The sequence below is a fragment of the Amphiura filiformis genome, chromosome 8 (assembly GCF_039555335.1).
Source record: "Amphiura filiformis chromosome 8, Afil_fr2py, whole genome shotgun sequence".
Lineage (NCBI taxonomy): Eukaryota > Metazoa > Echinodermata > Ophiuroidea > Amphilepidida > Amphiuridae > Amphiura > Amphiura filiformis.
The window spans coordinates 55820339-55939183 of record NC_092635.1 but is presented as its reverse complement, the minus strand read 5'-3'; the positions used below and the strand labels follow the sequence as shown (position 1 = coordinate 55939183).

General features: G+C 39.7%; 3 protein-coding genes across 3 annotated transcripts; 1 reads left to right on the top strand and 2 right to left on the bottom strand.

The window, feature by feature from the left end:
• Positions 1-4902: 4902 nt before the first annotated feature.
• On the bottom strand, positions 4903-22010 carry LOC140159620 (poly(A) RNA polymerase GLD2-B-like). The gene is made up of 13 exons (XM_072183114.1): positions 21946-22010; positions 21374-21833; positions 19873-19987; positions 16997-17127; positions 16381-16447; positions 15621-15687; positions 15164-15200; positions 14932-14971; positions 14297-14425; positions 13826-13872; positions 13013-13268; positions 5378-11910; positions 4903-5199 (listed from the first exon to the last, which is right to left on the bottom strand). Exons 1-12 carry the CDS (start codon positions 22008-22010, stop codon positions 11768-11770), a joined length of 1557 nt encoding a protein of 518 aa, XP_072039215.1. The 3' UTR covers positions 4903-5199; positions 5378-11767.
• A 14417-nt stretch (positions 22011-36427) lies between these two features.
• Positions 36428-98794, top strand: LOC140159249 (regulator of nonsense transcripts 1-like). Its single transcript, XM_072182657.1, is given in 22 exon segments — positions 36428-36790; positions 57593-57753; positions 65730-65819; positions 68410-68619; positions 72388-72600; positions 73536-73705; positions 74055-74153; positions 82077-82185; positions 83303-83510; positions 84152-84222; positions 84985-85132; positions 86242-86373; positions 86977-87120; positions 87596-87809; positions 88613-88642; positions 88645-88729; positions 89389-89688; positions 90396-90570; positions 91383-91476; positions 93181-93497; positions 97573-97719; positions 98246-98794. Coding segments are annotated over 22 exon segments (3414 nt in total). The 5' UTR covers positions 36428-36598; the 3' UTR covers positions 98351-98794.
• A 5772-nt stretch (positions 98795-104566) lies between these two features.
• LOC140159248 (small ribosomal subunit protein eS6-like) lies at positions 104567-114718 on the bottom strand. The gene is made up of 5 exons (XM_072182656.1): positions 114614-114718; positions 108606-108738; positions 107926-108136; positions 105806-105955; positions 104567-105012 (listed from the first exon to the last, which is right to left on the bottom strand). Exons 2-5 carry the CDS (start codon positions 108684-108686, stop codon positions 104774-104776), a joined length of 681 nt encoding a protein of 226 aa, XP_072038757.1. The 5' UTR covers positions 108687-108738; positions 114614-114718; the 3' UTR covers positions 104567-104773.
• Positions 114719-118845: the final 4127 nt, after the last annotated feature.

The following is a 118845-nucleotide window of genomic DNA, read 5'->3' as shown; positions in this document are numbered from 1 at the left end:
TCTGAGAAGAAAGAATGCTGTCTTCGCGAAGTCCAAGACTGACCTAGGTCATGCAACAGCAATAAAGCATCATATTCCATTGCATGATGAAACACCATTTAAGCAGCGTCATCGGCGTATACCACCTTCCCAATATGACGAGGTCAGACAGACACTCCGCGAGATGCTAGATGCTGGAGCCATCCGTGAATCACACAGTCCTTTTGCTTCGCCCATCGTGTTGGTGCGCAAGAAAGATGGCAGCCTTCGCATAAGCGCTTGATTATCGCAAACTTAACCTTCAAACGGTCACGGACTCCTATGCACTCCCGCGGATCCAAGAAACCCTTGATGCATTACATGGTGCTAAATGGTTCTCATCTCTGGACCTGCAAAGTGGCTATTGGCAGGTTGAGATGGCGGAAGAAGATAAGCCTAAAACAGCTTTTACTACACCCTTGGGATTCTTCAATGTAATAGAATGCCGTTCGCTTGACCAACGCACCCGCCACGTTTCAAAGATTGATGGAGCGCTGTGTTGGTGATCTCACCCTGAAACAATGTTTGGCCTACCTAGACGATGTTATTGTTTATTCTGCTACCTTCGAAGAGCATCTTCAGCGTTTGGAGACTGTTCTGGACCGCCTCCAAGCTTTGGTCTTAAGTTGAAACCTTCCAAGTGTCAACTTTTTCAAGAACGAGTTGCCTACCTTGGACATGTCATCTCATCAGACGGAGTAGAGACTGATCCTGGGAAGACTAGTGCATTGGAAACCTGGCCAGAACCTCAGACCGTCACAGAACTTAAATCCTTTCTTGGGTTTGCAGGTTACTATAGGCGCTTTGTCAAGGATTTTTCAAAGATAGCGAAGCCATTAACGTCACTTACTGCTGGTATTCCACGGAAAGGAAAGAAGAGGAAGGCAAAGCAAGATCCTCCAAAGTGGCATTGGACATCGGAATGCCAGACAGCATTTGACAAAATCAAGGAACTACTGACAAATCCACCTGTGATTTTTCGCGACCTTTCATCCTCCACACAGATGCGAGTGGTGATGGACTCGGCGCTGCACTCTATCAGAGGACCTCACCAGACCAACCACCTAGACCAATAGCATTTGCCAGCCGTGGATTACGCAAGTCTGAGCGCAATTACCCAGCACACAAACTTGAGTTTCTCGCTCTCAAGTGGGCTATCACTGATAAATATCATGACTACCTCTACGGTAATTCATTTGAAGTCCACACAGACAACAACCCTTTAACCTACATCTTAACATCCGCCCGACTAGATGCCGTTGGTCATCGGTGGTTAGCGTCCCTGAGTTGCTACAACTTTAGCATCAACTACAGACCAGGAAAGCAGAATATAGATGCGGATGCCCTGTCTCGCCTTCCAGCATCGTGGCCTCAACCCCCAGGTAATACAGATGAGGAAATTATATCTCCTGAGGCCTTCATCGCCATTTGCCAAGGTCACGGTGTAAATGAAGAGTATAGTACACTACAGAGTGACTCTTCAGGTATGGTAGAGATTTTGGCCCACACTAACAGCATCACTGCTGCACAGAATGCCAGTATAGATCCACCACCTTGGCCAGGGTCGGATACTCTTCCAACGTTAACCATGGGTGATTGGAAGAGACTCCAAGAGGAAGATCCCGATATTGCTCGTGTAATCACCTTCAAACGGGGTAATGGTTTACCGGGCAAAGATGACAGGCAGAAGGAGAGCAACACAGTACAACTCCTGCTACGTCAGTGGCCTCGTCTTACATTTCATCTGGATGTGCTACATCGGCGAACTGTTCTCCAGGATGGCCAGGAGAATCTACAGCTTATTCTACCAGCTTCTTTGCAGCACCGAGCAATGTCTGGAATCCATGACCAGGTAGGCCATTTGGGACGAGAGCGTACCTTGCAGCTTGCCCGAGCGCTTTTATTGGCCTGGAATGACCAAGGATATTGAAAACAAAGTCCAATCATGTCCACGCTGCACAAGACGAAAGGTACCACCAGCTGCGTTTGCCACAGCCCCACTACATCCTATATCAACCAGTGAACCAATGGAGTTAGTCTGTATTGATTTCCTTACCCTAGAACCATCGAAAGGAGGGATAGAAAACATCCTAGTCATTACAGATCATTTCACCAAATACTCCATCGCCATCCCAACTCGGAATCAAACAGCCAAAACCACAGCCAAGGCCCTATTTGACAATTTCTTTGTCCATTATGGCTTTCCTGCTCGATTGCACTCTGACCAGGGCAGGAACTTCGAGAGCAACATCATAGCAAGCCTTTGCGACATCTGCGGCATCACTAAGAGTAGGACAAGTCCATATCATCCCCAAGGGCGGCCAGTGTGAGCGATTCAACCGCACCTTACTAAATATGCTAGGAACACTCTCACCCGACCAGAAGTCCGACTGGAAGACGCTTTGTCAGTCCATTAGTCCACGCCTACAATGCTACTCGTCATGACACTACCAACTTCTCACCCTTCTTCCTCATGTTTGGCAGACATCCACGTCTACCAATTGACATTTGCCTGGGATTGAAACCACCAGTTACAGGCTTCACTAAAACTGTCCGTGACTATGCCGAAGGACTGAAGCAACGTTTGGAGTATGCATACCAAACTGCAGCTGCCACCACGCGAAAGTCTGCAGTGCTGAACAAGCAGCGGTATGATGTCAAGGCCCGCGACAGTACTCTTGAACCAGGGGATCGTGTCTTGGTAAAGAAGGTTGGTCATATCGGCAAGCATAAGATCGCCAATCGTTGGGAAGAAGACGTCTACCAAGTTCAACGGAGGCTCTCGCCAACTCTTCCTGTGTATGAGGTCACACCGGAACATGGAAAAGGTGGAGTCCGCACCCTTCATCGAAACATGTTACTTCCTTGTAATCATCTCCCTTTGTATGACCAGACTCCTGCTTCATCATCAGAATCCAGGACTCGTCACATTTCATCAGAACCTTCAACTGCTCCACCTTTACGTAGGTCTTCACGTCTGCAGAAGAAACGCGGAGTAGTCTTCATGAATGACAGCGATGATGATGACAGTACCATACTACATTCATGTCGCCCGAGCAACTCTTCAACAGCTACTACTAGCACGTTGAATGCCTTTGCAAAACCCTTTGTCCCAATTCCAAGGAGTCACCTTCACCCCACGAGAGCCCATGGCACAGACGAGGCAACCAAGCCATCTTTGGCTGATCCACCAACTACCAAAACGTGGATGCAGTCAGCGGTCTCCCTCTTGTGGCCGAGCTACACCTCCACTACGGACAGCAAGACATTGATAGTGTAAACATCGGGTCGATGTTTCATGGAGGAGGGGAAAGTGTAGCGGGTTCAAAATATTTCCCCTGCTAGTATTTTTCACAATTTTCTTACATGTGGCAATTTTAACCCATTTTCAAGTTCAAGAGTTTAATTGATTTTCCAGTAACCTCAACCTCATAATTCCCAAGTTTCTCCTAGCTGTTTGCTGGCAGCCTGGCCTCGGTGCCATAACACCACTAGCCATGGATGCCAGCTAACGCCCCATCCATTCTCTCTCCTTGCCACAGGTAAGATTTACATTTCTATTGTTTTATTTTAATGCATATTATGAGTATTCATGATCTATAATATTTAGATTTAGTGCTCTTTGACTATGAGCATGAAAAGGTATAGAATTATAATTATATGATACTTGATGGTTTGGTAGTTTCATAAACTTGTGTTTTTAGAAGTCAACAAATTCTTCGCTTCAGTACAAGTTGAAATTATGATAAATTTGTTTGCAATTAATTGCATGTTTTGGTTTCCAAGTTTACTTATGACAATAAGTTGTAGGTGATGAATTATTGTTTGGAAATTGTTAGTTTGTGAAGTAATTATTATTATAAGTCTTATTATAATAATTGTGTTCTAGTTAATGTATTAGTATTCAATGTATATAAGTATTGAAGGATAATATTAACTAGTGTGAAATGCATCGAGTTAGTTCAGCTGACCACTTTGGCCAAGTGTCAGTTAGGTTAAATCTTAAGAGGAATTGATCTAAATGGACAAATTCTACTAAATGGACTACTATTGGTGTTGACCAATGTTATAATTGCTATATTAGCAATGGTCTGTTATTATTCTGAATGTACAAAACAATACATTCTGATTTCTTTTATTTTACTATGTTTATATTTTATGTTATCAACTATTTGAGCTCAATTGTTCATTAGTAATCCTCATGTTCTCGTGTCACATCAAAACATTTAATATTTTGCACTTTTGTTGTTTTTATCTTTTTATTCAATTCTTCTTATTATTATTATCACAATCATTTCATAAATTTAGTATCTCAGATTTTTGTTCTGCTAAAGACGTGTTAAACATGTTAATTACAACTATTAAACATTCTGTGACAAGTTTGCATTAGGAAGTAGGCCCTATAGATATTGTTAGTTAGGCCATAACACCACTAGCCATGGATGCCAGCTAACGCCCCATCCATTCTCTCTCCTTGCCACAGATACCCACAGGAACCCCGAGCAACGTCCCTACATCACATCACAAAGACCCCAACGGAAATCCAGAGCATCACCCTTTCATAATGTACATCACTGAGCAAATAGCAAATAAAACGTCGAAGTAAATCTACAACGAATCTACCCCATGTGTGTGTGTTTACTATTTCATTTTGTGATTTCGCACACCGGTTACACAAATTATACAACACAGGAACGTATGTTATTGTGTGTTAAAACGTTGATATGAGCATACACGCAAATGTACACTAAAAACACAGGGTGAAAAATGGTATCGCTGGTGGAAATAATTTTCAGACTTTTACACTGGCCTTAATAATAGTGGCATCCAGTTCTATATTTGGGTAACTGATACAAAGTAAATACAAGCAACTTACTACTGATCTCAACTGTCAAAAATCTTTTATTGATACGAAACAAACAATATAATAAAATTTCTCATTAGCTTTAAGAACAAAACTGCAATTTATACTTTTGTGCGAGTGAAAATTCCTGTCATCTGAATGCACAATTGGAAAGACAAAATAAAAATCTTAGTCTGATAATGCTCGCAACATCTTCCACTCTCCTCTTAAAACAAGTTGTGATGATGGAAAATTAATTACATGTACCTCCAAAATCTTTTCTTTAATATAAATGTTCCTTTGCTACGTTTGTTTCTGTTTACACATTACAAACATCTCTTTACACAGAGATGCCACTTGCTTGTTGAAAAAAATCAGGAAATTGCAAAGCATAGCCACTCATTCATTGCAAAAAAATTCCTGAATTTTTGGCTAAAAATGACAAAAATCAGGAATTCCTGATAAATCAGGAATTCCTGATAAATCAGGAAAAGTGGCATCTCTGCTTTACAGCACTTGTACTCCCTGCAAACAAAAGTAAAGATGTTCTAAGATGGCATGGATGACTTGCATTCCAAAATGTGCACATTTAAACAATGGTATTAATGTTATTGCTATTCTAATGTCTCGACTTGCATGAAATACAATCAAGCATAACATCCGTCAAGAAAATTCTAATTATCATGGTCAGGGTCCACTGATTTGCTCGGCACAAAATATTTTTCTTTCTCCACAAAATTTCATTTCCTCCATGAAATTTGAGTTGTCCCACTACGAAATGTGAACGGAAAGTTTGATTTTGTTCGCCTAGATTTAAATGTTGGACTTGTTTGAAGCGTCACAGTAAATGTCAACCATTTTGCTAATCTTTCACGCAAATCATTGGACCCTGCATCAAAAACAATACTGCAGCATCTATTTTCCCCACACAAAGTTTAGTTAAGTTTCCACTGCCAGCTGTGTCCTCCTTTAATTTTGAGCAAAACAAATGAGGTGAATCAAAGAAAATGGCAATTTCATTCCAACCCATATGTCGCCAATGCGTCTTACTCCATCTGTCACGACTGGGGCTGTGCGGCTTGATGTGCTTTGAACATCCTGTTTAGGCTAATGAAAGTCAATGTTATGTTTAGCGTCACCCGCCCGCGTTTGGATTTTCTGGCCGCGTTTGTGATGCCAAAATCCCAAAACAGTTCATTATTTTGTATTTTGTACACAATTAGTTTCCAGTGGGGACATAAGCACAAATGCCAATGATAAATCAACCTATTCCAACATAAAAAAGAACTAAAAACAAGATTCTGTTATCAAATTGAACTATAATTGGCCATTACCCCAAGGAGGGCTGGTTTGGGACCAATAATGTGGACAGTCATTTAACAATTTATGGCCTTTTAACTGGTAAGAAAGCTGGTATAAATACCTGGATGGTGAAAAATATTTTTAAAACAAATGTGTTGGTTCATATGCCTTCAAAAAGGGCCTACTGTTGATTAGAGTTGTTTTAATAGAATATTGGAGGGTTTATAGTGCGACAAGTGTTGATGAAGTGGGCAAGTGGCTGCTATTTTGTAATTAATGAAACGTTGCAAAATAATGAATAATGAATAATGAAAAAGTTGCCTCATTGTGGTTTGAAAAAAATGTTACGCTAAACATAACATTGACTTTCATTAGCCTTACGTACTATTATGCACATCAAGTATGTGTTCCACTATTATTTAGAACATACATGTATTAATTCAACAACTTGCTCAGCCGTTTCATTAAAGATCTCCAGATTTTGACACCAATACAGCACCTAAAGCATGGATTTTGCAGCGTATGTTAGTTTATTCATGTACATTACAATCGTATAAAAATTATAATTAAAAATAAAATGTTGGTGTCGTCCTCGGCAAATGTTACAATCGTGGACTAAAGAGATTAACAGACAAACTCCAAACAGTCAAAGTCTCAGCATCACCCGATGAAGGCCGATTGTTCCATGAAATGCGACACTGCTACGCACATACCGCGAAGACACGCTAATCTCTATTGCGTATATATACGCGAAGACACGCAACGCTGGAGTGATTGTTAGACACGGGACAATCGACCCTCATGAATATGCGAGAATTCACAGCATACAAAACACAGGGACTTTGACTGGTTGCTTCAAGTCTGTGGTTACAGTATTGCTTTAATGTTCCGATATATTGCCGATTAGCACCCAACCATCTACATCCCTTTGTATTATTCTACCTACAGAGGGTGATATTTAGAGGTTAATGACTGTGCATCAGTTGTTTTGAGGGTATTGTTAAATATCTAAACATTGTGCTTTGGAACCGAGGAATATCCCGAGGTGGCGCAGCCCCGGATATTCCGAGGTCCAAAGCACAATGTTTAGATATTTCACAATACCCGAAAAATAACTGATGCAAAGTCATTAACCTCATTCATAACCGTCACTTTTCAGTTTTATTAAATTCAATTTACGTCACATTTTCTTCTCTTAATTTGAAAACAGAACACACTTTTAACTTTATCTGTCGTTTTCCCTGTAAAAAATCGAATAGCCCATTAATGAAATACTGCTAGCGACCAATCACACTAGCACGCAATCCTGCGATGTCCGAATACGGCGACCAGCGTCTGTGTAAATCGTTTGAACGCGTAACACATCACGTAACGCGGTCATTGTAGAGCGTACTTTTAGCTACGTCACAAGACGCGGTAGTTATACTTTTTCAATGACCTGCATTTGCGTCCGCGTATTTAAAAGTTATTAACTGTGATTGGATCGCACTTGCTGTGTATATTAATATGGATTTTTTAACATTTCAAAGCTGCCTTTAGATGATGGATATGGATGGCTGAATCATGACAATGCAATAAATGACTTGCATGGTTTCTTTCGCATAATATCTGGAATTTCAACTCAACTGGCATCCAATTACAATTGACTTAATTGCATCATGTAACAGCTTCAAAAGAAGCACCATGACCATTAGGTTAAAATTCTCCGAGAACTAGTTAGTATGATATATAAAGTATGAACATTTTAAAGTCTTAGGTTGAACTTTAGGTTCTTTAGATATTCATGAGTTGGACAAGTGTAAAGACTGCACTGAGAAATTAAAGCCATAATGTACGATCTTATATAATATGAAATTGGTTAATTTTTTTCAAACTGCCTATATGTCCCAAGTTGTACCTGAATGGAATCACCCGAATTTGCTGTGTTTGTAGGTCAACAGAGTAAAGTCATAATGCATGAATTATGAAGACTTTATGTCTCCTATAGAACTATATACATGTTAAATGGCCAAATAACCAGTAGGGTTTCTTTCACTTTACCTTATTATTTCAGCTCAAAATGGACAGAAACCCTTCCAGACAATTATTACTAGTATTATGTCAGTATAGAATAACAAATTTAAAATTTGAATGAAATCGTACATTAGGGCTTTAAGCAGGTTACAGAATAAATCTGTATAATCCTTCAATAGAAGATTTCTATGCTAGGCTGATTTCGTACTCTCTTACACCGAGAAAAGACTGTACTGGTTTTGTGCTGGTTAGCTTACTGTCTACAATGTACCAATGTGTGAAATCATCAAGACACTTTCCTTTTATGCATGGCACTTGCCCTTTAACACTTGGTAAAATATAGCACCATCAATATTTAAGATTTAATTTGACTTGCGTGTACAGAAGGCACACAAAAAGAGAACGGGAAAATATGCTACTTCTTAATAATTCAACTTGTAAGAAAATAGTTTTCTTAAAATGTTGGTAGATTTACACATGGTTGGCAAATGAGCCGATGATACCTCTGTAGTCATGCAAGACTTGACTACACATGGCAGCGGTACAGATCTTTGTCCCATTCCGTACTATTTCCGTTATATTCAGTTCTACTATAAGGGACAAACCAAAAGATCAATGTAGGAACAAAACTAGTTTCATTAGGGAGGAGGGCCTAAAAATGTTTAAGTTGGAAAATAAGCCGATGATACCCCCAGTCATGTATGACTTGACTACACACGGCAGCAGTACAGACCTGCATCTGGGCCTGCATTCCATTCTGTACTATTTCGGTTATATTCAGTTCTACTATAAGGGACAAACCAAAAGATAAATGTAATAACAAAACAGTTTCATTAGGGAGGGAGGAAGGGTCTAAAAAATGTTGATTCTGTTGATCCTGTTTTTATTCATATCTGGTTGGGAGGGGCCAGGTATGAAAAGAAACAAGTTATTTATATAGGGCTTCATCGATCTTTTGGTTTGTTCCCCAAGGATACTAATTAATAGGTTAAGTTAAATCTACATAAGGTCTATCCTTCATGTAGACATACACCAAATTAGCCTATTGTCACCACTTCTTTGTGTGATGATACAGCTTTATTCCGTAAGTTGTATGATCCCTGTCTTGATACAAGGCTAACGCCGAGTATGCTGTCATGATGGTTATAGACGAATCAGACGAGCTACATTCCTACACCTCACTGCCGGCTATGCCCCATTTTACGCGATGCCAGTATCATATATGCGTGCAGCGTTTACCGCTCCCATGACACGGCACTTGCTCTGATGCGCTTGCGACAGTGGGCAAACTAACTAAGCTAGTTTGGTGCGGATGGCCCCCAGCTATGGCTGACTTAATTCTAACCATCATTTGGCATGTCGGATTTGTCTATACCTTTATTTTAGGTGAATATTTGTTACGATAACATTTTTGTTCACAAATAACAAACAAACCAAAAATGTAGGCTACCTGATAAATCAACTGGCAAGAATTATAACTTCTCAATTTCAAATGGAATTAACTAACTATATTTGAAACTCACCCTCCCTCTGTAGAAGATTCAAATTGAGATTGAATCTTTCTCATAGGGTGTATGAAATACAAAAGTTCTGCCTAACATGTTCATTCCATTTGAAGATATTTCCAAATCTTCCAAAGGGGAAGCGCAAACATTTTTCATGGGAAAAAAGTTTAAAATAAAATAATATTTATTTGATAATCAGGGAGACCTGAAATTTTTTGTGAGTCACAAAAGGAGGAGGCATGATTTTTTAGAAAAATATTTGAAAAGAAAAATATTTGAAATTCCCCTGGCATATTTTTATGATGCTCAGCATTGATTCAAAAACTAGTTTAAATCTGCTTGGTCAAAAACATGCTAAAATGCAAGATATATGAATGGAGCCTTTCATATAACAAATGATTATATTTTACTTTGTTTTTCACACACTGATTAAGTTTATCATTGCTTCTTATTTAGAAGTCAAATTCAGTAGGTTGACATCACCCTTTGGAAGTTTAAAGCAATTATCTTGTTAACAGTCCTGATGCTGACCCACTTAACCAAGTAAAGACATCAAGGAAATTCTTAACACTTGTAACTGTTTGACCCATTTAGGGGTTAAAAAACAACAACACATTTTCAGGAAACAAGGTAGTATTGCTGATCATGGAAAAATCGTTGTGGGTGGTATACATTGAGTTCAGATTTTCTTGTTTAGTGGGTATTTTTGCTGTAGGGGATGTTGTGTTAAAAAATTGGCCACGCATGTATACATTATCACTGTCACATTTGAGTGACCCCTGGGGTGGCATAGCTAGGGGTTGTGGCGCCCAGGGACTAGGATACAGAATGGCCCTCCCAATTCCTGAAACGAATGCGTGCATAGTGAGCAACCATTTACACAAATATACTAATTTGGTTATAATCCAGTTAAATTTTAGTCTTAAAAGGGTCTTTCATAGGACTATTTATGTTAGAAATATGTGTGAAACACACACAAATTTTGACTTTGATGGGGCGCAGAATCGATCTAGAATGCCTCCCTCCCTTTCTCTCCTAGCTATACCACTGCCCAGGGGTATCACCAGGGTATCATATCTAGAGCCTAAAGAATGAAGCATACAGGCAATTAATTACCCAAAATAAAGGAGACAGGTGGAGTTAATCTTACAACCACTATTCCATAACATAATGCAAGTTGTTATCACATTGGCCTCAAATAAATCAAAGGTCATTGCCACCTGCAGCTCTATCCTACAATGTGGCACTTAATCCAAACTGATTTGACATTATAAACTTGTTTGAGAAAGAGCAAACACTACATTATCAATCTTTACTTCTATTTGTCACTGAGCTGTCTTATGTTTTCACTTGCCCAAATTTTGTTCATCATAAAGGCATGCGCAGGTCAAAAAACATGTGACACATATATAATGTGCAGCAGTTTCAATAAATAGGCTATTCCAGTTGAAATCCATACACCCCTATGGAAGACATGACCTTAATCTCCCACACAGGGACTCGGGGAGTGTGAATTTCAAATGGGGTTACCTGAATGGGTGACTCCATTTAAAATCTATTACTGTGTGGGAGATTAAGGTCCTGTCTTACATAGGGGGTGTATGGATTTCAAATCCAATAGCCCAATGTGTACACAGATTAAGCTTGATTCCAAAACTAAAATATGGAACATGATTTTTGGTTAAAAATCCAATAATATCCAACAAGATATTTTAAAAATTTGACACACCTGCCACTCATAGCCTAAAAATATTATTAGATAACTCTCTATGTATGACTTTTGATAAGTGAAAATATACCTTTACCGAGTTAAATGATTTTGTCATTTTGACACTGCACGATGGGGTATCAATAACCAACGTAATGAAACATGCATGTGTTTTCACCTGACGTGTCTTGTGTAATGGAAAAATACACAGAATAACGCACTACCAGTTCATCATTGCTATAATCTTCTTCAATTCTTGAAGTTCTGCTCTTGCCTCAGCCTTCCAGGTGCTCTCAGATAATCCTCATCTTTCTGCCAACATCGTTGTTTCCACATCGATGATGATTATGATCAAGATGATCTCCTGTGTCTTGGGTTTTACTTGTCCAGAATTCTTGAGATTTTCACATCTGGACCATGTCTCATGAACTTGGCGTTGATGTACCTGATTTCTTTCCTGATAACCATGAATTTCTCTATCTTGTACACAGCTCTTGCCGTATTGGTCATATCAAATGGCTCTGCAAATCAATATCACAACAATTGTTTATTATAAAGACAATATTAACTGGGGAGCACAATGGCTGAGCGGAACAGGCTCCGACTCATAATCGGAAGGTTGCGGGTTCGATCTCTGGCAACGCCATCATGTTGTACCCTTGAGAAAGACACTTTATCTGAATTACTCCTCTCCACCCAGGTGTATAAATGGGTACCAGCATTCTTAAATGCTGGGATCCCGGGAAGGAAACACTGTCACAGCAACATTTTACAGTGGAATCTGGCCTAATCGCTAAGGAAAAAGAGATGTGCACACAGTCCTGTTAAAAAATGTAGGTTCAATTCCTTTACCTATTTATTAACTATTAACACAAGGATAATTCATGCCTATTAACATTTTTTCAAAACGGTGTACCTCAAATTGATTTTAAGTGTCACTTTAAAACTGGTTTTGTTCTTTCAGAACTAATTCATTCAATTTCAGCACGGTGTGTCTTAATAATTTGTCAAAGGGTTGTTGGTTCATATCACATCACTGCCAATGTGTTGTGTCATTGGACAAAGCATTTAATTGCTTTGAAAGAGAGATGGACACTCTCATCTTTAATTAGATTAGATTTTAAGGGGCATAGAGGAGTATTAGGGACACTAAGACGGGGAGGGGGGAAACAAAATTTCAAATCATCCTGCTGATCCGCTGACAAAATTACATTACCACGACAAATGGAAAATTGGCAATTTTAATGCTATAAATTATATGTGTTGCCTTTTGGTTAATTTTGTCCTGGTTTTTCAAGACATGACCCTTCCTAAGGAAAAAAATAAAGGAGAGGAAAATCAATGCTCAACAAAGAAGACATTTTTTACGCTTGATTGGTTATTTGTTTTGTAGTCAATTGCACTAAAATGTATGCATATTTTGAGGAATGTAAATCTTAACAAAACCCTGTGTATTTTTTTGAAATAAATCACCAAAAGTCACAGAAGAAACTTTCTTTTGGGGATCTTAAGGTTCTGCACAGGGATTATGTTTATGATGTTGTAGCCCTTTTAGGCTAGCATGAGCATGGGAAACCAAGCACAACCCAACAACCTCCCTCAGGCCTCCCAAACCTTACGTACCTTCGATGAAGATATATTTGCCAAGCCAGTCTCCCCCGTTCATCCTGACTTGATTCAAATGAAGCACCTTCCCCATCCTGACGCACATGACTCCACTGCTGAAGTCAAACTCATTGGCATAATATTCAAAGAATCCTCTGAGTAGTGTCCCAACATCTTGCTTGTTCTGGGATTGGTAATTGATGTGTGATGGAAGTGGGGAGCTTGGATCGATGCCGTGAAATTGCCGGACGTTAGAAAACTGGCTGAATGTACTCTGAGGAGGAAAAGAAAATGAAGGAATAAAATATAAAGGAGTTATGAAAATTTTTCAGCTACTTACTGATTCAATAGGATTTTAGTCAATATCAGTGCTAGTTATATTAACAATAAAGTTCCAGGGGTGTACCAGGACCACCAAGACGGGAGGAGGGCAAAGGGCAAAATGTTTTACAAGCCTGTCGCTAGAATGTTTGCTGACTAAAATTGTTAATTGTTCACTCAATTGTTTTTGCCACAATGCTAAAGAATGTAAAGGTGGGGGGAAGGGGTTGAGATAAAATTCAGATTTATGATTTTTCGTATACAACGTCCAATGTCACCGGCAACGGCTACGCATATTGAAAATGTCTGCCACGCACACAATTTCAATGCTAAAATGGGCCAAATTTAGTACAATTGTGGCCTTAAACCAGGCAAAAGGAAGATGTACATTACAACTTTTAGGCAATTTCGTCCAGGTATTTTGAGCCTTTTGTCCCAAGTTTTCTTGCCCAGAGAGGGGAGGGGGGAATATCAACAACTTACAGAATATTGAATGAAGTCAATACTTACTGAGTATTTCTGTTGTAATGCAGGTAGCACTGGAGGGTCGCAGCGGACTATATTTGAAAAGAGATCAAAGAAAATGTTATTGGAAAAATTACACACAAACTGAGATGCAACTAGTAGTTTACATACGCTGAATCTCATGGCTGTCTTGCAAATATTATACAGATATAAATCAAATCTACTTCTTGGACAAGATGAAGACATACTGCAGCATTGAGTGACTTGTACAGCAAATTTTTGCTAAATTTATTGGTTTACATTGTGAGAACTTTTGTCGGATTGTTTCACCATGCGCTCATCACACTTAGGCCAGCCTTTGATATGCTTGAAAGTGCCAAGTATTCTTCAATTTCAGACTGTACACTATTTTTGTTCCCATGGGTGAAAATACAATATGGCGGATTTCCCGTAGTATATTGTATGGGGCTTTACAGTGTCTGACTTCTCCTTGTATAATTTCTCATCAGTACTTACCCTGTAAGTAGTTTAGCACCATGAGAACCCAAGAGTAACTAGATAGTGTCCCCTGACTAGCATCATTAATACCACATTGACTTGCCCATTGCTTTATTATCAGGACTAAAGGAGCTACACGTTGGTCCACTAAAAACAAGAGAAAAGAAGTATATAACGTTATGGTTTTCTGTTTATTTTTTCATGTTTCATCAGATTCATAAACCTATAAAATCAACATTGCAATTTTTCAGTGGTTACAAATAATGCCACTTTTATGGTAATCGTCTTGACAAATCATTACAGTACATAAAAAATATGAAATGACAAATGTATCTAATTTTACTTGCTGTTTTGGATACTACATATATATGTGATTTGTATCAGAGACTGAGTGGCACAAAATTTACAGTGAAAGGAAATTAAAAATGTTTAGATGTATAATAGCTCAAATAAAACAAAACAAGCTAATAATTTTGATACAACTGAAAGAAGTATAGATGAGGTGACAGCAGCACCAGCTAGGAATTGACCAACATGATAACAGCACATGCCCAAGGTTCCCCAAGCATTGGTCCTCAACATTGCCAAGCAGTTGGTCAGCAGTTTGATATCCCCTCATCTATAACACTTTCTGTTGACAACTATTTACTTACATTTAGCGTAAGTTTGAAGTAGATGTGTGTTTCTAATGCCCTGTAAATGGAAGAAAATAGTGTGAAAAATGTCATCCTTTTTAAAATTGTCATCCTTCAAGGACAAAGATGATCAACATCAAGAGAATATAACATTCCCTCTCTGGGGGATTCGATAAATTTCTAATGATACATCCAAAACATGCTACTAGCTATCCAACTGGTAACATAAGATTGATAAATGTGTACTTACCGTAGCATTGTTGATATTAAGATCACACTCTAAGCCACTGAAAATTAAAAGACGATAAAAGCAAACTCAGTCTGAAGCTATACAAACACCTATATTCAGCAGAAAGTTGCAAGACTTTTGACATTAAGGTTGCTTACTTGGATACTGCACCCTTGAAGGAAAATAGCCCCTGTGTCAAATCAATCATGTCTATTCATTTAAAATAAAAGTATTTTCCCCACTCATTTTAAGAGTCTTGTAAGAATTGTTAACAGTTCTTAAGTTTTTCTTTACTTTTTTGAAGATTCCCTAAATTTTGCCAGTTTTGAATTTGTTTTAGCCCACATAAGGTGCTATGGTTTGAAGCATCGATTTCTTGCAATTTACTGTTAATTTGAAGCTAAAGTTTTTAAAACATGCAAGAAAAAAACCGAAATGTGGACAACTGCAAAAAGGTGATGCCACATTGGGTACATACCTAAATTTATGTGTAAATTTGATGATAGGAACCTTAGCTGGAATGACTTGAAGACGCCTCATAAAACCTAAAAATACACACAAAACCAAACCAGATCATAGTGCTTAAAGATGATGTAACTTCCAATATTGAACAATACAAATTTTATTTAGCGCACATAGTTGGAAGTAACAGGAACAAATATAAACATCACAATGAGTAATTAGTCTCCTTCTTAACAAGATAATTGCCAGATTGCTTCTTGTATATAGTTGGGTTGTATTACATTTTACGAATCTCAACAATACGATAAAATCCATAGTGACGGATGTTGAGATTTCACAAAAATTATGAAATCCATAGTGACAGATAACTTTGGCAATCTATTACAGATGTGAGATGTATGATTTTACAACATTTTGAAAATAACTTTCAAAGGTCTACATTTAATAGACACAAGAATTGCTGAACATTAATTCAGGGTGGTACTTGGTATGGTATTTATATATTCAAATATTCAATGATATATATTCAAAGCAACAACAACAGCATGTTGAAATGCTTCGAGTCTGAATTGTAATAACTCTTATATTGCATGGCAGTGGTGCTACAGGTGTCCATCAATAGCAGTTGTGATGATATTGACATCTTGTTCTAGTTACTTCTAATGGGTTCTGTTTGCTATTTCAGTTTTAAAATTTGATGCATAGATTTTGAGTTATTGTCTTGTAATAAGGGGGGGGTAATTATTAATTGTGGTGCATTTAAATATAATACTTACTACATCTGTCCCTGAGATAGTCCTTAAGTTGATATAATATATTCTTGGCATCTCTCTTTTGATTCATCTAAGGGGAAAACAAAAAGCATAAAATTGAATGTTTATTTGATGTTTGTATAGGGCTTTGTCAGATGGTGATGAGCTGAGAGTTTGTTAGTGTTGCTTTAAAAAAACAGCCTCCTTAAAAGTAGCCCTGCTCTAATGCTCTGCCTGCTAGCCATAGGATAGAACATAAGAAGTCCAAGGTTTGAGATATTTTCTCAAAATATCAAGAGCTATCTCAAGAACCACTGAACCAAAACTAGGATTGTTTGTACTCATTTTAATGTATTTTCCATGCTGATTCCAAATATGGTACAAGAATGTGCAATTTTGAAATTGTTGAAGTTTTAAAAGAAAATTTGAAACTTGTCGTCTGCAGTTCGAGTTCACACCCACGTGGAGAGGGATAAAATAAAAAGAGGGAAAGAAGATGCTATTATTGCTGGTAGCAAGTTTAATAAAAGCAAAGCCAAAGCAAGCACCAGTAGGAAATGCTTGGGATTAGCCTACCAGTTAGGCTACCACGCTCTACCGAACCAACTCAAAACATGGCGTCTGAACTATTATTACTTACGTCACCGTCCGTCACCATAAGGCACATGTCAGCATCACTGCTCTGGTGCCAAAACAATTCTTGGTGGAACCAACTAAAAACAACATGGTGTCTGAAATAAAACATCACATTCATTTCTATTATCATAAAATCTTACAGACATAAAGTTAGTGAAATGAGGGGAGAAAAACAAGTACAAACACCCACTCAAATGGAAGAAGTCCAAATATGAACCAGTATTTTAAATGGTTTGAATTCATGTCCAAAAAAATGATGTAGGTCCTATCTACTTCTATATCACCTCAAATGATTGAATACATATAACCACCAGTTATCACAACAAAAAGAAAGCCAACTATAATAATACTATGCAGCCAACAAGTTAAATGATGAAATCTGGTGATGAACTTGAGTGAAAGAAGTACATGTATGTGACCCGCTCCCACAAAACCAGACATACTTGACTTGCCGTATCTCAAAATGGCTGAGTGCGACTTATGGCAGGTTTCATCAGAGTGAATCACATAATGTAAATCTCATCAAATTCAAAATACCAAACTGAGTCCATTGGGACCACTGACTTACATGGAAAAATTGTGCAGGTTCTATTTCCAAGCAAGTAGAAAGGTCAAAGGTTTACAAGTACACTAAGCCAAAAAAGAAACTTATAATTTTTCACAAGGTCATATCTTAATATCCTCTCCATAAAAATGAACAAAAATTGCACACAGGATTACTTTAATACTCTACTCTAAACACTGGTCAGTAACCAAACAGTTGTCCAACTGACACAACAGCAAAATGCACTGACATGCAACACCTTCCAGGACCACATTCACAGCGCAACAGCTTTCTTTGGCTGGGTTCCAATTATTCGCCTGTACATGAACAAAAATTACACACAGGATTACTTCAATACTCTATGTCAGTAACCAAGCAGTTGTCCAACTGACACAACAGTAAAATGCACTGACACGGAACAGCTTCCGGGATCACATTCACAGGCGAATAATTGGAACCCAGCCAAAGATATCTGTTGCGCTGTGAATGTGGTCCAGGAAGGTGTTGCATGTCAGTGTATTTTGCTGTTGTGTCAGTTGGACAACTGCACAGTTTGTGACATGTGTTTAGAGTAGAGTATTGAGGCAATCCTGTTTGTAATTTTGGTTAATTTTGATAGACGGGATTTTAAGATATGACCTTGTGAAAAATTATAAGTTTCTTTTTTGGCTTAGTGTATTTCTGGTGCAAGTCTTCAATTTACAGGATGAAATATTCACTTGCATGAAATATTGCTATGTGGTCGCATGTCATAAGTTGGGTATGCAAAAAGGGTGGAGGGATTACACTTTTCTGAAAATTGTGATACAAATTTGATTGGCTTTCCGTAACCCCATATCCTACAGCAGTGTTGATACCTCATTTTAAGCCTAATTTTATACTCTTTCAATCTACTGAAGCATATAATTATACATTATTCAGTAAAAAAATCACATCAGTTGAAATGAAAAATGCCAGGGGTGGAGGAGCAGGCGGATGTGGAGCAGGCGGATGCGGAGTGTGCAATAGGGCCTATGTGAAATTTCACATGTCAGCATGTCATAACTACTGGTTATTTTGTCAAATCTTGTGAGGGTTTGATGTATTGACAGCTTTGAATGTTGAATTTGTACAACTAAAACAATTACTGACTACTTAAGGTGGTACTACACCCCCTGATAAATTTTGTGACTAATTTTGCATTTTCTCAAAAAGTAACTACAAAATTACTACATTTTGTGTACACACTGGTAACAAAAGTTATGTATATTATTGGGGCAAGGAATCCAATATACTTCACCGAAATTTCAGTGATTCAAGACAAAGGGGTTCATTATATAAGTTAAAAAATGAGTACATTCTAGCGGTACCTCTTTTATCATAAATAAAGTATACCGCTTGTCTCGAGTCACTGAAATTCCAGTGTAGTGACTTGATTCCTAATACTGCTATAATTTTCATAACTTTTGTTACCAATGTGTTATTATTTTTTGAGAGAATGAGAGAAATGCAAAAATAGTCACAAATTCATCAAGGGGTGTAGTACCACCTTAAATGGTTATAATGTTCCATTTTTTAAAATTTCAGTATTTTTAGCAACATACTAATGTACATTTCTCTTCTTGATATTCATTTCCTTAATAATAGAATAACTGTCTCACTAATTACTCGTAAAAAGGTCATTGACCTTCACAATGTAATTAACATACGTACAATTATTTTAAATAGTTTATTTGAAGCATTTATGTATTGAGACCATATCCTCTAAATCTGATGACATTCTTGCATAAAATAAATATTTTACAGTCGTTTTTGTAATTGAGGTCCGATTTGAAAAAAATGCATTTGAAAATTGAGATTTACATAGACACCTGTGTATTAATTAATTAGTAATTAAGAATTATCTCAAAAATTAAGCATGTGATAAGGTTAAAAATTGTGTTAATTATTAGATGTTGTCAATATATATACAACATATCCAAAAATACATTTTTTGTCATTTTTTACCATGTAATGGAAATTGTACCCAACTTATGACATGCGACCATGTATATAAAAAGCCTAATAGAGCTGTCAATCGGGAAGGCGCTGGGTGTGTGGCAGTACAAGTTTGAGCCCCTGCATTTTTAATTACTGTTCTCTTGGAAAAATTGACCTAGCTTGAAATTCCCCTGGACAATGAACATGCTGCTAATTGATCTACCCATAGAATACTTCCGGGACAGGAGCTGATCCTGGCTGTACAAAGATTGCCCTGAGGCTGGATCAGAGCGTAGGGTTTAATACATATTTATTTTGATGGTTGTATGAGGCCATTTTATGCAGGTAGAAATGAGTGGGAAAAGTGTTGCACTTACATGGCATAACTTCATGAATGACATTCTCTAGTTGAACTCTCATAACTTCTTTGCGACGAAGGTCATGGTCTTGCTGTTTGGTCTCCTGGTATCTACTGAGAATTTGTTCAGCTAGCTAAAATGTGATCACATATGTATATAACATATATTAATGCTTCATTAGAAATATACATTTTTGAATGATTGTTTACTAAGTCAGTTGAGTTCAACTATGACAACTCGAGTTAATTAGGATAACAGACAGCATTGAGCTATTTGAGTTGAAATCCAGACAGCCACTACACTGAAACCTACACATCCTGTTGTACACACCCTGTGGGGAGATTTAGGTTACAATGTATATGTCTTCCATAAGGGTTTTGGATTTCAACTGGAATAGACAAAATGATCAGTGTTAGCTGGAAAGCCTCCTACATAATGCAGCATTACGTTATCTTGCAATGACCAGTATTTGAAGTGTTATAACCTTTTACACGCAGTTGTGAAATTAATATCCCTTATAAATCAGGCAAAAAAAAGATTGTTTGCATGTACTTGTCCAACCGACTGTCCCAAACTGTCTGACTGAAAAACTTTTAGAAAAACCTAGCAATTCATAAATCATTCTGTTATTATTTGAGGTTAAAAAAACGTTATTTTCTGTGTTTCAAAATCGCCTGGCAAAACCTGGTCTTCTGAAATTACAATTTTGTTAATCAAAAATTGCTCACTATGAACGTGTGATATAAGTATACAGTTTGTCCACTCTGAAGTACAGAGTGACAACGCGGGCGTATGCAACGCATTAACCAAGTCGGCACAATGCGTAAGTCTGCATCAGTACTTTGTACTTCAGAGTAGGACTGTACTGAAAGTTTCTTCAAACAAAAAAAACATGCTGCTTCTGCATTTATTTTGTGTATTAATTGGCTTTGTTCTTGTTCTACATTAAACTGAAGCAAGCTTGGCATTGACGTTGTGTGGTTTTGAAGTAAAAGGGAAAAAAACCCTGACTAACAGACACCTCATTCAAAAGTGGTCTGGGGACAAGCAAACCATTGTTTTCATAAGGTGCATCTATGCTGCATTTCGGTGTGGCAGTCTTGTCCATAATCACTAGAAACAATCATTTTAATAAAGTCTGTTCTCCTTTTTGTTGGTAGTTGTGTCTTGACATAAATTCAACTCAATTGAACCAAGGTGCTGGATAGGGTAAAACTGCTGGAGACATGATACTATGAATATCAACTGAGATTAAGCTTATCTTCTCAAAAAGTCATCTCACCAAGTTGACCTGCTGTGATCTTTCAACTGTTACATCGGTTTATACACTACAAAATCCACTTTGCATCATTGATATTATAAATTTATTTCTACATGTAAATCAGGCATATCAGTTCAGTTATTTCACCCAATACCAGATATTGTACAAAAAATATATAGTAGAAATGGTATAAAACATGCATAAACTTTATGGCAAGTTGACATGTGTTGTAGCTTTAAAAAAATCTTTTTATCTTACCGTATCATGCACTTTAGCGGGAAGACTATTTCTCCTTTGGCTATTCTGATACTGCTTTGACGATGTAGGTGTGTCTAATCCAGGTGTTGAATTCTGCTCTGTTGCTTCCCTTTTTGAATGTTTCACTTTCACCGCAGGTGGTGCAGAGTTTGTTAGAGACGCTACACCTGCTTTCCTTTTATTAGCTGAACTTGTACCTGGTGGCGGCGTTAACGAATCTACACGAGAAGATGAACTACTACTGGATGGTTTTAAATTATCTGACGTGTTACGTTCACCAGTCTCACTGGACACTGAGTTTGAAGTTCTTTTTTCTGATGTTTTTTGAGGTCGATTAACTTGTGGCACTTTCAACTCTACTTTTACGGATGCTTTACTTGATGAGTATGAATCTGTAACAGCAAGTGCAATTTTGTCATCTAAAGAAGGAGATGAAGTCCGTCCCTCTGTGTCCAACGGTCTTGTTGAAGTGGAAGGTATGGGATTGGTAGCTGGCTTAGAATGTTCAACTTTCTTCTTTTTTGGTTGTTCGTATGAAGGGGAATTCCTGCCAGATGTTTGCGGACTCCCACTTGGTCTTTGGAAATAAGAAGGTGATTACAAAATAGTCCCAAACTAAAATGTTTGGTAGACTCATAACCGTGCGATCTTACCTTTCCGATGTTGATTAAGATACTTCTTGCATCGATCCCGAGATGCGGAAAAACCAATAGTCATTTTGTCCCACATAAATGAATAAATAACAAAACCCCGATCCCCGAGTGGACTCACCCATTCGGTGACGTCACACGATAATCACCCTTATCCGACTTGGGCAGCCCCTACTCGGCCAAACTTGTAGGGGGCGGCCGGGGTCCGGGATAATCAACATCGGAAAGGTAAGATCGCACCGGTTATGAGTCTACCAAACATTTTAGTTTGGGACTAGACTCAGTACACCGGTCGATCTTACCGCTTCCGATGTTGATTAAGATACTTCTTGCATCAACATCTGAAAGATCGATCTAGCAAGTAACCGACGGATGGAGGTACAAGATTGGCCAGCATCTGATAAGGATCGGGAGAGTGGGTAGCATGGTAATCGCGAGGTCAAACTATTTCCCCCCCCCACGGCCGGGAAACAGAAAGACTACGTGAACAGACAAAAACCCTGAACTGAAAGTTCAGTGGTTAAGAATAGAAACACTGGTTCTTACCATGTTGGAATTCTGATTGTCCGCAAAACACCTGATACCCAACCACCATATTATCTCCGCAGAATAGCCCTGGAGAACTTATCGCCTGGTCGTTGGTTTACGCTTTTGTAGTAAACCGTGGAAAAGGACGACGGTTCTTCCAAGACACAGCCTGACAAATCTCTTCTATGGGGACCCCCTATGGTAGGCCCACGAAGATGAGATAGATCTGGTTGAGTGGGCCTTGGGGCGAGCGCCTTTGTCGCCCCGAGTCCACTAACACCTGGACCAGCCACCGTGCCAGAGTCTGTTTAGCGGCTGGACCGTGCGGTTCTGCGTGAGTGATAAATAAGCGGTCATGAGCCCCTCTTAAGGTTTGTGTTCGCCAAGGTAGTGCTGTAGCGCCTCACCGGGCACCACAACCTGTCTTCGGCTATTGATTAACCCTGCCCAATACTGGGGAGGAAGAGGGCGAGTGTCGGAATGTACTTCGCTCATTTTTGCAAGGAAATCCGGGCGAAGAAACAGCGTCGCCCGTTGTTAGTAATACGGAGGCTGACTTCGAGACTGCGTGCAACTCTGAGCAGCGCCGTCCCGAAGCCAACGCCAGAAGAAAGGCCGCTTTAAGAGTGACGTATTTAAGGGTCGCTTTTGCCAGGGGCTCAAAAGGGGGACCCTTAATATACTCCAAGACTGTGTTGAGGTACCATGGAGGGACCACCTTCCTTTCAAGGGCGCCGTTGAACATACCGTCGAGAAGAAGACTTAGGGACCCATCTGAATTGATAGTCGAATTCGTCTTTCAATCCTCGATGAATCGAGAGAATGGCTGACTTATAGTTGGCTATCGCTGCCTGCTGAAGTCCTGACCTGAACTTTTCTGTCAGAAAATCTGCCACTAGAGGCACAGAGGCTCTAGTGGGAGATGTATTTCTCTCATCGCACCATGCGTAGTAGGGAGCCAAACGCTGACTATACGTGACGGAGGGTAGACTCTCGTCTACCCCGGCGATGAGAGAAGCAGCTTCTGATGAAAAGCCTCCCTCCGCCGCGACGTTCCCTGATAAGGGCCATGCAGCTAACTGCAGGTGCTCTAGTGGTAGACTTGGTACCTCTCCTCCGGCATCCGGAGTAGATTTGGTAACTGGAGTACTCGCGGCTGTGCCGCTAGTAGATCCACCATCGGTCGAAACCACAGGTGTTTCGCCAGAACGGTGCTATCAGAATGACGTTGCAATCCTCCTCCCGATCTTGGTCACCACCCTTGCGAGTAGCGAGATCGGGGAAAGCGTAAGCAGTCATTCCTCCCAGTCTCACGGACAGAGCGCCCACGGCGAATGCCTGTGGGTCTGCGACCCTCGAGCAGTACACCGGCAGTTGATGATTGCGATGAGATGCGAACAAATCTATCGAGGGGTGGTACATCACCTCGAAGATTGTCTGGGCGACCTGCGGAGCAAGGGACCATTCTGTAGGTCCCGACACCTTTCCTCGTGACAGATCGTCCGCGAGGATGTTGGTGACTCCCGCTATGTGCATCGCTCTCAACGTAATCTGCCTGGCCTTGCACCACCCTATCAGGCGAAAAGCGTGCAGGCACAACCGTGGTGACCTTGTGCCCCTTGTCTGTTGAGGTAGGCCACCACGGTTGTGTTGTCCGCTTGGACAACGATATGAGATCCACGATCACCTTCTCGAAATGCTGGAGAGTTCTCTCCACTGCCCAAAGTTCGAGAAGGTTGATATGGAACTCCGCCTCCGGGCCGACCATAGGCCCGAGACTGAGTCCCGTGGATGTGGCCCCCCAGCCCAGTTTTGACGCTGCCGGTCGTCACTACGTGGCCGACCGCTGGTGCAGGAACCTGACACCTTGAGTCAAATTGGGCTGATGGGTCCACCACCAGAGTTCCGCTCGCGCGATCTCCGACATCGGAACCGCGAGGGATATCGGGTGACGACTGGGCCTGTAAAAGGCTAGAAGGTGTAGTTGTATAGGCCTCATGTGAACGCGGCAGTACGGCACGAGGCCTACCAGACCGGCCATGAGGCCGAAAACCTTCATCCATGCCACAGCGGTGCTCCCTCTGACTCGGCCAAGAGTCGGGCACACCTCGCCATGTTCGTCACCCTCTCGGTGAGGGCGCCCGCGATCCCTCCTTGAGGTTGATCTGGGCCCCTAAGAATAGTGGTGTCTCGCGTCGGGACCAAATTGGATTTCTTGACGTTGATCAGAAATCCCAGGTCCCTCACCGTACGGACTACCAACTCCACGCGACACTGTGGCTCCAGTGGGGTGCGTCCGTAAATGAACCAATCGTCCAGGTAGCAACACATGTTGACTCCCTGCGCTTCAGGTACGCTGCCACCGCCCTGACCAGGAGTGTAAACACTCTGGGGAGGTGGACAAGCGAATGGCAGGCATCGAAACTGGTAAGTTTGACCCTGTACCTTGAAGCGTAGAAACCTCTGATCTTGAGGTGCGATCGAACATGCAGATATGCGTCCGAGAGATCTAGCGATGCCGCCCACATCCCCTTGATGGGGCAGGCTAGCACCGAAGCGAGAGTCTCCATTCTGAACCTCTTGGGCCTGATGAACTCGCTCAACGGCTTGAGGTTCAGAATGGGCCTCCAGTCGCCGGTCTTCTTTGGAGCCAGAAAAAACGTGCTCCAAAAACCCTTGGTGAAAGGGGGGTAGACCGGGACAATCGCTTGCTTCGTGAGAAGCTGAGTGATCTCTGATAGTAGTGCCCGACGCTGGGGGCCGTCTGGCGGCACTACCGTGGACCTCTGAATCGTGCAGGCGCCACGAGGGGTGGCTGGTAAATTCCAGCCTGTAACCCCACTGACCACTGACAATACCCAGGCGCCCGGTGAGATGGCATGCCATCTCTGGGCGTAATGCACAGCGGCCGCCCACAGGGGAATCCCCTGTGGAAGTCCAAGGCCTGCCGGCATGGACTGTCGACCGCCGTGCCCTCAGGACCGATCTGGTTTGCCACCCTTAGAAGAACGGCTCTTCTTAGGGGGCTTGCCATACGGTCCAGCACTACTCTTGCGCTTCCCAGTCTTTTTGGGAGGTGCTGGAGTAGCCTCGGCTCGGGTGTAGTCTGTGGTGCGCGGTCCTGCTGAAGCCGGAGCTGGCGCTGAAGAACGCTTAGAAGACTTCTTCTTCTTGTGCTTCTTCTTCGCCTTACTGCCCTTCCCTTGGTCAGGGCAGCCTCCGACTTCTTCAGAGTGCTCTCATTGGTGGCCTTCTTTGCCCGGTCCTCAACCGTGGCGCAAAAGGCCTGTCCAAAGAGTAGCCCCTGTCCCACCGAGTCTGACCTCTTCATTGCATCAGCAAAGTCGGAGCCGTAAGTTGACTGGAGGGACAGACAGGCATTCTCCGGCGGCGAGATGACATCCTATGGGCTAGGCCCATAGAACTCTCGTTGAGGTTAGCTGTTAGCACCGCTAACAGATTAACCTCGCGGAAGAGTTCCGACGTTGCCCGTGGTCGTTCAGCTACCTTCCTACCGAGGTGCTCGGCAAGCGTGGTAGCGACGCTTAGAGACTCTGATAAGCGGCGTGCTCGCTTATCGATGAGCTTTAGCTCCTCCTCCCACTGGGGAGAACGACCCGTGCGCGCCTTGGCGCTAGCGGCAGGCGCTTGCAACGCCTGGATCCATGTCAGGGACCCTGAGGTAGGTTTCAGTAGTCCTCCTGCGAAACACGCAGTGGAAGCGTGCAAGCACGCCGCGTCAAGCTCCAGCGAGCCTGACAGCCCTCACGAAACCTACCCTTGAGGTCCGCCGGGAATGCAAGTGCGGGCGACCTTGTGTGGACGCCGCTAGCTGGGCATCCTACTGAAAAGATGCCCTGGCCCTCCTGAACGGACTCCTCCTGAGAGAAAGCCAGGCCCAAACCTGGGGCCACACGGCTCATCACCTCAGCGGTGTCCGCAGGCAGACCATTGCTAGCGAGTTCCTCACGGGAAGCGGGGAAGGATACCTGAAGCTAGCTGCACAGTCTCAACAGACTGTGAGTCGCTACTGGTTTCATCTTCCGACTCCTTTCCCTCGCCTTCAGACTCTGACTCACTCTCTGATGAGGAAGAGATCTGACGACGGGCATCTGAAGGTGGACAGGGAGGTGTCGCCACCGTGTGGCTAGCCAACTGAACACCAGCAGAAGAGGGAGTACTCCCGCTAGACCCCGAGATGCTAGCTATAGCACCCCGGGATCCGCCCGCTCTCGCTGCTGTCGCCCTAGCCATAGCAGTGTGCGGCCTACCCTGAGCTGTATCAGGGTTAGCCACTCGCCGCCCGGGTTGGGTAACAACTGGTGGTACTGCTTGCCCAACGCTAGGCGGCACTTGCCACGGTGGAAGACCGTGGAAGAAACCACCCTGCGGCGGATACCACGGGGCATACCCTGTTGGTAGCTGACCCTGAAAGGATCCGCCACCAGGGAAACCCCATGGAACGGCAGTACCAGTACCGCCTCCCCCCCCCTGTTGCCACAGAGACTGTGGTAACCAGGACGAGTACTGCGGTACCTGCGTGGTTGTAGCGTGGTGCCCGGTAGGGCTCCCGGCCGCGTACCACTGTACCCATGCCTCACAGCGTTCCCCGCTAGAGGATCAAGCCGTGTGTATGGGTACCCGCTATACTGGCTGTCCCTTGGCTAAAAGGAGCTTGCCTAGTATCACGGGTAGCTGAGCGTGTATACCCTCGATCAGTCACCTCGCTACCTGAATAGGCAGTATCAATCAATGGAGCCATGCTCCGCTGAATAGATAGTGATCGATCATAAGAGGGTAATTGACCCATTGACTGTAATGGATCACCCACGCTCTGCTGGCTCTCGAGGACATAAGTGGGTTGTTGATCAGCCAGGCTGTTCAAACTACCTACCCTAACCTCTTGAGCCTCGCCCAAGGTCGCTGTGTGTGGCGGACCACTCACGGCAGCTATGGGCGCGTGCGTAGTGGCTACCACTGAAGTCAAGCCGTAGCTCGTCTCGGTAGCTGCCACTGTTTGCACTTGGGTCGCTGTCCCGTGAGAGACTGCGAGCCCAACCCCGGTATAGCCGCTAGCCAGTCCTGGAGGACAGCCGGCAGCCATTCCAAGGCCCAGGGAATCACTCGGCGGTCCCACCATGGAACGCTGCCGTGTGACAACCCCAGTTGGTTCTGCTAAGACTACACCTGAAGCGTTAGCCCCGGTATCGTCTCTGCTAAACCCATGCACGTTTTCATTCGACCCTTGCGGGAAACGAAAGGCGTGCTGCGTGCCGTGCATCAACCCAGGCAAGCCCGGGGCTCCACTGGCACGCTGCGTGCTACAGACCGGCCGAGGCAAGTCCGCTTCACGCTGTATGCTAGGATTCAACCCAGGCAAGCCCGGGGGACGCTTGGCATACTGTCCGTCGCCGGCTACTTCATGGGTGCTAGACCCGCTCGTTAGCCAGCAATAGACGGGTGTCCACCTGCAAGAAGCTCGCTAGAGATCTCACTGGTAGACTGGTACTGCCTGTTAGGGCAAGTACCGCCTGCTGCCTGCTACTAGCTTAGACGTAAAGTCAGTGCTTTCGCTGGCTGCTAGGCCTTCGGGCTCGCTAGCAGTACCCGGAGGGTCCGCCTGCTTGCCCGGGACCGGAGCCCCAGAGGTTACCTTAGCGTGGCCCTTGCCTGCCTCGCTAGTACCTACCATATCAATCTTACCTGTAGGCTTCTGTTTCTTAGTCTTCGTCTTCTGTCTGTGTCAAGACCTAAGCGAGCGCTACTTTCTAAATCCTCGAAGTGGATGTCCGATAAGCCTATGCAAAAGGAAGCACACTTATTTGATTTAGAGCAATCCCTGTGGGAGTAGCAGAGTGGATGCGGGTCCCACTCTGGTACAAGGAAGGGCATGATTGACAAGGCCTAGACATTGTAGTAATCGGGAGCGTACAGCACTACCCCCGAACACAAGCTCAAGCCCAATAAACAGACCCACACGCACAGTGGCTGACGCTGATGTAGTGGTATGATATAAAAATATATATACAAAGGGATGAAAACTGAAAACCTTTTGGGGAAGATTTGTCAGGCTGGTCCTTCGAAACCCACCAACTCTTAGCAGTAACTCAAGGCGTCATCAGACGCGTACTGAAAGATATAACGATAGAGCACACCATAAACATAGCGATAATCACTCACCATACATGTATACACAGTACTGTACAAACATCTATTGTAACTTACTAGTCTGTTATAGTTGTGTTACGTGAGAACAAAAATAAAATGGCGTCCTAAGGGCGGCCATTTTTGAAAACGTGTGTCCCGTATATGAACGGAAACACACATACAAGCTAAGTTTTTGGATCGCTTTTGTCACTTTTCTAGCGAAAAATGTCGTCAAAACTATCTCCCTAGCGACTATCCTGGTTGGTTTTTACCTCAGTGTAACAAACAAACTGTATATCTCGCCCTTTGGTTCGTAATGATACTTAGCGTTGGTAAAGAAAAATCCACACGTCTATCTCATCTAGAAACCAAGGAGGATAAGGGGTGATTATCGTGTGTGACGTCACCGAATGGGTGAGTCCACTCGGGGATCGGGGGTTTTGTTATTTATTCATTTATGTGGGACAAAATGACTATTGGTTTTTCCGCATCTCGGGATCGATGCAAGAAGTATCTTAATCAACATCGGAAACGGTAAGATCGACCGGTGTACTGAGTCTAATTAGAATAATACATGGCAGATATGATAACATGCAAGAGTCTGCCAAGAGAAACCAAGATTGACCAGTCATTGCACTGTCTGATAGCATGTACTTATGTTAAGCATTAATTTTATTGCTTACAAATTTGATGTCTTGCACCTTGAAATTTCTTGTCCTTGGGGACAAGAAATTGCTTTTCTAACAATAAACACAGTTTGTAACACATGTTCAAATTGTTCATACCTTTGGGCGGTGCTCAATGGACAATATTCATAACAGCTCTCCTTTCATCCCTGGGCACACATGATAAAGGCCGCCAATTTTCTTCCCAATTTTACTCATATCTTCAACATTCATTATTATCGATATATCGACGGTCCTTAGAAGCAAGTAGGACAAGGCGCCTTGCCCAAGTGCAAAACAAAATATGGCGGCAATGCCGGCCTCAAACCTGCAATCTTCCGACTGTGAGGTAGAATCTGTACCGCTGTGCCAACATGCATCAAAAAACAATATTTGACAATAACTCAATTTGCTTATTTAGTGCATAAAAATTTGTTTGGCAAATGAAGTTCTGTATCTAATACATGAATATAATGTATACATATCAGGATATATTACAAACCTTTGTCTTTTTCTGCTAGTTGGTCCTGGCTCATTTCCTCTGCTCCCTTGTCCCCCAAGGACCATATTAGGCACTACCATCTGTAGTTGGTTACCAACATTTCCATCAATACCAGTTTGTCTGGCAGCGGATGGACCTCCTTGAAGATACCTGGCCATCCAAGCCTGTGGAGCAGGATTGTGAGGGAGCTGCTGATATTTCTGATGATAGGCCAGCTGTAGCATATGTGCTGGGATGTACGGGTAGTGGTACTTGTTGTTGGGAAAATTTGCCATCACTGATGACTTTGGAGTGCATATGTTGGAATGTATTCACAGCTGATGCATCTGAAGCCTTGTTTAATATCTGATGAAGAAAATTGAAAATTGATATGAATAAAAGCATAATTTAATATATAATCGGAGAATGAATTAAAAAATACTAGTTCGCATCTGAGGTCACCTGTAGTTCCAGTAACTGTAACTCAGTATCATCATTTATTATTAAAACATTATTGGATGTACCGCTGCAAGACTTCAGGTCAGTACATGTAGATGTCATTATGTTTATGATAAAGACTGAAGTCAATTGCTTGCAGGTCACCTGTCAATCAAACCTGTCAGAAACGATTTGTTTATGATTTGTCGTGATGATTGAAATATTTGAACACATACTTTGTACCATGGTAAATTTTGCATTAAAATACTCGATTTGGCTACTCATTTGATGGATAAAAATGCAACACAGCTTTATATAATACAGGTACTATGCACCCAAGAGTTTTTGTCAGATGCATGTAACAGTGCAGAATGTTGAGATAATTGATCTCATCTTTTGGGTGGGTTCAACCCTGGGGTTCAACATCCCCTGAGTTGGTAAAACCTGCAATCTTCATGGGAGTAATTTACTTTCAAAATATTGTTCTACAAAATTGCTTTATTTTCATGATTTGGATTTATCAAATTGATCAGTCACTCTCCTTGTGATGTCTCTACACTGTGTATGCAGAGAAGGTCTACAACATCTCTGAGGTAAAACTGATACGGTAAGTATTTCTTGATGCTTGACTTATGGATTCCTTAAATGTACAGTCAGGGCATCGATTCCCTATGTACCACTGCAAGACTTCAGGTCCATAGACATCATTATGATAACAGACTGTCTTGCTTGCACAAATTGCAGGAGTGACTAGCGCTTTCTCATGCTGCTGCCACTCAGCGCACCGCTCCACTTGTAGAAAAGGGCAAGCGATATGTATGCATGGTGATGATGAAGTGTCGACACGAGTCATGTGAGCGCCACGCCGCTAGTGCTCAGCGGCAGAAACAATCAATCCAGCATGAAGTGCAATCTGAAACATTTACAGTTTCTGGCAGCGAAGAACGGCAGTTGTTTACATTTTAAGCGCGTGCACATCGTAAACACGGAAGTGTGGTTCTGATTGGCTGATTCAATCGGCTGACAATCATGAATCATAACAACAGACCAATAATCTGTGGTGCTCTGGAAGGGAACATATAAAAGATAAAGCTCTGCGTATGTCACTCATTTAACAGGGCGCTCACGTCAATCTGAGAAACCGAGGCGAGTGCAGAATTGTTTGCAGAATTCAATCAGCACATCATTCATGAGCATTTGTTCAGATAGTTGAGTATAATAAATTTAAAGCAGCATACTGCTAACCGTCCAGCACATATTTTCCACAACTTCCTATGCATACGCCTGACATCATGCGCATATCCGCGATGGTTAACTTATAAAATGAAAAGGAACCTTGCAACATTATATTGCTATTTTACACTAAGACAGAGATAAAAAGACTAGTTTGCGTCTGACGTCACTGTCAATCAAATTCCCTACGATCCTTGATTGGTTAATAGTGCATAAAAGGAAGGTCGATTTATCTGGTGCCGATTGGAGAAAAGGAATAGCAGAAAATGGTTTGTATGTTTGAAGGAAAATTAACAATAAGGTGCCCAGTTTTACCCTGGGGGGGGGGGCACTCAACTTAAAATTTTGCCAGGATGTGCTGATTTTAGGGCAAAATAGGGGCTTGATGAATTGATATTTCAACATTTCGTCGGAGTTAAACATTTTTTTTCTCCAAATTTGAGCTCAAGAGCTAAAATTGTCAGCAGGGGGAGCGCTAGAACAAAGCGCTCCAGAGTCCGCAGGGACCACCGAACTTGCAGAAAATCTGAAAGTAAGGGGTCCGTAGAAGAGTTTGGGGAGTCAGAGTTGCACAAATGCAGCATATCGCTCATTCTACAAAATCCGGTGCCAATAGCCCTTTTTCCATTCTTTGGTCCACAAAAACTTTGTCGAGCATTTAGGGCGTCAATTTTTTTTTTCTGGTAGGCGACTCACCGAGATCTACACGGATATATATAGTTTTCCATACTTTAAATGCTTTCTTCAGCCTGATTAACCCTTGCAAAGGCTCAAAAATCGCTAAGTGTCACATCTAACCCTAAATATTTTCTTTGAATAAATGCGATTTCTTTACATATTTGTTGTTTTTTAATTAGATAACGCACCATCATATTGTTTATCAACATTATTTTTTAGTGATTAAAATGTCTTTGTGTAATTCTAAAATAAATTGCACTTTCCACCAAAACGCTGTGAGCTACGTTACCCCTTTTTAACACACGTTATTGGAAAGAAGTAAAACAGAGGTATCAATGTAATTTGCGGTTTTTGAAAGGAAACACTCATAGGTTTTTAAAATTCACAGTAAAAATCGTGATGCTGTAGCATTTTTGGCATAGAAATGTTGTAAACATTGAAATTTCGACCGACCATGTTAAGATTGGTGAGCTACGTTACCAGGATTCTATAGTATGCACTTGTATTACATGTACTTCCTAATAATATGTGAAAGCTACCAGTGGTCGAACCCCATTTATATTACATGTAGAATTAACCGACATAACGTTCTAATGTTCGCAAATCACATTATAAACATTAAAAACCAGTGAACTACGTTACTGTGAGCTACGTTACACACTCATTTACGCATCGTCAAAACTTCTATGAAATGGTGAAATCTGTTTTACATTTCACTCAAGTGATCTTTAATTTGCTTTTTATGACCTTGGATTGAGTAAAAACAGCCCATTTTATAGTCGGTAACGTAGCTCACATTACATTGAGTTTTAGTGTTAAAAACATCATGACTTCCTGAAAGAAAAATATGCAAGTGGTGTTGGCAATTTTTACATCTGAAAGTAGTGATACATTTACTTTTAAAAAACACAAAAAGCAGGTCTTTTTGAACAACTTTTATTTTTTCTATTTTTTTAGTGGATTGGCACCGGATTTTGTAGAACTAGCGGGATACCCGCGCTTCGCGTGGGTCCCCGCTAGATGAGTAAATGGGAGCGTTCACTATAACAGGAAGAATTACTGGACAGGTAGAATCATCGAAAAGATACATTTTGATTTTTCGTTTTCATGTTATTTATTTATTTAAACCCGTTCCCATTTTTTTCTAAATCTGTTATTTGTTACATTTCTCTTTTAGCTTCATTTTTTATTTGCTGCTTGTGATTTCCCGTTTCCATGTTTTTTATTTAATTCTGTTATCATTATTATAGCTTCTTTTTTTTCTTACATTTCCTGATTAGTTTCTTTCCTTCTTTGTTTCGTTCCCGTTTCATTTGGTTAATTTAACCTGTTGGCCTAATTACTCGTACCGGTACCTCTTTTGTCATTTTAATTTCATTTTTCTTTATAGTATAGGTCTACCGCTTCATTTTGTTTATACAACACACATATTTTTCCCGTATACGTCCTCTCAGAGCGTGTATGCGGACGTGTTCATCTTTATCATAATCCCGTGACCCGTCCATGTACCTTTTTGTCCTTTAATTTTTATTTATTTTTCCTTCTTTCTGTATTATCATGTCCACTGGTCTCTGGCTCGCAATTCGCGTGGCTCTGCGCCGTTTACGCGCTCATTGGCGTAGTGCGCATTACGCTCGCGCGCCGACGCGCTGCCTGCCAGCTGCAGTGACGCGCAGGCTGGTAAGTGATTTTCATAACAAACCCCCCGTTTTTACCCATATTTTCACTGTTTTTGCAGCCAATTCTTGACCAAATAAAGTCGAGGCAATTTCCCGTATATTCCTCGATCTCCCGTATGAATTTGGCGACATTTGGATCGAAACTGACGGAGCCTTTTACATAAACCACATACATACATACATACATACATACACACACACAACATTAGCCTATTTATAGTAAGATGAGCGATATGATGTCTGCAGTAGCATTAGATTAAAAAGCTGGGGGTCTGCAGCCTGCAGGAACCCCTGAACTCGCAGAAAATTTAAAAATAGGGGGTCCCAACTGTATTTTGGTGAGTCCGGGACCCCAAAATGTAGCCTAGCACTACCCCTGATTGTCAGAGTATGATGTTCAATGCACTGGAGCATGATGCAAATGTGAGTCTTAAGGAACAGCCGGAGAGCCTGAAAAAGGGACCCTTGAACTGCTGCACATACCTGTACCAGCTTTAATTGCGAGTTACTCGAGAACTCTAACTTCGAATTTGCACACGATAGTTACGCATTCGATGCTAGAGTCCTTTGCTATGGTTTTCGGTCGGACAGCGGTGCAATTTTTTTCACCATTATTTATTCTGTTCATGTTGAAATTTGGATGAAAGTTATTTCGATGAGTCAACTGTATCTTTTGAGCAAGATTTGCCTATTTTGGACAGTGTAAAATTTAGCTGAAGTGTAATTTTAGCAACATTTTTGATGCTATAGCCTGTCGTGGTCGGCTGTGTTTAATTCTGAACTTCCATTGCTTTATAGATTTTGAATGCAATGGTTTCTAGCCTAGAATGTGAAGCTATCGGTGAGCAAATTCTTGGCTAGACTTCTCAAGCAAATTGTGAGTGATGAGCCTCCCGGGGCAGGAGGATGCGAGTTCATAAGTGCAATGCCGGGGACCGTAAGGTCATGACGTCAGTCGATGCGAAGAGATGAGGTCAGACCAACAGCCATTTTGTTCATTATAATGAATGGTTCATATTCTAACTAATTCCAGCGGACGGTCTGTGGCTAGTAAGGAATCGTCTTTAACCATGCGCAGGTCAGGAAGATATTCAATATCCCGAATTTATAATATGCCTACCAGTTTGATCGTACAACTGATTTGCTAGAGAATATTTGTAACCATGTTTAATAAATTCGTATTTATCGTACAATAAAATGTGGCCAAATGTATATGTGTACATAGTGTGTGGATCTCAAGAATAATAATCTTCTACGGACTTGGCTACAAAGCATGTCGGGAAGGATATTGACCTATGTCAGTTATTATGTTAGAGATGAGGTCCGACCAATGCTTGTTTCATACTTTTGTCGCCGAGTAGCGTGACGCACACGCATTGCAGACAAACGGACAATCAAAGCTTGTCATTGGTTAATCATACGTCTTGCCGCTTGCAGTAGCGGCAAGCGGCATGGAAGTATGACGGGTATTGTGGCCCACGTCACCGTGTGCGATCAATCATGCGTGACAGGCAATTCGCGATATTGTTAAGTTCCCTGCCCGGGGTTCCCCCGGCCCGGCCTAGCAACTGATAAATAATCATGACACTTGTAAATCGTGCTCGAGTTTGATTGACAAATGTCAAATGACGTCAGATGCAAACTAGTCTTTTTTTATCTCTGTCTTTCATTATAAGCACATGACTATTGGCTACTCACCCCTGATTTACCAAAAGTAGAAATGTCATGCATGCATGTTCATTGAATCATTCATCATGATGATTCTGAATGATGACCATTAAAGGAGTATTTCGTGATCCTAGCATCCTCTTTTTATGACATTATTCAGTACATATCCACGAAAAAAGCATATTCCCAAAATTTCAGTTGATTCTGATTTGGCGTTTGCGAGTTATGCATGATTATGTGTATTACACTGCTCCATAGACAATACGTTGTAATTTCGTTCTGGTGCACCAGAACGAAATTCAAATTTCGCGATATCTTTGCTAAACGAATTAATCTGCAAGAAAAATTTTGTACATAAACATTATGTAGCCAGAGTACTCCAGTGATATAAAAATCTCAACTTTTTTTGAGAAAAGTGGGGGGATGAGGCTGTGGATCACGAAATGCCCCTTTAAACTTAAGCTTACCACTTTTACGGCGCTCTAATTGTATAAAATATCAAGTAAATATTACTATTATTCCAAGCAAGAATTTATACATATTTACACTTTACAGAACTCGTTTGTTTACATCAAAAGAGAGAAAATAGCATACCAAATTCACCACGAAAAATTCCCAACTTCGCAAAAGTTGTAGCGCCCTCTTCCGCTGATCAAAATCCAACCTGTGTAAACGTCAGTTCATGAGCGTGAATTTTTCAATGAAATATAGTTTTATTAAAGTTTTAGATTAATAAATAAGATTTAAAGTAATCGTAAGCAAATTTCATTGCATATCATAATTTTTAAGTCCATAATAACGTTTAAACTTCATGATTTTAATAAACCCCCTTTACAGTGACGTTTCAGAAACTGGGCAAATGAAACCAGAAATGACCCTTCTTTGACCTTTTGTTATTCGTGGGATCTGTGGCGTGTTCCGGGAAATTCCTCGTTCGATTTCCGTGGACGATTGCGCAGAGATTTTGCGGAAATACACGTTTAATCAACATCAAAGCGAACATCAAATGAAAAAATTAGAAAAAGTAACTTTAACAGAACTCTTTGGAACTTGAAGCAATGAGTGTAGATGCCTATGGTCCAAGCTCGCAGAGCTTGACTTTCCTCGATACAGAGGACGGAGAATTATTGGGTGCGGACACTCAGGGCACAGAGTTCGAATTCAATGTTGGGGATTTCACCCTTCCATCACAAACTCAGACTCAAAGTCAGGCTTCGCAGCTTGAAGTAGCATCTCAAAGTCAAAGTCAGGTAAGAGATTTTATTTTAATTTACTGCAACTTCAAGTATTGTCAAGATCAAGTGAAGTCGTGATCATGATTATGATGATATTAATTAATTTTGCTGATTGTAGTGATGCCACCCATAAATATATGAGAATTCCAATTGAATGAACGCAGCTTTTAAAGGAGTATTTCGTGATCCTAGCGGGGATCCTAGCATCCTCTTTTGATGACATTTTTCAGTAGATATCCATGAAAAAAGCTTATTTCCAAAATTTCAGTTGATTCCGATTTTGCGTTTGTGAGTTATGCATGATTTATGTGTATTACACTGCTCCATAGACAATGTGTTGTAATTTCGTTCTGGTGCACCAGAACGAAATTCAAATTTGGCGATATTTTTGCTAAACGAATTAATCTGCAAGAAATATTTGGTACATAAACATTATGTAGCCAGAGGTATCCAGTGGTGTAAAAATCTCAACTTTATTTGGGAAAAGTGGGGGGATTAGGCTGTGGATCACGAAATGCCCTTTAACAGCTGCACTCGATCCAACTGCGATCGTATATTGCGTATTTCAAACTACAACGCGAACGCACGACATTGGATACAATGCTATCCAATCACGATCACAAGTGCGTTGGCATGGTTGGATTCACTTCCGCGTTACTCACGCACAGTCGCACATGCTGGCGTACATCGCGCAGTGTACGCAAAAATTCGTCACGCTATTGAAAGCTGCGTTCATTCAATTGGAATTCCCACTATAGTGCTAGACATATGGCCGTGTGTCTTGACTTGGGACCCTGGAAAAGTGGGAGGTGTGACACTTTGACTGAAAATTTCGACTTTTCTCTTTTAAACTATGAAGACAGCATCATAATCCTTCAAGTTTACATTCATTTGAAAGCTAATTTATTCTGCTTGAACATGATACCAAAAGATAAGTAATACGACATTGCTAATTAATTTTACGGACCAATAAGTTAACGAAGTGCAAAGTGGGAGGATCACGGACACGGATCTTGGGACACGGTACAATGTAATCTCTATGGGAAAAATGAATTTTTATAGGGACTGACTATGATCCACTTGAAATTGTTAGTAATTTAATATTGTGTGGTTAATAGATGTATTTGAATGGACTTATTAATAGTTCTGCTGTAATATTTTATAAATTTTACTTTAATTATACAGATTAATGACACTCTTAACGAGCTGCTAATTAAGAGTAAAATGATGATGCGACAAAAGCTCTGACATTCAGAAATTGTGTTGGGAGTTTGAACCACTGTGATAGAGGTCAAATATCCACCCCTCATTAATGCTGTATTTTAGAAGCAAGTAATTAATAAAGAATTAAACAAATTGTTAGCCTGTAATGTTCTAAATTATTAGATTAATGACACTTAACGAGTTGTTAATTAACAAAGGCTAAAATAATTTTGCGATCAAAATCGAGTCTGGTCATTAGAAATTGTATGAACTACATTGTATTTTGAAAATCTACGTTTTCCTACAGGTCAAACATTATACTCCCTCTCATTTATGCTGTTATTGTTAAGCAATTAATAATATTAAAAATAAAATGCAACATTGTTTAAAATGTAACTGATAATTTAATTATCGCAATCTAGGTCAAGGAGCAGAGTTGACAAGAACTAAAAGTAATGGCCCATAACAGTTCCAAACACCCTAAGCTCCGTTCTGTAGCATTTGTTAACTGTGATGGAAAACTGAATGTCAGAGAGCTGTCATGTTATTGTATGGCATGTTTATAAACTGATTTTCATGCTTGTAAGGTTTGCAGAATCAGACACCAGCAAAGATCAAGTCTTCTACATGTACATCTAAAGCACCAACAAAAAAGTGTCATTGAAAGTGAAGAAATGGCAAACTTTATTGCCAACGATCAGTAATTGCCATTAAACCATCAAGTGATTCATATGATTACCACTTGTTTAAAAGTTGCATCAGAAGGCATTATTACAGTCAATGAAGTAGCTTTTGTTCATTCTGACTATAACCATACATTAAAATGTCAATTGCAGTCTTGCAGAGGCATCCATTCCACGGCTATGGAATTTCACTCATAATTATCAAGTGACTACAAGAGAAGGGTGTTTGAAAGTAGATGAAAGACCAGCCATTGTACCAAAGCAAAATATTGTACAATATTAAGTTGGTATTGACCTTTCACAGAGCAAGAAAAAAGCAAATTATTGTGTTCTTCAAAATGCAGACCATAAAGACATTTTGTGTTCATTATTGTGACTGCGCTTTGATTCAGCTAGGACAGCCAAGATGGGTAAAAACTGAGGATTAAAGCATGTTAGACAGGCTCATAGTTTTATAACTTGTATTTTTGATGTTTAGAGAGCATGTGTGTATAACCAGAAAGTACTCTGGACATGATTTTCCTACACATTATGCTGAAATAACAATGTGACGATTTTTACAGCAAATTTTATGACGGTAATTTTCATCCTCATGTATCACGATTACCTTTATAGGGATACCTGTAAAACTATACATATTTAGAATGCTCTTGCCTTGAATAATCCAATTCTGACATAGATTTTACTCTAGGATGTATCTCATCAGTGGACCACATTTTTCGAGTCATACACTTTTTTATGGAAAAATCACTGATATTTGTACTTGTAACTTCTTAACACTTACCCCTATCAAGAAAATAATGTCATTTTTGAATTCCTTGGAGCAAAAGCTTCAAATATATGTATACTTTTAATAGGGTGAGATGTTTAGTTTTTGCGAAGCAAACGTTTGAATCAAAAAAGGCGTAAATTTCTGGAATTTTGTCTGTGTCACGCAAAAGGTTCCCAACTTAAGACACGCGGCCATATCAAGTTACCCCTCATTTTGAAGCTGATGAATATGATGCGGACGTAACGAAGTAACGGGATTTAAATATTCAAAAATTTTCTGTCGAATGAAGTATTTTACTAATTTAAAAAAAATTAAAAAAGTCAAATTGTATTTTTTAGCTAACGTTAGTTTAATGTTTACATGAAATAACCCTATAAGGATGTTTAACGTATTAATCTTGATTATGCTAATTAATTGCTAATTAAAGGAGTATTTTGTGATCCTAGCATCCTCTTTTTATGACATTTTTCAGTACATATCCACGAAAAAAGCATATTCCCAAAATTTCAGTTGATTCCGATTTTGCGTTTGCGAGTTATGCATGATTATGTGTATTACACTGCTCCATAGACTATGGGCATAGACAATACGTTGTAATACGTTCAAATTTCGCGATATCTTTGCTAAACGAATTATTTCTGCAAGAAATATTTTGTACATAAACATGTAGCCAGAGTATTCCAGCGATATTTAAATCTCAACTTTTTTTGAGAAAAGTGGGGGGATGAGGCTGTGGATCACGAAATGCCCCTTTAAGCGAATTCACTATATATGCGATTTTTGTATCGGGAAATTCCTTTATTTGTTAATTATTTTATGATTTTAAAAATAATTATCTAGTCTTCTAGAAGAAGAAAATTGTACGGTCAATAATTTGCTTGCACATGGGTTTTTATCAGAGATGTCAACAAGTCATTTTTTGCAAGTCAAGTCCAAATCACAAGTCCTTTTGTCCAAGTCCCAAGTAAGTCAAATCATTTTGAAAAAGTTGCAAGTCAAGTCAAGTCACAAGTCATCAAATCACAAGTCAAGTCACAAGTAAGTCACAATTTGTCACAAGTCACTTGCAAGGGCATTTTTGAAAGCGGGGGGCACACTGACAGTCAAGGTCTTACATGTAGCTAGCCATGCGTCCACCCGTCTTTAAGACGGCCTAATCTAATTTTAGACGGGTGGATTTAATGGATTTTACAGATGTGATAGCTCTAAAACAGATGATTTTAAGGTTATATGAACTTGAGACTAATTCAGAGTGACATGTAAAGGCCAAATCAGGACATATTTGACCCTAGTGACCCTTCCATGGGTATAGACAAGTTGTTTTATATTTGAGGGTCAAATTTTAGTGTCTGCTTGGACGGGTGGTTTCTGATTTCTGGCTAAGACTCTGCTGACAGTAAAAAATGGCCGTGAAGCGGGCATCGCGACGCAGGGGGTGTCTGAGGGGCCCTCAAAAGTAAGAAACTTAAAATGAATAGGGGGCCTACCTAATTGAAGCGGTTTTACTTCCCACGCCGATCCCGCGCCTGTGTCGCTGATGATTGAGGGCACTATTTATTTATGTATTTATTTATTTCCAGTTCATGTTATGCCGGACACGAGGCCCGCCAGCAGATAATTCTTAAATGTAATTGTAGGCCCAATAATATAATTTATAAATTCTACAGTACATCCATAAATTTCAATTTACAGGAAAGTATCCTCAGACTTGGGTTGGTAACAAGTCATTTTTGTTAAGTCCAAGTCCAAGTCATTTTGTCGAAGTCACAAGTAAGTCAAGTCATTTTGCAAAAGTTGCAAGTCAAGTCACAAGCCCCAAAAATAGTGACTTGAGTCAGACTCGAGTCCAAGTCACACGACTCAAGTCTACATCTCTGGTTTTTATTAAATGAGAGTTGCCAAGAAGGGAAGGTTCCTAGCGCGAGATTTTTTTTCACTGGGGTTTTCCCAAATTGCTAAAATTGTGTGGAATTTGGGGCGAGTTTTATTGGAACACTGACAAAATACTGTACATTTATTTACGATTTTCAACTAGCGATCAACATCAAATGACTGAGGACGATGATAAGTACATGTATGATCAAGGCACGCACTAGCTCGCGCTCGCGCGACTCAAACGGCAAAGCCTGTTGACGTAAAAGAGCTGAATGCAAAACCGGTGAAAAACTCCAAAACTTTCACATTAGCACGAGCACTTGAGTTGATATACGGTCATATTGACGGTGATTTACGCCGCATATCAAGCATTTTCAATGCGTTTTTGTCACCAAGGCGGCGAAATTTTTTTTTTTTCGCTGCCTTTGGAAGCAAAATTTTTTTTTTTCGCCATCTTGGCGGCAAAGTTGTATTTTTTCAATTTTAATGTATACCTTTATGCAGAGCTGGGTAGGGGAAAATTTTTTTTTTTTTGCTCATCAATGAGGCAAAATTTTTTTTTTTACTCTTCAGTGAGGCAAAAATTTTTTTTTTACTCATCAGTGAGGCAAAACTTTTTTTTCAAAAACTCCCTAGCCCCCGATAATATCTAATGGTGCGCCCTTAGAACTGTCGAACATCTCATTATGATTATAATTTATGCACCGATAACAGGTGTAGCAGTGTCATACATGTAGCGTGCATGTACAGACCCAGGTTGGGTGTTTGTACCAACTACTGAAGGTATGAGATTATTTCAACTTTGGAAAGAAACAGCGAGGGAAAATTTAGGAAAATATTATTAGATTAGAAGTACTTTTCACGTAATTTCAAAAAGCTATGCTTATTGTGGTAACAGAATATTTAGAAAGCAACAGGAAAATAAACAAATTAGCTGACAAACAGTCGTAATGTTGCAATGCCACCCCTGTAGCGACAAATGCAGTAGTCTAGATGAGGTCAGGTGACGTAGGTCGGAGGTGAAAGTTAATCTTACATGCACGATGCAACACGCTCATGAGCATACCATGGAAAATATGCACTGCCGTGCCGGCATGTTTACATATTTTCATGCACAGCAAAACATGGAAACGAACGAAGATCGCTATTGGAATATTGAAGGTTTGAGAAATTATATGAAGTTTCTTGTGCTGTTGCTGGAAAGTGGCAAGTGAATTTAATTGAACAGAAAAGTTAGGCCTATATTACAGCATTTTACAGTCAAATATTTGCATCGCAAACGTGCGATACAGTGTAGCAATTTGTATCGCAACAGTGCTGGTTTGTGTAGCAAACTGTGATGCGATGTCACGATCACGGGTCCTGTAATCATGCATTATAAATACTAAATTGCCACCAATCTTTCACCCGATTTTTCAGTCCAATTTTAACCACAGATAGTCGCGACTATAGTCGTTGTCGCGACTATTTGCTGCCGACTAGTCGACTAGGAAAAAAGTGATAGTCGCCCAACTCTACCGCATTCCTCTTCTGCTTTGTAGTTGGCACCGCCTCCGTCAATATGGAGGGTCAGGGTCAGTTAGATGTGCTGCAGATGTGCTTTCAACCTTTCTTTAAATTGCGTTGTTGAAGTAGCTTCCCATGACATGGGGTGGGGGCAGGGCATTCCAGTCAACTATAAAAGTTTTTTGGGAAATGTGAGTTCTTAAAATTTCTGTTCTGGCATGTTTGTAACATGCCTGATTTATGCGAGTACATACTCCTCAATGGATCAGCCTTTTGTTTGCTGCGGTGACAAAGAGTTCCTCATTTCTGATTTTGTATAGTTTCACCAATCTTGAGGCTTTCCTTCTGAACTTGGAAGAGTTGGCCATTCAAGTTCACTGAGCATGGATGTAACGCTACTACAGTATGATGACTGTAATAATCACTTCCAGTACATACAAATCTGGCTGCGGTAGCCTGCAGAGCATTGCACTTTTTCAATTTTGGAGATATTTTTTGTTGAATTTTTTACCAAATCCATGGAATTCGCCTTCTTTACTGTTTTGTCTCTGTTTGTTCCATGAAAGAGTATGGGAGCCTTCAATGCCGAGGTATGAATTGGAATCAAGTGAGTCAGTTTCTGCCCACATAAGGTGTAATCAAATACTTTTGGTGTCCATCTGGTTCTGGTCATTCTGATGACAGTGCATTTACTGGGGTTGAACTGCATAAGCCATTTCTGTTGCCAAATTTCAAGATGATGTAAATCTTCCTGGAGAATCTTATGGTCAGCTTGTACAGTAAACAATCGTCGGCGAATAGCCTTATTTACGACTTGATGGCTTGAGGCAGATCATTAATAAAAAGTAGAAAAAGAAGCGGGTGGGGTACACCATGTCTTCAGCTTTAGATTTGGCACCGTCAACAACAACTTTCTGCTTGCGGCAAGTGAAGGAGATCTTTTAAAATCCAACTATGTATTGGTCCTTTGATCACTAGATGGTCTAATTTTGACAAGAGTTGATGGCTTGAGGCAGATCATTAATAAAAAGTAGAAAAAGAAGTGGGCCCATAACGGTGCCTTGGGGTACACCTGAAACCATGTCTTCAGCTACAGATTTGGCACCGTCAACACTCAACAGCAACTTTCTGCTTGCGGCAAGTGAAGGAGATCTTTTAAATCCAACTATGTATTGGTCCTTGATCACTAGATGGTCTAATAATATAACTTTGAGAGTCTAAGATGTATTTTTCTTTAAAAATTCCCTCATTTCACAACTTCTTTGCCAGTACTTTCCACTCATCTGATCAATTTTATGTGATGGAAGTGATGCTACTTTTATGAAGGCATGTTTCTTGCTTCTCCAATAATTTTTAAATTGTTTTTTGAGACAAAAACTTCCTAGCAGAATTTTACCGTTTTCACTTGTTTTCAAAAGTTGTTTCCACCTTGTTACCCCATAATTTCCCTCATTTATCGAAGCCCTGTCCTCCTTCCAATACATTAAAACCATTGACTTTAAAGTGTTTGGCAACTGTTTAACCTTGGTGCAAAAGTAAACATTGACTGAAGAGGTTCATCAGGTCTGTTGATTAAACAGCTAATAAACGTTCTTGGTCAAGACCAAAGGAAAAACCTATGTTTTTCTGCCGACAGTTTCGCCAGAAACCTGGCTTTCTCAAAGCGATTGATGTTGTTATTGAACTATCTGCTTGGAGCGGGAATCCCGGCCAGATGTTATTGTTTTACCGGAAGTACTCCTGTCTTTGATGTTGGTCTTGAGCAGAAGATCAAATATGTTGCTTAGAAAGAATGTCCCCTCGTCTCGGTTCATGGTGTTGTCTCCTCTCTTACGAATCCATACTGATTCCTTGATCCATCTTGCCCTGCGGTTTTCTTCCCTACCAAGGAATACATGTAGGATTGATGAGTTGTCCCAGTCCCAGGCTCCAAATCAATTTCGAAACATGTCAGTCAAGTGAGTCGACTAACCAATCGTGTTTGGACACTGTCCATAATATAGCGTGATATACGTAACATACTTAACATTTGATTAGCATGTACAATGTACTTTTATTACAAAAAACTAATGGATGAAAACATGTGCTCAACATAAATGAAAAATTGAATACCTGAGTGGAAGAAGGGCCCAACTCCATCAAAACTGTTTTTGAGATATTAAGAAAAAACTTAATATTTGGAAAAGTTTTATAGGCAGAATGTTTTCATCTTCAGGGGACATTTAATACATGAACATACAATATTACACACATTCAAAATTATATATAATGTTTCCATGGCAACGCGTACAGGTCTTAAAACGAGCTGGAGTTGGGCCCTTCTTCCACTAATATACTGCAAGTGCCAGTTCCGTAAGCAGATGTGTTATAAATAGTACATAAATTCGATAATTATCCATTAATTGCACAAGTAGAAGCATGTAATATGTTAGCATTGTAGTGAAAATCAGATATCATGGATGAACAAAATTCCTCTTTAACCAAATATTTGTGGAAGAAGGGCCCAACTCCATGGAGTTAGGCCTTTCTTCCATGAAAACCATGATTAAGCAATAAGCATACTTGGAAGACTATTTGGAGGGTGGGTTTTGGCTCATCTTTCACACACAAGGAAGCACAATCTGCTGGCAATAAAATGCTGGGTCTAACTCATTTTCGTAAAAATTGGAGTTGGGCCCTTCTTCCACTCAGGTATTCAATTGTAATTTACCACCAGGGGCGATTTCATTTGAATGAATAAAATAATAAATTGGGGAAACATTACAATCAAAATAAAATGATAAAACGAAAGAAAATAAATCAAAATAAATAATGACAAAAAGAAGCGCAAGGTTTCTAATAAAATTATAAACGGATAAATTATATTTTTCCTTGTTTTTAGTGAGTCAATATCATTATTTACAATACTGAAAATGTGTGTGCGACTGTGCGTGATATGGAAGTTGTCTTGCAGGAAGTGTTCAGTTCAGAGATGCAGAGTGCTGTTATGTTTTGAGCGAAAGCTTATAGTGATTCACATTTCGCGCTTCCATAAGAACGTTAGAATTTCCATTGACTGTCTATACCCAGAAGTTGTTGCAAATGTTTAAAGGTCAATAATGCTATCTCGTTTGTCTATGATGCTAAAATATTAATTTATGCACAGTGCAGGTCACAAAAAAAATTTATTTCATGCCAAATACTGAATTATTTTTCAATCATCTTTATTCAAACAATTTAAACATAAAAACATACAAATTCAAAGGAATAAAGAAATCAACAAACATCCACTTGAGACAACTGGGGCCTTAACTGGCCACCAGGCATGGCGTAAATGAAAAACATATTACATTACAAATATTTAAAAAGCCAGAGAGATTGCCAGGCTAGTTGCTTCAGATTAAAAATTAAAAATAAAATCTGGTATATTCCATTTTAAATCGTCATTGCAAATTGCAACATTAAGAGGGCACGGCATTTGGCAAGTGACTGCCGTAGGATGTAAAGGGCAGTCGGAATGGGCACCGATGGGTGATGGCATGTGCCGTCGGTTAATTCGAGAGCTGGGCTTATCCCTGTGACTAGCTAAAAAATCTGGCAACTTACTACAATTTCACATGGTGGGTTCAATTTTCATGCAGCGGAAACAGGGTTCGAATTCGTTTAAAAAATTTGTGTAGCAGTTTTTGGCAAATTCATCATAATCAGGATACTTCCATACTAAAGCATTATAAAAAGGTGCAAAATTGGGTAACAGTAACTTCAAAATGTGGAGCAAACTGCTATGTGATACAGCCGAATTTGAACCCTGAGCGGAAAGTACAATTTGTAAATACAATGTAGCAAGATCGCAATACCCCAAGAAAGATTGCAACTTCTGCAAGCTGAAACCAGTTTGGGGCAAGCGCCCTGCTCCCACCACCCACCGTTCTTTATAAGTAAAATCAGCTAAATAAGTACAAAAAGCAACAAATGAAGCTATCCAATAGGAATGATGTCCAATTCATTCAACAGGAATGATGTCAGTTGTGTGTACATGTATGTCAAACTACTTCAAATTTGCTTCCTGGGGCCATGTGTGCATCAGCAATTATCGAAGTTCCCTTTTTAATGAATCATCACTGTATTGGCAACCAATGTGTATAACATTAACAACATGAACATTAATGTAAAATTTTCGAGTTGGTTACATGTATGAATGACTGTAAAATCTTACGACGAAAACCACCAGCATGCATGCATCCTATGTGATCATACAATGATACATGTACACACACATTTGTTGGCGGGGCCAGCAAAACACCTGTCTGTGTTGGAGTGCTTGGTGGCGTTGGTGGCGCTGTTTTAGGTGGTTTTTCCTAAACCACCTAAAACAGCGCCACCAACGTCACGCTCCGACAGGAAGCCGACGAGGAGGACTGGGAGAATTGGTCAGTCGATTTGAGAAAGTGCTACGATGTAGCACGAAACGTCATTGTTAGGTATGTTTAACATCATTTTACCAAATAATCAATTGGATTTGTTTACATGAAATTTTATATATGATACATACATGTACATGTAAACAAATTTGTCATCAAATTGTGAACCTACAAGTACAAACAATAAAGGATGCAGAAACACAGGGTTTTCTTAGCTCTAAATTGTTGAGATGGTGCACATCATTTCTGGGATAGTTTGAATAGGGGGGGGGGGAGACCCAGATTTTATTGATACCATACCTGAACCACCCAAGCTATGTTACATTCATATTAAGTTCTTGAAGATAGAGAAAATAGCAGATTTTCAGACTTTTCCAGCATTTTCAGAATTCAAAGGCCAATGAAATTTACGAAATATTAATAAATAAATAAAAAGAAGCATGTCAAAAGTATGAAATGGTCAAATGATGGGAAACTCCCGATAGAGGGAGCTTTTCAAAATGGTCACCAAAATGCTAGTAAAATGGTCAAAAATTGCCACAAATTGTGTGATTTAGATATATCATAATGCTAAAAATATATACCCTACATGACATGGTTTACATATTTTGACACATTTTATTTTCTTCCTGTGTATGTATTATGTTTTATGTATAAAAGTTCCGCATAATCCTGCGCAATTCGCTGTTTTTTCCGTGCAATTTGCTATTTTTTTCCGCACAAATCGCTTTTCCCTAGTTATAGTGTAAAACCAGCATGTTTTATTTTAAAATGACCTTCATCATTTGCTTTAAAGATGAAGCCCCACTTTTGGTCTAAGTTCCTTAGGGAATTATTCAAGGTTAAAATGTATCCATGTAAATTCTGTTCTGTCTATCATCAAAGTAACAGGTGTAAGTCAGTTCTTCACAGAAGAACTGGCCAAGCGGGGCTTCCTCTTTAAATGTTTTTTTTGTGTGTACAAAACTATTGTGTAACACTACAAATGTATGGCGCAATCAAATTTTAAGTCATGATTGAATGCATAAATGTTCACTACAACAGTACATAATGAGAAGACCTTGAATTTTACTATGCAGGGAACAAAATCCCAGGATGAATGGTAATGTACATGTATTGTATGCGGTAGCTGTAAAAGACAGAAAACAGAAATGACAGAAATGACAGAAAAGACAGAAAAGTTTGGAGTTATGAATTAGAGAGTTGTCAGGAAGCTGTGGGAGTTAAAATGTTGGGAGTTAATGTTTAAAGGTGCATGTTCCATTAATTGATAGTTTGCTGGATTGCCATCCTTGCCATCAAACTTGGTGGATGCGACTACCATCGGGTGCCGAAAATTGTCAAGGTCATGTCAAGGTCATCCCAGTATAGATTGCCATCAAACTTGGTGGATGCGACTACCATCAGGTGCCGATAATGGTAAAGGTCATCCGAGTATAGATTGTTGGATTGCCATTAAACTTGGTGAATGTGACAAAATTCAGTTTCTGTAATTAAACACATTTTGAGCTACAGGCACCTTAAGGAGGCACACAGGATCACTAAAGTGTTACATGGCCAAAATTGAGTTTTCATCACTAATGTCATCTTCAAACTGTATTTTATCTTGTCATTAATAGATTTTAAAGAAATCTTAAAATTTGAACCATAAGAAAAGCTATTTTAAAGACCCTTTTTCATTAAAAATTAGTCAAAATGCAAAAGCAAATAAATCATTGTTTTCCCGCAATAGATCGCGTTCTCGTTACGCGTACTGCGGCGTACAGCTAGCAAAGACACGCACACATGGTAAACTGGATGGGCGAGGTGATTGCTGATTAAGGCGCTGGAGTCGCCAATCGCGATCACTACCGTATTTTATCGTATTGATCTCTTCCAAGGTAGGTAAAGCTTGCACCATTGCATTGCGAAACTGCGGACCGACAGACCACCACCGTCCCGTCCCAGAATCAGTAGGCCTACTCGATAAATTTCGCCAAAAAAGTGCTGGTAGTGGTATAAATTAGTCTTTTTTATATGAACATATTGTGATTTTTTTGTTTGTTTTTGTTTTGTTTTTCAAGTTTCATTCTGAACTCGAAAAGATGAAATTTATCTGTAAGAAGTAGGCCTAGTTACCCGTAAGAAGCCCTGTAATGATGACGCAATCTAGTAGATACGATGGAAAACGTAGGCCCTAAATATTTTGCTAGTAGGCTAGACTTAGCCCGTATAGTACATCATTGGGCTTATTATTTTATGTTTAAAAATTTGTTTTATTTCATTCATTCATTCATTCATTCATTCATTCATTCATTCATTCATTCATTCATTCATTCATTCATTTCATTGTTATTATTTGATTTACCAAGTTGGTGTAGTTGGACAAGAATATAGGCCTAATATATTTTTTGCAGTCCCAGCCTTGGTTCAGGGGCCTCTGCGGTCGTTCAGTCTCGTCTTAATTTTGAAGACCATAATAAATAGGCAAGCAGTTACTACTGGTAGGCCTATATTAGATACCTAAGGCCCTGAATAATGTTTCAAAGTGTTATTAAAACACGGATTTTAAATTCGTTTTCAAACATTCTCTACTCCTGGTTAACGCAATGTCAAAAACGTTGACATTTCAATACATCATATCGACCATCTAGGCATAGGCCTACAACTCTATGTCAAAAATGTGGATATTTGAAATCGGCATAGCGAGCACGCGTTTATGAAAGCATTTTCGTGAATGTTTTAATGCTAAATAATAATTTCAAACGAGAAATATAACCAAAAACGCAAATTCGTGCTTTTTTCATGACCCATTTTAACTACATTTCCATTTAGGCCCATTAGGTCTACTATATGCCATGATTGCGATAAAAGCTTTTGGTTTTACAACACTTTTTTTTTTTTTTTTTGCCTAATGCCTTTTTATTTGCAATGTTTGTCTGGCTTTCAACTTTCACGTTTATAATGTTTTCTGCATACTTTAAAAGGTAAACTGCTTTTTAGCATTTTTCGTGAATGTTTTCATGCAATGTTTTAAAACGCTCTTTATAGCATGATGCCTATATACGGTAGTAGGCCTACTGCATAATCATACAGGGTCGTAAAACCACAATCTAATTTAAAGCCATAAGTGTTCCGTTTTCTACTTTTGAAATTCGGTTTTGTTAGGCTATATGTCAATTTCCGTGTTTTTCAGTTTTCTTGTGACCTCTCCTTGTTTTGCCCGTTTAACATAATTATATATAGGCCTACTTTTTGTCCGTTTTAGAAGAAGTTTATTCAAGACATATTACAACTTTTACCCCACTTTTTACACGTTTGTTTGATTGAAAACAACAACAGACACACTTTTTTGATTTGGTTGTTGTTGTATTATTATTCACTTTTTATGAGGTACAAAATATTTTACAACTTTATTGTGGCTTTAGGCCTATAATAGGCCTATGACTTTTGTACGTGTTTAATATTCCGTAAAAAGTTAAGAATAAAATATGATAACAACAAACTATTACAATAACAAAAACGGAATATTGAGTAATGCGACACATCAGAATCTTTTAAAATTTTACTTGGGATTCCTGTGGGTCTAGCTATAACAGGCGTTAAAATGCCTAACTTTGGCGCAGACGGGCCGCTGTGGTGCCTCTCAAGCACCAACTAAAAAGAAAAAGCAACAAGTAGTAACAACATCATGTTTGCGGTTAAGGTTCAAAAAAGAACAATGAACATAAAAATGCAATATTTGTCAACACACACACAAAAAAAAGAAGAAAATCACCAAAAACGATAAATTAAAAACATTTTTAAAGCAAAATTATGAAAATTAGGACAAAACAGAAATCACAATTATCATGATTATGTCTCAGTTTATTCTTCATTTCATACAACTTCCTGATTATCTGCTAAAATAATTGCTTGTCAGTTATTCTATGCTACTTTTAATGTTCTGATGTCCGCAAATTTTAATACAGAGCATGATCTTTTTTTTTTATACTCAACAGGACAAAATTGTGCTTAAATAATCATGGTTTAGTTCGCGGCAACATGACCATGCACTGTGCAACTTATTCAGCGTAACCTGTCTGTCTGTCCGCGCGCCCAGTCGCTCCTCAAACGCCGACGCGACGCCGCGGCCTTGCCGGACTCTCTGCTGCACCATGGAAACAAGACTGAAGTAAATAAAATGGCTACACCATGTGGATAAACATCTGCCGAATGTGCACGGATAATTTTGTCATATTGTATATTTTAGCTTATAAATCACCAAAAAAGTGCCAATCTGCTGCAGTTGGACGCCCCTTCCCATTTTCTAACTTGACTAAACGTCACAAGTCACCGGATTTTATATTTATGGAATAATCTTCAAAAATGGACCTAAAATCCGCTGTATTTTTCTAAATCACGATTTTCGGCAAGTTCATTTTTGACCACTTTTAACCATTTTTGGTCCGTCATAGCGTCTAAATGAAGCATCACTGAGGTAAGTTTTTAAGTCAAACGTTTAGATATGGCCAAAATCTAGATAGTGTTTTTTCATTTTTTTAAATTAGGGCCTAGAACTTTTTTATCACCCATGATTCAAAAATTTGAACACGGGTCACATGTTTTGACTGATTTTTTGTCTATATTTTAAAAACTAAGCAAAATTTCGAAAAAATAAAAAAACACTTTCTAGATTTATTTGTCTAAATTAATAAAATTCATGTTTTACAGTTTTTAGTTTTCAAATTAATTTTTTATGCCGGACCAAATATTTTTGGTCAAAAAAGCCGTTTTTTTGGATTTTTTCGAAAATGATACTTTTTGGCCCAAAACTGACATTTTCATTGGATTTGTGAGCTCATTTCCTTTCAAAAAATGTATACTTTTATATACTTTCCATAAATAGTTTTCGAGTTATGAGGTGGAAAAAAATGGATAATTAGTGATCCTGTGTGCCACCTTAACAGTGCCACCCTTATTTTCAACTTCATGAATGCCTCCTTACCTGCCATGTCCGTGCACGGATTACTTTCATCATTTCATGCACTCAGATAAACAGTGGCATGGCCAATGGGGGCGTCAGGGGAAAAGGGGCAGCTTTTCAGCCGGCCTAGACTTTTTTATTAAATTGTTTTCATCTAATTGTGGGTTAACTTGTGAACTTTGCTTATTTTTGGAATGGATATAGAGTCTTCAATTGTGTCTCCTGCTTTATCACAATTTGTTGTGCCATATAAATAGTAAAAGCTAATAAAATCTAATTGTGATGATTGGTGGGGATCAGCATCCACCCCTCTCCATGTACTCCACCACCACAAAGTTCTCGCCAACATCACATGCACATCAAATAAAGTACCGTAAAATGGGGTGACTTTGGACACTGGGGTGACTTTGGACACACATGGGAAAAACTATTATTTCATGTAGGCTGTTTTACCTTTTAATATTTCTAAGAATATTTTTGTATGTTCTTATGTGGTAATGTATGGACATTACAAATGACTAAAGTTTTCCAGTATAATGTGTTATCTTATTTGTTTTTCAGAACTTTTTAGCAGGGTCCATAAAATACAGGATTTTTGTGGTGGTCAAACTTTCGGTACTCCACCGGAACATAAGAGTGGAAACTCAAGCCTGTTGGTTGGATAGTAAACACAGATGAATCAAGAACCTACCTGGATAGTCATGATATCTAGCCACTCTTAAGAATTTAAAAGCAGGCTGTGTCCAATGTCACCCCAGGGTTTGGCTTCCTTTCCGGGGTGACTTTGGACATAACAAATGAATACAAAAAAATTTGACACTTTGTTAAAAATACACCACAGTGACCATGCACTACCACAACAGTGTCCTCTGTGCTCCTACCCACCTCACAACTACTTCCACCCTCTCCATTGCTCTACTCTTCAGGTCGGGGTGACTTTGGACATGCACTTGATTACATGGTGTCTAAAGTCACCCCAAACCCAGGGGTGACTTTGGACAAACTTTGCCCCCCCCAAAATTATCGTAAAATAAAATAAACTCGAGTTGACCTTATGGGCATGAACTGTCCTCTATTGGTACTTGCCAAACCCAACATGAAACTCAGAATTCTACTGATCATTATAAAAATATTTACGACAATACATCAAAATTGTCCAAAGCCACCCCATGTTACGGTAGCTTTAATATACTCACTGCGCCACTAAGAAACTCTAAAAATATGCAGGTATGCAAACTGGTCAAGGCTGTCTGGCTAGAGCATAGACCATTTCAAACATGCTTTGAGGCACAGTCCAGACTTTTGTGACAGTGTTACATTTAAGGGACGCACCATTAGATACTCAGGGGGGGTAGGAAGTTGGGGTCGGGGGAAGAAATTTTTTTTCGCCGCCAAAGGCGGCGAATTTTTTTTTTTTGCCGCCTAAGACGGCAATTTTTTTTTTAAATTTCATGCATTTATACACAGTTAGGTGGGGAAGGTTTTTTTTTTTTTTTTAGTGTTGGTGGGGAAAGTTTTTTTTTTTTGCTCATGTAGTGGGGAAGTTTTTTTTGTTGAAAACTTCCTACTCCCCTGAGTATCAAATGAAAGTGCGTCCCTAAGGACCACATAGAGTGTATGGTCAAACTGATTCATTTCGACTCATTTGCATTCATTACTATCAATAACTACTCTCTAATTCATAACTCCAAACTTTTCTGTCTTTTCTGTCATTTCTGTTTTCTGTCTTTTACAGCTACCGTATTGTATGCCTCAACGTACTTCAATTTAAAACATTGTCAAACCAGTGCAGACTATACATTGTAGGTTAGATGTGAAAATTGATAGGTATTTAGGAAAATTATACATTGATTTTCACAGGCAAGTTTGTGGTTTATAATATGTTCACTGTATGTAAATAATATGTTCGAGGAAAAAAATTTTTTGCCAAAATACGGCAAAATTGCTCCCAATTATGAAATGCACACAGCCTACAGGAAACAAACTTTTTAAAGCTTTAATTACAGAAGATGTCAAGGGTCAAAACTCTACATTGGGAAATATATGTACAATGTAGCAGGAATAAAGGTCAACATTTTGCTCTCATTTTGCAATTTCCATGTTTTTTAGTGTACAGTGTACAACAATATACGCATGTACATGTATGATGTAGAAAGTACATTTACAGGAGGTATAAGGCGTTTGCTGATGATGTGCATGGATAACCATTAGGCGGATTCAAAAATAAAACATGTTTCTCATCCCTCCCACTTCCTTTTTGAGTCCGCTTCAAATTTATTATTATTTTATTAAATTCAGTTGAAGAAAGATGTCTAGGAAGATGATATACTTCCTACATGTACAGCCTTGCTATATAAGAAGCACTTATTTTGTGATCATTAGAGGGGGCTTACATGTACCAGAACAATAAAATAAAAAAGGCCGCCTCCTTTTTTCAGGCATTATTCAATACACAAAAAACAGGGCCCAATATGGGTATTTTACACCTTTTTTTTCGGTTAAAAAATAAAAAAGACCTCCCCTTTTTTTGAAAACCCGGACGAGAAACTTGTTTTTATTTTTACTTGGCCTTTAATTATTTGGCCAAATAAAAAAATAAACATGTTTCACGTCCCCTCCAGCTTCCTTTTTGGAGGTTTCTTCAATTATATTTTTATTTTTTGAAATTCAGTTATAACTTTTTAAACTCTCAGAACAACAAAATAAAAAAGGTCTCCTCCTTTATTCCATTATATGCTAAAACAGCTCTAAGTATAGACTGGCCCCCAGTCTCGGTTCGGTTCCATCTCTGGATAATGTAACAATAAATAATTACATAATGCCCTATGAAAAAAATGCCAAAGTCCTGTAACCCCCCCTTATTTTCTTCAATGCCAAAAACCTATTCCTCTTCATCCACAAATCGACGCCACTAATTAGTCAACCATGCAGCAATATAAAAATATACTCGTATTATAAGTGAACGCGAAAGTCCATTGAACGCTGATTCCGAGACTGGTCCAATCTGTTAGAGATCTCCCTTCCAAATATTCGTTCAACGAAGCACGTTGTTTCCGATGTCAATTCGAAAGCCCGCCCCAGTTTCAATTCAAATATGGTAGCACAAAGCTATGCCGCGGGATGTGACGCAAGATCGGATGGGACACTTGTCAACAACTGAGAGGTATTGAGCTCAAGTGGCACGCGCCTGATAGACCCATGGTACGCGCAATAATAAAAGGCAACCACTGACTCAGACTTAGGCCTATTGTCCATATTGCGATATTATCGCGTGCGGTTTGCAAATGTTTGCACATTATTTAGCTAGGAAGCCTTTTCAAATATCCCCAGCTGCTGCCAAGCTGCGTTGATTGGTCGGATACAATATCGTTGTTTAGTCGCTTACAAACGTTAATGTAGTGAAAACATGGACGTGGTATATAGAAAGATTATGCGTGACTCCAAATCCGTAAAAGTGAACTCCCAGCATTTTGTGGGAGCTGGAAGGCAAATTGCTTACAGACTGGGAGGGTCCATGTATTGGGTTGATTTTTAATGCTATGTAATCTACATTACCAGTCGTTCTCCATGGACCCGAGGGAGGGTCTACTCTAAGTAGGGGTATTTATACCCGATTTTGCGATTAAAAGATAGAAAATAAAAAGGCTCCTCTTCCTGTTTTTCGAAAACCCAGACGTGAAACATATTTTTTAATGTTACTCGGCCGTATAGCGTTATACATACATGTACCTTCAAGTATGAGTTAGCAAACAGGATAAATATAGTGTCATAATTACATGATACCTTTTGCTGTGATGAAAAAGCACAATTTGTTGCCTAGCAACTGGCACTGTAAAAGCTCAAAATGATCGCCATTAAAGTATATTGATGCCTCGTTATATTTGCTTTGTATGTGAGTAAATATTAAGTCCATCAAATCAAAATGTCATGGCATGTGGGAAGTGGGAAAATGGATATTGGCTACATTTTGTAACCATTTTTTTAAATCCAGCTTCATCAGTACTTTTAAAACTGACCCATGCTGGTAATTCAAATCCAGACCCAAGGAAGTTAGAACAGCTCGTTCTAATCTTGTTCAAAGTTATAAAATGGGGATAACGCAAATGGCAGTAGATTCCTGGTGTCTCTTTTCCCCATCCAAATGAACTGTTTACAGTAGGTACATGTACCAGGTACTAGTAGTATTAAAGTTGGTTTTTTTAAACTTCCGTGGTCGTGCCTGTGCATCTCGCGTACACGAGAGTAAACGCAAAAGCAATAAACTATCACGCTGATTGGCTGATCAATGCACTTGACAACAAGCCGGCTGACCCATTGGTCTTCGGCGCAGCGCGTTGTAGGCGACCTTGTCACTTCTACGCGATCGCAATTCACCAGCGCGTACCCGGACCACGGAAGTTTAAAGAAACCAACTTTATTTGAAGTTTCAAACTTATTGACGGTGTCCATTGTCCTGTAAATTACACTTGTTTCATTACAAGGCTCTTGATCAAAATTTTTCTTTTTCTGTATAGATACACAAATTTCACCATTTTACAAAGATAATTGTCACTTTACATGTACATCCCCCAAGCCCAAATTAGTTTTATTTTAACACTTCCTGCTCACAATCAATATGCAAGAATGAATTAAATTTCCTATAGACAGCGTTCGAAATTTTGGTTGCCCGGTTGCCCGGGACAACTAAAAAAGTCGCTGGACAACCAAAAATACTGATTCGGTTGTCCGCCGGACAACCATAAATCTAGCCAAAAGTCACATTTGTAGGCCTACGGACAACCAAAAACTTAGACGGACAACCAGAAATTGTAATCTGGTTGTCCGTGGGACAACCATTTATTTTTCCTAAATTCGAACACTGCCTATAGAATAATATTTGAAATGTCTATGAAGTATTTGTAAATGTAGTTTATCCAAGATGGCTTCCATTGGCTTGTGCCATCAATGCACCATGGGCAAGAGTGGGATTTTTTTTTTTTTTCGTTTAAGTGATTTAGGTTGTCATCAATCTGTAGGTCAATTACCTTTTTATAATGTTTGTCAAGGTATGAAATTACAATCAAGTAGGAATAAGTTGCATCAGTTGAACAGTAGTGGAATGCAATTTTACAACACACGTTTTATAAAATCGAGGTCTGCAACATAATATGAAACGAAATCCTGTATGTCGTATCTATTCATTGTGCAAGTAGTATTATTTAGTCCTGATAACTATTAAGGTATACACTATGGACCACAATGGCCTCATCCCAATGCCATAGTTCAATAACCTTTTGTACCCAAATTTTCAAAGATCATTTAATGAATGTACAAATGCATTGGGGTTAAAGAAATGTGCCCTGATAGATGAGCATGTTGTGGATCCCAGTGACATGTATGTCATTGAACTTGTGAGACAATAATATCCTACTTATCTCTTGCTAATTATAACAGGCTGAGCCTGGTGACAAACCAGTGGAGAATGGTTTTGCAGAAGAGGCCGAGGCAGCAGAGGAAGGAGTGGAAGCAGCTACAGAAGGTGTGAAGGAACTGACATTTGAAGAGGATGAAGAGGAGTCATTTCTTCTCAAAGATCTCCCTCAGCATGCATGCAAGTAAGTCAAGGTCACTCACACGGTGCTAAATATCATGCATCCATGTATGCCTATATACAAGCTACTGGTAGTATCTGTGCATGTGACATGATCTGGTCCACGGGGACCAAAGGCGACAAATTTGAAATTGAGATAACTTTGGCAAAAACAATTGGTGGTTTGGGCATTAAAATTCCCAAAAATTAATGTTTGCGACGATACCGTTCTTTCAGGGATGTACATTGAATAGTTCGCAGTAGATTTCAAAAATATTTTCATTGTTGAACAAAATTAAAAGAACAATCAAAAGATCCATGAAGACATATTTATAAAAAAAAATTAAGTTTTGTTTAGGCCAAAAAAAAAAAAAAAAAAAGTTTGTCTCAAAGCTCAAAAAATTTAAAAAAAAATGCGAAATGCGATTTTTTTTTTTTTTTTTTTTTTATTCCCGACTTTTTTCATGGTATTTTGAGAAAAAGTCTGATTTTCGCCGATTTTTTCTGGAAAAAACTATAAAAAAAAATTTTGAAATAAAAAAAATTTCCGCATTTGTTTTTTGTCAAATCGTAGGATTTTACAAACGCGCGTGCAAGCTTTGAGACTAACCTTTTTTTTTTTTGCCTTACAGGAATGTGTGTGTGTGGGGGGGGGTTAAATTTTAAATGTTGTGATCATTTAAAATTTCATACTCTTTAAACATTCAATGTAATTTTTGCTTCCCATTTGGTTTGGGTGTAGATGGGGTCAAACTTCTAATGGAAAAAAAACAAGTTATATTTATAGTGTTTCATTGATCTTATGGGGTTTCTCTGAAGAGCCACTCTCATTTGATGGAGAAAACACTCAAAGTTGACCTGGGAAAGTTGAAACTTACAAGTCATTTTATGGCATTGTATACCTTGTAAGGTTATACACAATGTATGGCTAGAGCAAACTGACTTTTTACTGATAGGTGGTTGCCATGGCAACTAAAGGATGAGGAGGCAGCTGAGAAAAATAGAAGGAAGTCATGCACAAGTAACTCCCCAGTGAACCACGATGTGGCTACAAAATAGTTACCTAAGCAATTCCAAGGAGGAATTATCAGAGACAGAGAGAATGAGGAGGTATTTGAGATGGATGATGATAACAAGAAGTGAAAAATAAAATGGCAAATTTTTGTGTAAGTTGCACATGGTCATGTTTTTTGAGGTGGGACCCAATTGTGTCACATCTTGCAATTTGTCAAAAATGAACTCCTTTTTTGTATTTCTGATTATATTTCAAAAACTTTTCACCCAAACTAGTAAAAGTATAAATTTTTAGAAAGCATATATTGTCATGATTGCAAATCTGTAAAGTTTGAGTGGATATACAGGGTGTACCAAAAAAAATATACAGGGTGATTCCATTGAAAAATACCGAAAAAATTTAATTTCTTTACCACTTCAATATTTCTACATAGTATATTAAATTGGAAAATGAACTTGATATTTGCAATGTACACAGTTAGTCCTTTCATTAAATATATAGTTTGCACTATATTTGTTTTAAAGCCCATTGTGTTATACAGGGTGTGAAAAAAGTTGTATTTTAAATTTGTTAATTTATGTAAAATTTCACACTGATTAAATTTGGAAAATATATTCAATATAGTTTAAAGAATTGCTATAATATCAAATTTAAATATCCAATTCCTATATAGGGTGTTCCAAAAATCAATATACAGTGAATAATTAGTAACAAAGGTACATGTACATGTAGGCATATACATGCACAAATAGCCTACATCAATCAACTTTTAACAATAACCAGAGATCAATATGTCATCAGATTAAATCCTTTGACTGTAATAATCTCCTTTGAGAAGATTTATTTTATATTTCAAATATAAAACAATATTGAAATTTATTTCATATGCATGCAAAATTTAAAGCCCATTCTATTGCATGACCCACATTCCACTGCATTAATTAAAAGCTTATTAAATTCGTAATTACTAAGTTTATTAAGATTAACTAGGCAATTATAGTTATAGAAAGTTAAAAAATAAGATTAACATTATGCAAATGCATTTTCACTTCTACTAGGCAACAAAGTGCATAAATTTTATTAATGAACACCAACTTCCCATTGGAATTACACAGAGCTCAAATCCGCTTCCGGCTCCTCCACTTCCGGCACCACCCCTGACTAATTAACTTAATTAAGCTGTTGTAATTAATTAATACATTTGTTTAATTATATTTGTTATTAATTCATTAGATTAATAATTTATCTTCAAAATAAGACCAAAACCATTTGTTCATGATGAATTTTAGCAAAAATATAGGAATAAGAAGACAAAATGATTTAGCAAAATGTGACAGCACCACCTTTTTTAGGGTCCCAGTTTAAAAAACATGACCACATCAGACATGCCAACTAGTACGGTTTCACCGTATTTTGTACGGTAAAACGTGAAAAATACGGTAGTACGGTCAACCCCAAAAAAATACGGAATTCCAGAATTTTGACCAAAATAATAAAATGTTGTGTCTTATAAAGATAAACAGCTGCAAGATTATACTACCGACTGAATTACTGGTATTATTTGACCACTTTCTTGGTCTGTTAAAGTGGTTGCCTACATCGTTATTCTCTCGACTTTCCATGATGCATGCACATTAAAAATTATTATTTTTAAATAGACCTACAAGATGCTTTCCGAATAATTTTCTTCTGACTTGCAGATTTTTCATGCACATTATTATTTTTTTTAACCACCTAATGCTATGTCTTCTGAAGGTATTTAGTTAACTATTTAGCTCCTTTGGTGCAAACGAATAAGCATATAAGAAGGTTTCCGACCTCCTTTTACTTCCGACTTTCGCACCATGCATGCACATTAAAGAAATATTTAATAGGCCTACAAGATGCTTTCCAGAATAATTTTCTTCTGACTTGCAGATTTTTCATGCACATTAATATTTTTTATTAACCACCTAATGCTATGTCTTCTGAAGGTATTAATTTAACTATTTAGCTCTTTTGGTGCAAAAGAATAAGCATATAAGGTTTCCGACCTCCTTTTACTTCCGACTTTCGCACCATGCATGCACATTAAAGAAATATTTAATAGGCCTACAAGATGCTTTCCGAAATAATTTTCTTCTGGCTTGCAGATTGTTCATGCACATTAATATTTTTAGTAACCACCTTAAATGCTATGTCTTCTGAAGGTATTTAGTTAACTATTTAGCTCTATTGGTGCAAAAGAAAAGCATACAAGAAGGTTTCCGACCTCCTTTTTTTTACTTCCAACTTTCGCACCATGCATGCACATTAAAGAAATATTTATAGGCCTACAAGAATTTTTGAAATAATTTTCTCCTGACTTGCGTATTTTTCATGCACATTAATATTTTTTATTAAGCATCTTCATCTAACTGCTATACATGCTATGTCTTCTGGAGATATTTAGTTAACTATTTAGGTCAGAATAAGCCTGCAAGATGCTTTCCAAGTTTGTTTTCTCAATGGTGCACTCAGTGGCACATTAATATTTGTAATATTTTAATATTTTTCTTTAACCATGCATAGACAACTGCTATACCCAGTACAGTCTTCTAATTGACATTGACATTGATCCGATGGTAGGCCTGCCTACCGACTGATGATGATGATGATCAATTATTTTCTGGAAAGTTTTAACAAAGCATGCTTCTAACAACATTAGAAGTAACAAAACCCAATGTTTCCAGAAATATATCAATTTGTTTGGTCTACATACTTTATCCAATTCCGTGAGGTCAAAGGTCACATAGAAGGTCAAAGGTCGACTGAGGTCACCAAATCTTTTAATAATTTATTTTTAACAGTGCATCACATATTCGAAAATCAGCTTGATCAGTCACGTAATTAAGGAAATATGACGACTTTAAGATGGCCGCTTTCTATGTAAAGTATAGCAAAGTAGCACTTTCAATGAGTGATAACTCGTAAATGAAGCATCTTTCTGTATTGATTTATTACTTTGATGGAATGGTTCTTAGGTATTGCCAAATTTCATTGCAAATTTGTGAGGTGGGCCCCTGGCTGTTACGTGCTCGGTCGCACAAGTGCTCCCTCGCAATTATGTGTTCTACTTTTGGGGTTTCTGGGGTTGGCAGGTATGCAAAGGTACATATTTATAAAATACGGTTTTTGGGTGCAAAATACGGATTTTTGTTCTTCTGAGTACGGGAATCTGGATTTCAAAGTTGGCATGTCTGCCACATGACCTTTTGTTTTCGATTTGCAGTGCCAAAGTGCAGTCTATTTTTGCCGCTATACCTACAAATAGGACATGATCATCTGTCAATAGAGACATGAAGTCAATCTCGTTTTATAAAATTATTCATGTTGATTAATAATTTATAAATGTCATTTAAATACCGGTACTCTCTAACGAGCGGATAAGTATATTGCCCTTTGGGTGTAGGGTTTTATTTTCTGACGACTTGTGTCTAGTGGTAATAAGTTTATGGTCTGCCAATTTTTCAACACTCAATTCACATCAATTGTGAAGTTCTGTTCAAAAGCGTGCATGGTTTTACAGAAGAATACCACCATTTGTACAGGCTTTTGGGATGTACATGTATCTTTAACATGATGCAGCCATATTAAATGCAATATATAAAACGAGCGAGCAATTTAATTCACTTGTGATGCTAAATCAATTTTAATGTTCACCTATTTACAAATATGACTAGTCTTGCTCATAAAGCTATACAATCACAAGGCATACATGTAATTGATCTTTATGCTTCTAGATTATTTTGCAGCATGTAGGAAACAATGAAATACAAATGAAGATTTAGTTTCATTTCATTACCAAAAGAACTTGTTTTGCAACTTAAGATTGCTCAAACACCATACCGTACTGTACAATTTCTGTTAAACAAAGGAATGGATGTAAAAATGATGTGTCAAAACAAAATTATGGATGTAATATAGTTTTGTTTTAAACTGACAGTCTTGAAAATCTGTCAAATCATATTCAGCAAAATGTATACATATGTTGAAATATACATACATGTAGTGAGCAACCACTAGCTGGATTTGACACCAATTGCTGGTATGTAATATGATTCAAAGAAGTTAATTACTAACACCTAGTTGTATGCATCTGTGTTCCTAATTTCCTGGATGAGGATGATATTTATGTGATGCAACAAGACTGCATGCTATTCCAGTTGAAATCCATACACCCCCTATTGAAGATGTGACCTTAATTTTCCACACATGGTGTATGAATTCCAAATGCGGTTGCCTGAATGGGTGACTACATGTGAAATCTACACCCCCTATGTGGGAGATTAAGGTCATGTCTCTCATAGGGGGTGTATGGATTTCAACTGGAATAGCCCCATAGATGTTAGAATATTGGCAAGTAAGCAATGCCATGCGTGAAAGCCAGCCAGTAGTTTTGTGTGATGTGCAAGTGTGGATCAGGTGCCTCCTGTTATTCCCTTGGAGACAAGAACAGTTAAATATGAGAGCATCAAACCTCAAAAGGTTGTATAGATTAATATTTGGAAGAAGAAAGTCTTATGATGAAAGTCATTTCTATTAAGCCTGCATGATAATTTAAACAAGTGGTACCTACTGAATTATTGAAACTGATGGAAATTTCTGAAAGTTAAATTGGTGTTTTTTTTAGGTACAGTAGCTGTCGGGACCATGGTAAAAGTCTGAATCTGAGGAATACAGAATATTTAACATCGTAAATTATTTTTGACTTGCATGCGTGCAACTGCTTACATAGCAGACATTAGTTCTTTAATTCTGGTGTGTTTGTAGGAAATGGTTGAAATATGTTTTATATGTGTGTGTTTCACTTTTCAGGCTTTCTTGCCTCATACCTTTAAATAGTATACACATACCGTAAAATTCTGTCTACAAGCATATATATGCCTCTAAACAAGGTTTTTTTGACACAAGAGACAAGAGGCAGACACTCTCAACAAAAACGTTATTTGGAGTTTGAACAACTATATTACTGATAAAGGCGGCTGTACAAACATGTATATTTGTAAGACCAATCTATTGCAATGTTTTTGAGAAGGGTATTGGCCTTTCATATCTTTCGTTAAAAAAACCTCGTTTAGAGGCATATATGCTTCTAGACGGAATTCTACGGTAGTCTATTTGTCATGCAGCTCCACTCCTGAATATTATGATAAAATCTTTTCAGGTTTAGATTAGTGTGGAAATCTTAGTGCAAGTACTTTTGTGAGAATCTTACTTATTCTTAGTGTGAGTACTTGTGTGAGAATCTTAGTGTGAGTACTTTTGTGAGCATCTTTGTGGGAGTACTTTCGTGAGAATCTTTGTGCAAGTACTTTTGTGAGAATCTTTGTGTGAGGGTCTTAAAGGGGCATTTCGTGATCCACAGCCTCATCCCCCCACTTTTCACCAAAAAAGTTGAGATTTTTATATCACTGGAAACCTCTGGCTACATAATGTTTATGTACAAAATATTTCTTGCAGATTAATTTGTTTTGCAAAGATATCGTGAAATTTAAATTTCGTTCTGGTGCACCAGAACAAAATTACAACGCATTGTCTATGGAGCAGTGCAATACACATAATCATGCATAACTCGCTAACGCAAAATCGGAATCAACTGCAATTTTGGGAATAGGCTTTTTTCGTGGATATGTACTGAAAAATGTCATAAAAAGAGGATGCTAGGATCACAAAAATCCTTTAAGTGTGAGTACTTTCGTAAGAATCTTTGTGTGAAAATCTTAGTGCGAGTACTTTTGTGAGAATCTTAGTGTGAGTACTTTTGTGAGAATCTCAGTGTGAGTACTTTTGTAAGAATCTTAGTGTGAGTACTTTTGTGAGAATCTCAGTGTGAGTACTTTTGTAAGAATCTCAGTGTGAGTACTTTTGTAAGAATCTCAGTGTGAGTACTTTTGTGAGAATCTCAGTGTGAGTACTTTTGTAAGAATCTCAGTGTGAGTACTTTTTTAGAATCTCAGTGTGAGTACTTTTGTGAGAATCTCAGTGTGAGTACTTTTGTGAGAATCTTAGTGTTAAGTACTTTTGTAAGAATCTCAGTGTGAGTACTTTTGTAAGAATCTCAGTGTGAGTACTTTTGTAAGAATCTCAGTGTGAGTACTTTTGTGAGAATCTCAGTGTGAGTACTTTTGTAAGAATCTCAGTGTGAGTACTTTTGTAAGAATCTCAGTGTGAGTACTTTTGTGAGAATCTCAGTGTGAGTACTTTTGTGAGAATCTTAGTGTTAAGTACTTTTGTAAGAATCTCAGTGTGAGTACTTTTGTGAGAATCTCAGTGTGAGTACTTTTGTAAGAATCTCAGTGTGAGTACTTTTGTGAGAATCTCAGTGTGAGTACTTTTGTAAGAATCTTAGTGTTAAGTACTTTTGTGAGAATCTTTGAGTAAAAATCTTAGTGCAAGTACCGGGTACTTTTTATAAAATCTCTATGACTATGAGAATCTGTATGTGAGTACATTTGTGAGAATCATGTCAATTTAGTAGTTAAAAGAATCTTGGCAAGGAATGACTCCCAGATTTTCATCAAAATCCTAACCATGCATTTGATCTAAATGTACATTTTTTTGCAGTAGGTCACTTTTTGGGTGGTACAGTACTTTGCAAAAAACAAACAAACAAACATACATGAGAAAACATGTTTCTGTCATCATTTGTGTATGAATTTAAATTATTTGCCCAATTTTTCAATTTGCCCAATAATTTAAAAAAAATCAAATCCATTTTATTATTGCCCTTGAGCATTGACTCTCAGAATCCATTTCATTATTTTCTGTATGTGCTGATGATTATACTGTACATGTAGGATATTGGAAAGGTAGCATCCATTTAATGTAGTGAGTACGCATTGTATGTGTGAACATTGTGACAAAAGCAATTCACAGCTGTTGATGATGCAGCCTGGAAACCAACCCTAAACATTTCAGTCCAGTGTGTTCTAATAATAGTAACATTGTTTATGTCTCATTCCCAGGTATTGTGGAATTCATGATCCATCGGCAGTGGTGTTGTGTAACTCAACTAAGAAGTGGTTCTGCAATGGAAGAGGGAACACATCAGGAAGGTAAAATGGGATTGACTGGAGGCCAAAAATAGATAGTTTGGTTGTCCAAAGGGGCAGGGGAGGCCGGCCAGATTTATTTATTAATTTTATAAAGGTCATAGAAAATCATGCCCATGGGGCGGAAATGACACGGTTGACACCCCTTATATCAAGCACTTGGATCTCTGTTTAAAACTCATATCATTCCTCTTGTGTGTCAGCTTTATTTGTCTCAATATTTGAATGCAAACATCGCTTGATCATGAAATTTGAGCATTTAGTCATATAGGTATACTTGTTTTCTTTTTAAAAAGGCAACAGTTCCACAAAGAAAATACTAAAGAAATGGTATTCATTTGTCACAAAATTTCATGGCAGGAATGCTTAAGGGGGTACTACACCCCTGTCCAATTTTGTGCCTATTTTTGCATTTTTCTCAAAAATTATAGAGCATTGGTGACAAGTAAGATATGTATATTATAGGGGCAAGGACTAAAGCTGCTACACTGCAAATTTTATTTCAGCACAGACAGCAGTTGTGGAGTTACAGTCAAAAATGAGGAAAACTAATATTTGATCAATAAATCAATAACTACTTGCCTTGAGTTGCTGAATTTTCAGTGCAGTAGTTGTAGTCCTTGCCCTATAATATACATATCTTACTTGTCAACAATGCGCTATAATTTTTGAGAAAAACGCAAAAAATATCAAAAAATTGGCTAGGGGTGTAGTACCCCCTTAAATCCGTAAATGGTCACAAGAAAAAAATTAACCTTCAAAAATATCATTGGGTCTTGTGGAGATATGGATGCCCCCCCTTAATTGCAGAACTCCTGAAGGCACACTGGCCAGTCTGTTCAACTCTGCCTTGGTTGGTACACATGGTTGTTCTCTTCAAGTAGATAATAATTCATTTAAATTCAGGAAGTGTTTCGTGGGCATAGTAGTAAACATCCGATTCTGAATACTGAAAAATATGTTTATTAACTTGAGCAATGAGAGGAGAGAACAGGACTTCAATTTGTATGTACATAGTATAACATGGGTCAGATTTGGCTTATCTCAGTAAACAAAAAACCTTTTAAAGAAAATGTTTAAATGTTGGGGGATGTAAAGTGTATAAAACGTTTTAATAACATTCAGAATTATTCATAACAACTTGCTTCAAAACATTCTAACATACTATTAAGTGTTGACAAAATATTTTGCAAAAATATTTACCAAAATATTTTTTACAATAACAATTTGGAAACATTGTAGTGTTTTTTCATATAAAAACGTTATAAAAATGTTTTTGTGACTTTTATATAAGCTGACATTTGAATGTTGTATTATTTATAACACGTTTAAAAACATTTTTTGTTTGCTGGGATATGAACTTAGTATTTGTTTACTTCCTTGAATAAAGGAAGAATTTTTAATCAGCATGTCTGGTGTTTAAGAAAAAATTGAAAGCTCTATTTACACTGCTGGAATGTTAGAATCACAAAGCATATGCTGCAGACGGGTAACTTCTTTTTTCTTTTCTGGCTAACAGACTAGGGTAGAGAGGAATTAAAAACCATTTGGAAAACAAGTGAATACAAAACTAATTACATTTCACCTGGGGAATAATATGGATAACCTTTGCTAAGTCTAGGCTTCAGTTACTGGAATATCAACGGGTGGTTGCATTGTGTCAATATGTTCAGGTTTCTTTCGTGAAAGTGTCGCTGAGGTGGAGTGAAAAAAAAAGAAAATTGGGCTCTTGTCAAACTTGTGGCAACAAAGAAATTTGAGAAATGACTTCCTGACTTGTTTCTAGAGGTTAATCTGCAATTGCTGCCAGGTATCATTTGTAGATTGTATACAATGTATAGAATGCAGAAATTGTTAAATAGCTTTGGGGCAGCTATTGCAGATAGAACCTTCTTGCACTATGAACCCTTCAAATTACCAGGAAGCAACTAATGTTCTGCAATTTGACTTTTGAGATATATGTGGTTGAGGTGAAATGCTATTTATAATTCAATAATGAAGGATCTAACTAAAACTATAAGGTATTTTCAAGAGACAGGTTTTGAGGCTTAGCCACAAAACCTGTGAAATTTAGCTGGTGACAGGCGTTGTTCCACACCTGTGAGTTCCGTAATGTGGCCCATTGAGGATAAAAATTATGGAACCAGGCGACAGTTTTTGTCCCAAAGCAATGCCTGCCATGCCGTATGAAAGATAAAGAGAAAATACTACTTGTTGTCTTTGAGACAGTAAGCCCATTTTCACTTAAAATATAGGCTATTTCCAATATATTTTCAACAAAATGCAGTCTCAGTCTTATATTTTACCTAATATTTTGCCCACTGTTCTTGTGATTTGCCTTCAGGGGTCATAATTTGGCAGTATTTTGCCTTGTTTACTGTTGTACATTTGTCGATAGTGCTGGTAATGGTCATCTTGAATCTTGAATTTTAGCGACAGAGTTTCCAACATAAATTTTTACCTACTATTGCCCCAATTTTGCAAGAGACCGTATAAAAATCAGATTTCTCTGCTTTTGTACGCTTGCAATTCTTCATATTGAACAGACTTTGTTAATTGTTAACACATATTTTTTTGTCTTGCACACTTACAGCCACATCATAAACCACTTGGTTCGAGCCAAGTGCAAGGAGGTCACTCTTCACAAAGACAGCCCCCTCGGTGAAACCATCCTGGAATGCTACAACTGCGGGTGTCGTAATGTGTTCCTACTGGGGTTCATACCTGCCAAGGCAGACTCTGTGGTGGTGCTACTGTGTCGTCAACCATGCGCCACGCAGAGCAATCTCAAGGACATGAACTGGTAAGAAATGAAAAAAGGGAGCAAGCCTCAAAATTAAAGCAGGCACCCAGGAGCCATTTACCCAATGGTCATAACATTTTGGCTCCTGGTCCACACCAAAAAATCATGTGAGCCAGGCTCTACAATTTTTTTTTCAAATAAAGCTTGGTAGTTAAATTGGTTCAAGTATTTCAGGTGTACAATGAAAATTTAAGGTTTTACCGTCGTCACCCGTTTCGACTTGACCATTGCGTCTGTTTTCAACGTGTGCGTACCCCGCGTCGTGCTCGGCGTTGCGTTGCAGACATCGCAGAGAACCGATGCGTGTAGATGCTATTTTTGCGCACCGGCGATAACTAGGGCCACAAAATAAAGAAAACAATGTTTGCTGAGCGCAAAAAAAGTGGCCGCTTCTAATATATTAAATACAACATGTACAAACCAAATGCCAGCGTGCTTCCACTGATAACGGACCTGGACCCCCTCCCCAAAGTAGGCCTACGACAGTAGTGTCCAATAGATGGTATGAAGTTATAGGCCTATACCCAAACAGAATCAGGGTGTGTTTTTTAACATTAGGCCTAAACGAGTGTTGGTTAAATTGGTTAATACGTTTTAATAATTTTTGGCCTAAATGTTGGGTAAGCACTATATTATAGGCTTATATTAAAGGTTAAACGTTAGTAGAACGTTTCATAATGAAACACACTACAACAAAATTAAAAACATGTTGTGAAAATGTTATTGTAGACATATATTATTTTTGCAACATTGTTCCAACTTAGAATATGTTTTGCAGCAAGTGTTCAATGTTTTAAAAGTTTATAATGCAACATTTAAATGTTTAAATTCATAATGCATGCGATATAGACAACACCATCAAAACTTTTCAAAAAAAAAAGGTCATACATTTACAAAAATGATCATTGGCCAAACGTTTTTCTACAGCTATAGGAAACCCAGTGTTTAACTTCGCTTTAATTGAACTGCAACCATTGATGATATGAATCCACCTCGAGATAATTATGTAGGCCTATAGTTTTTGTGACCAAAAAAGCTTTCCTCTCGGTAAACGGGACTAAGCATGCTAAGTAGGCCTATGCCTATAATAATTGTATGCCTATTATAGTCAAACACTTCCGCCCATGGTGTCAAACGCTTCGCTGTAACATGTTTAATAAATCCTCTTTTTGTTCATTCGAGTCAAGTTATCATAAAGCTGAAAATTCTTCACTTTGACTTTGTGTAACTTGATAACTGTTTACAGAATGGGAGTCTTTCGTACACCCGTTTGTGACCAAAATACACCAAATTAGAATTAGGCTAAGGATTTTAAGGCTTCATTAAAAATTTTTTATAGTGAAAACTTTCCTGCGTAAACAGACAATTCCTTTTTTTGGCCATATGTGTAAACGAACGCTGATCTGGCATCAGATCGCGCGTGTATACCAGCGCTTTGGTACGCACCAAAATATCCATCTACGCAATTAACTACGCATGGTGTCGCAGAAAAAAATGCTTTTTTGACCTATTTTGGTCAATTTACGCGAAAACAAGGTCCGGTACCCCCATTTTTTTTTGCGCGATTTTACAGAGCTATTTCATTTTCATAACATATATAAAATTTAAAAAAATTTGTCTTGACAATTTTTTTATACAACGCAAAAGGTGATATATTTTGGGCAAATTGCTGATTTTGCCATTGAAGTGTACAGAGATTTTTGGAAATGTACACCTCTTTTAAAACGGCTGTAGCTCAAAAGTGAGGTCCGGCACCCCCTTGTTTTTTTTCCTGATTTATTATCTACACATATTAATGTACAAAATATGTCAATTAAAAAAATTTAAATCGATAGGTTTAGTTACTGACGGTAAAACCTTAAATGACTCAAGCTCTTTAAAATGGCTCCTGGTTCACTAGATGATCACGGACCAGGAGCCACTTTTTCTAAACGTTTGGCTCCTGGTCCAGATCTGCTTATTTTGAGGCTTGAAAGGGAGAGAGTATAGTTTTCTGTGGAAAGTTTGAGAAGAAGGAAGGTGAGGGTATACAAGGTGTTACAAAATGATAAGAACTCATTGAAGGTGAACTTGCCTTCAGTATGATTTAAAAGATAGCAATATCTTTTTTACTTTGTGTTACGCAGGATCCATCTTTGCTATAATTTGTCGTCTGCATCACATACTGTCGTATCTCAAAAGGCTACCTTGTGTGATTATTATAATTGTTGTATTTCATTTTGTTATTTTATATTTCAGCATGCTTCTTTCTATTATGAATGAACATGATATTACAATATTGTGATATTACCTCAAAATTAATATATCAAGTAAATTAGATGACAATAAATTTTAAAAAAACACATAAGGCATCCTTTTAAGATATGATAGTATGTGATTTGGATGACAAACATTGACATATGCCTGGAAAAAAAGTGGAATCCAGGAAAATTCTTTCAGGGAAATTTAAGAACGACATTCTGCTTTCCCAATTAAAGAAATTTATATACATAAGAAATTGTGGGATATATTGCCACCCTTGTGGAAGTTTTGTTAAACTTTGAAGGATGTACATATTTTCTAGGTCTGAAATTTGAATTCAAAGTTGTGCGGATGCTATAATGATGTCTTTAAATAGGTTTGTGGCATGAGCCCATTACTAATCATTGTGAGACCCGTCTCTACGTGCATTTTCACACTGATAACAAACATGAATTAAATCCTAGGAAGTTTGTGGGAAGACAAAGGTTAATCAAAGGTCATATTACATATAAGTTTCCTATTTAAAAAAAATCATGTTCTTAAAGGCATAATGTATGATCTTATAATATGAAATTGGATAATTTTGTTCAAACCTGATTTTTTTTGGCATATTTGTAGTGTTTACACAAGTCCCAACTTGCACCTAAATGGATTTAGCCAAATTTGTTGTGTTTGTTGTTTAACAGAGCAATGTTGACATTGAGTCATATTATGACTTTAAGTACCCAAAATAGCCAATGGGGTTTCTTCCACTTACCTGGTTATATCAGCTTAAGGGGGTACTACACCCATGTGGTAAATTTGTGAATATTTTTGCATTTTTCTCAAAAAATAATTACACACTGGTAACAAAAGTTATGTATATTATTGGGGCAAGAAATCCAATTACTACACTGAAATTTCAGTGACTCAAGACAAGCGGTTCAGTATATATGACAGGAAATGAGGTACATCCTAGCGGTACCTTATTTCTGATCATAAATAACAAACCGTTTGTCTTGGGTCACTGAAATTCCAGTGTAGTAATTGGATTCCTTGCCCCTGTAATATACATAACTTTTGTTTCCACTGTGTTATTAGTTTTTGAGAAAAATGCAAAAATAGACACAAATTTATCGAGGGGTGTAGTACCCCCTTAAAATGAGCAGAAACCCTTCCCAGCAGTTATTACTATTATTATTTCAGCATTTTGGTAAAAAAATAATAAAATTACAATTTGACTTTGGCTTAAGAGTTAGACCAGGTCTAAAGTTAGACCTGGTCTAAGTGGAATTTAGTTCCATCAGGAATGGTCCTTTACTATTATTTCCTTCCAATAGTAGCCAGCAAATTCTAAAGATTTTAATGCAAAGTTAAAAATAATACAAAATAACTCAAGCAAATGTACAGGAAAATGTCCTTTCTCCTGAGACTAAATTCCACTTAGACCAGGTCTAACATTAGACCCGGTCTAATTCTTTTGTGCATATGGACCAAAGTGTTTTATGTTGAAATTGTCACGTATATCTGTATCATATATTTCTTCAGGGATCCAAGCCAGTGGCAGCCCCTCATCCAAGATCGCTGCTTTCTGAAATGGTTGGTGAAGATTCCATCGGAGCAGGAGCAGTTGAGAGCCAGACAGATATCGGCTCAGCAGATCAACAGGCTGGAGGAACTCTGGAAGGAAACCCCTGAGGCAACACTGGAAGATCTGGAGAAACCAGGAGTGGATGAAGAACCGGCATCTGTTATGCTGAGGTAAGCTTAAAAGGGGTAATCAGTCTGTACAAGCTATTTTGCCGGACTGCCCCACCAAATAGGTTAATTTGATCATAATTGCTTGATACTTATTGCATGAATCTTTGCAAATGATTTGTTCTGTTAGTGTTATAATGACTATCCTTAGGCATACATTGTACATGTAGCTTCGACTGCTCACTTTAAATATGGTTATTGAATTCAATGGCCTAACCTGGCCATGGGTGAGGTCAATAAAAGTATGGATGTATAACCTTTGCTACACTATTTTGCAAAGACTTTTTACACTGGCTGACAGATCATATAAAAAGAACTAGGCCATGTGTGCATAACACGATGCCATGCTGTTCGGTGAATGAGGTGCTGATGTGATGATGACATATTCAATTAGCCAATCAGAACACAACTTCATGTTGATGTTATAAACTGCGCCAAAAAGGTCTGGGCAAAAGGTCTGTGCAAACAGGTGTGAAGATGTCAAATTTTATCTTTGCCGATTGTTGCAACAATGTGCCATTTGACAGTTTTAAAAGCACATTTATGCTTCCAAAACTATGTAAATTGTGATAAAATTTCCAGTTTAGGAAATCGGCTGATCAATAAATATATTTTTTAAATTGCATATCGTCGTTGGGCAGGAAAACCTCCTATGTGTCATTGGCCCCTGAACATGTTTAAAGCAAAACCTCCCTTGTAACCTCTTGGCAGTATTGTTTTAAACATGTTCAGGGGCCACAAGTACAAAGGAGGTTTTTCCTACCCAATGAAAATATTAGCATTGGTTGTTTCACTGTCCATTCCAGGACAGCTAACAGCAAGATTAAAAGTATGGGTGACAATTTGGTCCAGTGTTATGCAGTCTAATGGCTAATCCAGCATGAAAATCATCAAAATTTAAGAGACTTTTATATGAATTTTGCGACTTTTTTTTTCAGGTATGAAGATGCTTACATGTACCAGAACATCTTTGGTCCTTTGGTGAAAATGGAAGCAGATTATGACAGGAAGTTGAAGGAGACACAGACGCAGGACAACATCTCTCTGCGATGGGACATTGGTCTTAACAGGAAGACCAGAGCCTATTTTGTGTTCCCCAAGAAAGAAGGTAATTCATGTTTCATGGAGTACTTTAATGTGTGGTGTGCCACCCCCTGTCTAGCACCCTCTGACATGTTTTTTAAAGAATACTTTAAATTATTCTTTAAAATGAAAAATTTAGTGTGCACAGAATAAAGCACAGCTTATAGGTGGCATACCTCGTTGTAAAGACCTTGCATCGTTCACTTAAGATTGACATTTGTTTATCATTTAAATATATATTTTATAAAACAGCCGAGATTGGAGCAAACATTTCCTTAATTTCCTTAATCATCAGCAGTTACTTAATCAATGATAGAAGATATTTACATGAATGTTGTTAATCTGAAACTGACTTTATCTTATCTTGAATGCAGATCTGAAGCTTATGCATGGTGATGAACTGAGGGTTCGCTACCTTGGAGACCTGAGAGAGCCGTGGTCAGGAGTCGGCCATGTTGTCAAGATCCCAGACAGTATCCTTTGATGTTGAACCGTGATAGGTTAAGGTCATTGCTTGAGAAGTTGTATAGCAGTGTCTGTAGAACTACTGTAGTGTAGCTCTAAGATGAAGTACTAATTTGGGAGGTCATTGAACTATAGTACTCTAAACTGTGTAGTAATAGAGGATGTCCTAATGTAACACTGTATTCAGGCCTCGCAAAAGTTTTTTTAAATTTCCGCCATCAGGCAAGTCCACTTAGAATCAACTTGTTAGACTTGATCATTTATTCAACCACGATACGGTGATCACCAGACAAGACATTAAGCATGCAGTGCGGGAAGTTTCTTTTTGAACATCAGTTTGCTTAATTTTGGTGTTTTGGGTTGCCCGACTTCAAATTGACGGTGGTTGTCCGTGACTGCCGGACAGGGGATTGTAGCCCTGAATGTCTCCATCTACATCTACCAGATGGTGGTGATGCCATAGATTGATGTCTACATGTCTCATAAGCAGGGACAGGCGATTTGCGCGGAAAAAAATAGCAAATTGCGCGGAACTTTTTTTTTCAGTGCAAATCATGTATCCCTAAATTGCGCGGAAAGAAAGTTCCGCGCAAATCGCTTGTCCCTGCTCATAAGGTACTTTGTCCTGAAGAAGTCAGAGCTACTCCTGACGAAAGCTAGACAGTTCCAAACTTGTCTGACAGCGAACCCACTAAACACTTGCTAGACTCAGTACACCGGTCGATCTTACCGTTTCCGATGTTGATTAAGATACTTCTTGCATCGATCCCGAGATGCGGAAAAAACCAATAGTCATTTTGTCCCACATAAATGAATAAATAACAAAAACCCCGATCCCCGGTGGACTCACCCAAAAGGTGACGTCACACCATATGATCGCCCTTATCCTCCTTGGTCTCCGACTGACACAGGCGTGCCTATCGATTGTTCATAGCACTGTGTATCAATTTCTCGACCAAGCGAGATATACGGTTGTAGTTTCACACCTTAGGTAAAACCAAACCGGTATTGTTCGCTGAGGATAGTTTTGACGGCATTTTCTGGCGAAAAAGTGACAAAAACGATCCAAAACTTAGCTACATATCGTGCCTCCGTTTGTATCACGGGACACACGAGCAATTCAAAATGGCATTTCGTTGACGCCATTCATTTTGTTTCCCACGTAAAACAACCATTGCAGCCTGTAAGTTACAATAGATGTTTGTACATACACATTGTATTTCATGTACGGTAGGTTATTGTTGCTATGTTAGGGTGATTACTCTATCGTTATGTCTTCATTACCGTCCAATAAAGACGAGTTAATCAGATATTCATACGGTGGGGATTGGTAGGGACCCGTCTGACATTTTAGTAATAAAGTTAGCCAGTCCTTACTTTACCACTAACGTTAGCGACCAGCCTCCGTGCTCAGGTTTGCTTACTGGGCTTGAGTCGCGTGTTGGGGGGTAGTGCCCCCCTTTCTCCTCGCTCGCCTCGGCCCTGTCGGGCTTGCCCTTCCCTGGTGACGGAGCGGGACCCACCCCCGCTCTGTTTCACCCACAGGGAGTGCTCACGATCTTCTAGATGTCTTTCTTTTGCTTAGGACTCTCCGAGTTCCAGCTTGACGATTGGGATAGGCTCCGTCATCGCCATAAGACGAAGAAGAAATCTACCAAGGGCACTGGTAAGGTCGATCACGGTGGATTCTGCTGTGACAGCCCCTATGGGTCATGGCAGGTCTGCTTAAGGGGCTCCGGTCCCCGGACAAGCAGGCGGTTCCTTGAGGACTGCTAAGCGCGTCCAAAGGCTCAGCAGCCAGCGAAAGCACTGACTATACGTCGGAGCAAAGTAGCAGGCAGCAGAGCGGTAACCACCAGCGAAAACCCTAGCGGGTTTTGCAGCAGGAGGATACCAGTCGATACGGCAGATTCTGGTGTGACAGCCCCTATGGGTCATGGCAGGTCTGCGTCAGGGGGCTCCGGTCCCCGGCCAAGCAGGCGGTTCCTTCCGGGACTGCTAGCGCGGCCAAAGGCCCAGCAGCCAGCGAAAGCACTGACTATACGTCGGAGCAAAGTAGCAGGCAGCAGAGCGGTAACCACCAGCGAAAACCCTAGCGGGTTTTGTAGCAGGAGGATACCAGTCCTCTAGCGAAAATCCTCACGGGTTTTAGCAGGAGGACACCCGTCTGTTGCAGGCATATCTACGGGCTCAAACAGCCACAGTAGTAGCCAGCTGACGGGCAGCATGCAAAAGGTACCCGGGCTTGCCTGGGTTGAACCCTAGCATGCATGGGTTCAACAGAGACGATACCGCGGCTAACGCTGTGGGTGTAGTCTTAGCAGAACCAACTGGGGTTGTCACACGGCAGCGTCCCATGGCGGGACCGCCGAGTGATACCCTGGGCCCTAGAATAGCTGCTGGCTGTCCACAGGGACTGGCTGGCGATTATTCAGGGGTTGGGCTCGCGGGCTCTCACGGGAGAGCGACCCAGCTGCATTCGGTGGCAGCTACAAAGACGAGCTACGGCTTGACTTCAGTGGTAGCCGCTATGCACCCGCCCATAGCTGCCGTGAGTGGTCCGCCACACACAGCGACCTTAAGGGCGAAGCTCTAGAGGGTACAGTAAGTAGCTTGAACAGCCTAGCTGATCAACAACCCACTTATGTCCTCGAGAGCCAGCGGAGCGTGGGTGATCCATTACCGTCAATGGGTCAATTACCTCTCTTGATCGATCACTGTCAAATCAACAGGGCATAGCTCCATTGATTGGCGCTGCCTATTCAGGTGGCGAGGTGATTGATCGGGGTATCTGCACGCTCAGCTACCCGTGGTACTAGGCAAGCTCCCTCTAGCCAAGGGACAGCCGGTATAGCGGGGAACCCATACAGACGGCTTGATCCCCTTGCGGGGGACGCAGTGAGGCATGGGTACAGTGGTACACAGCCGGGAGCCCTCACGGGCACCTACGCTGGAACCACGCGCCTACAGCGGTACACAACCGGGAACCCTCACGGGTACCCATGCTAGCACCGCGCCGGTACCACGCCAGCACACAGCTTGATCCCCCAAACAGGGAACGCAGTGTGGCGAGGGTACAGCGGTCCACAGTTGGGAACCCTCACGGGTACCCACGCTGATACCGCACCGGTACCGCAGCACCATGCCTTAGTCGCCACAGTCTCTGTGGCAACAAGGGGAGGCGGTGCTGGTACTGCAGTACCATGGGGTTACCCTGGTGGCGGATCCTTTCAGGGTCAGCTGCCGGCTGGGTATGCCCGTGGTACCCGCCGCAGGGTGTTTCTTCCACGGCCTAGCACCGTGGCAAGTGTCGCCTAGCGATGGCCACGCAGTACCAACATCAGCTGTTGACCAGGCCAGCCGGCATGGGGCTAACCCAGATCTTGATCAGGGTAGGCCCGTGCTGCTAGCGCTAGGACGACGGCGGCTGCGAGAGCATGCGGACCCAGTGGTGCCATGGCGGATACCTCAGGGTCTTGCGGGAGTACTCCCTCTTCTGCTGGCAGGTAGTCGGCGAGCCACACAGTGGTTATGCCTTCTTACCCGCTTTCAGATGCCCGTCCTCAGTTACCGTCATCATCGGAGCATGATCACGGATACTGTGGGCGAGGGAAAGGAGTCGGAAGCTGAGTCCGGTAGTGACATCACTACAGTCTCCGTCCCCCGCTGCCCCGCGAGGGGAGCAACAGCACTGATCTTCCTCCGGACACCCCCTAAGGGGGAGTCCATGGAGGAGGACCAGGGGATCCTTTCAGTAGGATGCTCAGCTGCTGCTTCCTGACAGGGGACGCCTGCACTCATTCCCGGCAAACCTCACGGGTAGATATCGTGGGGCTGTCGAGCTCAGTAGAGCTATGACGCCGCGTGCTTGCACGCTTCCTCTGCGTGTAACGCGGAGGACCACGGACCTACCTGAGGGGATCCGAGAGGGACCCAGATGTCGTCAAGCGTATCACGCTCAGACAACATCTGAGCTCTTCCGAGGTGAGCCTATTAGCGGTGCTAACAGCTAGCCTCAACGAGAGCTCCATGGGCCTAGCCCATAGGGTGTCCACTCAGCGCCGGGAGGGGCCTGCCACTCCAATCGCTCAACGCGATGGAAAGGCAGGGTCCTTTTCTCTTTGGATGCTTCTGCGCTACGGTGGAGGACCGTGCGTGCAAGAAGCTACCAACGGAGCACTCTGAAGAGGTCGGAAACTGCCCTTACCATGGGTAGGAGCTCCGACTTCAGCAGGCCGTGCACCACCAACAGTACCCGAGCCCACTACCTCTGCAGCACCCATTTCTGGGAGGCGCAAGGGTAGCACAGGAACAGCTGGCAAGCCCGAAGAAGAGCAAGCGCTCTTCCAAGGGAAGCTAGGCAGAGCATTCCTGGGGGCTCAGCGTTTTTCCACAGGGGATCTCCCAGTGGGCGACCGAGTATGGCTTGCAGGCAGCGGGGGGGAACCATCTCTTTAAGCGCCTGGGTATGGTCAGTGGTGAGTGGGGGTTACATACTGGCAACCCAGTCTCCCCACATTCGTCTGCACATTTCAGAGGTCCACATTAGTGCCGTCAGACGGCCCCCAGCGTCGGGCACTACTGACAGGGATCACACAGCTTCTCACGGCGGGCGATTGTCCCGGTCTACCCCCGTTCTACTGGTGATCTTGGAGCCATTGGCTCCAAGGAAGACCAGCGACAGGAGCCCCATCCGGGCCGCAGGCTGTTGAACACGTTCTTCAGGCCCAAGAGGTTCAGAATGGGGACTCTCGCCTCGGTGCTAGCCTGCCCCATCAGGGGCATGGGAACAGCATCGCTAGATCTCTCGGACGCCTATCTGCATATGCCAATCGCCTCTCAAGATCGGAGGCATCTGCGCTTCTAGGTACAGGATCAAAATTACCAGTTTTGATACCGGCCATCCGGGCTGTCCATCTCCCCCAGGGTGTTTAACACTCTTGGTCAGAGCGGTGGCAGCGTACCTGAAGCACAGGGTGTCAACATCAGTTGCTACCTGGACGTTTGGCTCATATACGGACGCACTCCACTGAAGACTACGGGTCCCATGGGGCTGAGAGTCCGTAGGGTGCGGGACCCCGGAGTCTTTGATCAGCTCAAAAAAGTCCAGCGTGGTCCCGACGCAGAACACCACTATTTGTAGGGGCCCAGATCACCCTCACGGAGGGGTTCGCGGTGCTCTCACCCGAGCGGGTGACGAACATGGTGCGGTGTGCCTGACTCTTGGCCGAGTCTCGGGCAAAACCCGCTGTGGCATGGATGAAGGTGGTAGGTCTAATGGCCAGTATGGTAGACCTCGTACTGTACTGCCGTTTCTACGTTAGGCTTACCCAACTACACCTTCTAGCCTGCTTGCAGGCCCAGTCGTCACCCAATATCCCTCGCGGTTCCGTTGTCGGAGATCGCGCGAGAGGAACTCTGGTGGTGGACCCATCAGCCCAATTTGACCCAGGGTGTCAGGTTTCCTGCACCCCGGTATGTCACGTAGTGACGACCATAGCGTCAAAAGCGGGGCTGGGGGTCCACATCCACGGAGACTCCGTCTCGGGCCTATGGGGCCATAGAGACAGGGTTTCACATCAACCTCCCTCGCTTACGAGGAGGTGATCGTGGAATCACATACCGTTGTCCTGACGGATAACACAACCGGTAGCCTACCCCAACAGACAAGGGGACTCCGGGCCACCACGATTGAGCCTGCATGCACGACACCTGATAGGGTGGTGCAAGTTCAGGCAGATTACGATGAGAGCGATACACATCGCGGGCGTCACCAGCATCCTCGCGCACAATCTGTCACGAGGAAGGGTGTCGGGACCAGCAGAATGGTCCCTTGCTCCGCAGGTCGCTCAGACGATCTTCAAGGGGCTGTACCACCCCTCGAAAGATCTGTTCGCATCTCATCGCAATCATCCACTGCCGGTGTACTGCTCAAGGGTCGCGGACCCCAAGCATTCACCGTGGGCGCTCTGTCCATAGACTGGGGAGGGATGACAGCTTATGCAGTCCTCCGATCTCACTACTCATGAGGGTGGTGGCCAAGATCGGGTGGGAAGACTGCATTGTCATTCTGCTAGCGGCAAGGCCGCTGGCACTCCCAGGTACCAGATCTACTCCGGATGCCCGGAGCGGAGGTACCCAGTCTATCACTAGAGCACCTGCAGTTAGCTGCATGGCCCTTACCAGGGAACACGCAGCGGAGGGATACTTTTCATCAGAAGCTGTTTTTCTCATCGCCTGGGCTAGACGGAAGTCTACCCTCCGTACGTATAGCCAGAGTCTGGCTCCATACTACGCTTGGTGCAATGAGACAAATAGCTCTCCCGCTGGAGCCTCTGTGCTGCTAGTTCCGGAGTTTCTGACAGAAAAGTTCCAAGCAAGACTTCAGCGGGCCACTGGGGCCAGCTATAAGTCAGCTGTCCTCTCCATTCACCGAGGTTGTTTCGAGACGGGTCGACTATCATAGCCGATGGTTACCTTATTAGTCTACGCCTCGACGGTATGTTCAACGAGTGTCTACCAAAAAGGAAAGTGATCCTCCTAAGGGATCCCAACACAGTCTTAGATTACTTTAAGGGTCACCCTTTTGACCTTCCGTCAAAAGCGGCTTAAATACGTAACTCTCAAGATGGCTTTCCGGTTTGGCGTTGGCTTCGGGACGGCGGTGCTGAGTTGCACACGGTCTCGAGGTTAGCTTCCGTGTTCACAAACACTGGAGCGACACTGTTTCGGCTCTGTTCTCGTGACTCACTGAACGGGCGCGGTGCATACCGACATTCGTCCCTCTCCAATCCCCAGGGTTGGGCAAGGTTCGCTGAAGCCAAAGATAGGCTGGGGTGTCCGATAAGGCGCTGCAGCACTATTTCTTCCGAACACAAGCCTTGCGAGGACTCACGACCGCATTCATCACCCTTACAGAGCCTTTCGGTCCAGCCGCTGTCGCAATGGCTGGTCCAGGTGTTGGTGGGGTCCGGGGGCTCGCGAAGGTTTCGCGGCCCACGACCCACTCGACACGAGCTATCTCATCATCTTGGGTATACCGTTCGGTTGTCCCTTGAGGAGATCTAGCAGGCGGTGTCCCGGAAGCCACCTTCGCCCTTCTCTACGATACTTCCGTTTACGTTAGTAATCAGAGACGGGGCGGGAGGTTTACCGGGACATTGTTCGGGCGATCATAATACGGTGGTGTACGGTACCAGGTTTTCAGACTATACAGAATACTCAGCATGGTAAGAACCAGTGTCGCTATTCTTAACCACCAAACTTATTAAGTAAGGAGGTTTATGTCTGTGATCGCGTGGTCTTTTTGTTTCCCGACCGTTGGGGAAAATATTTTCTGACCTCGCGAAAACCATCGTTACCGCTCCCGATCCCTGATCAGATGCTGACCAATCTTGTACCTCCATCCGTCGGTTACTTGCTAGATCGATCTTTCAGATGTTGATGCAAGAAGTATCTTAATCAACATCGAAGCGGTAAGATCGACCGGTGTACTGAGTCTAGTCCCAAACAGAAATGTTTGGTAGACTCATAACCGTGCGATCTTACCTTTCCGATGTTGATTATCCCGACCCCGCCACCCCTACAAGTTTGGTCCGGTAGGGGATCCCAAGTCGGATAAGGGACGATCATATGGTGTGACGTCACCTTTTGGGTGAGTCCACCGGGGGATCGGGGGTTTTTTGTTATTTATTCATTTATGTGGGACAAAATGACTATTGGTTTTTTCGCATCTCGGGATCGATGCAAGAAGTATCTTAATCAACATGGGAAAGGTAAGATCGCACCGGTTATGAGTCTACCAAACATTTCTGTTTGGGACTAATTGTTATGAACTCCTGTTGTAAAAGCCTATCCCACAATTTAAATCTATCTTAAGTTGAAGACATAATTTTGATAATATTGATGTGATCCTGAACCGATGTTTACAGACTACGGTGATGAAATTTGTATTGAGATGAAGAGTGGCGTCGGCATCCCCGTCAACTGCACACAGAACTTTGTCGTAGATTTTGTCTGGAAATCTACATCTTTTGACAGGTGAGGAGCTAATGTCCACAGAAAGAAGAAACAGGTTGTTTTTCAACGATTATATTTTTTCCCAAATATGAAAATTGCAGAATTAAATTCCATAAAAAAGGATGAATATTTTCAAGGAAATCTAACATATTTGATGTGGTAAATATGGTATCCATTCTTGAAAATGCTTCAGCTTCAGGAGGCTTTGTGTCTCTGCTCCCCAACAAGGCTGCTTCCCCTGGATCCTGCTGGGGCCAGCACCCAGACCCCTGGCTTAGTTCCATTTTTTTTGACAAAGATCTAGAGGTATCTCTAACTGCAATCAACATGGTTCATCTCATTTAGTTTCTTTTTGGAAAAACTCAAATGAAACCCGGAGTACAATTACAATGCCTCATTGTTGAACAAATGCTATACTTTGTTTAGCTAAATGAATGAACTGAAACCAATAACACCATATTTTGACATCAAAAGAATAAACTATATGCTATAGCCTGTCTATTTACTAGTAAATTATATGCTGTAGCCTATGTTATAGGCGGTAGTATATAGTTTATTCTTCGAGAGTAACCTCAGATTCAAAATGCGTGAGGTGAGTTGAATCTGCCACTGCAAAATCCAACATGGTGTTACTCTCAACTTGAGAGATGAGACAGACTATAATTGCAAGTGGCACGTCTTTGACATACCATCTTTTCTGTCTGTAAAAAGAGATGTGGCTTACGCATTCTTATCTTATGCAATAAACTTCCATTGAAATGCAACTTGGATGATTCATCATCAAAGAGATTGGACCCAAAGAGTACTGATTCGCCATGTTTGCATGTCACTCATGGAGGTTAAAATAAAGTACCTCCAGCTTTTTTTGACATACGCCCAGCTGACAAGCTATTATTTAAAGTGTGTGCTTGTGTGTTATGTGTGTAATGCATTGTGCTGTATACAAACATTTGTAATGTTCAAGTTTAAAGACCCAAATTGTTGTTCAATTTCGGAAGACAAATGTCGGCTCTACCCTATTTTGCTCGCCTTGAAACAAACCTTGACAAACCAATATGGCAAATTTGCCATAGCATTATGCACAGGGCAATCTGAGTGGGACTCTCTGGATTTAAACTCTTTCTTCATTACATTACAGGATGCAGAGTGCACTGAAGACGTTGGCAGTTGATGAGACGGCAGTGTCTAGTTATCTATACCATAAGCTTCTTGGTCATGAGGTGGAGAATATGGTGCTCAAGTGTAACCTGCCCAAGAGGTTCTCTGCTCCGCACCTGCCGGAACTGAACCACTCGCAAGTGTCTGCTGTGCGCACAGTGTTAACTAGACCTCTCAGTCTTATTCAGGTAAGATTTAATTGCTTTCTTTTCACATGCCTATTTTGTATGTTTGTGGGTGTGTGCAATGGCAAGCCCCTATCCCCCCAACACACACACCCCCACACACCCCCGCCCCTGTGTGTTTGCCGCCAACCGAGAACAATGTGTACTGCTATCTAACCGCAGACGTGTGTATTGTGTTTTCATCGCCTAACCATGGACTAAAATGGTGGATTCTTTTTGTGTATGATACGAAACGGAATTTTATCCATCAACTGCTGACTAGTTTTTACACGTATGGTCCGCAGTTTGGCGCAAATATCACTATAATGCATTTAGCATGCATTTGAGGTCTTTTGCAGCAGTTTGAGACTGAGGACTGTCCTCAGTTGGAGGTAAATCCACAGTTTAGGGTGAAAAAATCTTTGTGTGTCCTTGTTTGCCGGCAAACACTTACGCACCCCACACCCACACATGGGAATTCTGTCAGATGCACAGGAAGGATTCACAGTCCACAGTGTTACTACATCAAAAAAAAGATGCATTTTCTGTTGTATCTTGCAAAATCCATTTTGCCTTTACTGCACCTTTTGCAATATACTACCATTTTAATTACAGAGGTAAAACATGCATTACAATTATTTTCATTGTGCTCTTGTATCATATAGGGCCCACCTGGTACTGGCAAGACGGTGACATCGGCAACAATTGTGTACCATCTAGCAAAGCAGAGCTTGGGGTAAGAAAACTTAATTCTATATAGCGTAAGAGAGAGAGGGGTGAATTTATTTTATATTTAGTTCTACTTGTATACATTAAAACTTTCATAATCAGAATATGATTAAAAATTATTTTTGGCATGCTTTATGATTAAAAATTATTTTTGGCATGCTTTAGGACACCAGTTTGCTCTTTAGACAGTCCACAGCCCACTTGACAAGGATGTAGATGAACATCTGTGCTCAAATCGAAGAGTGGTGGTGTTTGGATTGTATTGTTAGATATCCTAAGATTTTTATAGATAAATATATTTATACATATGTTGTTGAAACTGGGTTTTTTTTAATACAGTGGAAACTCATTAACACAAAATATGTTATTAACACAAAATTCCTAATATCACAAAATGCTTTTCAAGTCCAAAGGACATTTGATACATAATACAGGCCTGATAACACAAAATCTTGATAACACAACTAAAATCTGAGGCCCTGTATGCTTCTTGCTTCGATGATGCTTATTATATAACTCTGTGTATTTTATTATGATGGTTGTTTTAAAGTTGATGTTATCATGTATATTTTGCCTTGCATGCTTTATGTTTTATTGTTATGGTGTTTTTAAAGTGCATTGCGACCTCTTCCTGTTGCAATGTGCTATAAAGTACTTTGTATTATTATTATTATTATTATATTAGACATCCTTAATCAATTTTAAATTGTCAGGGTTTAGTTGATTTTAACAGTAGCACTTGCATGTTTCATAATTTGTACCCACATAGACAAGTCCTAGTGTGTGCACCAAGTAACATCGCTGTGGACCAGCTCACAGAGAAAATCCACAAGACTGGTCTCAAAGTGGTGCGTCTCTGTGCCAAGAGCAGAGAAGCCATTGATTCACCAGTAGGTTTCCTGGCTCTCCATAACCAGGTAAGGCAAAGTCTTATCATGTTGATTAATTATTTTCTCAGTGCAACATAGAAATTAGAACAGGATGAAAGTTGTAGGGTTTCATAGCACTTATTTGGTTTCCTGACACATCATGAGTCAACAAACACATTGTGACTTTGTAAGAAGTATGGTTGGTTAGGCGATGAAAAAATACTCTGTTCTACTTGCCCAGAATTTTTGTTGTTGTAAAATCTGCCGTTTTTTGGCCAAAAGTTGATTTGAGTTTAGCGGAAATTGGTGAATGCATGTAAAATCAGCTGTTTTGAGCAAAAAGAAGATTACTTTGACTGATTGCATGGGTGCCATCAGTCTTTTAAATGCAAGTTTTTCACAGAGCTGGTATAGGTTTCATGGAATAACTGTTTTTAATGGGAACTCCTATTTTTTAGTTTTTGATGTAAAAGGTAGGAAGAGTTCTTATTTCTGAAAATCCTGATAATAGTAAACTCAATCCTAAAACCAACAGCAATATTTAAGATCAACATTCTTTCCAGCATTCCTACATCAAGTTTGATGATTTTAGATCCATCCATATTATATAGGCTTCCCTGCATCTTAAAAATACCCAATATCTATAACTGTCAGGAGGTTGAGTTCCATGAAGCGCCACCACGGTAGTACCCTCGGCCTAGTGTTCCTATAATTCCACTGTGTTGGCAGGCATGTTTGGTAGTCTGGTCTTAACACAGAATTAGAGAAGGAGAACCGGGACTCCCTATACCGCCACATACAATCGCGCCGTCAGCTATGGGGAGAAAATTGGGGGTATTCAGGTCCTTGCCGACGGTGCGCGGAGACGAACGAAAACAATTCTGCGTCTCATCTGAAGCGTCTTGTTACTCGCGTGCAGGTCGCATCAAGTGCGTCTCTCAAATGCGCCCATCATCCATGTCGCGCTTGCATGACAACGAATGCTTCGAGCGCATTCCGAGGGAAATCGAATACCCCCAATTTTTGCTCCATGCCTGTATCAAGATGGCGGTCGAGTCCTGGTTCTCTGGTTTTAATTCCGTGGGTCTTAAGCATATGCTTTGGATGAAAAGACAGCACAAATTATTTTTTTCACAATGTTTTTTATGCATCCTCAGATACGTAACATGGAAGGCAGCGAGGAGATGAAGAAACTGCAAGCTCTGAAGGAAGAGATTGGAGAACTGTCCAGTGCTGATGAGAAGAGATTCAGAGCTCTGAAGCGCAACTGTGAGAGAGAACTCATGCAGGTAATGCCAAAGAACATTTGATTTGGCTCTGATTGGCTAATTGAAACTTGTCATCATCACATTGGCACCTCATTCGCCGAACAAATTGTGTAGCATCGCGTAACCCAGGCATGACCTAGTTCTTTTTACATGATAATCAGCACGAACAGTAGGGCAATGCTGAAGGTCCTTGCTGAATACTATAGTCAATTTATATTTGACCTAGACAAAATTGGAACCTCAATGTTTTTTTGTTGGAAATATCTCTAAAAGATCTCCCCAACAACCACAAAAATAGAAAAAAGGAAGTTGGGGGAAATGCTAATTTGCAAAAAACAAAAATGGTGCTTATGTAGGGCTCAAATTCAAAGTTGATAGAATCTGGATGACAACCATACCAATGTATTCCTCTCATAGGATTTTTTAACTTTCTAAGGAGCTTCTATTATAAAGGTAACAGCAAAGGTTAAAGAAACTCAATGTGAATTTATGGGCTTTTTTTTTTTTTTTTTTAAAAAAATGAGTTTGAAACTATTTTCAACAAAAACGGAGCAATTTCCAATTTTGTCCCTGCCCGGTCAAAAGTCTATTAGTTAATCTCAATTTCTTCCTTTACTCTCTCAGAATGCCGATGTGATCTGCTGCACCTGTGTAGGTGCTGGGGATCCACGGATTAGCAAGTTCCGTTATCGAGCCGTACTGATTGATGAGAGCACCCAGGCAACCGAGGCAGAGTGCCTGATTCCTGCGGTGTTGGGATGCAAACAGGTGAGTTATCTTGATTGATTGATTTATTGATTGATTGACTGACTGATTGATTGTTTGATTCATAATGGGCATATGTCAAGATTATTTTGTTTAAACACAAGAGACAAAAGATACCTAAATGCATGGTTCAGGGCCAGGGGTCTATTTCACATAAATTGAACACATTTTCAATGGCAAAGACCATTGTAAAGTGTGATTTTTATTTTCAATTATTTATGATATCTTTATAGATATTAGTGCTGATCATGTAAAAGTACAATCATGAAAAAATAAGAATTAAAAAGAAAAATGAGGGAGCACAACTCAGTAAATGTTACAATAATGGTTTACCACATGGTAGACTTGGTATTAAATGAAAAACCCTTACATACTCTAATGTAAAATTTTTAAAACAAGCTACCTCCACAGCTTATATAAAGTTATATAATTATGTAGTGATGACTGTGACATGTTGTGGTAATTTCTTTTCTTGCAGCTTGTCTTGGTTGGCGACCACTGCCAGCTTGGTCCAGTTGTGATGTGCAAAAAGGCAGCCAATGCGGGCCTGTCTCAGTCTCTATTTGAGCGCCTCGTTGTACTGGGCATTCGACCAATCAGATTGCAGGTTCAGTATCGTATGCATCCTTCCCTCAGTCAGTTCCCGTCGAACATCTTCTACGAGGGCTCTCTGCAAAATGGCGTCACGTCAGGTGTGTATTAGTTACAAATTATCCCTTTGAATTACTTTAGTAATTCTTACTTGATGTGTTTTGTAAATGGACCTGGTGGCATATTTCCACTGGAAACCTGAAGCATAAATTCACTACCCCTTTTTGTGTCCTGAACCTCTGAATTGTCGTGTAGTAAATGTAATTTATAAAATTTATATCATCTAGTAGCATTGTTCGTGCTTAAATTCATATTGATATGAGTTTGATAGACTGCTGAATTCGGATTTGTCTTTCGTTAAATTTATGTTAGCATAAATTATTTTTGAATTAGCGAGCAGGGGACCCGTACTTAAGCTACAGAGGGCAGCATATCACTTTTTTTAACATTGATTAGCATCATCTGTACTAGCTAACCCTGTTTGCCGTCCTCTTTCACTTACGCTGATCACCGTTTTGATATGCTGCCCTCTAGAGCTAAAGCCCTGATTCCTTGTTAGCTAATTCAAAATAATTCATGCGCAAAAAAACATGAATTTAACAAAAGACAAATCTGGATTTGGCAGTCTGTCAAATTCATAACCATATGAATAGTAAAGCATAGCTGATTCAAACTGATGGTACAAATTGTATGTATATCAAAGTGAAGCTGAGACTCCGGATTCTATATTTTTTTTCAGATTCACTAAATTAATTATTAGACATGTGTTTGAGTTGTTATAAAGAAATTGTGTAATTGGTGATTGTAGAAAAGTAAGGGAGAAACATGTTTCAAGTTTAAATTAGGCACCACCTTGTAGTACTCAGTACTATTTTATATATCATCATGCCATTATAAATTTTAGCTGAGAGAACCAACCGAGCTGTGGATTTCCCTGGCCTCAAGCAGACAAACCTATGTTCTTCTACACCACGACAGGACAAGAAGAGATAGCCAGCTCCGGTACATCCTATTTGAATAGGTAAGAAAGCCTTAATACAAGATTTCAATCAAATTTTAATTTGTTTATTCTTTGCCAAATATTATGAAATATTATCAGTAACAAGTGTCAGGAAAGTTTTCTGCTCATTTTAAACCAAGCTAAGTAGGTAAAATGGAAGAAAACTTACTAATCATGACCGCATAACTGTGGCGCTCTATAGGGGATTTAAAATCATGATCTGACTTGCTCTGTTGTCCTAAAAACACAATGAATTTGTCTGAATCCAATTAGGTGTAAGTTGGGAAATGTGTAAACATTACAAATATTCAAAAAATCAGGTTTGAAAAAAAATGACTCAACTCATTTAAAAAGATTGTAGAGTACTAGGGACTGCCTTTTGAGGAGAGCGAGAGCTATCACTCTCTACTGCTCTCCTTAAATTTGATATAGGAGAGTGATTTTTAGCTCTCCTTATTTGACCATTCTCTCCTGTACATTCTATTGTAAATGCTCTAAACAGCTCTCCTTGAAGGCCCCAGAAGAGCTATATAATGCGCTCCTACAAATTCACTCAACTTCAGTACAGTAAATAAACGGCAAATAAATATGTAAGGAAGGATGGAGTTGCTTGATCTACAAAAACATGAATATAGGTACATTATGTTTACCTTTTTTTTCTTTTGTTTTCATTCTTACAGAACTGAGGCATCCAATGTGGAGAAGCTCACGACTCGCTTCCTCCGTGCTGGCGTCAAACCAGAGCAGATCGGAATCATCACTCCTTACGAAGGTCAGAGGGCATTTGTAGTGCAGTACATGCAGTACAGTGGACCCCTCAATACCAAGCTCTATCAGGACGTAGAGATTGCCAGTGTGGATGCCTTCCAGGGACGTGAGAAAGACTACATCATCTTGTCCTGTGTGAGGGCCAATGATCATCAAGGAATTGGTTTCCTCAACGATCCTAGACGTCTCAATGTGGCCCTTACTAGGGGCAGGTTAGTATTATTATTTCAGTGTTCCTGAGTACCTTTCTGTTTGTGTTTCCCTGCGTGTGCTGGCCTGCGTTCTGCCACTGATGCCACACTCCTGACTGAGCACAATACAATCAAAACCCTTATGTCAGCTGAACGCAGGTCCTTCTCATATGTTGCACCTCGCACCTGAAATAGACTGGCAATTGGAAAAAAAGTTCCACAAGAAAAGTAATTTTGTACAGGTGGGTATTTAGCTGTGATTTGAATTGAGCAAGAGTGGGTGATTTGCGGATCTGTTCCGGAAATGTGTTCCATAGTATTGGGATGGCAACAAAAAAGGTCTTTGTTCGGGAATGGACAATTTGGAGATGATCATTGGGACACACACTACCTAAATGTAGCAGCGCTATAGAAATATTTACATGTATGTATATGTTTGTATTTTAATCATCAATAGGCCCAATTGTCATTTTATAGGATGATGTTCAGGTTTGTATATATATTGTTTTCTATCTTACATTGACACCTGCCATTAAATCAATATCGTTTCCAAATTTTGGAGTATGTTGCTCCAGTGGTGTTGATATGATAAGTCAAAAACGTGAATAACAATGTCCCATAGCATAATTCACACTTGTGGTGGTGGTTCATCTTACCATGGACTCTTTCTAAGTTTTTAGTATCCAAGTGCGGACTTAGCCCTAAACATCTGTATTTGTATCTTTTAGATATGGCGTGATAATCGTCGGCAACCCCAAAGTTCTCTCTCGTCATCCGTTGTGGAACCACCTGCTGACCCATTACAAGGAACAGAAAGTCCTGGTGGAAGGTCCACTGAACAACCTGAAGGAAAGCATGATCCAGTTCAGCAAGCCACGCAAGCTGGTCAACCCATCCAACCCGGTGAGTAAGATGCATGCCATCTTGGATTTTACCATTTCGTTTTCACTTTGGTCAGTGTTAAATAGATAGGCCTCCTGAAATTGTGATTTGATGTAGGATACTGCTTCTGATCTTCTGATGTCGCCTTTCATACCAGAGAAACCGCAGCGCATATTCGCATGCATTGTGTGGATTTATATCAATATATTGCTGTCAATCAACCACTGAAGCCCAGTGGTTGATTGAAAGCTAATTAAACGCAAATAAGATTTGGTTTGGGCCAATCGGAAAAGACATACTTAGAGCTTGTGGCCAGACAGTTTATTTAGTGCACAAACCAGCTTTGACCGAGACAAGGTTTACAGTGGACTTGACGATGGGACTTAAGCAGTGTGGCAACTGTTGGTTGCCACACATTAAAAAATTGGTGATAATTTGTTTGGTTATCAAAAACTTCCTTCACCCGATGGAATTTGGGGAGCTGCACAGATAAATGGTGGATGTTACAATCTAAGTGCGGATAGGTCTGCACCAGGTTCGGCTGCAACTGGCCTAGATGATGCAATCTGATTGTGATGATTCACCATGTCAGCAAAATTACAGCGCTTTGAATCCTTCAAGATCTAGCTGGAAAAAGACGCTATATAAATTCGAAATTTATTTATTTATTTGGTGAAGTCGACCCCTCGGCTATTAGCCCAAGTCAAATTTGACTTACGGGCAAAAATATTTCCTGGTATTGAGTACATCAGCTGATATAATCTTTGTTCACATTATGCAATCAACATGGTATTAAATTTGCAAATTCTTTATTCATTGTGTACCTTGAACAGGGTGGACGTTTCATGACTACAGCTATGTTTGATGCAAGAGAGCTGTTGATTCCAGGAGGACCATATGACAGGTCTGGCATGATGAATGGAGGAGGTAAGCAAAGGGCATGCAACCCATTTGTGTAGATGAAATGTCTGTTATTTTACCTTAGATAGCATTCATAGAGAACTCTCCATCAGAATCAATGCATCCTTTACAATAAGGGCTTAATATAAAGACACATTTATTTTATTTCACCCAAAGTTTGGTAGTGATGTAGGTGCATATTTTGTTAGTCCCAGATTCAGATCAAGCATGTTTACCTACACTGTAATCTTGCAGAGCGGTATATAAATGTTTGTCAGCACATTTTCGGCACAACGGGTTAAAAGCACAGACATCACTACTAAATTCAGGGTGAAATAAAATTATAGTTGTGGAAAATTTCAGGATAAAAATTGCCACCCAAATGCTTTAGGAGTTAGGGTTTAGAGGTAGGACTGGGATTAGTATCTAGATTAGGGTTGGGATTAGAATTATGATTAATGCCAGTATAGAGATTGTAATATTTGGATTAGCATGGGGCTCATTTTAAGATATGGATTGGTATATCTTAAAGGTCCTTGACCCGATCGATAACCCTCATCCCCCCATTTTTCTTCATCAAAACTGAGATTTTGGTGTCGGAAAAAGCTAATATTTTTCTCATTACCCCAGTCAAAATGAACACCTGAGATATTATTCGTTTAAGGTTGGTCTGAACCCTGGAATTATGGAAACTTTCGGGCCTCATAACTTCTAAATTGTTGGTCTAAAGTATATAAAAGTATACATATTTAGGATGGTAAAGACTTGATAAGTTCATCTGTGAGGTCAAATTTGGGCCAAAATGGCACTTTTATTTAAAATCTAAAAATAACGGTTTTGGCCCACTTCTTTTGTGCATCATAACAAAAAAAATCTTGGGCCAAAATTTTTTTTATTAATTTTAAAAACTAGATCAAAATATCTAGGACCCGTTTTTCATTTTTTTTGAATTTTGACCAATTTCACCAAAAATATTTGAAATTTTTGGTGAAATTGGCGCAAATTTCTCAAAGTTGGTCGAAATTCAAAAAAATGAAAAAACGGGTCCTAGATATTTTGATCTAGTTTTTAAAAATTAATAAGAAAAAAATGTTGGCCAAAGAGCTTTTTGTTATGATGCACAAAAAGAAGTGGGCCAAAACCGTTATTTTTAGATTTTAAAAAAAGTGCCATTTTGGCCCAAATTTGACCTCACAGATGAACTTATCAAGTCTTTGCCATTCTAAATATGTATACTTTTATATACTTTGGACCAACAATTTAGAAGTTATGAGGCCCAAAAGTTTCCATATTTCCAGGGTTCAGACCAACCTTAAATGGTGTGAACAAAAGCATAGTGAATTGTGGTAACCACAATGGAAATGTATGTACTATCCCATGGGGCATTGTTATACACATTTTTTTTGCTTCTCCTAATTATCAAAACTGCTGATGCAATACGACTCAAAATTTTGTTTTAATGGTAGGCTTCACTTGCTCTGTTTTGGCTGATTCAATTTAGATGTAAGTTGGGACATGTGTAAACATTACAAATATGCCAAAAATTCAGGTTTCAAAAAAATTAACCAATTTCATATTATAAGACAATACCGTATGGCTCTTATTATTCTGGTCTAGACAGAAATGTCTAGATCAAAAAAAAACTCAGTCGGAGAAGAAGCAAAAGTGTGTTGATTGCTATATTATTCACAGTGTCATAACTTCTTTCTGTCTTGCTTTTTCTTTCTATAGCTGGCACCAGTAGATTCCATCACCCAGCTCGTGTTCATGACCAGATGGGTTACATCCAGCCACAGCAAGCCCACATGGCAGCCTCTGGTGTCCCTATCCCGGTTAACATGTTCATGCCCCCTCCTCCACACCACGGGCCGCCCTTCTTCAACCAAGGGCCCCCTCCATATGGTGGACATCACCATCCTGGTCCAAGAGGTTACAAGGGACCGCCTCCTAACCGTGATCGCCGTAGAGGCAAGGGACAGCATGTTTCTCACCAGCATGCTAATAACAGTCAGAACACCTCGCAGTATAATCTGTCTCTGCAGAGTCAGGTAAGCTCAAGGAATTGGATGGGAGAAAGTGGATTCTACCATGTTGGTTGTTTATCATAAATGGAGAGGGAATTAGCCACAGGCCTATCACCCCTCACCCTCCAGGTTCAGGTGATGGGCCCATTATCAGTACAATGAGAAAAATAGTTTGCCCTATTTCCCTATTTAGTATTTGTATATTAAGGGGGGTGCTCACAGTAGACATTTTACAAGGTGACAATGTAATCAAAAGTCACATAAACTGTGATAAGCTATTTGTACAATACACTAAATGCGTGGGGGGGGGGGGAGTGAATACCTACCCGCCTTTTGCAGAGCAGAAGAAAGGACCCAATTGACGGGGGTGAAGAAAAGTGCAGTGATGCATGGTGCTTTAGTTTTCATATGTGGTAAACCAGTGTGATGGATTTTTCTCTCAACATGACACATGGTTGCCAGTTGCAGCGCCTAGTGGCAGCTTTTCACAGGCTCTCTACTTTTCATGTTAAATTTTCCTGTTTTGATGTATTTTTGAATTTAACATTTTTTCTGGTGTCTTGGTTACATACATGGATCACCATTATGTATGGAATTAGCAGATCGAGACCCAATTTTCCATGTTTTGCTTGGATTTTGTATTTTCTTATCCTACTACTTGGACAAGACTGTAACTGTGAGTATAGTAGACCTAATAGCACTGAACACTGGCCTACACATCTCCTGTGCACTGACCACGGGTTTCAAGTACCTCTCAACTTATTGACTGGATCTACTCATGAGATTGTTCCCAATCTACTCAAGTACTCTTCAAGTATGGAAAGTGATCATCATTCTTTCAACTCATCTCAGTCATCGATGTCATTGGCTTTCAAATGCATTCAGTATTCATCTATATTTTTACATGGTTTATGTACTGAATATACTACATGTCCACTATCAGCAGAAACTTGCCAACATCTAGATTCTATCAATCTGCTCCGTCAACCCTGCATGATCCACCATCATGATATTCCTCTTATTGGACACAAAAGTCTGAAAGGAAACGTTGGCGTCACCGGGGTAAGCGTGGTGGGAAAAAAGACAGCCTAACCTTCCCAAAATGTTACCTCTCAATTACCAACAGTATTTATGACTAACGCTCAATCTATAGTTAATAAGATGGATGAAGTTGATATTATCTGGCGCCAAGAACAGATTGATATTGGTATCATTAGTGAATCCTGGTTCACCCCTGAACTATCCCCATGTCAAGTAAACATCTCGGGTTACTCCTTGTACTCCCAAAGTAGAGAAGCTTGCCGGGGTGGTGGTGTCGCCATCTATGTTAAGAACGAGATCCCCTCAAAAATGCTTGACATTCAGGTACCGGACGAGCTGGAATGTTTGTGGGTTGAAGTTAGGCCTCACCGATTACCAAGAGGAATATCTGCTATAACTTTCTGTTGCGTTTACATAGTAACTGATTCCCCTTTCCAACCTGTTCTCGAGAAGCACCTTATTGAAACGACTGACCATCTTCGCTTTTCGTTATCCTGAAATGGGGTTCTGTATTTCTGGTGATTTCAACCGAATGACCATTAATGCTATACCTCGTGGCAATGATCTTAATCAGATAATTACATTTCCTACTCGAGGCCAGGCAACCCTGGATCTCATTCTAACTAATATCCAAACCCATTATTTACCACCATCTGCTCTCTCATCAATTGGTAAAAGTGACCATGCATGTGTTCTATGGAAGTCTAAAAACACCACTGCTAAGAACACAGTTAAGTCCAGGATTACACGGCCTTTTCGTGATGATAATATCAGAGCATTTGGTAGATGGATTCAGGATCAGAGTTGGAGTGAGGTCCACGAATGCAATGGTACTCAAAATAAAATGGATGCTATGTATTCTGTGTTAAACAAGGGTATGGAACTTTACTTTCCTACTAAATTACTCAAAATTCATCAGACTGATAAACCGTGGATCACTCCACGTATAAAGAAACTCATATCAAAACGTCAAGCAGCATTTGACGCCCATGAAACCTCAAAAGGGCGCCCGTTGCGTACTGAGGTGAAGAGAGAAATTGAGAAAGCTAAAGTGAATTATAATGCAAACAGAGTGAGAAAGTTGCAAAAGACTGAACCTCGTAAATGGTATCAACAAATCAAGTGTATGCTTAATTCCAGCAATTCTGATCTTGACATGCACATCCCAGGAGTGGATAGGGCTAACCACAAGGCAATGGCTAATGCCATTAATTCCAAGTTTGTGAGCGTGTCCTCCCATGTTAACCCCTTGGATCATTCTGAGCTTCCAATCTTCTTGCCCGCTGTGAAACCTGCCCCCGTTCTTTATCCATGGGATGTGTATAGCGAGCTTAAGAGAGTTAAAACTTCTAAATCAAGTGGCCCGGATGGAATTCCTCCCAAAATCATAAAGGAATTTGCTTATGAACTGAGTGGCCCTTTAACAGATGTGTTGAATTGTTCTTTTGAGGAGGGAATTGTGCCACACCAGTGGAAATCTGCCATTGTTGTCCCCATTCCAAAGCAACACCCGCCCAGCATTGATAAAATGAGGCCTATATCACTTACTGATATTTTTGCCAAGGTTGCGAAGGGTTTGTGGCAAAATGGATTGTGTATGATATTGAACCATACATAGATATTAATCAATTTGGGAATGTCAGTGGTATATCAACATCCCATTACCTGATCAATCTTGTGCACACACTTTTCCAAGGTTCAGACAAAGCGCAACAATGTAGGAGCGGTAGTCCTCACGGACTTCTCAAAGGAATTTGACCTGGTAAATCACAATATAGCTGTTGAAAAGTTGATTGCTTTGGGGGTCCGGGGCTATCGTTCCTTGGGTTTGCAGTTTCCTCAATAATCGCACTCAGTGTGTGAGATATAACCAAACCTTATCTGAGTATGCCCCTTGTGTGCTGGTGTCCCGCAAGGTACCAAACTTGGTCCCATCATTTTCCAGGCTGTCATCAACGACGCTGCTGAAGGTTGCAGTTCTCACTACTGGAAATATGTCGACGATCTCACATTCGTTGAGAACCGTGCGTGTAGTGAGAAAGGCAACCTTCAGTCTGATCTTGATGACTTCCTGGACTGGTCTGTAAGTAACCACCTGAAACTCAACCCTGACAAATGTCAAGCCATTCAAATCTGTTTCATGAGAAACCCACCTTCTCATCCCATTCTGAAGATAGGCCATTCATTGCTTTCTTTTGTTTCATCTGCCAAAGTCCTGGGCATCTTCATACAGCAAGATCTTAAATGGGATGCCCAGGTGGATCACATGTGCAAGTGTGCTAACAAACGCCTCTTCATGATCCGTTCTCTGAAACGCGTTTTGGTTTCAACGTTTGGAGCTGACCACAGTTTACGTTGGTTACATCGTCCCCTGTTGGAATACTCTGATGCCATTTGGCATTCATCGCTCACTGTGAAACAATCAAATACACTTGAGCGAGTCCAAAAAGGGCATGTAGAATAATTTTGGGTGTTAATTATATTTCAGTATGATAATGCAGTTAGTGTATGTAAGCTAGACTCTCTCTCTGCCAGGAGGGAACAACACTACGCTTAAGTTCGCGCAATCGCTTGCTAAATCAGAGCGTACCAACATGTTGCTCCCTCCTAGTAGAAGTGAAGTCCATGGAAGACAGCTGAGAAATGCAGCCCATATCTCAAAATTGCGTGCACGCACAAGCAGATTTGCTGAAAGCCCCATTCCCTACTACATTAATCTGTTGAATAAGCAGTAGTAGCTTGTGTGCTGGTGGCTTCCCATTGTGCCCTTTTGCATCTCTCTGCTGTTTTTCCATGCCAAGTTGTTTTTTTTTGCTTTATAATTATGTGTATTTGATTTCTTTCATAATATTTGTTTATTGTCTCTTGTATAATGCAATTCGGCCGTTTGGCCGCGATGTTGTGCAGGTTAATAAAATCATATCATATCACATGGATGAATTGATTTATTTAGAATAAAAAGCTGATTTGTATATGAGCCCTTGATAATGTAGAACAGTGAAAACTACAATTTACCATTATCCTCTTACTGAGCAAGCTTGTCATAATTGTTTTACAGGATGGTTCACAGCCTTTCTCACAAGGCCCGCTGACCCAAGGCAACATGTCCATGAGTCAACCAATGAGTCAACCAGGCCTGTCTCAGCCTGGCTTCTCCCAGCCGGGGTTATCGCAGCCGGGACTGTCGCAACCAGAACTGTCACAGGTAAGAACAGCAAATTGCCATGGTGCATATAGAAAACATTTAGTACAATATGTTTATATTTTTTCCAGTAATTGCCTTTGTGTAATTTCCCATATGAAAATGAATTGATTTTGGCAATTAAGTTTGCCCGACTTCGGACTGATTTTGCTTGATCACACCACATATTCTAAATTCTAAAAATAATGCTGAATAAATTCTGTGAATCAAAACAAGACCAGACTAATAAATCAAGGCTATAGCAATAGCTCTTTGAACTGACTGAAACCCAGAGGGGGGAGCGGTCTGGTATATGTTTTCAGGGTCAAGTTTTGGTGAAAATGATACACTCTTGTCAAATCCTAACTAAGGCCCTGTCGGTTCATTGCACTAAATTATGGACAAGTAGTGATTAGTTCCAAATGCACTTGGAACAAAACTTGAATATCACCACACTTTGCTCCGTAACTGGATATCTGCAAATTATTTTTATCAAACAGTAACAGTACATCTGATGATATTTCAAATATTTTGTCTTAACCACATCCAGGACAGTTATCTTGGGGAGGAGTTCAAGTCCCAGGTTGACAACGCCTTGTCCCAGGACTCCACCTACCAAGGCGATCGCAACTACCAGCACACCTTCGGCTACTAGGTGATAAGGACGGGAACGCCGGCGGAGGCGGAGAAACGCGTTCCTGCAAACACACACGAATATGAAGAGGCAGAAGAAGAGTCAACCGAGCACTTAAAAAAACAAAGGAAGAGTCACCATAAATGGAACAACTGGGTTTAGCAAAGGCGGTGTAATCGTCTGCATTCGTAAAAAGAGCAGCAGTTTGATCAAAGAAAACTGACGAGTGGAGAAAAAAATGCAGACGACACCGTAAACCCATTGCCACTGAAGGAAGAACAGAAGGAATAAGCAACCACCAGCTGAGACTGGGGAAACATGTGGAGTGCAATGGTGCTGGGATTGTGAGGAGGATATGTGAAGGAAAAGATGTGGTATTAAAAAGGTGTTAAAGAGGAAGAAACCTATGAGGAATCATTTGGAAGAGAATTGTGCAAATTTCAACTATAGAATTGTTTGAATCGGGGAAATAACTGAGAAGATGATCAGAGGAAAATTTGTGATGAGATATATTGAGTATCATGACATATGTAGATAGCTTAATGCTATTGAGCATCAATCACATAGAAGCTCATGTGATTATTCAGAAACAGATCAAAACACTAAAAATATAAAAGGTTTATAATCGGTTTGGTATGCCAGGCAAATTAGCTCTTAAGATGAGTGGAAGATGTTGTATGGGCTATGAATTTTGGGAGGTAACAATCATAATGTGAATCAAACTGAGAGATGGTTTATATAGTACTGTGCAAGTCGCGTCGAACATGCAGGCACTTGTGTCAAACTACTGAATGAATTATCTACACCAAGACATGTATGACAAAGTTTGCATGAGTGTTTGTTACTGACTTGCAGAATGGTGTATAAGAGCATCTCAAATATTGGTATGATGTGCTATATATGCTTCCAGAAATGATACAGAATCTGTACGGGAATTTAACTAATCACATGCGTCACTTTGAGGTAGTCCTTTATGAAAAAAAAATTAGACGTTATCATATATACATTTTATGATTGGTATATTTGGTGTGTGCCCGTAATTTTGAATCTCATTATTATGTAGAGAGTATGTTGAAACAACATAATCAAGGAAGGCAATACCTTGAGAGGGGCATGAACTGGTTGGTAAAAAGTCAGGCAAAAAAATGGCCAAGAAGTGATTTGCATATTATGAAAAATCTTCTCTTCCATAAAAAATTCCGGAAGTTGCGATTCAAGTTGAAAATGAAATAGGTATTAATTGTAAAAAGCTGGGGTTGAAAAGGTGCCTGAGGAAGAGGACCAAGGGGCCCTTTCGGTAATGCGAACTGGTTGGAGAAGGTTGGGTGGAAAAGAATTGTGGTCCCATGTTGTGACGAGGCTGGTACTTGAAAGCTCTGACTGTAGTGAGCTATGGTTGAAGGAATTGGAAAAAATGGCAATGGAGTTAGTGCTATTGAAAGGCATGAGAAGAGTGTGACCTTTGACTTTCCAAAATGTACTGGATACTTCACCATCTGAATCCGCTTGTACTGTAGGAAGGGAGTGCTTGACGAAAATTTTAAGTTCCAAGTTTACAAAATATGAATTTGTTTTGTTGTTATTAGTTTTTGTTGTTGTTTTTCGTTCTAACAATTATACACATGAGTCATAATTCTTCGGACATTTGATTCCTAAGTGGTGGTACTGTATACGCCAATATTTTCGCGTACAGATATTTTCACGGTTTCAAGTATCACCGCCAATTTCGCGAGGTGTTTAATTCGCAGTTGTTGCCAACTTATATAATAAAATACATAAGAAATTTCTTCATTTTAATATATTCATGGGTTATTATTTTCATGGGCACATATTAATCTGCGAAATTGCGAAAATAAAACCACCGCTGAAAATTTCAGCGTATACAGTACATGTATATCAAACTGGAACAGTGTTTTGTGCTGAGACCAAACCACTTGGATAGCTGATATGCAAGTGATTCAAGATGCATATTATTGTGAATATGCTTCAATCACATATGATAAATCAGCCGAAATGTACGAGGAATTTCGACTAGTAGAATAGGTGTTACTAAAGTGTTATATAAAAAAATCCGCAACAGTTTGCTCTGTGGAAGAAAGGGAACTATAAAAGCAGTATGTTCACTAATTCAAACGGTGAACATAATATAGTATCTAAATATTAGTGTTAAGGTATTTTCTTATTTGAAGTTGAATCATAATGAAGATGTTATCCACCCATTCATTAGGTTATGTATGACCTTTGAACTGTGAGTAGTGATTCATTCGATAGTTTAACATCACTGTCAGTAAGCCTACATATTGATCATTTTTTGCTTTCATTTCATTTCTTGTACACAACGAAATGTGTTACTGCATTGAAATTGTACAGTAATGTTTCCAAAACTGATTACGCAGAATTGTGTTTAGGCTATTTTCTTCAATAAAATAAGCGCTGTGTCATCGTAATAGGAGGATCTTATCCTGGGTTGTACCTATAAACTTTCTTAATGCTAGCAAGTCAAGTTGATAACTGTTCAAAGTTAACATAAAACTTAATTAGCGGCTTGACTTATGTATACCTTGTGTTGATCTAAAACGATCACCTTCCAGATGGTTGTGTACTGGAGTTTCCCGCCCAACAGCAAAAATAACCTGCCACTCTTGTGATGGCGTGTGTTAAGGTACAGCCCAGTACTCAGACAAGGGTCATCTTTGTTATGTGTATCAGTAGAACACTTGCTTACTTCATAGAAGTCCAGATGTAGCTTGTGACAAAATTTGCGCATGTTGTATTATGTAATTCATGGAACTTGTAGCTTACCGATTTATCAACTTCATATTGAGCTTATTATTTTAAACCTATAAGAGATTGTGTTGACAAAATTCAAGTTGGAATGAACAATAACCTTGCTTGTGTCAAAGATGAAGGGTCATGACATGTAGGTTTGCAGAAGAGTAAAAAACTACCTAGTGAGTAAAACATGTGAAGATCATACAGCAGTGTAGCCAAATTGTCACGTTTCTCATTGATAATTATATGTTGTATGCTCTTACATATTACGTATCATACAAACATGTTGTATTCTCTATATTTTTGAACTGTTCACTATTGTAATTATAATTTGTTCTTGCACTTTCGTTTTAATTCACAGATATTGTTTTTTCTTGTTCATTTTACTAACAATTGTTTCTTTATGTTGTATTGTGTAATATGGAAATTACACCAAGTTGGGAAATTATATGAGGTATAATAAACATTATATTGATAAAAAAGAAGAAATTATTTTTTTTTTTAAATAAATTTAATTTGGGATGAAAAGAGCGTGTAATCCATGGGTGTAAATCTCGGACACTTTCGTGTCTTGGAATCTCTTGCATTTAAATATCACCCACAATTAGTCTGACTTGATAGATGCATGTTTGCTAAATTTGCTTTGGAATGCTGTGCCTTAGTAATACTTCCACAATTTTGTTTTTGAACGAATCACTTGTCAAGATTGGAAAAATTAATGCAATAATATTAAATTGGTGGTAGATAAGTACTTTTTCATTGGCATCTAAATACTGTAGTTGTCAAACTGATCAATGAAATAGAAATGTGTACAGTAAATAAAAACATGTATACAGGGAAATCAAATTGGGCAATTTTCATTTGTTTGGCAACATATTTCTTTGAGGTCAACATTTGCAATAAAAAGCTTTCATTAATTGTTTGAAGCAGATTACCTTTAATTTCTTGTGTATTTGTTTTAATTGTGTCCCTCACCTCACCCAGAGAGGTCATGTATACCCACCCCAACATACACACACACATTTTCCCAAAATGGGGAGCAGTTTGCTCCGCTACACAATGCTGACAGGTGGTATAACGCATGACGTTAGCAGCCAATCAGCGACACTTGGCACTTACAATAAGCAAATCTTAAAAAAAAGAATTTGCATTTAACTCCATCTATCCCACCCTGTCAGCAGAAAAAGTCCCATAAGTGCACTACATGTACTTGGAAGCAAATATTAGCAGCTTAGCCATAACAAAATTGAACATAATTGGTGAAAAAAATCTCGGGAGTTTATTTTGGAGATTGAAAACTCCATGGAGTAGTCAATTAGTCAATGACGATGTGATATATACTATGATCAGCTCGTAATTGGCCAGAATTATTTGGTTTTTGTTATTGGGCGTCAATAAAGTTCCAACTTGCGCCTGCATAAATTCACCAAATCGCCTGTCAGCCAAGCAATACACAATTCGCTCAAGTGGTGCTCTAAGCTGTTTGTACGCTGTCCACTATGTTACAAGTCCCATCGATTACGAGCTGACCAGAGTAGAGTATGTAGCGCTCTCGGTATTAAGCGAAATAAACATGTAGTTTTGAAATCTTATTCTTAAAATGGATTAATCAAATCTCATCCATGTTATCTGGTTATGCCCTTGTTGTATTATGTCATATCCCCTCCCCCGATGTGCTTCAATCACAGAATTGGAGAACCAGGACTCGACCGCCATCTTCATAAAGCCATGGAGAGCCAAAATTGTGGGTATTCGCTTTCCCTCAGAATGCGCTCGAGGGCAATTTGTTATGTCACTGCGACATGGATGATGGGTGCACTTGATACGACCTGCACGCAATACAAAGATGCTTCAGATGAGACACAGAATTGTTTTTGTTTGTCTCTGCACACCGTCGGCAAGGACTCGAATACCCCAACATTTCTCCCCATAGCTCATGGCGCTATTGTATGTGGCGGTATAGGGAGTCCAGGTTCTCCTTCAATTCTGTGGCTTCAATACATTTACTGTTGAGATTCAAAAGAATAACTGCTATGAATAAAACCAGATGGCAAATAAAAATCACTCTTTGTTTGTGTGATTTGTCAAATTGCGTGTGCAACTTCTAAAATTTACGTGCGTTGTGTAATGCATTTGCAGATTTACTATATCGAGCAGAATACAAACTGCTGCAGTAGTAAAAAAAATTCTGGGGGAAATTTACCAAATTTTTGTTCTGGGTAGGTGAGGAATGAAATTGGTGAATTCGAGAGGTTTCACTTCGATACCAGTGGGGCTGTGTGTGTGTGTAGGGGGGGGGGGTGATACCCTGTAGCTTACCCAGCAAACACAGAAACGTTTTTAAAATGTTTTAAACAGGTTATAATTTGAGTTTCGGTTTACATAAAAAAAGTTTTGAATGAATACACACAAAAATATTTTTATGTTTTATGTGTTATTGTAAAATATATTTGCCAACACTTGTTTTTGAATGTTATTAAAACAATTTATAACCTTTATATGCCCGTTATATAACAACCAGACATTTAAACGTATTCTAGCAACCTTTTCTGGAATGATGTCCAAGAAACGTTTTGTTTGCTGGGTTATTCCCTACTCAAGCTCCCTGTCCCATAAATGTCCCATGCTCAGTCGTCTCGCAATCAAACCACAATTTCTTTTCTATTCATTTAAATTGCCTCCATAGAGATAATTTGACCGAATTTTCAGAACCCTATTGATTTGATTCATTTTTGGGTTTTTTTCACCAATTCTAAGCTGAACAAACTAAATATCTGTCGAGCAACTGCTGCTGCAGATCAACACAGCATTGATAAAGACAACTGGTAGTTGTTGAAACATCAACAAATTTAATGACTTCTATGAAAAATGCAAACAAAATCGTCTAATGAACTGTCCTTTAGGAATATCTCAGTGAGGTTCTACACCCATTGCATTTTTTTTTTATTTTGTGAAGAAATGAGAAAACAAATTGGACCAAGTGGTATGCAAAATGAAGGGGCAAATCTCGGTCTACTGGTGGCATCAATGTAGCTTCACTTTTTGGCTTCTACCTTTAAAAGCATGCAAGCTATATTGATACAGATGCCACCAATAGAAGGAGAAGATTTGCCCCTTCATTTTGCATACCACCTAGTCAATTTTTTTTCTCATTTCAGCGTGAATCAGAGAATTGATTCTTGCAAAGATTCTCGTAAACAGATTTGCATGAATCAAATTGATTCCCGCAAACGTTTGCAGTTTACACAGAAGTTTGATTTGCGAGAATCAAATGATTCCCGCAAATTTATTCTGCAAGAATCAAGATTGATTCTCGCACTGTGAAACGAAATTTTGACCCTGCATTTCTTCACAAAATGCAAAAAAACCCACAATGGGTGTAGTACCTCCCTTAAAGTGCTGATGACTGTTTTATTGAAACTGTTTTTAAAACTCGGGGAAACAAAAAAGTACGCTTCACACATGTTTTATCCATCTTCTCCAACAAGTGGCTTTATTTCTTTCTTTTTTGCACCACAGTTGAGTTGGGTTGACAGTAGCTCACAGAAATGTTCATTTGAGTACTATGCTTTTATTTGTCCATGATTGATATGGGTGTGTGCAAGATTTGTCTGTATTCCATAACAGGTGATGAGTGGGTTCCATTTTAGGGCTTGGTTGATTTGATCATGTTTACTTGGCGGTAGATTCCCTGTGCGAATCCCTGGTAGAAGCCGAGCGCTTGCGTTTCAGGGCAGCATCACGCTTCTCCTTCTGTCTTTGTGCCAAGATCTTAGCATACTCGGCTGCCTGTTCCTTGTTCTTAGCAACACGTCTGCGTTTCAGGGACAAGTTGTGACGTTTGCGTTGGAGACGCTGTGGAGTGATAAGACGCTGAATCCTAGGTGCTTTGAAGGAGTGTCTCTTGCTTCCTGCAAATAAAGAAATAGAAAGAAATAATTCAATTACAGGGAACGAATAGTAATTATATTTGTCATTGTCAGAAACCTTGGTGGGGGGAATTATGTGTATTGTGTAGTCTCAAAAGACAATAAATTTTAATATGTTTGTTTAAATAACCTTTTGGAATGGTAGTTCAATTTTTATGTATAACATTATGATGCTTCAACAATTTTTGGGTTTGAAATTGGTATAGTGCAGTGTATATTACCATTTTATTAAATGTGCATTTTGTGATTTCAACATCTTTTTTCTAGTATGATCCATAAATATTATATAGGATCGATCCACAACTTTCCCCCATCCACAAGTTCCTCCTAATACTTTTTGAAAAGTATTTTACCAAATGTAAAAAGATTTGGGCAGCCTTATTTGTTGAACACATCATGATCAATTTATAACATCGCATATCATCGGCCAGTCACAATAGTTCATTATGTACAATATAAGCTGTTTTAAAAGTTGCATCAGAGTCCATAGGTGTCAACTCTTAAAAAATACAGAAGGCCAGGTCTATTAATGTGTTTATTGTTAACGAAAGTTGACTCTTATGGGCTCAAGTGCAGCTTTTCAAATGACCTCTTTATAAGACACAATCATCGTCTAATTTAAGGGTTTTGCCGATATTATTACAACATTATTTTGATCTTGTTACACAGAGCTATTCAGAGTCGGGACTTTTAAAAATCTAATCCATCCAACCATCCAAAACATTTGTATTTTACTATTTTCTAAACCAATCTTTTAGATCAATGCTTATCATACCTTCTTTCTGAGGGAGTGGACGCCTGACCACGTACTGACGCACATCATCCTCCTTGGTGAGGTTGAACAGGGTGCGGATCTTTCCTGCTCTCTTGGGTCCAAGACGACGTGGGACTGTGGTGTCGGTTAATCCTGGGATGTCATTCTCGCCTGTAAAGATTAAGTTGTAGATTGCTAATGGTGTGTTGTTTATAATTTATGTTAATTCTCTTCCTGAATGTATTGATTGTAAATGTGTTATGTATGCTGATGATACAACTTTGCTTTTCAAATCGTCAGACCCATATGCTCTTCAGTCTCAGATGAATGATAGCTTGTTAAAAATTGCTCGGTGGTTTGAAATCAACAAGCTTACTCTTAACATTAAGAAAACTAAGTACATGCTTTTTGGAACAAATCATACTCTGAAAAATTTTGATGACATTTCACTTATCTATGGTAATGAGTCTATCGAAAAGGTTGATAAATTTAAGTATTTGGGGGTCATATTTGATCCAATCTTAACTTGGAATGACCATATCAATTATATTTCTTCTGTTATTTCTAAACGTATTGGTGTCATTCGCAGAGTTAAGTTCTATCTTCCTCCAGCCACATTAAATTTACTTGCCAATGCATTGGTCTTCCCACACTTTGATTATTGCAGTCCTGTTTGGTCAAACTGCATTTCTGAACATTGTAATTCTCTCCAAATTCTTCAAAACAAACTTGCTCGTGTTCTTTTGTCTGCCGACATTAGAACACCCATTTCTGATATGATGAGCACTCTTTCCTGGGACAGATTAAATGAAAGATGGGATAAACAGCTTCTTGTAACTGTTTTAAATGTCTTCATCATGATGCTCCTTCTTACCTCTCATGGCAATTTATTTTTACTTCTTCAATTCATTCAAAATGTACCAGAAGTCAATCTTGTAATACACTTGTCTTGCCATCTTGGAATAATAATTCAGGAAACGAACTTTTTCTTACAGAGGTGCCTCAGTGTGGAACAAACTGTCTTCTGATGTTCGCATTAATCTTACATCAATGAATGTGAATATGTTCAAATCAAAGATAAGCATATAATTCACACCTTTCCACCTCTGTTAGTACTAAATTTCACTTCCTGTTTGTTAAAATTCATGTTTTATAAAATACATTTTATCATCTTGATTTGTAAATATTACCTACATGTACATATGTACTCATTGTTCAATTTTGCTTTTCTTTTGTATTATGTAATTTATCTCTTGATATGTAAATTGTTAAAATCTTATATTGTGTAATTATTATCAGGGTCTCATGGGAGACCAGTTTTTGTAAACTGAATGAAATACCCTGAATAAAGATTGTGGATCGATCAATCTGCAATTTTTGGATCGATCAATCTGCAATTTTTTCATGCACACAAAATTGTCAAAATTACATCGTTTGTGCTGAAGTCCATTTTGCAATTGCGAATAACAATGGATGGATTAATAATGATCAATAACCACAATACATCAACTTGCAGTACCATCAATGTTTTGCTAAACTCATGGTGTTCAACATATCAAGAATGGTTAACACCAATAACAGTACACAAGAATTTGGATGATTATGTTGCATGCACCAGCTACATCTGTACAGTACCGTATACATGTACAAGTACATGTATGCAGGGTTTAATTGACTGTCCCCATAATTATTTCTATAAAAGGTATCAAGCAGGAATTATTTTGAATGCAGCCAGATGCTATATGCTCAACATCGGAAGTGAACTACACGTACACGAGGAGTACACCTAAAATGAATCAGATATTTTAGTTTATGTCAGGCCATGCAAGAGCATGCAAATATTCTTGGGCATCACATGGTATCCGATAACTAAATCGTTAACAACTTCATTTATCAAACCATATAAGGCCTACAAAATAATTGTTTGATTGGCGTAACATGACAATTAGGGTAGGTCGGTCGGCTTTTTTTGTTGTTTTGTTTACACACATTTTAAGCTGAAAATCGTGAATTTTTTAATTTTCTTTTTAAATTTTTTTATTCATTTTTTGCAAAAATAAGAAAAAAAGTCGAGGGTCAGGCCTATTTTTAGGGTCGGTCGGGTTACGCCAATCAAACAATTTTTGGGGGGCCTTACATACCTTTCTTAACAATGACCAAGTTCAAGACAGACAGATTGGCATCCACGATACATCCTCTCACAGATTTACGCTTGCGTTCACCCTTTCTACGTATGCGATAGCAGGAGTGTCCCTTGGAGAGGAGTAGCCTCACACGGGTGTGGGTCATCACGCCCTGCTTCATGGGGAAACCTTGCTTGTCATTGCCACCGCTGATCCTCACAAAATAGCCCTTCATAAATAGGGGAAAACAAACGATACATTATAATTTCTGCTGCACCTGCCCATGCATTTAAATACAATGCCAATGGCAAGTGATATAGAATACTGGAGATGGAGATCTCAGACCAAGTACTCCCCATTGCTTCTGATGCTTAAGTTGCTACAGCAAAAAAAATATGTTTTTAAAACATTTAAATATTGGCTTATTTTATACAAATTATAATTGGCAATTAGGGTTGCCAATCACACGATTGGAAGCCCAATTGGGCGACTTTTGAGAATTTCCTGTCCCATAGAAATCAATGGTTAAGAAAACAATGTGGGCGACTTTTCAACATTGGCTTCAGCGACTTTTGGGAGTTTCCTGTGCCATAGAAACCAGTGTTAAGAGGAAATATTGGGTGACTTTTCTATTATTTGACCCACGATTTAGGTTGAAATGTTTTGGCAACCCTGTGTGTTGGTGTGATGTCACTCACCTTCCATTCATCTCCAAGGCTCTCAGCTGTCATCTCCTGGGCCATTAAACTTGTCATAGAATGGGCGTAGTTTCTGTTCATCGTCGACTTCAATGAGCTTCTGACAGCCAGTGGCTGGAAAGCTGATATTCAGCTGTAAAATGAAAACAACAAAATAAATGATTTGTCTCACAAGTTACACTCAACAGTTCAAGGATCGACTTAACCATGTATTGTTAACCCTGGATTTATGGGAAACATACATTTTGGCCTCATAAATATTCATCAAAAATGGTTGAAATTTGAAAGTTAGGGCACAGACAGCCGCATAATAGCCTTATACATGTACGTTATACACAAGGACAACGTTTAAGTTCCTTTTAAGAAAAGTACTAGAGTTCTGTTCATCATACATACTCCGAGGAGAAGTTTCAGACAATAGCTTGGGATTATTGGGGCAAAGGATATCTTTTGAATCCTTTCATGACCTGAGACGAATATAACTTAAGAGATAGGAAGCAATGCACAGTGTACTAAATAGCTGTCGTATTTGCATGCTGAGCATGCGCATGATTCGCTGTTTTTCAAAAGCTACATGTAGGCCTATTTGACACCCTCTGTCGGCCAATGTTCACTAACATTTCACTGCTTGTGCAGTTGTAAAGGACAATGATTCAGTCTGATGATGAGTAACCCATGAGTATAAACTCAGCTTTAAAAAATGACTAATTTACATAGGCACAAAAGGCTGTGTTCATGTACCGTTACTCAGCCAAACATGGCACAGTAGGGCCCGGATGTCCTATCTTGACAACGTTTATTTTCTCAACAAGCACAGAGATACGAACAGCGAACCTCTAATTGGACAATGGACATGCAAGCGCATTCTCTCGGTCAAGGTGGTCCCTCATGAAAATCCCTATTTGGTTTGTACAGGGCCTTTCAGTTCAAGTTTATTTTTTCAGTACAGAAAATGCCAATTTGCCTTGTCTTTGCCGATTAAAAGTTTATTTCCCTGATAAGAAATGAAACTTTTGGAATTGTTTTATCAAGAGGTATTTATTTTAGGAAGGACATATTTTGTGATTTTCCCCCATTGAGTGCAATGGTAAGTGTCCCCTTCGTGTCCGAAGGGGCCGGATGGAACAGCCAAATGTTGGCAAAAGCAACCAATGGGAAGAAGCGATCTATCACAAGTAACGTCATGTTGACCGACAGAATGGTCGGGTCATTCTGCCGTGTCGCTTGGCATGACGTCACTCACGATAGATCGCTGCATCCCATTGCTTGTTTTTGCCGAGCTGCTGTTCCATCTTGCGCACTTGGGCACAAAGGGGACACTTACTGTTGCACTCAATGGGGGAAACCACAAAACATGCCATAAAATAAATCTCTCTTGATGAAACAATTCCAAAAGGAAAAGCAAATTGGGGAGCGATTGCCGAATAGGGTGCAACTCTATTAGTCTTATTACAAGACTGCCCTACCCCAACCCTAACCCTAAACTCCGTAAATGAGGACTGGACTCAAGTCTAGCAAGTTGCACCCTATTCGGTAATTGTTTCCTATGGAGAAAATTGACTGGAACTGAAAGACCCTGTACAAACCAATAGGGATTTCGCGATGGTGGCCCCCGATCCAGGGGTAGCGCGAGCTCAAAAATGTTAAGGGTCCACCCGGTCCAGTTGATTTTTTTCTGGACCCTTTTAAGCCCTGCAAACCCCAAATTGAAGGGGTCCAGTGAGAATCTAAGGCCATGTGAACAGGGTTCACAGTTTGCTCTCAAATAACCGGGTCCACTTTTTTTTAATGCTGGACCCATTCAGTTGAAATTTGCGGGTCCCTAATTGATTTTTGTGGGTCCAAATTACACTTATGTACGGAACTTCAAACACCCGGAAATGTATTTTCAATAGGCCTACTGGCACAAACGATAAAAGTTGCCTAATTTGGCACCCAAAACTTTCCAAAGTCGAGTCAAATTACTTCAAAACTTTTTTAAAATTATTCAAACTTGCTGATTTTATTTTTGAAAGCCATTTTTTCATGTTTCTGGTGGCAAATAATGAAAAAAAAAAAATATATAGGTTTTGGAGCATGAGGGCGGTGGACGCAAATCTACTACCGTACTTTAATTCCCATGGCCTAAGCCCTATTGGGTCCCAGGGGTCGCGCTAACCTGCGTTTCTCTTGGCGTACAGCGCATATTTTTTAAGTTTGAGCGCATCTATTCATTTTGCATACCAGTTCAGGGGTTTTCATGCGGCAGAAAAATGAAAAAACATGTGAAAGAAAAATAAAAGCTTGATCTCCAATATTTACGACCTGTCCAGAAATTATGTAACATAAAATGCAATAACATAAATGTTGAAGTGAAGTCGCCGTAGCATTGTAACATAATTTAAAAATAAATATAAAATATACACCTCCAGCGTAATTTAACACAGATTGTGATATTGTCTAGAATCACTGATGAGTTTTATTGCAGTACTGAATGACGACACGTACGTGAGCTGGTAATTTCTAATTCTAGGGATCGGTAAGAAATGCTTCAAGGGTGGTGTGTAGAGATATGCCAGCGGTGAAATACGAGGCCGAAGAAGAAAAAAGTGACAAAAATTTGCCCTTGAATTATGTTTTATAGTCAAAATACTCCAGTAATTCAATAAATATCATGATATTTGGCCTAAACTTGAACTCACTTGCAATGAAATGTCATTTTTTATTGAGTAAATCATGGCTTTTTCACTCGTGACATGTGAATTGCAATGCTGTTGAATTCTGCACTTTGCCGAAGTTGAACTGCATTTTATGGAATTCGGCGAACTTTTATGGCATAAAGCAACACTTTTATAGCAAGTACACTGCATGGGAACTTTCTTTAAAAGCCAGATAGTTGGTTAATAGTGAGAATCATGGCGTGAAAGGGAGATCGCGTTTTTGCCAGGCCTTAACTATTTACACATCATAACCAAAATCACAAAATCTGATACTGATATATTGAAACGTGCATTCAATACTTGACTAGAGAACCCCTCATTTTAGGATTTGGCGCATATTTTAACACTTTCAAGGGGTTCAGGGGTTCTGAGAACCCCTGGTTTTAAAACCTAGTGCTACCCCTGTTGGGTCCACATGCACAACCAGGAATATATGTGGTAACTTGTCAAGGTTGATGTTATTGAATATTGCGTTGTCATTAATTTAATAATTATCATGATTATATCATGACATGATAGGCTAATGAAAGTCAATGTTATGTTTAGCGTAACATTTTTTTCAAACCACAATGAGGCAACTTTTTCATTATTCATTATTTTGCAACGTTTCATTAATTACAAAATAGCAGCCACTTCATCAACACTTGTCAAGTACTATATACAGGCCCGTCATTGGATTTTTTTGGGGGGGTGCTGATTTTGAAAAAGTGGACTTTTTTCCCAGGAGGGGGTGCGATTTGTGAAAAGTGGACTTTCTTCCCCAAATTTGGACCTTTTTTTTTTTTTTTACTGTAAAAAAACCTGATTTTTTGGATCTCTACGCTCGCAAATTATGAAATTTTGAGACTTTTTGTGTACTTTTGCCAATTTGGGGAGGTGCGGTCGCACCCCCCGCACCCCCCCTCCGTACGGGCCTGACTATATACCCTCCCATATTCTATTAAAACAACTCTAATCAACAGTAGGCCTTTTTTGAAGGCATATGAACCAACACATTTGTATTAAAAATATTTTTCACCATCCAGGTATTTATACCAGCTTTCTTACCAGTTAAAAGGCCATAAATTGTTAAATGACTGTCTACATTATTGGTCCCAAACCAGCCCTCCTTGGGGTAATGGCCAATTATAGTTCAATTTGATAACAGAATCTTGTTTTTAGTTCTTTTTATGTTGGAATAGGTTGATTTATCATTGGCATTTGTGCTTGTGTCCCCACTGGAAACTAATTGTGTACAAAATACAAAATAATGAACTGTTTTGGGATTTTGGCATCACAAACGCTGCCATAAAATCCAAACGCAGGCGGGTGACGCTAAACATAACATTGACTTTCATTAGCCATATTGACTAGCCCGAGGACGAGGTACTCACACCTCCGTCACTACGATTTCCACTGTCCTTCTCCGTACGAAGGTCTGAGATGTCTACCTTAAACCTTTCAAGGGTACACATAAAATACCACTTTTTCTCATAAATGCCACTTCCTACCATTCCTCACGTGAAGATGAGACATATTTGGTGCATGTTCGTAAATTTTGAGCACATTTGAGGTTGTAAAAGACCAGACTTGTGACTGTTATCGTCACTGTGTTTTGAATTCTTCCTATAAATAGATGCTGTCAGTGCCAGTGTGACGTCAGGGTGCCCCGTTTCTACGTACGTACGGTATTCATGGCCCTATGGTGAGGAAGGAACAACTAGGGCCATGATGTTTCAGGCTAGATATTGACCAATTATTTTATTATGATTTTTGAACGCTCTATTCGAAAGATTTCTTGGGTTTTCTGTGTCATAATTGGTTCGTTTTTTGTATCGATAATGACAAAATGTTTTATGAGCAACTTGGCAATACCATTTAGTAGCAATGAAATACAAAATTTACATTACTGCACGACTGTAAAATTTAAAGGTTACAATTAAGTTTTGATCGGACCCGTTGCTGCATGCTGGTCATGTATGCATGTTGGTCAGTTTCAAGGGTAGCCAGGCTCACATCTCACACTATAGGTGGCGCTATTCGTCCATAGGGAAGTGGAATGTGCCTGTACGGTCCAAAAATGGCTTTACTGTGGGGCTCAATGGAAAAAATTACTAAAAATTAATTTTGACAACCAAACAAAACCTAAGTGATGTTGGCTTATGTTTAATACTGGGATAATAATGGATTCATAAACTATCACATAGTGCAATCCATGTTCCACCAAGTCGACACTCGATTTAGCTCAAAAGCAATTTGTGTGTAAATCAAGACCATCCAAAACAGCTTTCTTACAGTAAAGAATAGGAGGTCATCTGGGGTCACATACAGTAGTGTACATTGTACATGTGCCTGCTGTCACAATTTCACACACAAAATTTTGGACAATTTGGTGACACTATTTTTGTCTGTAACTTCAAAAGTATATGCACTAGAAACATGATTGACCCCTTGGTAATTTGATTCTCTTTCAAATGAAAGAACTTTCAGCTAAAAATATTGAACTTCAAAATTTTATGAACATACCGACAAGCCTTAAAGGGGGCCAAAACAAAAAATAAGGGGTCTTGGACGCACAAGAATCTGAATGCGACCCATGGACCCCTGCCTTTCATACCTTTGCTTTGACCATGTCAGGGACGGGTCAGAATTTTGTTTTGCTGTGCGAGAATCAATCTTGATTCTTGCAGAATAAATTTGCGAGAATCAAGTTTGATTCACGCAAATCTGTTTACGAGAATCTTTGACTTGAATCCAATTCACGCCGAAATTCTGACCCTGCACATGCTGCATGTGAATTGTGATGTTGACAGTCGTGAGAAATGGGTTCACTTGCATGACTGGATCTCTGGGACAACCCCGATCATGCCGATTGACCGACCATGCAACATCATTCATGACATCTGGATGCAGCACGATGATCAGACATGACCGAGACGTCCGAGTCATTCATGACATGTTATGTGCACCATTTAACAATGACGGGCTCTATGTAATTATATGATGCAGCTTTAGTTTAATTATTCCAAACTGTTCATCAGTTTCTGTCCACAGCATGTATTCTGATACATATGTACATGCCATCCTTCAGAATCATGCCATTGGACATGTTACATTGAACATGTGTATTGAATGGGAATATGCATGAAACTCAATGGTGAAACGATTATCAATCAATTGGTAAATTATCCCAGTAATCCAAGACTTAGCAAGGGAGGAATTTACACGTTAATATGTTGCATGGGTAGAATATAAGTTACTTTTCTTTTTCGTCTGCATTTTAGTCGATAATAATGGCTAGAAAGTAAGTAAATTTGAAGTTTTTTGTACCTTCATGTTGGCAAATTTGGCCCGAGACCGGACTGACGAGATAAAAGGATGTTGGCACGAGAAATCACGAGAACTGCGTTGTCTACCCATCCAGTCGTCGCAAAATTAGACAACTCAACAAAATCATTACAATACAGTCCCCCCGGACAGTCCCGCGCATTTAGGGGTGGTTTTTAGTGCAATAATCATGTGTACCCCGGTCTGGTGATTTATAGGGGGAGGGGGAACGATTTCTTGGCAGGCCAAAAAAAGGGGGGGGGGGAGAATTTTTAGCAGGGCGAAAGGGGGGTCAAGCAATTTTGGCAGGTCAAAAGGAGAGGGGGGGAGCAAGCGATTTTGGGCACAGATATTTTGGGCACCATTTCTATATTACGCGTACGCCCTAAAAGGTGTAGGAAAACGTTAGGAACACATTTAACTAATAATGCAAAATTTCCTACTCGCTGCCCTCGCACTATGATAAGACAATTTAAGGTTTTAAATTCGGGTCCCCAAAAATCTTGCATGTGTAAGGGGGGGGCAAAGATTTTTTGGCTCGTCAAAAGGGGGGGCAAAGGTTTTTGGCACGTCAAAAGGGGTGGGGCAAAGAGTTTGTGCACGGCCAAAGGGGGGGGGGCAAGCGATTTTTGGCAGACCATTTTGAAAATGGGGTACACATAATATAGCCCCTTACCGGTACTCATTTTAGTCTAAAGAGAGTGTTCAGCTCTCACGCATTGGCTGTGATGTGAGTCTCACGCATTGGGTCACTTCCCAGCAAACACAAAAACGTTCTAATAACATTAAAATGTCGGGTTATGTAAAGGCCATGAAATCATTTTGAAACGTTTTGTATGAAAACACACTACAACAATATTTTTGAAATGTTTTTGAAATGTCATTGTAAACTATTTTTGCAAACATTTTTGGCCAAATATTTTGTCAAAACTTAAATAACATTATGTTAAAATATTTGCACCCGGCAAACACAGAAATGTTCTTAAAATGTTTTTTACAAAACGTTTTAATAACATTTAAATGTCGGGTTATATAATAAAGGTCGTGAAAACATTTTAAAAACGTTATTGTAAATATTTTGAGCAAACATTTTTTGCAAAATATTTTTTCAACCCCAAAATAACCCCGAAAATAACATTCTGTTTAGAATGCTTTGTACCAAGTTTTCAAAAATGTTTTTGGAATGTTATTAAAACGTTGTCGACATTTTAACGTTTTCTGACAACCTTTTATAACCTTTTGCGAATGATGTCGAAAACGTTTTGTGTTTGCTGGGATTTCTCACTCACGCCAAGGTAGTATAATCTCACTCCTAGGTAGTATACCTGGGAACCAAGGGAGAACAGTGCCAGTGCATTGATTGGTCACCCCAGGTTAAATAAGAAATAAATAAATAAATAAATAAATAAAATCTCACGCAAAATGCTGGAAAATGAGTAAAATCTCACGCATCCCCCCCGCTTTTCAGACTCAGGCGCCACGGCTCAAATAATCGTGGGTGAAAATGAACATTGTAGTCGATAAATCACGGTACGACTCTGTCTTACGCCAAGCAATTCCAAAAAGTTCACAGCCCTGGAAATACCTTGGTAGTGGTAGTGGGGGGATGGGGATGGAAAATATGTAGGGGTCATAAACTTTTTGGAGTCAGGGGGGTGAAAAAGTTTTGGGTGTGTGAACAGGGGGGGGTGAAAATTATTTGGCACGTAGAAGAGGGGGTGTAAAAACCTGAACAACTTGAACGTACATGGCAGATAAGGAATGTAATTTGGACCCGCACTGCTCCTTGTTCATGGGCCCAGTCTATTGCTATATACTTCCCTAGGAGCTCCTAGGGTGACACTCCAAATAAGACCAGGGTCAATCCTTTAGTTTTAAACCCATAATATACAAACTTATAATATGAAAATGGTTAATGATTTTTTTTCAAACCTGATTTTTGGCATAGGCCTACCGTGTACACAGTACATGTCCTAACTTGCACCTGAAGCGCGCGGGATCGAATAAGTTACTCTTTCTGGAAATCACTAAACTTGCTTGTTATATAAAACATACGCGTTTTTGAAATTAGCGCTAATTGTGATTTATATAATTATACATTTCTTGTAAGCGCATGTGCCGACCGTACGCAAGGCGACGCTTGGATCATTCTGCCCCGATTTTTGCCCGACCCCAACTTCGTCCAACCCCCCTTGAAGTCTAATGGTGCGTCCCTTACATTCAGTGGTGCAGATTCAGATTCCGATTCAGACATTTATGTCCGAGGGAGGGAGCTAGGTTGCGGTGGTAGTTGGGAGTATGAGTGGGTAGATTGTTGCTGGTTGTGATCTCAAAAAAAAAAACTGGTTGATTCCTTATGTTTCAGGTCAAGTTCCTAACAAGGCAGTAAGTAAGTGGGGTTCTGCCACAACTTACCTGCGTTTCTCTCAAAACTTACAGTGTCCCCCACATAGCGACAACGCCTTAAATATTGTACAGGCAGGGAAACTAAATCAATACCTGTGCGCTATGCTCGCCGATACACGTGTATTGATTTCAGATTTTGGATACCGGGGTAGAAAATGATGAATATTCAATTCAGTTTCAGTTTAGATTTATTAGTACATAGGCCCTTGGCCCTTTGCACTACAAATATAATGATTACATATGAGGAAGACATGAAGATAAAATTACATAAATTCAATCATTTCACGAAGTTTCATGGCGTGAAAAACAAATAATGAGAGACTACTGATGTCAGATTGTGTATCAGAACTCACAGTGAGAGAAATGAATTTTTAGGGACTCGGTTCGGATTTGTACGGAAGCTATTTTTGACGAATCTTATCAAAAAACTTGCAGACTATGACAAAATGATATTCTTCTTCAATATTCACATCCCTGCACAGATCACAAACCCGGTCCTCCAAATCCAATTTCAGTCTTCTACCTGTTTCAATCTTGAGAATATGACTGGAACATCTTGATATAGTCATTTTTTGTTTCCAAAGAAGCCAATTGTAAGACGTGTACTTGAATATAATTATGTTGAAAGAACATGATAGTCGTGAGCGTGCGTATTGACAAACAACCGTGCGTCAGTTTTGAAATCAAAACTGACAAAAATTCGGACTTTATGTGCAGAACAAAAAAAAAAAAAGACGGCTGCCCGCATTCGTCAACCCTGCAGCAGCCTGCAAGGTTAACACGGTACTAGCGCAGTGTAGACCACTGGTACAGAGGTAGTCTAAAGCAGATAACGTACCAGGTCAGTGGTCAGGCTATAAGCCTTAGTCTAGAGTCCGACGTTATTTTAAAAACAATCTTGAGTTGTGTGTGTGTCAATTTTTATGATAAAAATACTTTAAAAATACCGAAATAAAGGTATATAGGCCTAACCAAGGCATGAACCCCTATCCATCCAAACATCGTAACATTCGGCCTATTATCGTGAGAATATTCCAATCAGAGCATGTTGATCATGTTGATCGCGATATTGAACACTTTATTGTGACATTAATATCATTCATGATCATTGTTTATACATTTTAAGCTTTATTCATATACAAATTTTACAACACGGATTACAACACGGAAAATGGATTTCAGAAAACGGTAAACTTCGGACTCAACCTTAGTCCCTCGGCCCATGGTCTCAAAACTATTAAACAGGTCGGAACGAAATGGCCATGCGTGGCTGTTGAAGAACTAGTGGATTCGGCCTACCATCATGGCGATTTCTGCCATGAAGATATCGGGGTGATGACACTGTGCCCCAGGGGACTGGCTAGGTGTCAACCCGGTTATCTTGACGTTCACAATCCATTCACAATACAAATTTGGTGTCAGAAGTGAGATGCTGGTTGTGTGAGGAGACACAGGAGATTAAGTCAACACGAGTGAAGACCCAGGGGGTCTGGAAGGCTGAGGGAGGCATGTTGGATATGGCAACGGGTGGAGAATTAGCGACGGATGGAGAATTGGAGGAGTTGAGAGGGAATGAGATGCGGACTGGTGCCTACACCTTTCCCCCTGGGTGACTTCATAAGTGCCAAAGCCACCCTGGGGCTTGTCACAGTTTTTCCCCTGGGTGACTTCATAACGTGCCACAACCACCCCCTGGGGTTTATCACAACTTTCCCCCTGGGTGACACACTGCCCATAGGGGAAAGGTTGTGGCGATACCCGGAGGAGGCGAGGTGTGTGGCGCAGTTAGATAAACAATTGACGCACAATGAAGTGAACACAGGGGAATC

Bases quoted from the DNA above. Each gene is read 5' to 3' on its own strand.
- LOC140159620 (XM_072183114.1), bottom strand. From the start codon at position 22,010: ATGAGTCTACCAAACATTTTAGTTTGGGACTATTTTGTAATCACCTTC. The intron at 19,988-21,373 runs GTAAGATAAAAA...ATCACATTTTAG, and splicing joins CCGCTAAAGTGCATGATACG to CTAGCTGAACAAATTCTCAG. The intron at 11,911-13,012 runs GTACGTAAGGTT...ATTGATTTGCAG, and splicing joins CAAATATATCTTCATCGAAG to AGCCATTTGATATGACCAAT.
- LOC140159248 (XM_072182656.1), bottom strand. From the start codon at position 108,686: ATGAACAGAAACTACGCCCATTCTATGACAAGTTTAATGGCCCAGGAG. The intron at 108,137-108,605 runs GTGAGTGACATC...CTATTTATGAAG, and splicing joins GCCTTGGAGATGAATGGAAG to GGCTATTTTGTGAGGATCAG. The intron at 105,013-105,805 runs GTATGATAAGCA...CTTTATTTGCAG, and splicing joins TCCACTCCCTCAGAAAGAAG to GAAGCAAGAGACACTCCTTC.